Source organism: Gymnoscopelus microlampas, assembly GCF_963454915.1.
Source record: "Gymnoscopelus microlampas genome assembly, chromosome: 16".
In the NCBI taxonomy this organism is placed as follows: domain Eukaryota; kingdom Metazoa; phylum Chordata; class Actinopteri; order Myctophiformes; family Myctophidae; genus Gymnoscopelus; species Gymnoscopelus microlampas.
In genome coordinates, this window is record NC_139953.1 from 47,041,317 (window position 1) to 47,162,962 (window position 121,646).

The following is a 121,646-nucleotide window of genomic DNA, read 5'->3' on the forward strand; positions in this document are numbered from 1 at the left end:
AACTAGAATCTTCAAGTCTTGTAGTCCTAATGTTGTCCTAATGTGTGCTCTACCACTTATATTGGTTCATTGGCACAAGTGTCATGCAAAGTTTGATCAATCCGCTGATGGGTCGGGCTGGCCAATCAAGGAAGTCGATGCCTGTTGATGTCCCTATGGTAAATTGATCATCATAGCAACCCCAGCCAGACAGGCTCTACACAGCAGACAGACAGGCTCTACACAGCAGACAGACAGGCTCTACACAGCAGACAGAGAGGCTCTACACAGCAGACAGACAGGCTCTACACCGCAGACAGACAGGCTCTACACAGCAGACAGACACGCTCTACACAGCAGACAGACAGGCTCTACACAGCAGACAGACAGACAGGGGGTCCTCAGAGTTACAACAGGGGGTCCGCCAAATCTTTGTGTGATATGATTTTGTTTTTTTTTACATTAAAGGGACATTTCACTTTCAAAAAAACGTTTTGTCATTTTATCGTCTACTCAGGCCTTTGTGAGCCCCCCATGCAGTTTTTAAGTTGCTCGATTCAGTACTTAGATATTTGATATTCATTTTATCAGACACGCCCCCTTCCTATACAAACCCATTGTAACTTCAAACTCCATTTTAACCATGTTAGATTCATCAAAAACACCTGTCCTTGGTTCTGGTGACTCATACCGCCCCCCAATACGCGAGGGGGCCGTGTTTTTTCAATTACTTTTTTCATTTATTTTTAATATTGTTTTAGGAAAATGAAAAAAGAAAATGCTTTAAAAAAATGTAATAAAATAAATGAAAAAAAATATCGGAAAACCACGGCCCCCTCACGCATTAGGAGGGCAGGGTGAGTCACCAGAACCAAGGACGGGTGTTTTCGATGAATCTAACATGGTTAAAATGTAGTTTGAAGTTACAACGGGTTTGTATAGGAAGGGGGCGTGTCTGATAAAATGAATATCAAATATCTAAATACTGAATCAAGCAACTTAAAAACAGTCTGGGGGGCTCACAAAGGCCTGAGTAGACGATAAAATGACCAAAAGTGAAATATCCCTTTAACCGACTTGAGGAGAGGAGAGGAGAGGAGAGGACAACAGAAGCTGTAGAATAAAGATGTATGGATAGACAGTGGGACAATCAAAAAGGAAAGTCCCTCCCCCCCACCCCTCACCCCATTCCCTTATTTGTCAGAACACACAAAAGAATCTCTTTATTTACCCCTAGTTTAAACAGACAGGTTGAGCCCATGGGGTTTGGAACAAGCTGTTTCCCGCCACATCGGCGGCCATCATTGGTAAGTGAGTTAGCGGCTGGTGAGTGATGTCCATATACGACCCATGTTCTTAAATTAGTTAGTGTGTGTGTGAGCGTGCGTGTGTGTGTGTGTGTGTGTGTGTGTGTGTGTGTGTGTGTGTGTGTGTGTGTGTGTGTGTGTGTGTGTGTGTGTGTGTGTATGTGTGTGTGTGCGTGCGCGTGTGTGTGTGTGCGTGCGCGCGTGTGTGTGTGCGCGCGCGTGTATGCATGCGTGGTGGGTGCATGTGTGTGGTGTGTGTGCGTGTGTGTGCGCGTGTGTGTGCACGCGTGCTAGATGCGTGTGTGTGTGTGTGTGTGTGTGTGTGCAGCGTGCGAGCCTCCGTCAGTGAGGTGATGGATGGGGCCTTGAGGAGATGGAGGCTGTAAAAGAAAGGAGAAAAAAAGGCTGATTCTGGCACTCAGGGGTGACATCACATCCTCAATAAAAAAAGCATTGTCCCGAATCACCACGGCATGGAGGTATGAATGCTGATGAAGGCATTAGAGGGAGGAGAGCTCCTATCTGTCAAAATAAATCAAATAATGAGCTGTTATTTAAGGGTGCCCTAGCGCTCTACAGCAAGCCTGGTTTAGGATCTAGATTTTCAACGTTTGCCTATACGCCATAAGGATGGCGTGCCAATAAGTATTCCTTGTAGGCTACAATTTAGTAGCCAACAATAACTACGGATGGACGAATAGGGGCGAAATACATTTTAACTACACAAATCTTGTAGGGCAGTGGCGTGCACAGACATTTTGAGGGGCAGGTGCTCAAGTAAATTATACTTTTTTTTGTTTACTTGGTCTGCTCTTTTTTCCCTCTACACCTATACCTCTTTGCCAAAAATAGCCGATCTACAAGCCGCAAAAGTTCTCCTCAGAAAAGGGATGCTAGGTTTCGAGTGGTTATGGTAAAAAGAAAAATCATATCACATAAAGATTTGGTGGACCCCCTGCAGTAACTGTGAGGACCCCCTAGGGGTCCCGGACCCCCTGTTGAAGACCCCTGCTGTAAACTGAAAGAAAAAAAAACGTTTCTTTTTCTTTTTTTCAAAAGGGCACTTCTGATCAAGAAGGCAAAGGGCAGGTGCTCGAGCACCACCTAGAGTCTATCTGTGCACGTCCCTGCTAGGGATGGACAAACAGGGGCGAAATACACAGCTCTGCTGCCTATTACAAATTTTAGTTTGCGGGTCCGTGACATGAAAATGTGTCCCGGGCATGACGTTAAACTGCCCCGCTGTAACTACACCAGCGTTAATGTAGTAGGTGTAGATTTAAGATGCATTCGCAACTTAAACTGGGGACTGTATGTGCTTCATCACGATCACTAGCTTGCATACATGAAGCTGCTGCTGTTCCGTGTGGCCATGACATCATTCCCTCAACCAATCACTAACCCCCACTGTCTCTCCTCTCACCCAGGCTGGCACACCTGCAGCTGATCTGGGATTGCTGCCGCCCCAATTACAAGCCTCTATAAAAGCCAGATTCAGTTCCACTCAGACAGAGACCCAGCAACAGCTCAGAACCCACACCATTGATTAGTTAGGCTAGAAAGCCTTGTTCTTTAAGTCATTTAGTTTACTTTAGTTTGGCCTGGAGATGGCCGGTAGTTCTCTCTTTTCGTTTAGTTTTTAGTTCAGTAGAACTTGGTTTTGTTAGTTAGGGAGGGGGGAGCAGCTTAGGCATCCCTATAGGGCGTGGCCTGGTCCCCCCTTCCCCTTATTGTTTGGAGACCGTATCACTTATGGAGTATACCGACAGCCCACGCTGCCTGGTGGCCCTTCCCGTGAGCGGCTATACCGGGAAGAAAGGCGGTGTAACTAACTACCACCCCGGTAGGGACCCGGCGGCCTTCTAGCGGTGTGTCCGCTAGCTGCGGAATAACAATGAGCAGTGGTGGAAAAAGTACTCAAATGTTTTACTTAAGTAAAAGCATCAACACTGCAATGTAGAAATACTGTTGCAAGTAAAAGTCCGGACTTGAAGATTTACTTGAGTAGTAATGGAGTAAAAGTACAATATTTACCTCTGAGATGTAGTGGAGTAGAAGTAAAAGTATAGACAATTGGAAATACTCCAGTAAAGTAAAAGTACCTCAAAATTGTACTTAAGTTAAGTACTCGAGTAAATGTACTTGGTTTATTTTACAAGACTGACAATGGGTGAACTTTTGGGCTCATGGGATCAGCTATGGAGAGCACTTTGACACCGGACGGGAGTGGACTATGGGAACTTTGTTTCCTCTGGTGGTCCAGCCTGGGATATGCCCGTAGGACTGGTTGTTAGAGTGGGTTTCCACAACTCGGGATGCCCAGAAAGGAGGCAGGAGGGCTGGCAGAGTGTTGTGCTGTCTCTGCTATGATTGTCAGCCGCCATGCGGAGACACTGCTGCTGGTCTCCATGGAGGGCTGGGTCACATGACATGCTTGTTGTATCATGAAGACATTATGCCTCGACTTTGTGGATGTAACCTTGTGCACCGTAATATTTGTGTCCTTGTATAGGCCTACATTTCCTTTTGTGTGGACATTGGACAATAATAAATTGTGTGTGTGTGTGTGTGTGTGTGTGTGTGTGTGTGTGTGTGTGTGTGTGTGTGTGTGTGTGTGTGTGTGTGTGTGTGTGTGTGTGTGTGTGTGTGTGTGTGTGTGTGTGTGTGTGTGTGTGTGTGCGCGCGCGTGTGTGTATTTCTCCGTTCTCTACACTGGCTCCCTGTAGCGGCTCGCATTCAGTTTAAAACCCTGGTGCTAGCCTACAGGGCAGTGAAAGGAACAGCTCCTTCTTACCTCCGGGCTATGGTCGATGCTTACACCCCTGCCCGACCACTTCGGTCTGCCACCTCGGGGTTTTTTCTGTTCTGGCCCCACAGTGGTGGAATGAACTCCCCACTGATGTCAGGACAGCAGAGTCACTGCCCATCTTTCACCGCAGGTTGAAAACCCACCTCTTCAGGAAACACTACCCTTCCTCTTTGCCTGGCCTACTTGTTCCCACATAGCAAAACCTATGCAGACTGGTCTGGCCCAAATGCCGTTTTCGTTCCGGCAGTCTGGCAGACCTCCGGCAGAATATCACTCCGGCAAGTGGTATGTGGACCGGATGTGAGCCAGGTCTGGCAATGATGGCACCGGTTACATGATGGCAAGCCGCATATGGGCCGAGTATAGATTGGGTTCATTTGGCCCACATTAGGCATTTTTGTATCTGGCCCACAGGTGTTTTGGGTTCATTTGGCCCACATTGGACATTTTTGTATCTGGCCCACAGGTGTTTTGGGTTCATTTGGCCCACGTTAGGCATTTTACAATCTGGCCCACAGGTGTTTTAGGTTCATTTGGCCCACGTTAGGCATTTTTGTATCTGGCCCACATGTATTTTGTGTTCATTTGGCCCACATTGGGCATTTTTGTATCTGGTCCACAGGTGTTTTGGGTTCATTTGGCCCACATTAGACATTTTTGTATCTGGCCCACAGGTGTTCTGGGTTCATTTGGCCCACATTGGGCATTTTTGTATCTGGCCCACAGGTGTTTTGGGTTAATTTGGCCCACGTTAGACATTTTTGTATCTGGCACACATGTGTTTTGGGTTCATTTGGCCCACATTGGGCATTTTTGTATCTGGCCCACAGGTGTTTTGGGTTCATTTGGCCCACGTTAGGCATTTTACAATCTGGCCCACAGGTGTTTTGGGTTCATTTGGCCCACGTTAGGCATTTTTGTATCTGGCCCACATGTATTTTGTGTTCATTTGGCCCACATTGGGCATTTTTGTATCTGGTCCACAGGTGTTTTGGGTTAATTTGGCCCACATTAGACATTTTTGTATCTGGCCCACATGTGTTCTGGGTTCATTTGGCCCACATTGGGCATTTTTGTATCTGGCCCACAGGTGTTTTGGGTTCATTTGGCCCACGTTAGGCATTTTACAATCTGGCCCACAGGTGTTTTGGGTTCATTTGGCCCACGTTAGGCATTTTTGTATCTGGCCCACATGTATTTTGTGTTCATTTGGCCCACATTGGGCATTTTTGTATCTGGTCCACAGGTGTTTTGGGTTCATTTGGCCCACATTAGACATTTTTGTATCTGGCCCACATGTGTTCTGGGTTCATTTGGCCCACATTGGGCATTTTTGTATCTGGCCCACAGGTGTTTTGGGTTCATTTGGCCCACGTTATGCATTTTTGTATCTGGACCACATGTGTTTTGGGTTCATTTCATTTATCATTTTTGTATCTGGCACACAGGTTAGCCTTACTTCTATCTGGCCTGCATGTGTTTATGGGCTTATTTGGCCCAGATTAGCCTTATAATTAACAAGCCCTAAAGGGCGATCTCGCGCACATGGGTGCATGCACATGAGCCCTTGCACATGGGCGTTTTGGCATGTATACCCTTCTGCTGAGCTGGTTGAGTCACACTGTGATGTCAAAACAGGTCAGCTATATCCATATATGGGGTCTCTTTGGCTTGGATGTGTTGAATCCTAAATGGTAAATGGTGCATTTATATGGCACCTTTTTTATCCAAGTCCCTTGGATTAAAAAGGCTGCAAGGCAGCAACCTGCGTACCAGGAGCAATAAGGTTCAGAGTCTTGCTCAAGGACTCTTCGACATGTGGACCTTGAAAGTGTATTCTCCGGGGTGGGTAACCTCTCAGCACCCCACCCACACTGTAAAATAGACTATTTTGAGCAGAAAACAAACCATGCCATGTCGGAACTACCATGTCATGTCGGAACTCAGCACACTACCACTGAAAGTCAATGGGGATGTGCTAAGAGTTCTGACACTTTCCGACATTGAAGGACGCATAAGAACCTTTGTTTATGTGAGTAGCGACGTAGTTTAGTTTATTTTGACTACAGTTTAGCGCCCGTAGCGCGGTGCCTCGCACGGTCCGTTTTTTTGTCATGCCGGAACCGGCTTGCCATAAGTGAGCCAGATCTGGGCCAGATCTGTTTGCCAGATTTGGCTGTGTTTTGGATGTGGATGTCTTTGCTCTTCGCACCATGGCAACCTCTTCCACCCCCTCCTGGGGGGCACCCACGATCCTGCCCGCCCCCCCAAACCCTCTGAGCCTTCTGAGTGAAAAGAGCTTGCTCTTTCTTCTGCTGTGCAGTGCATTGGCATCATCGGACCAGTCAAGCGAGCTGTTTAGGTGCACGCCCAGGAATTTGTAGCTGTCCACCAGCTCCACCGACTCTCCTTTGATGATGCTGGGTACTGGTGGGACCTTTCCTGCTTCTTCGGGGATCCACCGGCATCTCCTTAGTCTTGCCGGGGTTGAGTGGGAGGTGGCCCACCTCGCTCCATTGCACAAAGCCGTTCACCACGAATGTAACGTGGATAATGCAGCAAAGTGAATGGCAGTGATGACAAACACTCCTGAAGAAGAAACAGTAGTGCAGACACTCTCCAATGGAACTGTACGTGGAACTGATACTCACATGCACTTGCCAGTATCCTGAACATCAGCTGTACATGAGCTAAGCAACAAAGTCCTTATGAAAATATGTAATTCTTATACTCCAAAACGGCACTGCAACACGGCTGTCTCTGTAAAAAATGACACATGACTCAGAGTTTGAACACCTGTTCCATAACAGGCTTTGAGAACCCACACATGTGGGACTGGACTCCTGATTGGCTGTCAACTATGAATAAATCAAAACTCAAAACCCTCCTTTGAGGGGTTTCCACATGGGTCTGTAACTCAGACAGACTCCAGCATGTAATGGTTTGACATCCTGTAATATTGTTTTAAATACCGGGGTCCCACAGGGTGTCTTGCCACATTCTCTTCTCCATAAACACAAACAAAATCACATGCAATAACAATGGACTGTCATTCTTTAAATATGCAGGTGACAAGCGCTCTCTGACCACTTGTGGACATGCATGGTTCTCCCTGAAGCTGAGTGTCAGTATAAGACCCAAAAGTGCATGTTCCTCCTGAGGAGTCTGAATGATTTTAATAACAAGGACAGTTTAACAGTATTGAATCAGTTCTCACATTCAACACATCACAAAAAAAAATCACCCACCACACCAATATGTGTCTCTACATGCAGTAAAAAGTAAGGCAGATCATCAAGGACCCTTCAAACTGGGTTGAGGGGGTTCCAGGGGTACCCAGTTAAATGACATGACAGAGCCTTTTACTCTGTTATAAGTAAAAGGCCTGTGTTCAAATTGTTACTTGAGTAAAAGTACAAAAGTATTGGCATCAAAATACTTAAAGTATCAATAGTAAAAGTACTAAAATGTTTGAAAATAGCAGATCTACAAGCTCACAACACGGTGCCAATGCAACACGTTGTGAGCTTGTAGATCTGCTATTTTCATTATAATTTATATCTGCAAAGTAACTAAGTATAAAGTTTTCAAATAATTGTAGTGGAGTAAAAGTACATTATTTGTCTCTAAGTTGTAGTGGAGTAGAAGTAAAAGTATTGAGAATGGGAAATACTCCAGTAAAAAAAAAATACCTAAAAATGTTACTTTAGTACAGTGAGTAAATACACTTATTAACTTTACACCACTGTGATCTACAAGCTCACAACACATCGCTTTGTGACGCGTTGTGAGCTTGTAGATCTGCTATTTCCAAAGGATTTTATACACATGATAACTTGTAAAATGGGACATTGTGCATAATGAGTACTTTTACTTTGAGTACTGAAGTATATTTTGATGCCAAAAAATGAAAACCCTCCAACTCTATTCCCATTGCCTGAGAGACAAGAGCCTGCGGTGATTGGTCGTGATGGTTTCCCTGACAACCGATAAAACCTGCGCTCATTGGTCGTCCCTCAGAACACACCCCCGTGTCCTGTGCTCTCATTGGTTGCATGACTCCAGCGCATGGGATAACCAGCTCAGCTGGTCTAATCAGCAGCAGCTGTGACTGAGATTGTCTTTGGGAGACGTCGACAGAACACAGAACAGCAAAAAGAGGTATGTTTATGCATTTATAATTATTTAGATCACGTCTGGACTCAACATATGCTGCACATAATGTAAGATTCTGTTGGTTAGTTAGCCTGTAGTGTAACAGGTATTTCCTTGTAAACACAAACCGTTTGTTTGGACGTTTTAAAAGACAACATGCTATTAAAACAAAAGTATCTTGCCTTTTGTATATAGAATACATAGGTGTGTGGCCTTTTCTACTGTTTATCATGAAGTTGCCTCAATAATCTATATTTATTTTACTTATATTGCAGGGCTTTGTAGGCCAGGGGGGACTTTTAATAAGCAAGTCAAAGGTAAGGTTCCATTGGTACACTCTTGAGTTACTGACACGTAAGGGTCCATTTGGTTCCATTTGTACACTGTGAGTGTACACATGTAACCAAATGGACCCTGACAGGTCTGTAACTGACAGTATACATGGAACCAAATGGACCCTTACAGATCTGTAAGAGTTACAGACCTGTACGGGTCCATTTGGTTCCATTTGTACACTCACAGTTACAGATATGTAAGGGTCCATTTGGTTACATGTGTACACAGTTACAGATATGTAAGGGTCCATTTGGTTACATGTGTACACTCACAGTTACAGATATGTAAGGGTCCATTTGGTTCAATTGGTACTCTCAGAGTTAAAGGCCTGTAAGGGTCCATTTGGAATCTTGAGGGTCCCTGCTGAACCCCACCTGAGAACCACTGTACATTTAATGTGTTGGTTCTTAAAGTGGGTTTCTAGAGATGGTTCCTCCAGGTGTAAATACACTTCTCTTGTGGGGTTCCTTGGCGCACAACCTTTTCAAATCTGAAGCCAAATACAATTTACATGGAAATCTTTGAGAACCACTGATATGATATAGCTACTTATAACTTATTTTAAGGTGAATTGTAATATGACAACTGTAAACAAAATTAGAGTTTGAATATACTGTATTGTTAGTTAATCAAACATTTCTTTCCTTGCAGGGCTGTGATTGTCATTGGTTGTATGACTCCAGCGCATGGGAGAAGTTCATTACTGTCTGATCAGCAGCTGTTATTTTCACAGCAAGTAAGTTCAATCTGGTTGATTCTGTTGCATCTCTGCGCTGCATCTTTTTCCTTGGAGTGCTAATAATCGTTCAAACAAGGCATATATATCATCAAAGACGTATTTGACTATCTGTTAGGACTTATCTAACTTGACTGCGTGACTCATTTACGCTGCACCGCACACACACCGCGTTTAGATGCGAGTGAGCAACAGGCATGCTGTCACTGAAATATGGACCGTGGTGACAAACGCTCTAAAGTGTGGCTTCACTAAAGCCTTAGATCAAGACTATCGTATATGTATTTTATCAAATCTGACTTTTACTTTCGTATCTACGAGAGTCTTAGTGACCACACCCCCAGTTTGCCCTGAAATGTCACCGGTAAAACCTGGAGCTGTATGTCTCCAAACATGTAGAAATGCAAAACATAAGGTGCTTGCCCCAAATGTTAAGTAGGTGTCCAGAGTATTTGTGCAATGTATTAGTTCATATTTTTCAATAAAGAAGTGCTTTAATCCCATCTGTGGCCGAACGCCATTCCCCCCCCTCGTTTACTTCCTATTTACATGTAAATTGTGTAATTCCGGCTTTCACTAGATGCGCCACGTCACTACCGCCGATCTACAAGCTCACTGCCTTTTTAAAAAGGAGGAAAAAAATTAAAACGTGCAGCTCACTGTATAATCCACAAATGAATCGACTGTTGGAATAAAGGCGAGGATGTTACTCTATTCATTAAATGTCTTAAATTGACTAAGGCTTAAAAGAATAAAGTTACTTTATTCTTGTGTAAATATGTAGATGCATTGTTGTTTTTTAAAATGTATCTTCTCTCTCTTCCCCTTGCTCCATCTTCTTCCCTTTCTTTATGGAAATACACCCACTGTTTTACACCTGCAAACCTGTGATGTGATAAAGCTTTTCTCATTCTCATAGGTGTTGAACCAAATCTGCTGCCATTAGCTGATACCCAATCCCTAGAAAACCTGGAGGAGCGGCTACAAAATAGCCCCGACCTCAAAATCCAACTGGTAAGAATTTCAGTTCTACTCGGGGAAGACACACACACAAAACCCTTTTTGTTTGTTGTTTAATGCTAACCCTTATCTTAAATTGGCTTCTAACAACTTTGCTGGGACATACAATATAGAATTGAGAAGCTAATTTAGTCAATCATGAAGGAACACTGCTATTCTATAGCTACTGCTATTTTTTAAAGAATTGTGCAGTAAGTGATTTTGTTTATTAAAAGATAAACATATCTATATTCGGATGGCAATAATTACTATGAAGTGTTCAGTAACAGGGGTCTCCCTGTCTCTCCAGGTGTTTAGTAAACAGAACATGCATGTTATGGTCAGATACCAATGTTATCCAATCAGAGATGACTCATACAGGATAAACAAGTGAAATTGGAAATGATGACACAAAGAAGTGAGCAGTAGCAGTACTCCAAGTCTTTCGGGTGACTGAACTCATTTCGGCTGCTTGTACCTGTGACCTTATGCTTTTGGTCATGACCCACACTTCAGCACAGAGCACATCATCCTTAGTTCCAAATTCTTGTTCTAAACAAAATTGATTTATTTTCCCTTACTGTTTTATTTACCGTTGCACTGAGAATTAAGACACATTACTAAAGAAACATTCTCATGATTGCTTTGATTTCAGGTCTCCAGCGTCAGGTGGAGGTGGGGGCAGAAGAGGCCGAGACAGGGGGTTCTCAAACAGCTCCAATGCAGAGTGAGTCTTGTCTAGAAAGATGGTGTGTTTACATTGATACAGTTCATTCTGGAATAGGGGTCTTGTCTGGCCATTAATAACTGAGCTTAAATTATCTTAAATTCCAAGTTCTTCTTCTAAACAATATGGATTTGTTTTTTCTTTTTTTTCCCTCCAGTTTTCCTTACTGCATTTTATTTTATTTATTTATTTTTTTACCATTGCACCGAGAATCAAGCCCCATGACTAAAGAAACATTCTGATGTTTGCTTTGATTTCAGGTCTCCAGCGTCAGGTGGAGGTGGGGGCAGAAGAGACCGAGACAGGGGGTTCTCAAACAGCTCCAATGCAGAGTGAGTCTTGTCTAGAAAGATGGGGTGTTTACGTACAGTCAGTCCGGAAAGTATTCAGAATGCTTCACTTTTCCTACATTTTCTTATGTTACAGCCCTATTGAAAAAAGTATTTTTGAATATGTTTCCACAAGTTTGGCTCACATATTTTTGGGTAGTTTTGACCATTCCTTTTTGCAGAACAGCTGCAATATATGCCAGCTTATGTTCAGCTAAACAAAGTAACGTTTTAATTCAAATATCAACTTTAACGATCGGACCAACATCTAGGCTAAACATGTCACGTTTGATCTCTTCGCAGAGCATCAGTAGAATAATGATAAGTGGCTGAGCTCATCAGTATTAGTGTTGGGTCGATAGTCAAACTAGGCTATAGATTTTAAGATATAATGTCAAATGATTGAATAAATCTAAGATAGTCTAATTGATACTGTACAGTATCAGCGGCGCTATAGACAAATTGTTTCAAACAGGCTGTTTTAGAAACAATTTTACATCAAGTTGTGCAGATGTGAAGGCGAAATATATTGAACTTGCAACGAAAATGAGAAAATCAGATTGATCAGAATAAGAGGAATTAGAGGGGTGTGTTCTAAAATAATAGCCTACTCTACACTGAAGGTATGATAATGACTGCGCGTGCATGAGGACTCCAGTCTTTGAGCTCATGACAAAACACAAAGGTTGCATTCGTTCAGAAAATAATGTTTGATACGAGCTGTCCAGAAGGCTCTCATCCACTGCAATGTATTCACTGAACTTCTGGTAGATGTTATGCCACCGAAAGTGTCATGGCGCATCTCTATGGACGCAACCACGTGATGTATGACACTTCCTTGTGAGATTTTCCTTGACGGCTACAAGGAAGTAACACGGAAGTATCCATTATTGTTTTACAATGGGCCGCGACACTACAGGCCAATCAAAGCCTTGTTTTTCCAGGGACTTCTGGGGTTGTTTCTTCAGTGCACTCAGGGCATGGTGCTGCAGCACATCAAGCGCACCGTAGATTCTGTCATGTGACGGGAAAGACCCGCGGTGATTGGCCAGTTTCTCCAAGAAACAAAAATGCCGACCATGTATGCTAATTACTGAGAATGTCCATCGGCCATTGCCGGATGAGGCATCTAGGTATTTATATCTATGCTTGTACCTGTGACCTTGTGCTTTTGGTCATGACCACATCTCATCTTTAGTTCCAAATTCTTGTTCTAAACAAAATGGATTTATTTTTCCTTACTGCGGTTTTATTTACCGTTGCACTGATAATTAAGACACATTACTGAAGAAACATTCTCATGATTGCTTTGATTTCAGGGCTTCAGCGTCAGGTGGAGGTGGGGGCAGAAGAGACAGAGACAGGCGCATGTGAAGGAGCTCCAATGCAGAGTGAGTCTTGTCTAGAAAGACATGGTGTGTTTACGTAGATACAGTTAGTTCTGGGATGGGGTCACGGCTCCAGACGTAACTTTTTCACTGGTGCCACTTAACTTTTCAGTAGGTAGCACCACCAAAAATTACTTACCCCCCCCCCCCCCATATAGCCTACAGTATGTAGGAATTGTGTTTTAATATACTACTTAAGATGTCTGCCAATATTGATAATATGGTGTACCATCACTAGCTTAAGTTTTTAAGTGCTTTATTTATAAAGTACATACAAAGTTCTTTTTACATAGAAAAATAAATACTCCTGGGAAGAGGAAGAGGAAGAAATCGTTATTTACCCAGGGTTTGGACTAAGTTGCAGTAACTTATTTCTTGCCAGACCCTGCAGGATTGTTAATCACCCGGTGATTTTCATACCTAGTGTCGTGTTGGGGAGTCGAACTGGGAACCTCTCGGTAACAAGCCTGACCCTCTTAACCACTAGGTCACCGCATCCCTTGGGTATACAAGCCTAAATAATAAATTTACTTTGATGCTGCGTTTTCCCCCCTCTTTTCTTACACAGGTTTTTATTTATTTACTATTTTACCAATAATTAAGCCACTTGACTAAAGAACAACATTCTTATGTTTGCTTTGATTTCAGGACTCGGATCTCATCAGTTCTGTTCTGACAATGGCCAGAACAGCATCTACAACAGCCTCGTGGAGGAGGTCTGCCATCTCTGCGTGAACCTTGGTTCTGAGGGAGGTGCGAGCTACGTGGATGAGGGTCTCCTGGTACAGTTCTTTGTGACTCACAGTTGTCACATCGGAAATGTATAATGGACATGATGAGATTTGTTGACTCGGAACGTCAAATTCTGTGAGTTAAATTTTGGCGAGGGAGGACCGTCACTTCAGCAAAAAAGCACTACTTTTTTTTTCAGTTTACAGTTTCTTGTTAACTGCATTGTTCACATATTCCAAATGTTGACTGCATTGTTCATACACGCATTTGCCTCACATGGTTTGCAGTTTAATAATAAAAAAGCAGAAAACTTTATGCTTGTTTTTATTTTATCTTAGTCAATTATAGCCTGTGTATGGCATTTAGTATGGCTTGATTAAAGGAGAGAGCCTGACTAAAGCACAACCCCCCCTAAATAAGACCTTTGTCACACCCCATCTTAACTTCTACAGTTGACTTTTTTCATAGGTGCTCCTGTTTCCATAGTGGAAACACTGTTCTGGCTCATCACTGGGTCAGCACAGTGTGGCCCTTTACAGCTGGCCCATGCACGGTTCATGTATGTCTGAGCTTCTGGCAAACCGATCTGGCGCCAGACCAGGGGGTATAGACCATTGCTCCGAGCGAGCCATGACAAACTGCATGATCTGGGCCATAACTTTGCCAGCTTTGGGCCAGAACATTATGTCCACAGCTGGCCCTGTCCTGGCAAATGTATGGGCCAGCTGTGGGCACAGTGTTCTGGCCCTATGCTGGTGACCCATATCTGGGCCAATTATGGACACATTGTTCTGGGCTAGTTCTGGCCAACCATGCCTAGGCCAAGTATGGACACAGTGCTCTGGCCCTGTGCTGGCCAACCATGTCTGGGCCAGCTGTGGAAACACTATTCAGGCCCTGTGCTGGTGACCCATGTCTGGGCCAGCTGTGGAAACACTGTTCAGGCCCTGTTCTGGCGACCCATGTTTGGGCCAGCAGTGGAAACACTGTTCTGGCTCATCACTGGGTCAGCACAGTGTGGCCCTTTACAGCTGGCCCATGCACGGTTCATGTATGTCTGAGCTTCTGGCAAACCGATCTGGCGCCAGACCAGGGGGTATAGACCATTGCTCCGAGTGGGCCATGACAAAGAGCATGATCCGGGCCATAACTTTGCCAGGTCTTTTTTGCTATGTTCTGGCTCATCACTGGGTCAGCACAGTGTGGCCCTTTACAGCTGGCCCATATACGGTTCATGTATGTCTGAGCTTCTGGCAAACCGATCTGGCGCCAGACCAGGGGGTATAGACCATTGCTCCGAGTGGGCCATGACAAACAGCATGATCCGGGCCATAACTTTGCCAGGTCTTTTTTGCTATGTGGGTTGTTAACTAGTTGTACAAACTCTTGTTTTATTGTTTTATTGGATCTTGTTTAGTCGATACACTTATTTGTTTTAGCTCTTACTCATTTGATTTAGCTATTTTGTCTCATCTGTTTAAGAAAGTAGGTAGCTGATATATTGCACTTTTACTTTAGCGCTAGGTATACTCTTAGTAGTTGCTTGTTTTAGAAGAGAATGCACTTAATGCTTCCGGTGATTAGTAGTTTCGTTCCCTACCTATGTTGAATGCACTTATTGTAAGTCGCTTTGGATAAAAGCGTCTGCTAAATGACTGTAATGTAATATATTCATGTGTGTGTCAGGCCTCAGGATGTATGACTGGAAGGTTTGGGGTGTGTGTGTGTGGTACAGATTGGGGCTGCCTGGTGTTAAGCAACTGTGGACTCAGTTTAACTGGTCTCCACATAACTACAGTCATGTTGCTATTGCTCAGTGCCACCATGTGGTTATATATTGTATTGCACCTAATAGACACCCTGGTTCAAAGGGAGCCAATATAATATATCAGAGGTCTTCAACAGGGGGTCCGGGACCCCTAGGGGGTCCTCAGAGTTACTACAGGGGGTCCGCCAAATCTTTGTGATTTTTACATTAACCACTTCATCCAAGCATCCCTATTCTGAGGAGAACTTTAGCCAAAAATAGCAGATCTACAAGCACACAACGCCTCGCAGCTTGTAGATCTGCTATTTTCGGCAAAGTGGTTCGGTATAGGGGGGAAAAGAGTGAAAGTACAGAGAGTACAGAGTGAAAGGTCAGGTTTACTAAGTTATTGTTTTTAGAGCATGGTTACATGTCTGGAAATACACATCAACATGAATCCAACATGATAGTGCTGTGAAACAAGTCTATGAAGCTGCCTATGAAATCTATGAAAATAAAAAATACTTTATACAATATATAATGGGGGTCCCTGCTTTCTCTCTCTCTCAGCCAAGGGGTCCTTGGCCTGAAAACGTTGAAGACCCCTGTAATATATAAAGCTCCTTATCAAAAAATACAGTATGTTCATACCAATAAGGACACTTAAAGATGGTGAACTGCTTACGTAATGAATTAAGAGGACTTAAATCAGCCATAAAACATGATTGATGTTTGTTTTTGTGATTCATTCAGATAGGGATTGAAATAGTTACAATTTAGTTTAAAATAAAATAGCTGTAGATCGGCTAACATGGCACTATCATTGTGTAGCGTTGTGTCAATTAATGTTTGTTTACACATAATCTTTTGGATTCATGTTAATGTGTATTTTAAAGTGTATATTCAGACATTAACTGCCAAACTTAACCTTTGGCTCTGTACTTGGTGTGCTCTTTTTTCCCTCTACACCAGGGGTCTATAACTTCTTTCAGACCAAGGACCCCTTAGTTGAGACAGAGATGAAGCAGCCAAGCAGGGACCCTCCACTACATTTCAAGTTAAATGTGTGTTTTCAGACATTTACGGTAACCAGTGCCACTTTACTTTGTAAACTTGGTCCTGGTCTGCTCTTTTGTCCCTGTACACCACCAACCACTTCACCGAAAATAGCCGATCTACAAGTCACAAAAGCTCACAATGCGTCAAAGACACATTGTGAGCTTGTAGATCTGCTATTTTCGGCTGATGTGTTCAAGTGGTTAATAAAATAGAAAAAAGTCCCTATCACACAAAGATTTGGCGGCCCCCCTGTTGTAGGTCTGGGGACCCTCTCGGGATCCCAGACCCCCTGTTGAAGACCCCTGCTCTACATCAATAACCTCTTTGCCCCAAATAGCAGATCTACCTCTGAACCCCTCCCCACCCCCAGTACACGTTTTAATTGTATTATTATTATTATAAATGTATTAACTGAATACGTCTAATACGTCTGCACGATTTCCGCCCCTGATAATGAGCATCAGTGAGGCCCCATCTCTGAGATGTGTTCTACTCCAGGAAACCACAGACCACATCCATGCAGCTTCCCTGCAAACTGATGTTGAATATAGATTGAGGTACTCTCACAAAACAGGAGTGAATGATCCGTTTGTAGTTACTATATTTATAAGTGAATCAGTTGAATCACTTATAGGCTTCAAGGATTCTTATTAATCTGTGGCAGGTCCTTAGCAACAATGTTATAAGTATGACATTGTTTCAACAAACTGCTGAACAAGTACATTTTCCATCTGAGATGACACATTAGAAAGTTTATTTATCTATGACCGTGGCAAGTGAGCTTTGAGATCTGATATTTTTGATTAGTTTTATCATTGTTAAATTGTTATTAGAAGCACTCCTCCTCTTAAATGACGACTCACAGGAGATAGAGGATAGAGGAGAGAGAGTCACTGTGATAGAGACACACGGCCGCCTACAAATTCACGCCCACTATTGAGACAGCGCACCCACTCGAGGAACGGGAGATCTCATTCTCAATCATTACTTTTCAAGACTCTCATCCCTGTAAGATGTCGAACAGTATTTATCTCGCGCCAGACCCGACACAGACGGTGATATATGCAAAAAGAAGAGTCCAGAGGGCTGACACTGAGGACCAGGTGAGAGAGGAGCACATCTACGACAGCGCAGGCTTTGAAAACGTCCCTGGACCACAGGAGGAGATAACAGAGAACGTAGGAAGACAGGGTGAGTTTCACTAAGTTGTGAATCGTTGTCAAGATGATTTCTTGGTTTCAAAGTGTGAAAAGAGTTATCGGTTTACTGGCCCGTCTGAACATCCCTGTGCACCTTCGTGCTCCCCAGACCCCTTCTGATTATGGTGATCCCCTGGCCTTTCCTCTAGCGCCACCTCTTAGATTAAGACGGTTTCATTTTTGTTTATTTTTTTTAAATACATGATGGTCCTTTAGTTTGTTTCACTTTAAAGTGAATATACAATGTATTCACTGTAGGATGAACTACTTTTCTCATTTTAACCCCAATGTTGAGAGTGCAAGGCAGAAGGAATGGCAATGTTGGTCAGTTCAATGCATTAACCACTCACCATCAAATGTAGGGCTCCTAACCAGGGGCATAACTACCGTGACGCAGACAACACAGTTGGGCCCACCTGTGCCGTCGGTAAAATAAAATAATAAATGCATACAGTGATGCAATGACAGTTGAGTTGACCGAAGTTTGGCGGAGCCCGTTGGCTACAGCTAGCGCTTGCGGGGCCCCCAACAGCTCTGGTGGAGGGTAGGCTAATAAGTGGAGGAAGTCAGAAGAGGCGAGGATACCGTGGGTTCCCCCGACTAAGCTGAGCTACGGTGTTGCCATGTCCAATTATTGTACCTATGAATTCAAGGGTTCATGGGGTGTGTAATTGATAGAAAATAAGTCATGTTTTGGGTGAACTACTCCTTTAACACAGATGTCTCTTGGACATGAGGAGATGTTAGGCTACAGAAGGAAGGTGTGAATACGATACGATATGATAATACTTTATTGTCAGTTTGCACTGAAATTTGTCTTGCGACCCCAACAGCCATGTATGCAACATATAACAGTATACACATTTGACATGACACAAGAAAACAACAAAATACAAAAATACATACATAAAGACATGCAAAGACAAGAGCAATGTCCACCACTCAGCCTACCCCTGGCCTACAACTCCTGATTAAGCCTCAATGTTGTCTGATGGACAAAGGACCTCTTCAGTTTGACCTTATTGTATGTAGGAACACCGTATCTCCTTCCAGAAGGCAGCAACCTATATTCTCCATACAAAGCATGGCTAGTGTTTGAAGTGATATTCCTTGCCAACCTTATCATACTGTTATTATACGTAGATGTATAGAGCCTCTGAAGTGGTTGTCCAACAATCTTTGAACAAACGTTCACTTGCTGCAGCAGTTGTGACTTTAAGGCTACAGACAGACATCCATACCAGGTGGTACTACAGTACTGAAGAACACTCATAATAACAGAAGTGAAAAACAAAAGAAGAATCTGTCTAATAGCACCAAAAGATCTCAGACGGCGAAGGAAATAGACTCTTTGTTTTGTCTTCTTACCCACTGATTCAATCTGGTCTTTCCATGACCATGTATGAATGTTGACCAGCAGCATGGCACCTGCTCCATTTCAAAATATAAATCCATTTAGATTCAACACGATAACACTGATGTTCAACATGTAGGTGACATTTCTGAGGGACTCCACATTGAGGTTAAAACAATTAATGATCTGGGCCAGATAATCAATATAGCTTTACTGTATTCATAGAAAGGGATAAAATAGATGCGTTTGTAGTCTACGCTGCCTCACTGATATATGTATGAATATCTTCAAATACCTCTCATCCAGTAAGATGTCCTGATGTCCCATTGCATCCTGTCTTTCTTTATCTGTCTCTGCTGAATGGACAGCAGTTAACAGTCAATATCCATAGAGCTACGATACAATAATGCACAGGATGCACAGACTGCATCGTCTTTATCATGCTTTAAATTTAAAACATAATTGACACATAAATAAACACATATTCCCTTATCCATAGCAGAACATAGTCTGTGCCTCATCTAAATACCAATAAGCCTATACAGTATATTGCTCAAGTTGTATTTTCCATTGCAGGGCAGAGCTCTAAAACAGTGAGAAGGCCTCTCAGAGATGTTGCCGTGTTTCTGAGGATGCTGGGTCTTATACTGCTGGTGGTGTTCATAGGTCTGGTTGTGCACTGTAAGTATTCCATATCGCAAAACAACCATACAAAGCTTGCTGTGGGATTTTGGTGCCTGACATTTTCTAGCTTTGGCAAATACAGAATATACTACAGTAACCTTGATGATGTAACTTCTCTTTTTAACCTATTTCTCATTTGTAGAGGCTTCTTTATGTGTATTATTGCTTGCATTTGCAGAGTGAGGTGAATAAAATGGTGTTAGAAGATTATTCACATTAAAAAAAAGAACAATATCAATGTGTTAGCAACAGTAGCAACATCAGTGTTTATAATCATGATGTTTGGTTCTTTGCAGATAAATTAGCCTATGAACAGTTACAGATCAACTACTACAACCTGACCCTCGAATATGACAACATGACCCTGGAGAGAAACAACTTACTGACCAAATATGACAACCTTACCCTTGAGAGAGACCGGCTGGAAAGTGAATTAAAATTACGTGAGTGAGGTTACAAACCATTTTGAAGGAATATTAACGAGTGTATTTACACATTATTGATGAATGATCAATAATTACAGGGTAATAGGTTCGAACTGATGTAGAGGAGCAGGAATACAGGGTGATATTAAGGTCATCAATGGTGGGTGGGATCTGGAGGCGAATGTTTAATACTATGCTGATGAAGAATGTCAGTAGTTCTTCAACTTTTTCAGGTGATGTTTCTAGTTTGTGAATGATCCCCGATCATTTGTTTAGTAACAGCGTCAATTACTGAGAAAAGTGTTCTGGGGTTATCGTTAATTTTCTGTAATAAAATCAGAGTAGTATTTCAATTTGGCATTGATGACAGCCTCCTGGTAGGTTTTCATATACAAAATAATACTGTTACAAGTAAAAGGCCTGTATTCAAAATGTTACTTGCGTAAAAGTATCAAAGTATTGGCATCGAATACGAATACCATACTCAAATGTTCCCAAACTTGTAAAACGTTGTTCAAAAATAGAGATCTACAAGCTCACATCAGATCTTGCTGGCTTGTAGATCTGATGTTTTCAAACTGAAGTATAAAATAGGGCTTAATTGCTTAATATATGTTTTGTATTGATAATCTAAATATGTAAAGTAACTAACTAGTAACCAAAGCTATAAAATAATTGTAGTGGAGTAGAAAGTACAATATTTGCCTCTGAGATGTAGTGTATAAGTATCACAAAATGTAAAGGAAAAATACCAGAACATTGTACTTGAGTAAATGTGTGGTGCAGAAAACCCTGTGATAAATGAATGGTTTTACCCTCCACTCTACTACATCTCTGACTACTATTATTATTACAACTATGTGTTAGAATTGATTATCAGTACATTGAAAATCCATCAGTAAATCTACTGTTTGATGTGTTTAGACAAGCCGTGTCCCAGTGGATGGAAGAAGTTTGGAAGCAGCTGTTACTACAGATCTACTGAAGAAAAAACATGGCAGCAAAGTAGAGAAGAATGTCTGGATCAAGGAGCTGATCTGGTGATCATTAACAGTAGAGATGAACAGGTTAGTCGTGTGTGTGTGTGTGTGTGTGTGTGTGTGTGTGTGTGTGTGTGTGTGTGTGTGTGTGTGTGTGTGTGTGTGTGTGTGTGTGTGTGTGTGTGTGTGTGTGTGTGTGTGTGAAGAAGTGAATGCATTGCATACAATTAATGATGATTCAATCATGTACAAATTATCAGGAATTCATCAGAGCCTGGGGTTTGGACCCTGGGGGTGATGATTCCTGGATTGGTCTGAAAAGGACTGAAGGCAGATGGACTTGGCTGGATGGAAAACCACTGACAACACAGTGAGACATCTTACATGTTTTTACATTATAATGCTATCAAAGTCACTGCATGTGAGTGGATGTTAAAATACATTGTTGTTTACCCCTGCCCGACCACTTCGGTCTTCCACCTTGGGTTCGCTCAGTGGTCCTTCTGGCCGATCTACACGGTCACGGCTCTTTTCTGTTCTGGCCCCACAGCGGTGGAATGAACTCCCCACTGATGTCAGGACAGCAGAGTCAGTGCCCATATTTCGCCGCAGGCTGAAAACCCACCTCTTTAGGAAACACTACCCTTCCTCTTTGCCTTGCCTACTTGTTGTTAACTAGTTGTACGAGCTCTTGTTTTATTGTTATATTGGATCTTGTTTAGTCGATACTTATTTGTTTCAGCTCTTGGTCATTTGATTTTCCTATTTGTCTCATCTGTTTAAGAAAGTAGGTAGCTGATATATTGCACTTTTACCTTAGCGCTAGGTATACTCTTAGTTGCTTGTTTTAGAAGAGAATGCACTTCAGACTTCTGGTGATTAGTAGTTTCGTTCCCTACCTATGTTGAATGCACTTATTGTAAGTCGATTTGGATAAAAGCGTCTGCTCAATGACTGTAATGTAATGTAATTGTGCAGGTACTGGATCAGTGGAGAACCTGGTAACTATGAAGACTGGAACTGTGCATACTTCTATCACTACAGTGACCCTGGAAGATGGGGTAATATTTTCTGTTCATATAAAGCGGCCACAATCTGTGAGAAATGATGTTTGTTTTCACTTCATTGATGAAACTGCAGCTACAGTAGTAATTAGTAGTGAAAATGATAAAAACTCAAACAGGGGGTCCAAAGCAAAGTTTGTTAATATAGCATCAACTATTTTGTAATTTGGCAATTTTTTAAAAACTTTTGGAAAATTATTATATATATATTTTTTAACCCAAATCTTCTCTTATGGGGGTCCCTGGCACAAAATATTTTTAGATGTGGGTCCGCGGCCAAATACATATCATTTTGGGGGTCCTTGACATGAATAAGTTTGGGCACCACTGATATAGCAACATAAGTTTTTTCAGAAAACAGTTTTAGAAGACATTTTTATAATGGGCCTCAGGTCTTAATGAGTTAACTGTTAATATTTACACTGTGGATGAATTGTGGATCAGTCAGCATGTTGAAGCAAACAAAGTTGGACACACCTTGGATTTTTAAGATACAACTTTAACCTTTTAAGCCCCTGTAAAATATTCAATCTACAAGCTCACAACGTGACGTGTTGTGAGCTTGTACATGATATTTTTGAAGATTTTGATATTTCTGTAATAATATGTTTGAAATGTCTTGAAATGTATGAATATTCATGAATCTGTTTGAAGATGTTCAGCTATAACGACATGGCTAAGATAAGCACGGCAGGTTGAAAGGTCTTAATGTGTTTAAGTCAGGGGGTTCCCAAAGCATTACAGCTGAGACCCAATGTGATGTCTCATTGGGACCCAAACAAAAAGCATTATGAATGAATTAGTAGTGAAAATAGCAGATCTACAAGCTCACAACGCCATTTGTTGCATGCCGAGATCATAGATCTGCTATTGTCACAATTTTGTAAAAGTTGAAAATGTATTACGTACAATTGTTTTTTTTTAATTGAATTTGTATTGATATGTATCCCCCTGCCCCCCACCCCCTCCAAAAAATACATTTAAAAACCTTTAAAAAAAATTGAAAGATTTTTTTTTGAAAGATTGTAGGAAATGTAAAAAAAAAAGGATATTTACTCATGACCCATAAGAATGGGTCCGCGACCCCACAATGGGTCCTGACCCACTGTTTGGTAAACAGTGGTGTAAGTGGTCTAATCTCAGAGATGATTTACATCACATTCAGCTACTAATGAATTTACATCAGCAGCTCATTTACATCAACTTAATGTACTGAACTACAGATAGACAGACAGACAGACAGACAGACAGACAGACAGACAGACAGACAGACAGACAGACAGACAGACATTTTCATGTGTGATTTATTGTAAATTTGTGTAAACACACATACACACACACACACACACACACACACACACACACACACACACACACACACACACGCACACACACACGCACGCACACACGCACGCACGCACGCACGCACGCACGCACGCACGCACGCACGCTCGCTCGCTCGCGCGCGCGCGCACACGCACACATTTAATTAATTGTACTTATATATACTTAAATATATTTTTTTAATATATTCTATTTCTAATGTTTTTGATATGTTGCTTAATAGCCCATCCACAAGCTCAAATATCACTATGTGTAACGTTGTCACAGCTGTACTGTAAGTACATGTTAGTGATTCATTCATAACTTACTGTATTGTACAGCTTTTTATGATCTTGTAAACTGAGCAGTGGAAGCATTTAATAAAACTTTACTTGACAATATTATTGTTCTAGTCATGTATTAATGAACAATTCTACTGACCTGTGGAAAAACACTGTCTGTGTGAACCAGATAATACTCAGTAATATTTAAAGTATGTTTAAATCCTTGCTCTTTGGTCCAGACTAAACCATGTCCTCTCAAAAAACAACTTACTGCATATATATATATATATATATATATATATATATATATATATATATATATATATATATATATATATATATATATATAAATAAATGATATGCAATACTCTCTGTATGTCAGTCATTTCTGTCTCTGGCGAAAATTTAACTAATTTTCTGCGGAAGTAACATTAGTGTTTTCTCACCGTCAGTTGATGCTTCATATCCATAGAGTCAAACAGCCGGGATAATTTATTTATTTTTGGAACACAGTTCTTATTTGACGCGATATTAAACACGTTTATGGGAATTCAGAATGGGGGCGGGGAAATGAATCATGAATGGATTCAATATATCTTCACTAAATAACACTGTTCTAACTTAAAGTACCAACAAGTTGCTGAATCTTACCTCTAGGTGTCAGTGTTGTCCTTCAATAAAATTGGGATTAGTGTGTCAGGGAGGTCTGAACATTTATCTCTCAAATAGTCTGTAGTCTGATGAAAGACCATCAAATGGTATGCAAATAGTTGATAAGCTAACTGTCATCCAATAGTTTCTATATTTTTTTAGAAATATTCACGCAACAGTTCTGGTTTAGGGGCCCCCTGGGTTCTTGGGCCCCTGGGCAGAGGTCCACTTAAACCTGAATAGAGCCTATAAGTCCACTCACCTGCAAGTCCACAACCTTGGTGTCATCCTGGACCCCACTCTCTCCTTCCAGTACCATGTCAACCAGATCACAAAAACTGCCCCTTTCCACCTTCGCAACATTTCCCACCTTCGTCCCAGCCTATGACACACTGCTGCTGAGACACTCATCCACGTCTTCATCACATCCAGACTGCACTACTGCAGTGGTTTTCAACCAGTGGTCCGGGGACCACCACCAGTGGTCCTTGGGAGGTACCCAGCGAAATTAGTTAACATAGCGTCACAATCATTTTAACCACTTAGCTTTGGCTATTCAAAAATAGCAGATCTACAAGCTCATAGCGCAGCACAGAGTGCCGCGCTATGAGCTTGTAGAGCTGCTATTTTTGAAAAACCTTGAAAAAGTGTGCATATCTTTGAATATTGACCTTAGGCACCGGTGCCAACATTGGCACAGGGGAGTGTAACTAACCACTGGCCCACTGGCATACAGTGCTGTAAGTGTGAGAGAGAGAGGATTACTTTTTTATCAAATAAAATATTTAAAATATTTGTCAATTAAATGAAGTCCCCTCACACCTGTATGCAAATTGCATCCTGCACACAATTCTACATTCATTCAAACTCTGAACTCTGACTGGGGAGGGACTCTGGTAGATACAATAGGTGTGGGGTATTGCTCTGAGTCTAATGATCATTACAATGTCCTGTTAATTTAAAAATAAAAATGTACTAAAAGGTTGTGTATATGGGCAATCACAATCTGTTGGAAATATTTTATTTTGATGTGGTGTCATAATCAAACATATTGTTGATATGGCACACTGACTATTAAGAAAATAAACACATGGCACTTCATGTCAAAAAGGTTGCTGACCCCTGCTATACGGTGTCACCACCAAGGTTCTCAAGAAACTACAGTATGTACAAAACTCTGCCGCCCGCCTGCTCACCAGAACCCCATCCAGGGACCACATCACACCAGTCCTCCGTGAACCTCCACTGGCTCCCAGTCAAGCACAGAATAGATTATAAAATACTAATATCACCACCTACAAGGCCCTCAACAACCAGGCTACCCACCCTTTCAGACTAGCATTCCCTACCTAATCCCTCTTTTTTACCGTTACTTCTATAGTTAACTTTTGTATCTATTATTTTCCTAATAAAAATGTTTTGTAAAGAGACTTTGAACACTATATACATTGCATGTATTATCATCATTATTTATTATTATAATGCAAGTCTTCCTTTATGCTTTCATCATTATGATGCACTACAAAACACTATGAATGTTGCAAATGATTGTAATTAAATTCATTATGTATAACATTATTTCTTCAAATACAAAATAACTACACAGTAGTTCTAGTCACAGACGTCATGTCAACACACCCTGCAGTAAGACTAGACTAGAATCACACATGCATCCACTACCTCACTATAAAAACAACCATGACTTCAGACCATGTTTCTATAGTCAGACTTTAATTAGAAATGCAGTCCCATTACACATCAGAAACAGCTCCCATCTCATTTAAGAGACTGAACGAAAATAACAACAGCTAAATGGACAGTTCAGCGAGCATAAAGACCATAGAACAGTAAAAAAAAAAAAAAAAAAAAAATGCTCGACTCACTGTCCTTTATTTACACTTTCAGTTGATTATATTGTTTTCCATCCTTCTCCTTATCTATCACTTATACGAGTGTATTCATCCTTTTCACTACATTTATGTATTCTCTACATTCTTTGTTACCACAGGACAAAGTAAAACAAATCAGTCATTTTGATAAGTAGAGTCAGAGTATTTAAACACATGTTGATGTTTTCCTTGTATAATAGATCAAATGAAAATGTCTAACTACATTGTTCCACAGTTACACTGATCTTCCTAGGTAACATCTTCAGAGGGACAGTATCATCATCAGTGTAAATGTAAGGAAAGAGTGTGTCAGTGAAAGTGTATTCGAAGGTGTGTATGTGTGTGTTAGTATCAGGATCAGAGAATGACAGCTTTCCTTCATTCCAGTCCAGCTGGACTCTGATCCTCTGAGGATTCTGCTTCAATGAGAGAACAGCGGGTGACCCTGATGAGGGCTCTGATGCGTATTTACCTTCCTCTAACCATATTGCCCAGTATTGACCCCCTCCGTCTCCCTTCCTCTGGTAAGACTCTGCTAACACACCCAGCATCCAGTCTGCATTTTCTCCAACTTCAACATCCCAGCTGTGAGTCCCTGAGTTAAAGCCCTCAGAACCCAGGACATAGTCATAGTGGTCAAACCTCTCTGGGTTGTCAGGAAGCTTCCGTCTTTCTCCATGCCTCACACTGGTCAGATCATCAGACAGGGTGTATGATGGATGGGCAGTGTTGGGGTCCAGAATGACAGGAGTATAGGAGACAATGTCCTTCATCTTGTTCCAGACTCTGAAGGTCAGGTTGTTCAGGTGTTTGGCCACGTCTATCAGTGATCCAGAGACCACCTGTGGGACCTGCATTGTGAACTGGACTCTTTCCATGGTGGTCTTGTAGTTCTGCAGGAATGAGATGTGTTCAGCTCTCAGCTCCTCCTCTATGGCTGCGATGTTGTTTGAAAGTGTTGACATGTCTCTGTTCAGACCCTGAATCTTCTCCTTCATCATCTGACTCTTCTGCTGCTCTTCCTCCTTCAGTGCAGTGATGCTGGCCTCCTCTTCCTCTTTAAGAAACTGATGAAGCTTCTTAAACTGTTCCTTAATCTGCCTCTCTGTGTGCCGGGCCTGGACCTTAATGTGTTTTACTGTTCGGTAACTCTTTTTTTTAACTTGATTAAAAACCTCCAGTTTCTCCTGTAAAGGCTTCAGTGATTTCTGGACTTCCTCCTTGTGATCCAGAGCAGCTTCATCGATGGGTCTGAAACTGTGGTTGGTGTGTTTTTTAGAATCTCGACACACAAGACACACTGGCTGTTGACATTCCAGACAGAACAGTTTGAGTTTCTCAGCATGCAGACTGCAGAGATCCTCAGACCCTGATGAAGTTCTCTTACGTTTTGAAGCTCTCTGTCTCTCCTGTATGAAGGCCTCACACAGGTTCTTCAGAGCCAGGTTACGGGGTAGATGATCTGTTGAATGTATTTCCTTACAAACTGGACATTGCTTTATTGTCTTCTGTCTCCACCATTCCTGCAGACAAGCTTTACAGAAGCTGTGGCTACATGACAGGAGAACAGGATCTTTAAAGATGTCACGACACACAGGACAGGACAAATCCTCTTCTGGAAAAGACAACGTGGAAGCCATTTAGTCTCTGAGTGAAGCTATACAAACACTCAATACAGGAAATCAGCCTGCCTCACTGTTTGCCACAGGCCAGGACCTTAAAGTGTTTGGCTGTTCGGTCACTTTCTGTTTTAACTTCATAAAAGACCTAGAGTTTCACCTAAAGGCTTCATTAACTCTCTCTCCTCTAGAATGTTCCCTGAAGTTTACTTTCACTGTGAATCGTGGTTGTTGTTAAAGTCCATTCAGCTGACAGAGTCAGCAGCAGGTTCCAGTGGTCTGGGTCAGTATTCCCTCCTGTAGCTGATGTGGAAAGACAGTCTGTCCTCCTCACTGGAAGTTATGTTTGATCTTATCATCTCAGATGAGTCTGGCAGAGGGCGGAGCTTTGACACACCACCACAGACCTGTTGAAAAGTACACACGTACACACACACACACACACACACACACACACACACACACACACACACACACACACACACACACACACACACACACACACACAGGATTAAGATACTTTTAACATTAATATTATTGAGGTGAAAGTCAACACTGGCCAGTGGCCAGAGTATGTTTGTGCAACTTTTACTTAAGTAAAAAACAACTAAATGTCGTCGACCACTGAACAAACTACAGGGTAGGTAGAATGAGTGAAATATATGCCACTTCAATAACACAGTTACAATTACTGACATTTGAATGGGCTCGTTACTCATTCAACTACAAGATTATAAGGTTTATTGTCATCCCATGATATTGTCTTACCTGTAATTTAGGATCTTACTCCAATGTTTTCTCAGAAGGTCCTGTGAAGAAGAGTGCAGCCTGAAAGTTGAACTGAAATAATAACAGATGCTTGTCTCTGTATTCTGTGTTCTGTCTGACTCTGAGCACTGACTGAGCAGTCTGACTCTGAATTCATTTGAATTCTGAAAGACAAGTGAATCGTATTGTCCGTCTGATCGTCTCTCCATGTGTGTAAAGAAGTGTGGTCACCAAGCCCCCAGAACAGCGGTAGAACGGTGAGTGAAGCTGCCGTCACCTGGTGGTCAAATCTGAGATTGCAATACTTCTGCATTTAAAACGCTGCTGCGCATGCCTCTATCGTCTGAAACGCTAGTGCGCCTGCTCCATTGGCTCCAATATTGGAGCCAACTAGGAAGTAGAGGCAGTTCCGCGTGCTTCATGCTCTTGTGTGAGCAACTTTCATTGAAATGAATAGGTGGGGGCGGGGCCGTCTGCCCTCTAGAAACTCTATGGTCGCGTCACAGAGGAGCGTCAACAAATAAGAAAGCTGCAATAACTGTCTTTTTGTGTTCACTCTTTAATGTTTTCTGTTAGTAAATCCCCCTGGCTCTGATGATGTTATATTTGTTTGTGTATGTTGTTTGTGTTTGTTCGTTTTGTATTGTATTGTAATTCATGAGAATATAAATAAAGATTTGTTAAAAAAAAAAAAAAAGAAGAATAACATCCTGTTTCCCGGTTTACTTCAAGGTACATAAAAAGAAGGTGCAGTCGTCTACGTCATTTTCACCAGCCGGCAGATTCGTCGCACTGGGAGGCAAACTGCAGCTCAGCCGTGGAATACATTGGAGTCTATGAGGGCCAGGTGGACCAGCTTAGAACAAAGGATACAGGATAGGTGGGCACTAGGGACATCTGGGCACCTCCATGTAAAATTGGCTATTTTTTACAAAATGTTTTAAAAAAAAAGAAAAATTGTGTTTAAAGTAGGCGATACATGATGTAAATATCACAGTACATCATTATCAGATTTAATTTGAAGTCTGATAACTTTTTGTTTATGCCCCAAAATGACTGGATATACAGGTTTTGTAGCAATAGTAGAAATATTAGACCTTAATTGTCGAATGTTTAAGCATGTTCTAATCGTGTACCTACTTTACAGCAACACCGAGCAACACTGTCATATAGGCTATGATGAAATATAAATTGTGTTTTAACTTTTCACAGATTTGAGTCCTGGTCTGGGTGTGTCAAGTGGCTTCCCAGGCCTCAGACAGAACTTATCTGCTATAATGAAACTAGACGTCAATGGTGGAAAAGGTACTCACATATCTTACTTAGGTAAAAGTATCAATACTGCATTGTTGAAATACTCTGTTACATGTAAAAGTCCGGAATTCAAAATGTACCTGAGTAAAAATACAACAGTATTGGCATAAAAATGTATTTAAAGTACCAGAAGTAAAAGTACTCATTATGCAGAATGTCCCATTTCAGTTGTCAAATGTATAAAAATCTTTTGAAAATAGCGGATATGCTATTTTAAAATGGCCTAGATGTATATAGGGCTGAAGTGGTTAATGTATGTTTTGTAATAATAATCAAAATCTACAAAGTAACTAGTAACTAAAGTTTTCAAATAATTGTAGTGGAGTAAAAGTACAATATTTGCCTCCGAGAGAGACAAGGAGACTCCTTTTACTGAACAAACACTCTATAGCAATGAGTACTATCAGAATATAGAACTATTTAACACTTATTTTAACCAAAGAAAATCACTTACCCTACCTTTAACATTTGTGTGGATTATGTCATCCTTTGTGCAAGGCAAAAACTTTCTATACCACAGTAGTGCATGCAAATTACAGCCAGGAGGTTTTGTTGGGACGGGACTAGAATCACACATGCATCCACTACCTCACTATAAAAACAACCATGACTCCAGATCATGTTTCTTTGGTCAGACTTTAATTAGAAATGCAGTCCCATTACACATCAGAAACAGCTCCTATCTCATTTAAGAGACTGAATGAAAATAAAAACAGCTAAATGGACAGTTCAGCGAGCATAAAGACCATAGAACAGTAACAAAAAAACTGCTCGACTCACTGTCCTTTATTTACACTTTCAGTTGATTATATTGTTTTCCATCCTTCTCCTTATCTATCACTTATACGAGTGTATTCATCCTTTTCACTACATTTATGTATTCTCTACATTCTTTGTTACCACAGGACAAAGTAAAGTAAATCAGTCATTTTGATAAGTAGAGTCAGAGTATTTAAACACATGTTGGTGTTAGTGTTTTTTTTGTATAACAGATCAAATGAAAATGTCTAACTGCATTGTTCCACAGTTACATTGATCTTCCCAGGTAACATCTTCAGAGGGACAGTATTATCACGAGTGTAAATTAATGGAAAGAGTGTGTCAGTGAAAGTGTGTGTGAAGGTGTGTATGTGTGTGTTAGTATCAGGATCAGAGAATGACAACTTTCCTTCATTCCAGTCCAGCTGGACTCTGATCCTCTGAGGATTCTGCTTCAATGAGAGAACAGTGAATGACCCTGATGAGGAGTGTGCTGTGTATATACCTTCATGTAACCATAGTCTCAAGTGCTGCCCCTCCCCTCTGTCTCCCTTCCTCTGGTAAGGCTCTGCTAACACACCCACTTCCCAGTCTGCATTGTCTCCAACCTCAACAACCCAGCTGTGAGTCCCTGAGTTAAAGCCCTCAGAACCCAGGACATAGCCATACTGGTCAAACCTCTCTGGGTTGTCAGGAAGCTGCTGATTCTCTCCATCTCTCACACTGGTCAGATCATCAGACAGGGTGAATGCTGGATTGGCAGTGTTGGGGTCCAGAATGACAGGAGTGTAGGAGACAATGTCCTTCATCTTGTCCCAGACTCTGAAGGTCAGGTTGCCCAGGTGTTTGGCCACGTCTATCAGTGATCCTGAGACCAGCTGTGGGTCCTGCAGTGTGAACAACTGGACTCTTTCCATTGTGGTCTTGTAGTTCTGCAGGAATGAGATGTGTTCAGCTCTCAGCTCCTCCTCTATGGCTCTGATGTTGTTTGAAAGGGTTGATATGTCTCTGTTCAGACCCTCAATCTTCTCCTTCATCATCTGACTCTTCTGCTGCTCTTCATCCCTCAGTGCAGTGATGCTGGCCTCCTCTTCCTCTTGTAAAAACCGATGCAGCTTCTTAAACTGTTCCTTAATCTGCCTCTCTGTGTGCCGGGCCTGGACCTTAATGTATTTCACTGTTCGGTAACTCTTTTTTTTAACCTGATTAAAAACCTCCATTTTCTCCTGTAAAGGCTTCAGTGATTTCTGGACTTCCTCCTTGTGATCCAGAGCAGCTTCATCGATGGGTCTGAAACTGTGGTTGGTGTGTTTTTTAGAATCTCGACACACAAGACACACTGGCTGTTGACATTCCAGACAGAACAGTTTGAGTTTCTCAGCATGCAGACTGCAGAGATCCTCAGACCCTGATGAAGTTCTCTTACGTTTTGAAGTTCTCTGTCTCTCCTGTATGAAAGCCTCACACAGGTTCTTCAGAGCCAGGTTACGGGGTAGATGATCTGTTGAATGTATTTCCTTACAAACTGGACATTGCTTTATTGTCTTCTGTCTCCACCATTCCTGCAGACAGGCTTTACAGAAGCTGTGGCTACATGACAGGAGAACAGGATCTTTAAAGATGTCACGACACACAGGACAGGAATAATCCTCTTCTGGAAGAGACGACGTGGAAGCCATTTAGTCTCTGAGTGAAGCTACAAACACTCAATACAGGAAATCAGCCTGCCTCACTGTTTGCCACGGGCTTGGACCTTAAAGTGTTTGGCTGTTCGGTCACTTTCTGTTTTAACTTCATAAAAGACCTAGAGTTTCACCTGTAAAGGCTTCATTAACTCTCTCTCCTCTAGAATGTTCCCTGAAGTTTACTTTCACTGTGAATCGTGGTTGTTGTTAAAGTCCATTCAGCTGACAGAGTCAGCAGCAGGTTCCAGTGGTCTGGGTCAGTATTCCCTCCTGTAGCTGATGTGGAAAGACAGTCTGTCCTCCTCACTGGAAGTTGTGTTTGATATGAAGGTCAATCTTATCGTCTCAGATGAGTCTGGCAGGGGGCGGAGCTTTGACACACCACCTGTTGCGAAGTACACACACGCACACACACACACACACACACGATTAAGATACTTCATTAATATTACTGAGGTGAAAGTCAACACTGGCCAGAGTATGTTTGTGCAACTGCAACTTTTACTTAAGTAAAAAACAACTAAATGTCTTCGACCACTGAACAAACTACTACAGGGTAGGTAGAATGAGTGAAATATATGCCACTTCAATAACACAGTTACAATTAATGACATTTGAATGGGCTCGTTACTCATTCAATTACAAGATTATAAGGTTTATTGTCATCCCTAGCCCTGAAACATGATGTGAACCATGGCTATTGTCATCCCATGATATTGTCTTACCTGTAACTTAGGATCCTACTCCAATGTTTTCTCAGAAGGTCCTGTGATGAAGAGTGCAGCCTGAAAGTTGAACTGAAATAATAACAGATGCTTGTCTCTATATTCTGTGGTCTGTCTGACTGAGCAGTCTGACTCTGAATTCATTTGAATTCTGAAAGACAAGTGAATCGTATTGTCCGTCTGATCGTCTCTCCATGTGTGTAAAGAAATGTGGTCACCAAGCCCCCAGAACCGCGGCAGAACGGTGAGTGAAGCTGCCGTCACCTGGTGGTCACATCTGAGATTGCAATACTTCTGCATTTAAAACGCTGATGCGCATGCCTCTATCGTCTGAAACGCTAGTGCGCCTGCTCCATTGGCTCCAATATTGGAGCCAATGGAGCTCCAATATTGGAGCCAACTAGGAAGTAGAGGCAGTTCTGGGCGCTTCATGCTCTTGTGTGAGCAACTTTCATTGAAATGAATAGGTGGGGAGCGGGGCCGTCCGCCCTCTAGAAACTCTATGGTCGCGTCACAGAGGAACGTAAGAATAACATCCTGTTTCCCTGTTTACTTGGTTTACTTCAAGGTACATAAAAAGAAGGTGCAGTCGTCTACGTCATTCTCACTATCCGGCAGCAATTCCAGCCGGCAGATTCGTCGCACTGGGAGACAAACTGCAGCTCAGCCGTGGAATACATTGGAGTCTATGAGGGCCAGGTGGACCAGCTTAGAACAAAGGATACAAGATAGGTGGGCACTAGGGACATGTGGGCACCTCCATGTAAAATTGGCTATTTTTTACAAAATGTTTAAAAATGGTAAAAAATGGTAAATGGTGCATTTATATAGCGCTTCTATCCGAAGAGCTTTACATTGATTGTGCCATTAACCCATTCACACACACATTCATACACCGATGGCGGAGGAAACCATGCAAGGCACCAACCTGCTCATCGGGAGCAATTAGGGATTCAGCGTCTTGCTCAAGGACACTTCGACACTAACTCTAGGGGAGCGCCCCAGCCCGGGATCGAACTGGGAACCTTGCGGTTTTCCAGTTCACTCTACCCGGCCACTCTACCCCTGAGCCACTGCCGCCCCAAAAAAAAAGAAAAACTAAATAAATTGTGTTGTCAAGTAACATGTAAAGTAGGCGATACATGATGTAAATATGCACAGTACATCATTATCAGATTTAATTTGAAGTCTGATAACTTCTTGTTTATGCCCCAAAATGACTGGATATACAGGTTTTGTAGCAATAGTAGAAATATTAGACCTTAATTGTCGAATGTTTAAACATGCTCTAATCATGTACCTACTTTACAGCAGCACTGAGCAACACTGAGCAACACTGTCATATTGGCTTTGATGAAATAGCAGATCTACAAGCTCACAATGCGTTGCATCGCTACGCATTGTGAGCTTGTAGATCTGCTATTTTCAAATGGCCTAAATGTATATAGGGCTGAAGTGGTTAATGTATGTTTTGTAATAATAATCAAAATCTACAAAGTAACTAGTAACTAAAGTTTTCAAATAATTGTAGTGGAGTAAAAGTACAATATTTGCCTCCGAGATGTAGTGGAGTAGAAGTAAAAGTACTGAAAATTGGAAATACTCAAGTAAAGTTCAAATACCTCAAAATTGTCCATCGGAGCCTGCACAAAAACAATTCCACCCACTGTTTTACATGTGTAAACCTGTGATTTGACTATAAAGATGATTCTGATTCTGATTCTGATCTTCATACTAACAGACTTCAAGGTCGAGAGACTTCAAGGCTGAGAGACACCAACTAATATTAAAAGGATGATTGATGTACTTTATTTAGTGAGACATGATAAACAGTACAATTCACAATACAAGGTCTACTAAACTGGAAGACTCATTAAGCACTAAGCTTGTTTACAATGAGATCCCCATGCACACAAATCATGATGACATATAAGAGACAGACAGATATACACACTACTATACAGAACGTCATACAATCAGCTTACAGGTTACTGCTATGAAACAAGAAATATGTACAAGGGAAAAAAAGAAAAGAGTTTGGGGGGGGGGGGGGGTATTATAGGCTTATTAGCCGCTTATTATGTTGGTGTCTCTCAGCCAGTGTGCTAATAATAACGCTTTTGAAATTGTGAAGCATTCTTGTGCGTTGTTTGAACAACGTGTTCACTTTCAAACCTCACTAACGAGTGGACCAAAACGTAGCATGAGATATATATATATCTTTCACGGAGCAACACACACACACACACACACACACACACACACACACACACACACACACACACACACACACACACACACACACACACACACACACACACACACACACACATACAAAAAATTACATATTTATATTATATTTAATTATGCTACATTTTTCATTGTCCCAAGAAACAGTTATAAACATTTTTAGAAATATTAATAATGTATGAACAATATTTCAAGGCTCTATAAATTTAAAGGGGGGGTAAGTGATATTTTTTGGTTAAAACAAAAAGTATTTTGTCAAAAGGTTAAAGCACTATATTGTGATAGTAATCATTGCTATAGAGTGTGTGCAGTAACAGGAGTCTCCCCGTCTCTCCAGCTCTTTAATAAACAGAAAATACATTTTCCGGTAGGTGTCAAAATCTCAGCCAATCAGGAGAAAGTACCCATTTTTAAGCTTAATTTTTATAGTGTTCCAGTTCCAATTTTGCCTGCTCATTTCTTAGTGTCATCACTTCCAATTTCACTTGTTTAATCTATATCCTGATTGAGTTCTCTATCCTGATTGGATAAAATTGGAAATTTGAAACGAAAATGCATTTTCTGTTTTTTAAAGAGCTGGAGAGACAAGGAGACTCCTTTTAGTGAACAAACACTCTATAGCAATGAGTACTATCAGAATATAGAGCTATTTAACACTTTTTTAACCTTAATTTTAACCAAAGAAAATCACTTACCCTACCTTTAACATTTGTGTGGATTATGTCATCCTTTGTGCAAGGCAAAAACTTTCTATACCACAGTCAGTAGTGCATATGAATTACAGCCAGGAGGTTTTGTTGGGACGGGGTGCCTATTTGTTCTTGCTCAGCGTCCTCTGTTTCTGTGCATGCTCCACTACCTTGTCTTCCACGTAGAGGCCCTTACGCCTGCGCACAGCGTTCATGTACTTGAGGGCCCGGTTGGCGGAGTCCGCTTTCTCCCCAAAGTGCAGGTACTCCTCCTCGGTGGTGGGAACCCAGTAGGGATCGCCGCCGATCACCTCCCAGTGGCTGAACACCAGCTGTGGGCTGGCCAATCCACTGGTCCTCTTGCGGATCTCGTCCGCAAATCCAAAGCTTTCGGCTACGGGGAGGACAGCCTTGATGAGGAACGTGTCCGTCCCTTCCATCATCTCCTCGAGGTGAACGTGACCCTCTCTCTTCCCCAGAACGCCGTACACGCGGCCCAGCACCTCAGCGGCGGCCACGATCTCACAGGTGTACATGGCAGCCATGAGTCTCTGGGGCTTGGCCTGGAAGGCACGGTGACACGCCTCCTTCATGGCGGCAATCAGCTGGCCAGACATAGGCCCGAAGCAGTCCACGGGCTCCGTCCTGCATTCAGCCTGATTCTCCACTGCCGTCGCCATGCCCTCCGCTGACGGGGGAGACACCTCACCCGCTCCCCGTGCTTCTCCTTCAGCCTTTGGCTCAGCCTCGGCCTCACTGCCTGCTGAGGCCTCATGGGACGTGTAGTCCTCCTCCATAGACTGCTGCTGCTGAGGATGGCATGAGGACTTCATGTCCCACCTTTCCACTGAGAAGCAGACTCCCATTAGGGGCTCCTCGCACATGGGGCCCGAACGGGCGGCCAGCTGGAAGCCGCTGACGATGCTGTTGTCAAAGTCTTTGAGAGAGGTGGCTTGGCTGCCGCCGAGGTCCCCTCCTCTCTCATCTCCGTCCAGACACTGCCAGACAGATGGCCTCTGGTAGCCCTCGACACTGTTCAGCAGCATGTTAGGTCCACACCCGCGTGGTCCAAAGGCCCATATGTGCTCCACTGCATTCCTCCACTTCCATCCTTGCAACAGGCTCTGTAGCTGGGCTTTGAGTGTTGTGATGGCCTCGAGGGTCCTGGGGCTCACATCCAGGGTCCTCCCCTCCCTAAGGGACAGATTAATGTGCTCCAGGGTCCGTACCAATTCTGAACTGCCTTCCAACAGACGAGTCACCTCCTCGGGCAGGGGGATGGCGCGTACCCCCACTGTGGCCAGTCTGTTGGGGGTAGTGACGGTCACAAGACCACTGCGGTTCAGGTTGAGGGTGTCAAGCAAATGGCCTTGCGAATTCTCCACTTTCACCTGGTGAATTACAGCCACCTTCTTCTGTTTGCCCAGATCCTCATTGACCATATCCACCTTCGGAGGACGCACCACTGTCTCTCTGAAGGGAATGATGGGTTCTGATGCACTGATCTGAATCTTAGCGAACCTCTCTCTGAGGTCATCCAAGCAGCGTTGCAGGTGGACCTCTCCAGCAGTGACCAGGATGTATTCACCTGTCTCCTGGATGAGCATCTCAACACACGGGTCAGCCTGGTTCAGCAGACGCATGCCCCGCACTAGCTTGGGCATCTCACTTGAGTGTTTGGGTTCGAGGGCGACGCGTATGATGGGGCTGCCAAAGTTGAGAGGCGTGAAGGCGGGACAGGCAGGGGAAGTGGAGAGGGTAGCCGACTTCAACACACACTCCTCTAGGCCTCCGATACCCAAGATGTTTCCTGAAGGCACCTCCTCTAGTTCCTCCAGCTCCCTGCCCATCAGCAGGTAAAGGCTGTCCAGAGTGCAGCAGGAGAGGTGAGGCACGGCGGGCAGAGCCTCTGCAGCACCACAGCCCCTTGGCAGCATGGTCAGACCCTGGGAAGGATCATATTTGGGACCCAGGACAAACACTTTCTGTCCCCTCTTCACCACTCCGCTGTAGACTCTGGCAAAGGCCACAAACGTCTCCTTCCCCTCATCCTCATCCCCTGGTTTTGCCTGCTCTTCCACTGTCAGATTCTCCATCTGAGCTGAGACACACACTCCACTTTCTGACTGGGCGTGTCCTCCTCCTTGGCTATCTCTTTGCTGATTGGCTGTCATCCTGTCAGCGTGCCTCTGTCTGGCCAGCTCGCTGCGCTGGGCGATCTCCTCCTGGGACAGTGGCCTCTTTTTGTTCTGAGGCAAAGCCTTGGCATCCACGGCAAACATCTTGGACACAAAGATGATGACGGGTGAGTCATCCTCGCTGGAACACTGGAGGAAGGCTGTCTTGAGTGCCTGCGTCTGGTTGGGGAGCGAGTCGAATCGTCGCGCTCCGACACTCATCAGCTTCTCCACCCTTTCCTCTGCTATGTCCAGAGGACTGGGCAGCTTCTCACAAACCATCGAGAGCACAGCCTGTGAGACAGGCAACCACTGCCTGCAGATGGCACCGAGGAGGACTTTGGGGTTGGAGTGCTGAGAGTCACGGACCTTCACCGACACTCCTAGTGATGTCACAACCTTTTCCACCTTCTCCTTGTCTCTCCTGATGACAACAGCATCATATAAACTCCAAATGTTATCCAGAACTAGCTGCACAAACAGCGGTTTCTGCCCTTTGGCCCGGGCTCCCTTCATGATCTTCTTGGCTTTAGCATTGAGGTAGAAATCTCCCCACAAGGTTTTAAGGAGAACTTCCTCTTTAATGCCCATCCTCTGGCTGTAGATGCGGGCAAAGTGCTGGATGCTGAATCCCCATCCGTCTATGGCACTGCTGAACACCACGTTGCCCTGGTCAGGAGAAAAGTACAGGTGGGAATCATCTGTCTCCTCCAGCCGTGTGCTCCAGTCATACACCAGCGCTGCTCCTGAATGCTTCGCTGCTGCTGGACCTCCTTCACTCTCCTCCTCCTTCTCTGCTCGCTCCTCCATCACCTTGGATCTGAAAAGCAACCCCGTCTCTGCGTTCACCTTTTCCATAATCTTCTGTAGGTGTACGTACGCTTCCTGGGAAGTAAGCTTCAGCTCCAGAATCAGTCTGTCAATCTTATTGATGACCAGAACGGGTCTGATGTTCTCCAGCCAGGCCTGACACAGCACCGCCCGGGTCTGGGGACAGACGCCCTCCGCGGCGTCGACGACGACAATGGCTCCGTCACACAGCCGGACGGCCGTGGACACCTCGGAAGAAAAGTCGACGTGACCCGGAGAGTCGACCAGGTTTAACAGGTACTCTTTCTCCCCGAGTGCATAGTGTAGAGAGATGGCACTAGACTTCATAGTGATTCCACGAATCTCTTCATCCTTCCTGCTGTCCAGGTACCGCAGCTGTCCAGCCAGGTGACTTGGTATGATGCCGTTGCTTGCCACTAAGCAGTCAGCCAGAGTAGTTTTGCCATGGTCAACATGTGCCAGAATGCAGAGATTTCTTATGTTGCTGGGGTGTTTCTGCAGTGTAATGATCTTGTCTAAGCTTGTGTGCCTCATTTGCTAATTAGGCGGGAAAATAAATAAATCTGGAGATTGTTCGTTGAATCTTAGAGTATCCCTGAGATTACTGTGCCTTTTATCATTGGCTACAGTGCTAATGTGAGCATGTGCAAGTGGGATGTGATCCCGGTGATGTCACTATCGTCGGTCTGATCCATATACGCAGTTAGCTCCATATATGGAATTCCAGGAGGTCTTACTGTTTGTACCCAAATATGGAGTCCATGACGTGGCCTGACTCACCTGAGTGGTGACCATAACGACTTTTTATTTTGTAACTATTAGGCAACTATGGCAACCTATCAAGCTGTATGACGTGAAAGCCTTCGTTACACGTGGATCAATCTAAATGTTTCGCCAAAACGGCATTGTTTACGATATACTGTATTGCACTTGGTCATTGAGATGACCATCACGATGAGGTCACAATGACTGGCCTACCAAAGCAACAGTGATTGAATATCAATGATAACCTGATAGTAACAAACCTTGATGCTGTGAAAACCTTTTCAACAGCTTCCCGAGGTGTTCTTATGTCGTTTGGAACGGTGGTTGTCCAGAACCGCCAAGCCGACCACTATGCCCGTATATGGGCATATTGAGATCCCTGATGTCATCAATTTTACATCATAGGACTGACGTCATAGTACTCAAATTATTCTAAGTACTTTGGTGGTGGGTACTGCACTGCATACTCTGCCAACGGCTATAACGAGTAGCCTACTCTGTCAATAGTAAGTACACCAGGTATTGCACCAAACCATTTACAAATTCAAATTAATTTGTTTGTGATCACAATTTTCTGAAATTGATCATCCAAGACAAAGACCATGTTCAGGCTAAAGCCAACTTTAGTGTAACATGGTGTTTTGGTCAACTTTTCAGAACATGATCATTTCAGAAGACACAGTTAGTGCAAACAGACTTTACCTCTTGATGACAGTTGTATGTGAAGTGATGAATTGAATCCTATTAGTTCATATTGTCTTCGTAATAAATTCTGAATAAATCAGTTTTTGGTTGTGAGCATCTGACTTAATTAAAAAATGTCCCCCCTCCATTTGGTAACAAACAAGTGTTTGGCCTTTTGTTTGTTAAACAAACACTATCATAAAGTGGGGGGAAAAAAACTCCTAATAATACCCTAAACTTTTTCATGTTGACTCATCAGTCCACAACCATCTATTCACTCTGGCAGCCCAACTCAACCCAACTTTGGCCTATCTAGATTGGAGTCAGATTGGTTGAATCAAGTCTGAACAGCAGAAAACCACCTGGAAATGTAGTTTTGGTAAATCCAATTTGGACCACATCCTTGTTCAGGCTGCATCAAACCATCAAAATCTGATTTGGGCTGGATTTGGGCTGCCAGTCTGAACAAGAGTTTGACACTGTGAGTTCTGTGACCAGCACTGTCTCAGCACATCTACCCTACCCACCTGCTGCAACTGCAAGTCAATATGAGGCACCTTCCATTCCCTTGCAAATCTTTTTCAATGATTTTAGAACACAAAAGTGCATGGACAAAACTGACAACCAAGCAGACTAACAAAATAACATAAAGAAAAAGAAAGGGGGGGAAAATAAAGATACTTGCAAATATAATACATTATAATATAATACATTATTATACAGTATTTACACATACAATACAATACAATACAATATAATACAAATACAATACAAAACATATTGTATTTTAAATGATATATATATATAAATTATAATACCCGTTGTACTTCATCCATTGGTTACTTTACTTTAGTTCATTTAAATGAATGTAATATTATTTTTTATCAATTACATTTATAATTGATAAAATTAAAGTAATTTATGATATGATTAAAATTAAAAAGATGATTCAATGAATAATGTATAACTTAATTAATTTAAATGTGTATTTAACTATTGGTTAATTTATAGTACTAAGATAAGATTTGCATGTATTTTTTCTATGTCCCATTTATGCATTGCCGTAGGCCTACTTCGGTGTCGCACGGCCGAAGACACAAATTAGCCGATCTACAAGCTCACAACGTGTCGTGGATGGGAGTCACGCTACGCGTTGTGAGCTTGTAGATCGGCTAATGTTTCTTCGGGCCGCAAATCTTCGGCTACTTTCGGCTACAATCGGGGGCTTTTTTAAAGAAGACGTTCTACCACCAGTGTTGCCATGTCCGCTTATTATACGTTTTGAATTCGCTTGTAAATATTGGTATTTGTGGTTTGCTTTTTTTTAAGCTTGTTTCTAAAGTGTAGTTGCTTTAATATTTGGGCTTGTTTCTAACGTGTAGTTGTTTATTTGGGCTTGTTTCTAAAGTGTAGTTGTTTATTTGGGCTTGTTTCTAACGTGTACTTGTTTATTTGGGCTTGTTTCTAAAGTGTAGTTGTTTATTTGGGCTTGTTTCTAATGTGTAGTTGTTTATTTGGGCTTGTTTCTAAAGTGTAGTTGTTTATTTGGGCTTGTTTCTAACGTGTAGTTGTTTATTTGGGCTTGTTTCTAAAGTGTAGTTGTTTATTTGGGCATGTTTCTAACGTGTAGTTGTTTATTTGGGCTTGTTTCTAAAGTGTAGTTGTTTATTTGGGCTTGTTTCTAACGTTTAGTTGTTTATTTGGGCTTGTTTCTAAAGTGTAGTTGTTTATTTGGGCTTGTTTCTAACGTGTAGTTGTTTATTTGGGCTTGTTTCTAAAGTGTAGTTGATTATTTGGGCTTGTTTATAAAGTATAGTTGCTTATTTGTTTTGATTGATTGAATACTTTATTAGCAGTTTCACCAGTTTGCCAAAAATACAATACAAGGTGGATTTTAAACCCAAGAAAGCCTGTGGCTCGTTTCCATTGGGGTCCTTTGTACTCAATTCATCAAAACATTTAATGACCGACAAATATACAATATATGCAAAACATCATATAAACAGTTTGAAAACAAAAATATGTACAGTTACAGTAAACAGTTTTTTTTGGGGGGGTTTCCCTTTTTTTGGAAGATTTTTATTTGAAAATAGCAGATCTACAAACTGACAAGGCGTCGCATCACGACACGTTGTAACTTGTGAGCTTTTTCAATCAGCCAATGTATAGCCTATTCAGTATGGGGTTAGAGTGCTCATGTGGCCTAGTGGCTTCTTTTGGGCTTGTTTTCATGGACCTGGTTGCTTGTTTCTCTCGCACGACCTGGCAACGCTGCATTCTACCACCCGGAAGCGCGTCGTCATCCCAAAGCCTATACCGCTTGTGCAAGGACGCGCTATGATTGGCCAGTAGCCGCTTTGAGTGGCAGTTGGGGCAAACGCTCTCCCCAAAACATGATTTAGGATTCTGTCCCCGACCACATCGGTACATAATACATATCTCAAACGGCTGTGAGTGGGCTGAGGCGAACTTCGCAACGTTCGGTTTGGAGACTTATCTTACTTTATCGGCAAAAGAAAATGGAAAAAAGAGTGCAGCAGGATTCGATCCAACGAAATTGGGAGCAGTTTAATTATTAGCGAAGCACGCCATATTATAATGTGTTGAATGCATAGAATAATAATACATCGGTTGAATGTTATGCTGAGAGGCAGTTCCGCGTTCGTCACAGAAGCGGGGCGTGGTCATAGAGCACAAGCGGTATAGGTTTTGGAACGACGCCCCGGAAGCATGGCAGTCAGTGCAGGAATTTCCGGTGACGTCAGCGTGCGGGGACTCCATTAGGGCTGCAGCTGTTCTGGAGGAAACAACAACAACCTGGCCGCTTCTCTCTCAACGGACCCCCGAACCTACGTCTCTTATCCGGGGAGCTCTGACCCTCCGCCTCGGCCTCCTCTCCTCTCTCCCCCCCCGCCCGGAGCTCAGCCTCCGCCGGGCCTCCGAACCACGGCCGCTCTCGGCGAGGAAACTCTGGCCTCCGCCGCCTCCACCTCCTCCTCTTCCTCCTCCTCCGACTCGGACACCGGCGGAGCGTCGCCGCCCCCGCGGAAGAAGCACCGAGCCTCGGCGGCGGAGGGAGTAGGAGAGCCCGGGGCTTCGACGACGGTCGCGACGGGCCCGACGGATTCCGGCGGAGTCGCTGCTGCTGTTCTGGGACCCGCTGCTGCCGCCGCCGCTGCCGCTGTCGCTGCCACCTCTTCTCCCCCACCACCACCACCTCCTCCTTCGTCGTCTTCTTTACATTCTCCTCCGGCCTCCACCTCGTCCTCCATCCACTTCAACCGGAGCGTCGTGAACAGAGACATGCAGTCGAACGGGGCAGCGGCAGCAGCGGCGGCGGCAGCAGCAGCGGCGGCGGCGGGGCAGCAGGACCAGCAGGACCCGCCGGCCGCGGCGGAGCCCTCCTGCCCGAGCAGCAGCGCACAGAACGGGGAGTCTTCGTCCTCCTCCTCCTCGTCGTCGTCCTCCACGGCCGGTGGTGGTGCCGGCGGTGGTGGTGGTGGTGGTGGGACTCACTCCTCAAACGGACTCCTCATGACCAGCAGCACAAACAACGGGAATATCGTCGGTACCACCAGCAGCAACGGAGCTGTTGCTTCTTCCTCTTCGACGACAACCACCACCACCACCGGCGGAGCTGGAGCTCCTCCGCCCGGCTCTTCGTCCTCCTCCACGGGCCCGGAGGCAGCGGGCTCCTCGCTGAAGAAGAAGAAGCGTCTCTCCCAGTCCGAGGAGGACGTGATCAGGTTGATAGGACAACATCTCCACGGGCTGGGGCTCAAGTAAGTGGATCAGATGGTTGGTCGTGGGAGAGCTCCACAGAAACAAACCTAAAGTGTTGTTTATTGATGTGTTTTATGTCAAAGCATTAATTTTTTTTCGCCGTCGTTAAGACGGGAAGAAAAAAAAACTTCACCCCCAAAAAAACCTCGTAAACACACAAAGTGTAGCCCTGGTTTAGACGTGTTTTCTTTTATTTTTGAATTCGTGTTGGGCCAGTGTGTGTGTGCGTTTTGACAGACAGACACAAACATGATGGGGGGATGGGGTGTTATATACAGTCCTCTGTGTAAAAAAGCTCTGCTAGTTGTGAGATGAAGAAGAAGGGCTCCATCTTGCACAATAACACAGTTAGCAGCACACTGATCGCTTTGCTGCTAATCTACCCCTTAATCTATCTCCGAGGGGGTGCAAAACACAACCAAATACCACCGCTTTTGTGCACACCAACTCTGTGTTACACATACTTAACGTTTAAACACCGAGGGTTTGAAATGTTTTGTGTTCAAACAACAACAACAACAACCACCAGCCCCCTTTTCCTTAAGAGAACCAGACAGCAGTCACTAGTCCACCATTTGAGTGGTTGTTATTATTATTATTCAACCACGACAGACTCACACACACAGGACGTTATTGATATGAACAGCAGCTGGATCTTGTGTGTGTGTGCGTTTAAATAATGGATGTTTAATACCGAATTATGTGGATGCATCTAGAGAAAGATGCCATGTACACAGTCCATCATGACATGTTATACATGCATACAAAGCGTTATAAATCAAGACTGTCATTGTCACACAAGAAGCATATAAGTGTAATATTAGCGTATATAAGCTATTAATATGATATAAGCGTCGATTATTTATTTTTTGTCCTGGTGGTCACCCTTGTTTATCCTTTTTTACCATAATCACGATTGATAATGATGATGGCCCGTTTTCTTCTGCTAGACAACGTTACATGGACATAAATAATTAGGCCACATTATTAGAACAATAAGCATGGCTATTATGACAGCTGTCATGGATGTTTTGATATTCTAAGTGCACTCTTTCTGAAGCTTTGAGCTGTCACCTACTAGAACGCCTTTATTCTCATATACATGTATATATTCGTGTATCCATCACATGACACCATTTCATACAGCAGCAGGAGGCTTTTATCTCACCACCAACTTGGCAACTTGTGTTTTTTCTGACATTTAAAATGTTAGAAAACACACAAGTTGCCAAGTTGGCGGCGAGATAAAAGCCTCCTGCTTGAGGACACAAATGTTGTGTCCTCTGTTGTCGTGTGTGTGTGTGTGTGTGTGTGTGTGTGTGTGTGTGTGTGTGTGTGTGTGTGTGTGTGTGTGTGTGTGTGTGTGTGTGTGTGTGTGTGTGTGTCAGGGCAATGTCAGCAGTGTCAGTCGCACACAATGTCACGTATATAAACTACTGTATGATATTATTTAGCCCTCCTATAACTCGACATTGGTGGTGGACACGGTTCAGAGAAAACAAGTTTCCCCTGTTGGGGATGTGATACAGTTTCATCGTGACTAAATGCACGTCTAAACCAGCTGTTATAGATTAGAAACGTTGGGGTTTGAATCTAATTATAGCTTAGCGCCTGCTTGAACGCATCGACGCTCTGCATGAAATATATTTCTAGCATTGCACTTTTAAAAGCTGCCACTGTTGCTCTCCTTAATGGACTGATAATGCACTGGTCAATAGCCGTTCCTCCACTTCTCTCTCTCTCTCTCTTCTGTCCGGCTTTTGTCTAAAGGCAGCTGCCATTACACAGTACTGTAAAGAGAGAGGGAGAGAGGGAGAGAAAAGCCTAGGTTGCTGTGTTTACATAGGGAGAGGATACATGGCATTGTGTGGTGTGTGTGTGTGTGTGCGTGTGTGTGTGTGTGTGTGTGGGACAGAATAGAAGAGACGCCCCTACGTCTCACATGTGGAAATGCAAGTGAAGGTAGCTGACAGGATAATGCTGAAAACACTGCTGCGCCACTCAATTGATACCTGAGGATGATGTCATTATGCTGAGGTGTCAGCACCCCCCCCCCACCCCCCCCCCCTTCCTCAGATCAGATCTTAGCCTTGTGTCACTGGTCTGTCACTGTTGGGGGAAAGGCCTTGAAGACACGTCTGTTCTCTCAGCCGTCTCTCCCCTCACACAATGTCATTCATATAGAAGTGTCTTTTTGTACCGTTGTTTATGAACTTCAGTCTGGCAGACCCAGTCTCTTCTGTTTGGACATAGCAGCATTACTTGACCAAATGCCATAGATTGATCGCTACAGCAGTGGTTCTCAAACTTTTTCGTGCCAAGGACCCCCAAATAGACACTTATTAGCCCGCGGACCCCCATTTGAAAAGATAAGCCAGGGACCCTCATAATAGAAGATTTGTACGTCTCTAGCGGTGATTTTCAACCATTTTAATTTCAAGGACCCCCAGTTTGACATGCATTAGGCTACGGACCCCCATTTAATGTCATGTATGTCTCTGGGACCCCAATTTCTATTGTAAAATCAATGTTAATTTAACTCTGAGAGTGTACAAATGGAACCAAATGGACCCGTTAGGGTCCATTTGGTTCCATTTGTACACTCAGAGTTACAGACCCATAAGGGTCCATTTGGTCGCTGTCCATCATTTAGCTGGGGACCCCCTGGAACCCCCTTAAGTACCCCTGGGGGTCCTCGGACCCCACTTTGAGAACCAATGCGCTACAGAACATTAAGATGGGTATATACTATATAAGCTAGGGCTGGGCAATGTATTGATATTATATTGATATCGTGATTTGAGACTAGATATATCGATTTGTCGGTGATTTGGGATAATCATAAAAATATCGTCGTGATATGGCATAACTTTTAAGAGTTGTCTTTTCCTCATGCCCTGTTTTATACTTTAAACCATTTTCACAAGCTCACCAGTCACCACACCAGTGTTAATTTAGTTGACTAAGACTAAGAGACTAAGATTTTGGTATTTAGTCGACTAAGACTAAACCATTTCAGATGACTAAATTAGGACATAAACTAAATGGTGTGTGTGTGTGTCAAAAGACTAAGACTACATCAGAGTTTGCTGTCAAAATAAACACGGCAACACACATCGCGATGCAATGCATTGTGAGCTTGTAGATTTGCTATTTCTCTATTACAAAAAGAGAAATCACTTATATCGAGGTATTTGGTCAAACATTTTGTGATATTGTATTTTGTCCATAGCGCCCAGCTCTAGTATAAGCCCATCAACATGGCCAAATCCAGTGGTGTGTTCTACCGTATTACGCTGTATATGCCGTATACAGTCCAGATTTTTTTGGGGAAAAGCGTATACAGTCTAATAACCATTTCATCCATTGAAAACGCAATAGCGCATACCCACGACCACGCGCATGTAGTGCATGGAATAATTATCGTATACCCTCCGAAAAAACCTAGAACACAACACACCACTGGCCAAATCATACATTATTGTCATATTAATGTAAAAGCCTTGAGCAGACATGATTGGTACACAGTAAAGACCCCTGAGTGTTATAATGTATCCATTTTGTAACTCTTGAGAGGTGTACAAAATGTAACCAACCAAACAGGTCAATTTGATTACGTTTGCACACTGTCTGAGTCAAATGAACTCAACACCAAAAGAAGAGTTTACTGTGTTGCGACTTGATTGGCCGACACCAGTGGGTGCTTCCTTTATAAACTGTGATGATGTCATCATGTGTTATTTTTTGAGCTCTGTGGTCATGGTTAAACTCTTAAGTAATCTTTTCCCTTCTTGCCCTCCGCCTTTATCTGTGTCATCCTTCTGTCTCTCTCTCTCTATACCGCTCTATCTTTCCCCCTCCTGTCTTCTCTCTGTCTCTGTGTCTCTCTGTCTCCTCTCTCTCTGTGTCTCTGTCTGTCTCTTCCTCTCTCTGTCTCCCTCTCCGTCTCCTTCTCTCTCTCCCTCTCTCTCTCTGCAGTCAGACAGTGGACCTGCTGATGCAGGAGTCGGGCTGCAGACTGGAACACCCCTCCGCCACCAAGTTCCGCAACCATGTCATGGAGGGGGAGTGGGACAAGGTCTGTCTCCTTAAGGTTACCATGGTTACACCATAAGCTTTCCTGTACAGTATATACCAGACCAGTGGTTCTCAAACTTTTACATTTCATGGACCCCCCCCAGGTTTGTTACGCTTTAGACCCCCATAACTCAGAGAGTCTACTAATAAGGATCCATTTGGTTCCTTTCGTACAGTCTCTTGAGTTACAGACCCATAAGGGTCCATTTGGTTCATTTCGTACAGTCTCTTGAGTTACAGACCCATAAGGGTCCATTTGGGTTCCTCCTAACTATCAATAATTTAGCTGGGGACCCCCTGGAACCCTCCATGGGCCCCTGGACCCCACTTTTGAGAACCACTGGACCGGCTGCGATGGGAGTGTATACTATTTTCCTGTGTTCCTGGTTCTTCAGATATGTAGAGATAAATGGTTCTTTTATTTCGACCATGAGAACTAACGCGAACCGCCACCTTATGTAAAGTATTTCCCGGGTTCTGTGTTCTTTGTTTCCGTAACGCTACGACACGGTTTCACATCATGTTCTCACACCTTCTCAGAACCTTAATGTGGTACTATTAACCCCTTTAGTTCAACTCAGAACATATACTTTACAAATGTTTTGAAAACAGCAGATCTACAATCTCACAGACGTGTTGTGATTTGTGTTCCTGGAAAGTTGGCACGCTATAATAGAAGCCATTGTTCTCATTAATTAACCTGTTCAATCCGGGAACGCATCTGTGTCATTTTAAGATTTATTTGGGTATTTTTGAAAAATGTGTGCACATCTTTGAATTTATATTTTTTAAAAGCGAACATTAGTAACTCAAATCTTTGCTTCTGGGGGATATTAGCCCGCTGACCCCCATTTGAAAAGGGACCCCCAGGGACCCCCTATAAGAGATGATGTTTGACGCGAGCCTCTTGATGCAGCAAATTTAGCAGGTCATTTTTAACCCATTAAAACCCGGGAAAGCATCTGTGTCGTTTTAGATTTTAGCGTTGGCTATTCAAAAATAGCAGATGTACAAGCTCACAGTTTGTACTTCTGCTTAGGGCAGTGATTCTGAACCATTTTTAATTACATTCAAGGACCCCCCCCCCCCCCCCCCCCCCCCGCCCATTTTGATATACCATGGTATACCATTTTGTTCGCTGGGACCCCCAATCTACACTGTAGTATCATCAGTGTTAATGTAACTCTTGAGAGTGTACAAATGGACCTAAACGGGTCCATTTGTACACTCTGAGTTACGGGCCCATAAGGGTCTAATTGGTTCCTAACTATCAATCATTTGGCTGGGTACCCCCTGGAACCCCCCCCCCCCCCGGCCAGGACCCCCCTTTGAAAACCAGTGCTTTAAGTGTCATTCTGCTGAGCTGCTGGACTACTAACCTGGCGTCACCAGACTTTCCACCTCGGAGGGAAGCCTGGTTGTCTCCGCCAGTATGGTGGAGAGTATGTTTTCGTCTCCGTCCGTCCGTGTGTGTGTCCGTCTCAGCCAAGCTAACATTGGTCAAGCTTCGCGTGACAATATGTTGTCACCAATGCTTTGATTGGCTAGCGAGACGCATGATGAAATAAAAACCTATAAATTGCACCACGCGCTGCAAAAAATCATTTATATTTTTTGAAGTGAGCTTCCATCACTGTGATGACCACTGTTGTTTCTAAATATGAATGGGGTGTGATTTTTTTTGTCTCCGCCAGGAGAGTTTTACCCTCCGTGTGTGTGTCCGTCTCAGCCAAGCTAACATTGGTCAAGTGACAAGTGACAATATGTAATATAAATAGGTAAGACAGGATTAATCAGGAACAGTACTGGCGGAGACCTGTGCTCCGAGGAGCACATTTTCTAGTATTAGTTCTAAAACTAGCCGTGTGATCCGGTTTAGAAAAAAGGAACAACATAATCGTGGTTCCGGTTGGCGTTGCGTTGTTTTTGTTCCCCACATAATGCTAATCAATTAGTTTAGTCTCGCTGGTCGTGCTACGAGTTAGAATAAAAGATGGACATACCAAAACCATTATTATACCAAAAGAAACAAAACGATTATACCAAACTTAACACATTTTAACCCATTGAGACCTGAAGCCGATTCTACATGTCTCCTAAATCTCAACAGTTTTCTGAAAAACGTATGTTTCTATATCAGTGGTGCTCAAACTTTTTCATGTCAAGGACCCCCAAAATTATATGTATTTGACTGCGGACCCCCATCAAAATATTTTGTTCCAGGGACCCCCCAGAAGCAAAGATTTGAGTTAAAAATGTTTGCTTTAAAAATATATATATATTCAAAGATTTGCACACATTTTCACGATTTTCCAAAAATAGCAGATCTACAAGCTCGAGCTATGAGCTTGTAGATCTGCTATTTTTGAATAGCCCAAAGTGTAAAATAATACTTTTTAGCTCAAATCTAAAAATGACACAGTTCCAGGTCTTAATGGGTTAACATGAATCCAGCATACACACTGATGATATTGCTGTCAAAATAAGTCTTATGAAGCGATCTGTGAAATCTATGAAAAAGTTGAATCTGCAACACAAGGTTACTTACAATATGTAGTGGGCCGGCGGGGGGTCCCTACTTCATCTCTCTCTCAGCTAAGGGGGTCCTTGGTCCTTCAGTCCCCCCCCCCGTCCGTCCGTCCGTCCGTCTCTCCACTGGTCGGATCTAAATAAAGCAACAACAAAAAAAACAGTGTTAAAAATACCCCATATCATATGGTGGTGTACACACATGGTTTCACTAGTGGTCTCTCTCTCGTCCGTTATACAACAGGTCGAGGCGATCTACAAATGTATTAGTCACACACGCGTGTTAGATATTAATAGATTAAGACCGGGGAATACATCTGTGTCATTTTAAGATTTCTTTGGCTATTCAAAAAATAACAGATCTACAAGGTCATTGCCGCACTACGAGCTTGTAGCTCAGCTATTTTTGAACAATTGTGAAAATGTGTGCAAATCTTTTGAATATCTTTTTAAAGCGAACATTTGTAACTCAAATATTTGCTTCTGGGGGATTCTACAAATGTCTTCTAAATCCTAAAATAGGTTATGTTGCTATAATATCTGTGGTTCTCAAAGTTTTTCATGTCAAGGACCACCCAAAATGATATGTATTTGCCCAGGGACCCCCCCCCCCCAGAAGCAAAGATCTGAGTTACAAATGCTCGCTTTAACTCTTTGCCAGACTGCCAGAAATAAAACATAGTTTGCGTTTTTTTGTTTTCCTTACCTTTTCAACTAGTCACAGAATATTTATCTCCAGTATGATCGATCCCCCGATTGTTGCTAAACACAATAAAACTAGAAAATGTGCTCTTCGGAGCACAGGTCTCTGCCAGTACTGTTCCTGATTAATCCTGTCTTACCTATTTATATTACATATTGTCACGTGTCACTTGACCAATGTTAGCTTGGCTGATGGAAGCTCACTTCAAAAAATATAAATGATTTTTTGAAGTGACACACCTATTTACAGGTTTCTATTTCGTCATGCGTCTCGCTAGCCAATCAAAGCACACCCTTTCAACATATTGTCACGTGTCACGTGAAGCTTGACCAATGTTAGCTTGGCAGACACACGGAAGGACGGAGACGAAAACATACTCTCCACCTCTGGCGGAGACAAAAATGCAGAGGAAATCCAGGGAGGCAGATCTACAAGCTATGAGCTTGTATTATCTGCTATTTTTGAGCAGCCAAAGAAATCTTAAAATGACACAGTTGCTTTCCCGGTCTAAATGGATTAATAATAACATCGGTATATGCACCTGGCAACCTTTTTGACAGCGGTACCTATAGGTTCTGCGTACGTATGTATGTACACTCCCTTCCTCTTACTGTTAAAATGACATAACATTTTTGTAGGTACTCATGAAGGTATAGCCACAGAAATACTTCATACATATCAAACTAGACAGACACAGTAGTGTGCGACAAGACACAAACATGGCGGGGATGATCCCCACCATGTTTGTTTGTTTGTTTATAGCCTGTAAGCTCTGCTAGTTGTAAGATGAAGAAGGAGCAGGGCTCCATCTTGCACAACGACATCCTGATCGCCGCACAGCAAAAAACCCTCAGCGTTAATCTAACTGACGGTTACAAATGGATAGTACATAATACATTAACCCATTGAGACCTGGAACGCATCTGTGTCACTTTTTGATTTGAGCTAAAAAAAGCATTATTTTACACTTTGGCTATGAGCTTGTAGATCTGCTAGTTTTGAAAAATCGTGAAAATGTGTGCAAATCTTTGAATATATATATTTTTAAAGCAAACATTTTTAACTCAAACCTTTGCGTCTGGGGGTCCCTGGAACAAAACATTTTGAGATGGGGATCCGCGGCCAAATACATATCATTCTGGGGGTCCTTGACATGAAACATATAGACCCCCGAAGTCTGACGTAATTTACACATCCTTGGCTTGTCTACCTGGTTCGCGGTTTTCCACCCCCATTCTGAATCCCATAGACGTGTTTAATATCGCGTCAAATAAGAACTGTGTTCCCAATAAACAAGTGACCCCGGCGTTACTTTTTAAAACCGGTTTTACTCTTATGGATATGAAGCATCAACTGACGGTGAGAAAACGGTAATGTTACTTCCGCCGAATTAGTTACATTTTCGCCAGAAACAGACTGTTTCAAATATAAGTGACTGACTATCATAAACGATACAGAACCTCCTCCCTGACAATATCGCAGAGACAGTTTGCTTATTTCTGGACCACAATTCTTATATGAGACGATTCTATGAGGACCCAATGTTATTCTCCATAGCGAAATTACTTTACGAACCTGGGGATGAACGAGTGACGTCAGGACTTCGGTGGTCTATAGAGCACCACTGACATAGAAACATACGTTTTTCAGAAAACCGTTAGGATTTATAAGACATTTTGCAGAATCGGAACCTCAGGCCTCAATGGGTTAACACCAAAGGTTTGACTGTGTTATATACCTCTGGCTGGCATTGGAAGTAAGAACCATGTAGAAATGTTGTTATTCCTACAGAGAGGGATAGTAAAATAATGTTCAAGGTCATACTTTTTTTGAATTTGAAATGGAGCAGGCACAGTCCTTATCGCGTGCCCTCTGCATTATTCAGTTATCATGTTTGCCCCGTGCCGACAAGAGTTCCCCCGAAGCACTGGAAATAATTATCAAAGGGCCATGAAGGCCTCATTACAGTCAATAAAGTAGGAAACTTGAAAACATGGGCTTTATAGTAATATGTTTCTAGGAGTTGTTTGTGTAATTGGCTTATAAAACGAGCGACTGCCGGGCTGGAAGACATTGTTCCGGGACCGTCCATAAAATGCCTCTCGTTTCAAGCTCGTAAAAGTGGACTCGTATTAAAAAAATGACCTCGTAAATCTGCTGTAAAACAGGCGTGCGTCAAAAACCGTAACTGCGGCATATTATTACGATCCTCCCCCCCCACGTACGGTTAACCCATTTAGACCGGGGAAGCATCTTGTGTCATTATAGATTTCTTTGGCTCTTCAAAAAATAGCAGATATACAAGTTATATGAGCTTGTAGACCTTGCTATTTCTTGGGGAAATCGTGATAATTTGTGCTTTTAAAATAATTTTAACTCCGATCTGTGCTTCTGGGCGTCCCTGGAACAACATATTTTGAGATGGGGGTCCACGGCAAATACATATCATTTTGGGGGTCCTTGACATGGAGAAGTTGGAGCACCACTGATAATATAGCAACATACTGTTAGGATTTAGATTTTCTTTTAGATATGAATGGTAAATGGTGCATTTTTATAGCGCTTTTATCCAAAGCGCTTTACATAGATTGTGCATTACATTCACCCATTCACACACACATTCACACACACATTCACACACACATTCATACACACATTCATACACACATTAACACACCGATGGAGGAGGAAACCATGCAAGGCACCAACCTGCTCATCGGGAGCAACTAGGGGTTCAGCGTCTTGCTCAAGGACACTTCCACACTAACTCTAGGGGAGCCCGGGATCGAACCTCAAGGTTCCCATCCGGCCACTCTACCCCTGAGCCGATATGTATTTGCCCGCGGACCCCCCATCTCAAAATGTTTTGTTCCAGGGACCTCCCATGAAGCAATGATTTGAGTTACACATGTTTGTTTAAAAAATATATATATTTTGAAAGATGTGCACACATTTTCACGATTTTTCAAAAATAGCAGATCTACAAGCTCATAGCGTGGCACTCGGTGCCACGCTATGAGCTTGTAGATCTGCTATTTTTGAATAGCCAAAGAAATCTTTACAAAATGACACGGACGCGTTCCCGGTCTTAAAGGGTTAACGTATGTAGGCCAAGGCTCATCTCCGGCGAGAACGCGTTAACCGAACGCTCAATGCCTCATATCGCTCATCATGTGTTGTGTGTGATTTTTGACTGTTCTATTTCCCCCCCCCTCCACCACCACCAAACCCTGTGTGCATGCATACATGGAAAGTGCTGAGCTAACCAGTTGTATCTCTCTCTCTCTCTCTCTCTGCCCCCTCCTCTTTGTTTTTGGTCCAGGCTGAGAATGATCTCAACGAGCTGAGAGCACTGATGCATTCTCCCAACGCTATTGTGGTAAGCCCCAAACCTGACCCCCTGACCTCTTAGCCCCAGTGACACAGCACAGTAATGAGGAGACACCATGGTGCTTCTAGAATGGTACCCAGCTGTATAGCTTCTAGTTAGAGGACTAAAGAGAGGGAGAGACCATCACTGGTGGAAAGTAACTAAGTACATTTACTCAACTACTGTACTTAAGTACAAGTTTTAGGTACTTTTACTTTACTGGAGTATTTCCAATTCTTTGTACTTTTACTTCTACTCCACAACATCTGATCTCAGAGGCAAATATTGTACTTTTACTCCAGTACAATCATTTGAAAACTTTAGTTACTAGTTACTTTGCAGATATAAATTATTATAAAACATTAGCCACTTTAGCCCTATTTTATACTAGGCTATTTTCAAAACATTTTAGTACTTTTACTTTTGGTACTTTAAAGGGCAAGACCACTTTGGTAGAGGTTTGGGTTGTGTATTTACCTTGCCATGATGTAACTCCAAAGGTGGACAAGAAATACAAAATTATTGCTCCATTGATTAGAAATTGATAATTGAAAATATGCTCCTCATTGACTTACATTGTACGGTAAAACAGCTCTCAAAGTCACTCTTTTAGCACATAAACGAACACAAACAAAGCTGATTCAGACAATATAGAACATCACCAAACCCAGTACTGTTTTTTTTTTTAAATAAAAATGTCAACTTCCTGTTGATTTTGCCATTTCAAGTAGAAAACCCGGACTGGATCCGCCGATCCGGATCCATATCTTCAAATAGTAAAATTAACAGGAAGTTGACATTTTTATTAAAAAAACAAACAGTAGTGGGTTTGGTGATGCTCTATATTGTCTGAATCAGCTTTGTTTGGGTTCATTTATGTGCTAAAAGAGTGACTTTGAGAGCTGTTTTACCGTACAATGTAAGTCAATGAGGAGCATATTTTGAATTATCAATTTCTAATCAATGGAGCAATTATTTTTGATTTCTTGCCCACCTTTGGAGTTACATCATGGCAAGGTAACCCAAACCTCTACCAAAGTGGTCTTGTACTTGGTCCAATACTTTTGTACTTTTAATCAAGTCAATTTTGAATTTCGGACTTTAACTTGTAACAGAGTACTTCTTTCTACATTGCAGTATTGATACTTTTACTTAAATAAATCATTTCAGTACTTTTTCCACCACTGATACCGACCATGACTTTTGCACTGTTCCGGGCCGATGCCTTGCCAAAAAGCGTGTCGGTCACCCAGAAGAGGTTTGCCCGTTGCAGTATCTGGCTCTTTGAGGCCATGCATGTTCAATGAACTGTTGTTATTTTTGTGTTGGGAGCTTGACATCATTTCTTTTACCAGCCAGCACACACACACACACACACACACACACACACACACACACACACACACACACACACACACACACACACACACACACACACACACACTCTTGTTAAAGCTGTCTCAAAATGGAAGCACTGGCGTGGCTGCATTTTTGAGTTTTATGGTAGTTTAACATGTCCTTGGCTATTAAAATAGCAGATCTACAAGCTCATTCGGTGCCGTGCTATGAGCCTGTAGATCTGCTGTTTTTGAGAAAAAATCGTGAAAATGTCTGCCAATCTTTGAATTTATATATATGCATTTGTAACTCAAATCTTTGCTTCTGACGGTCCCTGGAACAAAATATTTTGAGATTTGTGGGCTATATTAGAGCAACCAGGCCTTGAATTTCATCATTTTAGGGGCAAGGCCACTTGGCGTTTGGTGTTGTCCATTTTTGGACAACACATTTAGGCACAAAGGCCAAATGCCAGGGCAGGAAGGACATCAAATAAAACAAGATTTGGTGTCTACATGACAAGAAAGAGACACTGGTGTCTACATGACAAGAAAGAGACACTGGTGTCTACATGACAAGAAAGAGACACTGGTGTCTACATGACATTTGTAGAATGCCCAGAAGCAAAGAATTGAGTTAACAATGTTCGCTTTAAAAAAACATCATATATTCAAAGATTTGCACTGGCTCGGCTGCTTTGTGGAGTTTTATGGTCAGGATGTCTACAGGATGTGTGTTTCTCTGGGTCCTAAGATGGAGGCAATATTAACGTGCCATTCAGCTTGCTCCAGAGAGATTACTGTCAGAGGAGGGAGGATGAGATGAGACTCCCACGTGTGTGTCTGTGTGTCTGTCTGTCTGTCTGTCTGTCTGTCTGTCTGTCTGTCTGTCTGTGTGACTGACTGTGTGACTGTGTGTGTGTGTGTGTGTGTGTGTGTGTGTGCGTGCACACATTTCATATGAACACTGACTCCCTAGCCCCAGCTAGCTCCTTTATTAACACACATGATGGGCTAGAACTCAACCCCATAACAGTCCCATGTGTTCTAATCAACTGACTGCATCATGTTAGAGTTAGACTAACTAGCTGCAAGAATAGGTTATGTGACAGACAGACAGACAGGATTGCTTGCTGGAGCTCAAAGCACCAGGTAGCCATTTTGAGTCTTTGGACTAGTTTTGCTATTGTAAACATGATTCTATTTCCATTATAGTTGGCAGTTATTAATGCCACAAAGGCCTAGTTCTTTCACTGTGTGTGTCTCTGTCTGTCTCTCTCTGTGTCTGTCTGTCTGTCTCTCTCTCTCCCCCTGTCTGTCTCTGTGTCTATCTCTATCTCTGTCTCTCTCTCTCTCTCTCTCTCTGTCTGTCTGTCTGTCTGTCTTTCTCTGTGTCTCTCTCTGTGTCTTTGTCTGTCTGTCTGTCTGTCTGTCTGTCTGTCTGTCTCTCTTTGTGTCTTGTCTGATATTGCCCAGTCAGGGAGGTGCTGTTGTCACTGTGATTTGGTTTCTTTTATTTCTGTGTATTATTGATGTGTCTGAAGTGAAGCCACCTTCAGGCCCGTGGCCTACATTGTACGGTTATTAGATTAGTATTTAATACAGCAGATGATGCCTGCTTTACAGTTATTTTATCAATGGTCAGTAAAGGGAAGTGGTGGTTGTGCCAGACCCCCCCCCCCCCCCCCCCTCCACTGCGGGGCTGCCCGTTTGGTTTGTGACTCATTGGAATCCTGGCACGCTCTCTCTCCACCACAGCTCATCTCCTGTTGTGGTTGGAAATCATGGCCTCTTATCTGCAGGCCTCTTATTAGCAAACATGGTGCCGTGTTTGTTTGAGTCTGGGTGGATCTGTGGTTTTATGTTTTTGATAGTAAAGGGAAGTGCACTCAACCACCGTCACTCCACTTTATCTCATTAAGACCTGAGGCGATTCTTAAAAAAAATCTAAATCAGATTTCTAAAACAGTTTTTTGAAAAAAAAAGCATTTTTTTTTTCAAGATTAAAAAGAAATAGCAGATCTACAAGCTCATAGCGCGGCACTCGGTGCCGCGCTATGAGCTGGTATATCTGCTATTTTTGAATAGCCAAAGAAATCTAAAGTGACACAGATGCGTTCCAGGTCTTAATGGGTTATGCCTCAATTTCAACCTTTCTTTTGATTCCTGACTATTTCTTCTGTTCTTTTCTTTTATGATTTTCATTTCATTATTTTGTCGTCTTCACTTTCTTCCTGTTTCTATCATTTTGTTTTTGATTTGTTTAACTTTAGTTTGATGCATATACAATCATACAGAGTAGCCTTTTCAGGTTGGCAAGGCTGACAACTGAACATTCTACTGGTGATTTCACATTTGCATTTGGCTATTGAAATTATAGACTGGCATAGACTGGCAATCTAGAGTTTAAGAGAGACATTTGTTTTATAAAAAAACGGAATGAATTATCTTGTTTGACTAAGACCAAACCGACCCATTAAAATGTTGGTGAGTGATATTTTTTGGTTAAAACAAAAAGGGTTTTTGTTAAAGTTAAAGCTATATTCCTATTTTCCGATAATTGCTAAAGAGCGTTTGTTAGAAAATGCATTTTTACTAAGGTGGGTTAAAAATGTTGTCCAATCAGGAGAGAGAACCCCTTATAGTTTTTTCTAGGGCTGGGACTCGATTAGAAAAAATATATTATATAATTAATTGGAGGCTTTGTAATGAATCACATTTTAATCGCATATCAATATTTAACCTAAGAACAGTGAGAAGCATTTTTTTCCGTGCGTAGGGGGGGCATCCATTACAGATTCTGATTTGCCCAGTCCACATTATCAAGCAAGCTATGCGGGTGCGTCTTCATTCATGTTTTCATGCACTGTGCTGACTGCAGTTTGTTGTTGTCTGAGAAGCGTCGTCCCAAAACCTATACCACTTGTGCAAAAAAAATAGCCCGCAGTTGTTGTAGGCAGAGGCACTTCCACGTTTGGTGACTAATCGATTTTTTGGGTGAACTATCCCTTTAAACTTCTTCTGTATCTGTTAGGGATAGGGTTAGTTATAATGGGGCCAGTCGGAATAATGACATGGCACCGTTTCCCCCCGAAAGAGCTGATATATTATATACGTTTTTCAGAAAGCTGTTTTTTTTTAAAGATAGGGCCTCAGGTCTACATGGGTCTAAACTGTGTCTTTCTGCCCCCCCCCCCCCCTCTCTCTCTCTCTCTCTCTCTCTCTCTCTCTCTCTCTCTCTCTCTCTCAGCGGATGAAGTTCCTGCTCCTGCAGCAGAAGTACCTGGAGTACCTGGAGGACGGCAAGGTCCTGGAGGCTCTGCAGGTTCTGCGAGGAGAGCTGACTCCCCTCAAGTACAACACGGACCGCATCCACGTGCTCAGCGGGTACGAGTATACCACCCCCCCCCCGCCACACCTCACATACACCCGTTAATGCCATCGGTTCAACCCGGGAACACATCTGTGTCACTTTAGATGTCTTTGGCCTGAGTGCCGCATTATGAGCTTGTAGATGTTCTTCATGTTAACCAGTTGTTCAAGTAAATGGTGAAAAAAAGCTGATCTAAAAGCTCATGGTGACGTGTTATGAGCTTGTAGTTCTCGCCTGCACTAAAAAATAGGGTTGCCAGGTTGAAAGTAGCGTCGTTCCCAGCCTCACTCATCTGTGAAGAGAAAAGCCTGGTCACGACCTAAAGCAGAGAGTGTCTATAGGGGCGGGACTTAATGTTGTACGTATTTCCCCCGGAAACTATCTTTTTCGACCAATCATGACACTTGTTTCATTTACGGAGAACGTAAACAGATTTGTAAAGCGTCAACGACAACGTAATTTCATTGGCTGGTACTTCCGTCAAATTTCGTTATTTCATTTTAGACACTCAGACGTGGGTTGAAAGTAGTTAATGATGGTATTTCTATTAGACTGTAATCTGCCAGGCTTTCCCAAGGCTAACGACTGACTCCTGGGTTGTTTACAGCCAATTTGTCCACTAATTTGCCTTTTTCTCATAATCGAATGTTCTGAGACACAGGTGACCTGCGGTCTGTTATTAATTTGCTTCACCTAATAACTGTGCTACTGTAAGTTGCTTTCTTTCAATAGACCAATTATTTGTTTACTAACATTGAGCCTGGACGCACAGGTGATTGTTTCACGCAATCAATTCCCAACCTGTTTCGGGGTGCACTGGTTTCAGCACACCCCAACCCCCTCTTGTGTGTGTTGGCTAGTGAGACGCGTCCTAACGAGACCTGATATAATGGGTTTCGTTGCGCGCATACTGGCTGCACGCAGCCAGTATGACGTCGTCTGTTAAGGGGTCTATATGTACAGCAGTGGTGGAAAAGTATTACATCTTTTTACTTAGTAAAAGTATCAATACTGCACTGTAGAAATACTCTGTTATAGCTAAGCGTCTGGAATTCAAAATTTACTTGAGTAAAAGACAAAGTACCAAAGTATTTTGTATCAAAATGCACTTGAAGTACCAAAAGTAGAAAGTACTCATTATGCAGAATGTCCCAATTCACAAGTTTTCAAATATAGTATCAAATGTATAAAAATCCTTTGAAAATAGCAGATCTACAAGCTCACAATGCGTCGCAACGCAACGGATTGTGACCTTGTAGATCGGCTATTTCCAATGGGTTGAAGTGGTTAATGTATGTTTTTGTAATAATAATTAAAATCTACAAAGTAACAAAAGTTTTAAAACAATTGTAGTGGAGTAGAAGTACAATATAGTACCCCACTAAACTAACAAATGCCTCACAATTGTACTTAAGTACAGTACTTGAGTACATGTACTTAGTTACTTTACACCACTGATGTACAGCCATCTTACTTACACTAGCCAGGCCATCCAACCCATGGAATCAATTCCCAAATCAATGAAAACGGTCTTAATCGATGGCAGCGGTGTTTCTCTGCAAACAAGGGAGCATCTCTCCAGACTTCATTATCTCATCAATTAGCTGAAATGGATCAGTGGTGTACTAGCCACCTGTCAGGCCCAACGGTCTTATCATTCTGTCAGTCACATTGACAAGAATGCGGTATTGATCTCTAATTGTTTGGTCAATCAGCTGTTTTTCCGTTGAAACGTCTTTATCCTCTTTCTTTATCTTCCTGTGCTGCTGGCAGAGCAGCTCGTTGCTACAGGGACTGTGTTTTCACTAGTAGCCCCTTTCGGGACCCTGTTTACCTTTTTTTTGTATTTGGGAAGGCGGTATCCAGGGTCCCTTGACAGTCAATCCACTCTCCCATGTACCCACTGGTACCACTGTCTGGTCCCGGACAAATATAACGTTGTTTAAGTGTTGCAGAGATTTTTCAAAGATGCCCCCAAATGCTAGCCTGGTAAACCCTCCCTCCAGAAATCTCATTTCCATTTGATTTCTGGAGTGAGTCTGGCCTGATCCGCCTTTCTGCAATATTGGCTCTGTACGCCAAAGGGACGAGCCTATCAGCGTCGTCGCTCATCGTTCTGTGATTGACAGCGACAGTTTGCCAATCAGGTGGCGAGTTCGAGTGAGCCCGAATGAAGCCGAGTGCAGCCTGAGTGCAGCCGACAAAAGACGAACGGCAGCCATTGTTGTTGTCCGAGTGCCTTCACTTCTTAGTTTCGTTTTTTAAAACGGTCTCAAACTTATTTTTTGAGGCACGGAATTTACTATTAAGATATCGTTTGGATAGAATTTAGTTGTTTAACTTCATATATGTGGTCAATTAATCATGACAGAGATTTAAAAATATAAATTTAGAGAACCGGCAGGGGCGGGGAGTGACACGCATGTATCCCAATAAGGCAACCTATTTTGGGCATGGCCGTCTCAAAAGTCCCGTTGCGTCACATAGTCTGGAGGTGGTAAAAATGAACTGCTGATTGGCTGAAGTGGAAAAACGATCATTGGTTGAAGGGGTTGTCAGTCAACGGTATTACTCCCGCCCAACTCCAGCCCACAGCCAATATTGCAGAATGGGCGATCAGGCCAGACTCACTCCAGAAATCAAATGGAAATGAGATTTCTGGAGGGAGGGTTTACCAGGCTACCCAAATGCAGCAGGCTCCAGCGGAAACATGTGTTGATCGCCGCTGATCGGCCGTTAACTCTCTCAGTGCCAATGAAATAAAAAAACTATTGCGAACTGTGCCAACATTTTTTTTTTTCTCAAAGTAAAAAAAAAGTGCTTAGGCACTGTTGTTGTGATAGCCAATCGCAACAATTATTGATCTGTAATTGTTTGGTCAATCAGCTGTTTTCTGTTGGAACGAACGTGTGCTCTTTCTTTATCTTCCTGTGTTGTGTTGGCAGAGCAGCTCGTTGCTACAGGGACTGTGTTTTCACTCAGGCTCAGAGATGGAAGAAGTACTCACATGTTTTACTTAAGTAAAAGTATCAATAGCCTACTGTAGAAATAGTCTGTTACAAGTACAAGTCCGGTATTCAAAATGGACTTGAGTGAAATTATAAAAGTATCGGCATCAAAACGTACTTAAAGTACCAAAAGTAAAAGTACTCATTATGCAGAAAGTCCCATTTCACAAGTTTTCAATTATAGAAAATGTATAAAAAATCCTTTTGAAAATAGCAGATCTACAAGCAAAGCGACGTGTTGTTGTGAGCTTTTTTTGGGGGTCCTTTGGGGGGCCGCGGACCCCCCATCTCAAAATGTTTTGTTCCAGGGACCCCCCATGAAGCAAAGATTTGAGTTACAAATGTTCATATTAAAAAAACATTTTCACCATTTTTGAAATAAACCAGTGTTGCACATCCTTCAGTGGATGGTGTCAGGCCATTCCACAGTTTGGTGGCAGAGCAGTAGAATGAGAACTTCCTCATGTTTATTCTAAAGTTGGGAGATACCAGGTCGTTGCTGCTCTAGTGTTGTGGCCAGGGTGAATGGACAAATGTGTCCGTGGCAAAGCCTTGGTCTTGTCCGTGGCAATTCTTTTGATTTACACACCACTATAATGTTTTTATTTTGATCACAAAACCCAATTACTGAATGTCAAGTCTCCAGGGTTTTCTTCAGAATATGTATGACCCTGATTTACTATGACACTATATACTATGACACATTAGGAGTCTTACTAGTGGTTCTCAAATGTTTGATTTGCAAGGACCACCATAACTCTTGAGAGTGTACGGGTCCATTTGGTTCCATTTGTTCCATTTGTTCACTCTTAGTGGTGGGAAAAACAGTTCATTTCAGTGAACAAACGATTTTGTTCACGTTCATGGCAATGATTCCTTCAAATGATTCGTTCACGCTCTCGTTCAGTAGCGCTATTTTCTAGTGAAAAACACGTTTTTTTTTTACGTCGCGCGTACAGCCGACCTCCCTTCCTGTGTACGGGGGGAGGGGATGGGGGGGCGTGAACGATAGCGTGAACGTAACAGTTTCAGAAAGTGAACGAGCTCGGTCACGTTCTCGGCAAAGAACTAGTTCTTTTGAACGAATCGATCATGACCGTCACATCACTAATACCTGTTACATGGTCATTCAGGGCTAGCTATGAGTTTCTGGTTATATTGTTTTCCACTCATTTTGTATGTCTGTGGAAAAAAACTGTAATTTTGACCAACATGTCCACCACAAGACAGCATGGTGATGACCCCTGGTTGTGGCTGTGAGTTTCACTCGCTTTGGAGAAGTAGTTGGGTGCTACGTTGACCATCTTAAATATGGTGGTAACCAGACATTTCGCCCTAAATCTATTTCGACCGTGTTTTTGAGCGGACATTTCGCCCACCCCCAGACAATATACGATAAAGTATAGTTTTGGACCATGACGGAGGCGCGCCGACTCAGCAGACCTTGAGGCTGAGGAGTTGCGCCCGAGCGCCACCAGGCGCAAGTGCCCGCAACGACCAGCCGATGGTCTGCTAGTCGACTACGCGCCGTCCGAGTTATATACCGATAGGGACAGAATCGTAAATATTTTTCGTGGGGACTGCGTTTGCCCCACTGACTGCTTGTCTCTCTCTCTCACTCACTCACACTCACACTCACACACACACACACACACACACACACACACACACACACACACACACACACACACACACACACACACACACACACACACACACACACACACACACACACACAGAGAGAGAGCTTTTATCTAACCCTCACCCTCTCTCATTCTCGCACACAAACGGCCAGCTAGCTTCACTAACTATGGGCGAAATGTCCGCGAAAATGGGCGAAATGTCCGATTTTTTGGGCGAAATGTCCGATTTTTTGGGCGAACTGCGGAATGGGCGAAATGACTGGTATTCTAAACATATGTGTGGTTGTCTTCCTGTAGATATCTGATGTGTAGCCATGCTGTGTGTGTGTCTCTCTGTAGATATCTGATGTGTAGCCATGCTGTGTGTGTGTGTGTGTGTCTGTAGATATCTGATGTGCAGCCATGCTGTGTGTGTGTGTGTGTGTGTGTGTGTGTGTGTGTGTGTGTGTGTCTCTGTAGATATCTGATGTGTAGCCATGCTGTGTGTGTGTGTGTGTGTGTGTGTGTCTCTGTAGATATCTGATGTGTAGCCATGCTGTGTGTGTGTGTGTGTGTGTGTGTGTGTGTCTCTGTAGATATCTGATGTGTAGCCATGCTGTGTGTGTGTGTGTGTGTGTGTGTGTCTCTGTAGATATCTGATGTGTAGCCATGCTGTGTGTGTGTGTGTGTGTGTGTCTCTCTGTAGATATCTGATGTGTAGCCATGCTGTGTGTGTGTGTGTGTGTGTGTGTGTGTGTGTGTGTGTCTCTGTAGATATCTGATGTGTAGCCATGCTGTGTGTGTGTGTGTGTGTGTGTCTCTGTAGATATCTGATGTGTAGCCATGCTGTGTGTGTGTGTCTCTCTGTAGATATCTGATGTGTAGCCATGCTGTGTGTGTGTGTGTGTGTGTGTGTGTGTCTCTGTAGATATCTGATGTGTAGCCATGCTGTGTGTGTGTGTGTCTCGATATCTGATGTGTAGCCATGCTGTGTGTGTGTCTCTCTGTAGATATCTGATGTGTAGCCATGCTGTGTGTGTGTCTCTCTGTAGATATCTGATGTGCAGCCATGCTGTGTGTGTGTGTGTGTGTGTCTCTCTGTAGATATCTGATGTGTAGCCATGCTGTGTGTGTGTCTCTCTAGTCTGTAGATATCTGATGTGTAGCCATGCTGTGTATGTGTGTCTCTCTGTAGATATCTGATGTGTAGCCATGCTGTGTGTGTGTGTCTCTCTGTAGATATCTGATGTGCAGCCATGCTGTGTGTGTGTCTCTGTAGATATCTGATGTGTAGCCATGCTGTGTGTGTGTGTCTCTCTGTAGATATCTGATGTGTAGCCATGCTGTGTGTGTGTGTCTCTGTAGATATCTGATGTGCAGCCATGCTGAGGACCTTCGAGCCAAGGCAGAGTGGGAGGGCAAAGGCACAGCCTCACGATGCAGACTCCTGGACAAACTACAAAGTGAGGAGATGCACGCTACGCCACGCAAAACACCACACCACACCACTCACTCACAACAATACTCCATTATGTTCGTAGAGGTGTAACGATACAGTAACTGCATCGATGCATCATTTTTCATTTTCAACTATCTACTACAGGGGTCTTCAACAGGGGGTCCGGGACCCCTAGGGGGTCCTCAGAGCTACTATAGGGGGTCCGCCAAATATTTGTGTGATTTATTTTGTGTCCAGTGTTGTGTTTTACATTAACCACTTGAACCCTAAAGAATCCCTATTCTGAGGAGTACTTTAGCCAAAAATAGCAGATCTACAAGCTCACAACGCCTCGCGCTGCGAGGCGTTGTGAGCTTGTAGATCTGCTATTTTTGGCAAAAAGGTGTAGGTGTAGAGGGAAAAAAGAGCAGACCGTGTACGCATACAATATAGAGGGGGTCCCTGCTTCATCTCTCTCTCAGCTAGGGGGTCCTTGGGCTGAAAACGTTGAAGACCCCTGATCTACTATATCGATATGCAAACAGCAACATATCGTATTGTTTGACTTTGTGTCGTATCGAATCGTTTTGCAATGCAAATAATGGATTTTATTGATACTAAGTACTTGTTTTGTATTTAGCAATTTTAAGAACAAGAAAGAGGGGTTTAATTTAGGGATGCCACAATCTGACCTTCAGCCAATTCGAAATTCGGACAGCCCTGGCGAATATTTTTCGATTATTCGACGGCGTCGTTTTTTGAAAAATATTTTTCAAAAAAAAAAAAAAAAACTTTTTTTTTTTTTTTTTTTTTTTTTTTTTCGCTCCTGTTTTAGCATTATCACGGTCATTTCTGGGTTGCGCGGCCCAATTATTAGTTACGTTAATGTTTGGGCTGGGATGCTTTCCAGCAGGGGCCTCAGTGCGGCTGCAGAGTTCATGTTTGGGCTGGGCTGAAACAGTGAAACGCTCTGAAACTGTGGCCATTTACAATTATTAAGACTATAATATTAGTATTAGCATATATTTTGATTGAAACTAAGGCATACAAAAGTAAAAAGTAAAAAAAAAAAAAAGTAAAAAGTAAAAAAAAAATTTTTTTTTTTGAATAATTAATTTTTTTTTTTTTTTATTAAAATCGAATTTTAAAAATCATTTTCGATTATGGAGACTGTAACGAATATTCTAAAATTCGAATAATCGGTGGCATCCCTAGTTTAATTACTTTCCATTACATATCGCTACACTTGGTTTATAGATAAATGTGTGTGTAATCTCTGTTCATGTTAAGGTGCGGGTTTGTCCATATGTGTTCAAATTAGAGGTGGGCATAGATTAATTTTTTTAATCTAGATTAATCTATCTGCAATCCTGGAGTTAATCTAGATTAATCTAGATTAAAATGGCTCATTTGAAGTCTGCCGAAGGCATTCAAAATGTGTGTTCTAGGGATGCACCGATGGGATTTTGGCCGATATCGATATCCGATATGATATATTGCTGTTATGACCGATAACCGATATAACCGATGTCGATATGATCGATAAAAAAAACAGTTTTATCCAGTCTGAAAAACATGTGTAAACACTGCATTTGAAAAGGCAATCCCTGTTTATTCCAAATTATTTTATATTATCATCTGGATAATCCCCAGAGCAAAAAACATATGTGTCAACTGCAAAAAGTACCAGTGACAGCAGCTTAGAAAGAAACTTGGCAAATATCAATTGATATTGAATAATTGAATAAAAAGTTTGGGCCCCAATACTGACCCCTGGGAGACGCCCAAATGATTTGAGCTGTATTTGCCCAGCTTCACAAACTGTTGACGTCTGTCCAAATAACTTGTTTTAATCCATCCATACTTTAATCCAGTCTACTGCAATGCCTCTAATACCAATTTTCTCCAGTTTGTTTATTAATATGGTGTGATAGATAGTGTCAAAAACTTTTTTGGGTAAATTAATATTCCAATTGCAACTGTGATTCTTTCAATGGATTCCATCAATGCCTGAGATGTTGATCTGTTAGTTCTAAAACCATATTGACTCTCTGAGAGTAGGCTACATTACATTTTTCCAAAAAAGAATCTAGTCTGCTATTGAAAAGTTTCTCCAGTAGGCCTATCCTTGAAAATTGTGAACAATTGGTTCCATTTGGACACTGAATTTACAGACCCATAAGGGTCCATTTGGTTTGTACACTCCGAGTTACAGACCCATATAAGGACCCACTTTTAGAACCACTGTCCTACACTCTGTGTGTGTGTGTGTGTGTGTGTGTGTGTGTGTGTGTGTGTGTGTGTGTGTGTGTGTGTGTGTGTGTGTGTGTGTGTGTGTGTGTGTGTGTGTGTGTGTGTGTGTGTGTGTGTGTGTGTGTGTGTGTGTGTGCGTGTGCACCCGCACGCTTAATAGCATACATGTGTTTGTTGTTGTTAGCATGTAGCACTCATTAGCATGCTCACGCAACAAGTATTACCAAACAGCGCCCAACTACTGCTATGTTTGTTCATCAACACGGTAGCGGTCGGAGGCTCTGCTTTTGTCCAATGACCACTTTAATAAGCTTCGCTGGGCTTACAGACCTGAAGCAAATTAATTAACGAGTGGAGCAACACGCTCCTCCTCTCTCTGTCTGAGTGAAATGAATGAGAGGCAGTGCGCACGTCTGACCATGTGAAACCCGACACCTATTCCCCCCCACACACACACACACACACACACACACACACACACACACACACACACACACAGACACAGAGTAATTCGCCCAGCTACATCAGCTAATGTTTTGGCTCCCAGACCGAACTTTGAGAATAGATTAACGGCGGTAATTTTTTTTATCGCACGATAAGAGTCCGCGTTAACTTAGCCCGTTAACGGCGTTAACGGCCCGGCCTTAGTTCAAATACAATGTCCATGTATTTGCCAGAGCATCACTGTGTTTATTTTATTAATCTATATCCATAATATATTTTTCCCTTAAAAAACCTCCAGGCGTTTCACGTTTTATTGTTGTTTTTTGTTTTTTTCACGTCGCCATAGACCCCGTTAAAATCCTTAAGAATGCGCGATGCACTGTTTGTAAACATCGTGCACATGTCCCTGTGTCTACCAGTGCAGTCCATGTGTCAAACGGGGCATCCATGTTGTAGTTAGAACGGTTTATGTTAAACAGTGATGACCGAGGAGAAAAAACTACAAGGGAGAAAAAGGAGTTTTAGTGTGCGCTTTAGAATGGAGGCCGACGGGAACGGCAAAAACGGATCGCAAATAGTTCCGTTCCGGTGGTGTTACACTGAAAATGGTCCGTTTAGAAAATTGAAAAAAAGGGAAAAAGCACCCGGACCGTAGCACTACGGTCTCGGCGCCTAACAGTTGGATTTAATGGACCGTAGGACTATGTTCTTGGCGTTTAATGTGTCCCTTAGTTGTTCGCTGTCGAGTGGAAACCTTGTATGTCCAAAACCGTTAACTGTTTGTGTGACTGACCTCTGACCCTGTCTCCCTGTACTGTACTGTTTGTGTGACTGACCTCTGGCCCTGTCTCCCTGTGCTGCAGCATATCTGCCTCCCTCTGTGATGCTGCCTCCCCGGCGTCTACAGAACCTCCTGCGTCAGGCGGTGGAGCTCCAGAGGGATCGCTGCCTCTACCACAACACCAAGCTGGACAGCAGCCTGGACTCTGTGTCCCTGCTGCTGGACCACGTCTGCAGCCGGTCAGTATAATATACTCCTCTCTCCTCATGGAACCTGATGGATTGTAAAATACATACACTAGCCTGGCACCCTGTGTCAGCAACATGGATTAAAGTTCTCAGTCGCCAAGACTGATTTCAGTCATTTGGATTCCATGGAAGCCAGCATGTCTCCTATGGAAGCATGTTGCGCAGCAAAAATAGCCGATCTACAAGCTCTCAATGCGTCGCAGACGCATTGAGAGCTTGTAGAAAGGCTATTTTGGGTTATTTTAAGATTAGCGCATTTGAAGTGGTCAAACTAGCAATATGTTCAGATGCATCTTCCATAATATCTTAATCGTCTCGGATATTTCATACAAAAGCAACGGTTAAAGCCTGAATCTGTGAATTTGTGTTTTTGAACCCGTTGGCAGTATGTAGAACAGCAGGACCAACATTACTAAAGCATCCTAATTTTACATATTGTGTTCATCGTTTAGGAATCGGCGCTAGTGTATGTGTGGGGGGGGGGGGGGGGGTCCTTTCACACTGTTTCACAAATCGCACATTAGGTTTTCAGTCGTGAGTTAAAATGTTGCTTTAATCCATGTGGCAGCAGCATCCAGGGGACTCACTGAACACCAAGGTGTTTCACCGTCCCGGACACGGGTGTGGGTTTAACAGGACATGGCAGCAGTGTTGATTTCGTTGACTACTAAATGACATAAAATGTTGGTCGACTACCTTTTTTCACTGACGAAAACTAAATAAAGACTAAGCTATGATGACTAAAACTAATACAAAATTTCGTCAACAAATAAAAACTAGACTAAAATGTTAGTGAGGGACTAGTGGAGAAGAGATCCAGTAGAACTAAGAAGTTATTTTATGATTGGTTACGCTAGGGTGTTACGCTCTGAAAATAGCAGATCTACAGGCTCACGACACAACGCGCTTAGACGCTTGTAGATCGGATGTAGTCGACTATAATCATATGATATTTAGTTGACTAAAACTAGACAAACTAAAACATGTCAGATGACTAAAATGTGACTAAAACTAGATGGAATTGTATTCAAAAGACTATGACTAAATCAAAATTTGCTGTCAAGATCAACACTGCACACACAGGACGTAAGGTTTTTTTAGGGAGTCCTTGCAAGGTTCTATGTCAGGAGCTTTGGGAAAACTCCTGAGGAGTTTGAGGGTCATGTTGGGATGGGATTCCTCCTGTGCTGCTATGATGAGTTCACTGTCCCATGACCCCAGGCTGTAGGCAGTCACCTCTTAGCCTAGTAATCCAATCTAACTAACTACTGTCTAATATTAATATGATTATACTACATTATATGCTATGAATATAACATGGTTGGACATGTATTTTTCACCTGAAGAAAACATTGCGTGACTGTCATTGTTTGTTCAGTACATTATCACATTGCTCTGCATGCCTTTGCTATATTGTCACGTTTCTTTTTGACTTTTTAATGTCCATTGAAGGTCTTTTTTTATTAAGCTTTAATCACAGCATGTTAATAAGACACTCTTTGCTCTGACCTGTTCAAAACCAGATGAATTTACACTCTGTGACCTGTTCAAAACCAGATGAATTTAGACTCTGTGACCTGTTCAAAACCAGATGAATTTAGACTCTGTGACCTGTTCAAAACCAGATGAATTTAGACTCTGTGACCTGTTCAAAACCAGATGAATTTACACTCTCTGACCTGTTCAAAACCAGATGAATTTAGACTCTGTGACCTGTTCAAAACCAGATGAATTTACACTCTCTGACCTGTTCAAAACCAGATGAATTTAGACTCTGTGACCTGTTCAAAACCAGATGAATTTAGACTCTGTGACCTGTTCAAAACCAGATGAATTTAGACTCTCTCTCCCTCCTACAGGAAGCAGTTCCCTTGCTACACGCAGCAGATCCTGACAGAGCACTGTAACGAGGTCTGGTTCTGCAAGTTCTCTAACGACGGAACCAAACTGGCCACCGGCTCCAAAGACACCACGGTCATCATCTGGCAAGTGGATCCGGTGAGTGGAATGGGAGAGCTGCAACCACACACACACACACACACACACACACACACACACACACACACACACACACACACACACACACACACACACACACTACCTCTAAAGCAGTTGGTTTCAACCCTTTTCATATCAAGGTCCATTATTTATTCAGCATTTGAGCCACGGAACCACCGTTTGAAGAGATTTAGCCTCTCAGACCCAAAACTTAGAATATTTTGTTATTGTTGGATACGATTGTGTCCACAATTCCATGCTGTATTGATGTGGTAACGTGGGAGAGACAACAGGCAAACGTTGATCAAAATAACAATTCTTTAATTAAGTAATGCAGATGTTTAACAATAATTTAACTCTTGAGAGCGTAAAATGATGGTAAAATGATTACACAGGCCTGGCCTGGCAACCCAGACAGTTTTCTGTAAATCAAGGGTTTTTTATAAAACAATTTACAATTTAGGCATTTAGCAGATGCTCTTAATCAAGAGCAAGGACAACACAAGATAATACATCAAATGCATAGAAATGGTAATCTAATAATAAAGTAATACATAAGTAAACCAATAACCTATCATCAGCCTGTACATTGAAACTATACATTATATAGGATGCCAGGTCAACAATGACCTGGCATCTGTCTACATAACATGCTATCTAAGTTACATTTTAGCCTTTGCATAATCCTGCAAGGTTGTCAAGGCTAGGACAAGTGCTACAGGCTGAGGTGGAGTCTGAAGAGGTGAGTCTTCAGATTACAGCAGAACATTGGGAGTGAGTCTGCAGTTCTAACTGCAATGGGGAGTTCATTCCATAGTTTGGGAGCCAGAAGGGGGAAGAGTCTGGGACGTGTGGAGCGTTGTCCCGGATGTTTTAGCGAAGGTTCTGACAGCTTCTCTGTGTTAGCTGATCTGAGAGAGCTGGAGGGGTTTGTAGGGTTGGATCAGGCTTTGTGGATATGGGGGTGCCGTACCTTTTGGTTGCTTTGTAGGCCAACGTCAGTGTTTTTTTGTACTCTGTGCGGGCAGTAACTGGGAGCCAATGGAGGGAGCGGAGAAGGGGGGAGAGTGGGAGACATCCCACTGGTGGTATTCAAGTTTGTATACGACTGATGTCTGGATAAGGAGCTGGGCTGACTCCTGGGTGAGGAAGGGTCTGATCCTTCCAAACAGGGTCGTACCTGTGCGTTTCAGGCTCGCTCTGTCTTGTTCCATTTCACTTTTCTCAAAGACAAAATTGACTGTGTGTGTGTGTGTGTGTGTGTCTACTAGGAGAGCCACCAACTGAAGCTGCTGCGGACCCTGGAAGGTCACGCCTACGGAGTCTCCTACTTAGCCTGGAGCCCCGATGACACCTACCTGATCGCCTGCGGACCTGACGACTGCTCCGAACTCTGGCTCTGGAATGTCCAGGTAACACACACACACACACACTACGGGCGCCCGACCCCCTAGCCGCGCACGGGGCCCAGCGTGGGCGCGTGTATATTGGGGTACCAAAATCGTCGGATTAAAATTTACAAAAGTAAAAAAAAAAAAATTATAAAAAATTATAATATTTTTTTTCCTGGGGGTCCGCGGACCCCCTGGGAGTGTCGGGACCTGCGGGGACCCCCGTGGAACATGGCGGACCCCTTCGGTGGTGTTTGTATTTTTCATGAAGGTGGTTGCTTGTTTCTGGCGCTTGTTTTTGAAAACCTGGCATCCCGACTGGCATCCCACAATGGCGGCCGCCTCATGTTGTTTTGGCTCGGTGGTGCGCACGGTAAACGGTACGAAGCTGTTTCCCCTTCCGTTTTGTCCGAAATGTGGTGAGTATAATTAATTATGTTGCGAGGTGGAAAATGTGTAGTGAGCAATGAGAGGTGCCCTACGCCACCCGTAAATTCAGCGCGCCTGCCGTGGCTACTGTGTTGGCGAGATGTGGTGTGTCGGTGTTGTGTTTACTCGATTACAGAGCTGTGGCTATAGCGTCAGCGGCGCGTGGAAGTCACTCCTCGATTATATAAGTAGATATCTAAGTGTTCATGTAAGTGTTGCCATGTCTTAATATTGTAGGTGTTGGCCTGCCATTAATATGCTGATAACCTCAAACATAAATGATAGCAGTTCCAACAAAGCCACTAGACTGAATGAGAAAATTAAGCCATACCAATAAATCGGCACAGAAGAACCATCAGCATGATATTGCTTCAATTATATTAAAAAATAGCAGTGTCAGGTTTGGTACTCTGTCCTGAATTAAATCCATTATTTTGTCAGATTTCTTCTCTCAAGGTGGGGGCTGTGGGCAGCCTTGAAAGGGCTGGGGGAAAAAATGTTGCTGTTTCCCAACATGCGTACCTAGATTCACCAGTAAATGGTGGTACGTAATTATAAGTATGTTGTACGGTTTGCTCAGGTGGACCAAAATCAGCTGAACTGGTCATTTCATTTACTACACTGGCATTGTCCATTGTCAGGCTTTGGCTAAACAACAGCTCGGTACCAAGCTCCACAAACTCCTAGATCAGAGTTACTACAGGGGGTCCGCCAAATCTTTGTGTGATAGGATTTTTGTTTTTACATTAACCACTTGAACCCTATAGCATCCCTATTCTGAGGGGAACAATAGCCGAAAATAGCAGATCTACAAGCTCACAACGCCTCGCGCTGCGAGGCGTTGTGAGCTTGTAGATCTGCTATTTTCGGCAAAGAGAGGGGGAAAAAGAGCAGACTTAAGTACAGAGTGAAAGTTTACTTAGTGTTGATGGTTTAAGTGGTTAAATGTCTGAAAATACACATTAACATGAAACCAGCATCTATGAAAAGCTTTAATCTGCAACACAAGTTTATGCAATATATAGTGGGGGTCCCTGCTCCATCTCTCTCGCAGAGAGGGGGTCCTTGGCCTGAAAACGTTGAAGACCCCTGTCCTAGATGACGGTCAAAGATGCATCAGCACATGAATAAATATTCCCAGTGAGAGCTTCGTGAGTCATGCCGGTGCTTATAGACAAGGCGATGAATGACTTTACTCCTTTTTTTAGTTGAGTGTAAAACATCTCCTACAAGGTCCATGATCCTCTCTCCCTCGCCGCATTCAGTGTGCAGCGCTGATGAGAAGGGGTGACACGGCGTATAAACGGCGTCCTTGTGGAGCGTTCTTTAGGTTTACACACCGCTGCCTCCCTTGCAGCGGCAAAGGGCAAAGTTCGGCCACCACAGACGGATAAATTAAAATATTTATATCCCGTTATTATTTTTATTTGTTTGTTTGGGCCGGCTGGAAGTTGTGACACCCCTGATCTAAACTTTAAGTAAACAGGAGTTGTATCTATGTGTGTGTGTGTGTGTGTGTGTGTGTGTGTGTGTGTATTCCAGTTCCTGTTTAACCACTTTAGACCCTATACTTTAGGGTATACTTTAGACCCTATACTTTAGGCATTGTACAACAAATAGCTCACATTTCACATCATCACTGAGGTATCTTTTAGATCTTGTTTTGACCATTTTTCACCTGTGTGTGTAAACTGACATGCCCAAAGATAGGAGAGAGAGCAGGTTGAAAGTGGTTCATACCAGCGGTTCTCTAACGTTTTGATGCCACGGACCCCCATATTGAAAATGTTTGTGCCAGGGACCCCCAAAAGAGAAGATATGTGTTTTTAAAAAATGCAATAGTATTTAAAAACACTTTCAAGATTTTTAAAAAATGTTCAAAAATAGCAGATGTACAAGCTTATCTTCAAATAGCCAACGTATAAATGGATAAATTGGTTAACATTTTTGTGACGCTACATTAACTAATTAAGCTGGGGACCCCCTCAAGGACCCCTGGGGGTCCCCGGACCCCACTTTTGAGAACCAATGGTTTATGCGTGTGTCCTCTGTCCAGTCACATTTATAAATTGAGAGCTTTTATAGCTGTGAATTTCATATGAGGGGGGGGAGGGGAACCAGCGTCTGCCTCCTGCCTGACAGATAAAAGCAGAGCCTACAGACCGTGTACTCAATGACCTCTCCTTGTCTGACCCCTCCCCTCTCTCCCCCACTCCCACCCCTCCCCTCTCTCTCTCTCGCTCCCACCCCTCCCCTCTCTCCCCCCAACAACACTCCCACTCCTTTTCTTCTTCTGGTTCTCCTCCCCTCCCCCCTCCCTTCATGTCTGCCTCCCTTCCTTCCTCCATTCGCCCTCCTCCCCCCCCACCCCCTGGTGGCCAGACGGGTGAGCTGCGGACGAAGATGTCCCAGTCCCACGAGGACAGCCTGACCAGCGTGGCCTGGAACCCCGACGGCAAACGCTTTGTCACCGGGGGACAGAGAGGACAGTTCTACCAGTGTGTAAGTCATGACACTTTATTTCATGCTGTCTGTGTGTGTGTGTGTGTGTGTGTGTGTGTGTGCGCGCGCGCGCGTGCGAGCGTGCAAGCATGTACTACAGGGGTGATGCAACTTTGATGATGGAGACAGGGGCCACTTTATTCCCACACTCACTCCAGGGGGCCACATTGCATATACTGTACAGAAACCTCTTATCTCCCGTATGTTAGCTTTTTTTCTTTAATGGCATTCTATGTCACACAAAAGTAGAAAAGAAGCCGATCTACAAGCTCAGAACGCGCCGCACTAAGTGGAGGTGGGGGCCGCATGTGGCCCCCGGGCGGGCCGCCAGTCCAAACCTTCAAACCGCTCTCAAAATCCACCTCTTCAATATGGCTTTCTTCACTGTTTTTTACTCAGTGTATTTGTCCTAATAAAGTAGATTTTCTTTTGTTGTTGTCCCCCCCCCCCCCCCCGGTACTTAGAAAAGCGCTATATCAATAGTTGCGATGGCCAAATGTCTAAAAACACTAAGTATAGAAGCATGTGAGAAATAGACCAAGAAAATGTTGTTGTTTTTATGGTAAGAAAAAATATATATACAGGCTTACAATTGGGAAATGATTCAGGTTGGGATTAGACGTTTAGGAGGGGCTTAGGGTCCGAGTTATGGCCCATTTATTATTGGCTGCACGCCAGCGTTGTTGTAGTGCAACACGTTGTGACTGAGCTTGAAGATCTGCTATTTTCGGCTTTGGGCTTGAGGTTAAAAATGATATAATAAAAAAATGGCATTCATAAAATCGGCGTGGTAATGTTCTATTCTTGTCCTCACAGTTATGGTATTATAAATGTGTGTGATGTGAGTCTATAGGAGACACGTGTGTGTGTGTGTTTGTTTGTTTGGTCTCTTTGTGTATCTGTCAGTGTCACTTCAAGCCTTAAGGTGCTTAACCCTGCGAGGTCATTAGGTCATGACTCACATCCTCACAGAACGGCTATATTACCCGGCGATACAATTCTTATTCAGAAACCACAAATAAAAACCTGTGTGTGTGTGTGAGGCATCAACTACTATATGAATAGATTGATGTGAAATATTCACCAACACATTTGTGGATGGTTTATTCATCACGGTGTGTGTGTATAAAGACCCTGATGTCACTTATGCTTTCTGTGTGTGTGTGTGTGTGTGTGTGGCGATGCTGGGGGAGGGGAGAGAGAGTGTGTTGCTGTGGTTCAGGACGAGGAATGTGACGGACTTTGTGCACATCGCCACACACACACACACACACACACACACACACACACACACACACACACACACACACACACACACACACACACACACACACACACACACACACACACACACACAATAGATCCCTGACTCCTCCCACCTATTGATGCGTCTCTGCAATGAACCCACTGAACCTATAAGGACATGTTGTTTACCGTGTGTGTGTGTGTGATTGACCATGATGGGGGTGGAGGTCTCGTCTTATGTTCTAACGTGTAAACAACAGTTACGAAACGTTTATTAACCCATTGAATCTGGGAACGCGTGTCTGTCATTTTAGATTTGCTATGAGCTTGTAGATCTGCTCTGCTAATTCTGAAAAATCATGAAAACTTGTGCAAATCTTTGAATAAATATTTTTTTAAAGCATTTGTAAAAAAAAATGTACATTGTAAAAATGTACATACAAATGGTTCGGTTCAAAAAAATATATACTCAAAGATTTGCACAACTTTTCACGATTTTTCAAAAATAGCAGATATACAAGCTCGTATCGCGGCACCGAGTGCCGCGATACGAGCTTGTATGTCTGCTATTTTTGAATAGCCAAAGAAATGTAAAATGACAGCGATGTGTTCCCGGAATGAATGGCTTAAAAAAAAAAGGTTTTATCCTCTGTAGATACAAACACATTTGTAAACATGGACGTATCTGTAACCTGACGGCTAAACTCAGTGTCGTCTTGTTGCCATCCATGTCTTCAGATTCAGCGCCATCAAATGTAATTGATCTGATTAACAGTCATAGCTGGTTTGACTCGTGCCAAATTGCTGTTGATAGGTAAATCGATTTGATTTTTGATTTTTCAGCGTGAGGCTTTTGTTCTCCCACACACACTCATGGTTTGTTTATTTAATCATCTAACGAGGTGCCATTTTTAACCCATTAAGACGTGGATGAGAGCCATGCTGAAGCTGTGTCAGGTCGACAGAACAATTCATATTTGATTTGTTCTTGGTTGCGTTTGCTGTCCTGTGACGCAAATACAAGCTTGTATCTATAAGCTGTGAGCTTGTAGATCGGCTATTTTGGGAATGGAACGCCCTTATTATATTATTTTCAAAGATATTTTTGGGACTTTTTCGGCCTTTATTGATAGCATACACTACAGTATATAGACGGCAAAGGTTTATTTTTTTCTCTTACACAAATCCAGTATTTTCTGCTCTTATTTTATGTTATGACTGTTTTCTATCCTCTTTTACAGTAGCAAATGACTGAAAACTTTTCTTTAATATCAATTCTCTTACAAAGATCCTGTATTTTCTTCTCTTTTTTGTATGCGCCCTCTGCTGTTTGCATTGTTTTTGCAGTTTTTTTTTATTAAATCGATTTAATTCGTCACCAGTTTGAATCGATTTCAGTCGATTTACGCTAAATCGTTACATGCCTATGATCTGCTACTTTTGATTCTTCTGTGACGCTGTAGTATGATCAAGTAGGGCGTTAATTTATGAAAAAAAGACAAACCGTTAGAATATGGAGACGAGCGGTTACTGCCCGACAGCAACGATATTTTGAATCGTTGCTGTCGGGCAGTCATTCAATCGAATTGAATTGAAAGGAATTGAATGTAATGTAATTTAATGCAGGGGTTGACACTAAGCTCTCAGAGGCACTCGCCCGTCGGGCAACTTGTACAGGTCATGTTCTACTTGCCCACAGGTCTTGCCCACTTGCCTGAAAAGTAAATTGTCCATTATAAAATGATAAGTAAAGTAATTTTCACTTATTTTTTAACTTTCTACTTGCGAATTCTTGGGCTGCACGATAAAAAATGTCATACCTCAATATTTATGCCAAATATCTAGTAAATAGCTATGAATATGACGATGGTTTCACACTTGTTATTTTATTTTTTTAAGTGTACTAACAGCACATTATAGGCCACCGGTGCTCTTATATATTACATTCCACAGACCTGAAGACACTTACTTCCCATAACTTGACAAAGCACTCTTATTTTGAAGTCCACCGACCGGAAGTCAAGGGTTTACGTTCATCTGACTTGACACGGGCTTTGACTGTTCAATAAACAAACGGAGATAGTGGGGCTGGCACTGCTGGCGCTCTGACCACGTTCAACTGTCCAAAGACAGATATCTCGTTGCATTCCAACTCAAAATGCACACCTGCCCGGTCGGCCAACCCGATAGCAAACTTCACCTGCCCGAACATTTTATTTACCTGCCCCGGGCAGGCATTAGTGTCAACCCCTGTTTAATGTATTGAGACCTGAAGCCGATTCTACGTGTCTCCTAAATCCCAACAGTTTTCTGAAAAACGTATGTTTCTATATCAGTGGTGCTCAATCTTTTTCATGTCAAGGACCCCCAAAGTTATATGTATTTGGCCGCGGACCCCCACCAAATATTTTGTTCCAGGGACCCCCAGAAGCAAAGATTTGAGTTAAAAATGTTCGCTTTAAAAATATATATATTCAAAGATTTGCACACATTTTCACGATTTTTCAAAAATAGCAGATCTACAAGCTCGTAGCGCGGCATTCGGTGCCGCGCTATGAGCTTGTATATCTGCTATTTTTGAATAGCCCAAAGTGTAAAATAATGCTTTTTAGCTCAAATATAAAAATGACACAGTTCCAGGTCTTAATGGCTTAATGTATTGCAATGTAATTGCTGTTTAAATGATTACCACCATGTGTTCTGTTTGTGTTTCCAGGACCTAGACGGGAACCTGTTGGACTCGTGGGAGGGGGTCAGGGTGCAGTGCCTGTGGTGCCTGAACGACGGCCGGACGGTACTGGCGTCAGACACGCACCAACGCATCCGCGGTTACAACTTTGAGGACCTTACGGACAGAAACATGTGCGTGGTCCTATCTCAAAAGTAGCAGATCTACAAGCTCGATTGAGTGCAAAAATCCCTGCCTGACTGATGATGATGTTGTTTGTTTGATGTTTTGTGTTGCAGAGTTCAAGAGGACCACCCTATCATGTCTTTCACTGTTTCAAAGAACGGAAGATTAGCTTTGTTAAATGTAGCAACTCAGGTGAGCCATGTTGGGTCTGCGCCGTGTGCATGGGTTAAAGTTCTAAGTCACTACGACTGATTCTAGTCATTTGGATTCTGTACAAGGCAGCGTTGTCTTCTATGGAAGCACACCGAAAACAGCCGATCTACAAGCTCACAGCGTGTGGGCACTGCGACACGTTGTGAGCTTGTAAATCAGCTATTTTTGGCTGTTTATTTTTTTATTTGAAGTTGTCATACTAGCAATAATATAATCTAGACCAGGGGTCTTCAACGTTTTCAGGCCAAGGACCCCCTAGCTGAGACAGAGATGAAGCAGGGACCCCCTCTATATTGTATAAAATTGTGTTTCAGATAAACTTCTTCTGCTCTTTTTTCCCTCGACATCTATAACTCTTTGCCAAAAATAGCCGATCTACAAGCTCGCTGCGAGGCGTTGTGAGCTTGTAGATCGGCTATTTTTGGCTAAAGTTCTCCTCAGAAAAGGGATGCTAGGGTTCAAGTGCTTAATGTAAAAAAAAAAATCCTATCACACAAAGATTTGGAGGACCCCCTGTAGTAACTCTGAGGAACCCCTAGGGGTCCCGGACCCCCTGTTGAAGACCCTTGATCTAGACTAGATTAAAGAGTGTTGGAATTGATCACACTAGCAATAGAATACCTGTGTCCGAGGCATCTTGAACAAAACCCTGATAATCTGATATTTCATCATTTCTTGATGGTTGGCTGTAAGTAGAACTGCAGGAACAATAGGTTTAGATTGATAACAACTTGACATATCATAATTCTACATGTTATTTGCTAACCCGTTCTCCCGCTCTGGCACAGGGAGTGCACCTGTGGGACCTGCAGGACCGAGTGCTGGTAAGAAAATACCAAGGGGTGACCCAGGGCTTCTACACCATCCACTCCTGCTTTGGAGGACACAACGAAGACTTCATTGCAAGCGGCAGCGAAGGTACAGTTATAAACAAGTTGTCGAGTTCATATTGTATTCCTTATCTTTTCTAAAGCGAGTGCTCAAACGTATCGCCTATTTTCATTAATGGAACTGTTTGAGAGTCGACCGCATTAACCTTTAGCGTCTCTATTCTGGGAGCCAACATTCTGCAAACTGAATCGCAGAAACGGAATCAATCTTTATTGTCACATTTACATTACAAGTAACATGGGTGCAATTCTTAACTCATGAGTGCCAGATTTGATTAATTAATGAAGTCAGCCAGTGCCAGCGTTTTTGAGGATTTTTACTAACCTTTCAAGAGCAACAGAATATTTAGTTCCAGGTCGATCGACACGCCGAGTGTCGCAAAAGACGGAGGAGTGTCTCTGCTTTCATCGGGGGGGGGGGGGGGGGGAGCGTGTCACTGTGACCCTCCGTTCTTCAGTTATTGGCTGTTGAACATAGCTGGTTCTCACCAAAAACGCAGAAAAAAACAAAGCAGAGACATTTTTATTTTTCTAAATCCTTTAACATTAGATCGGACGGGGCTGGGTTTGTTGCGATCGCATTATTTCCGGATCTACTCTGGAGCAGTAGCAACAGGCTTATCTGGTATTAAGCAGTCTAATTGCTGCTGGATAGAACCTCTTCATGAGTCTGGTGGTCTTGCTCCCGATGCTTCCTTTATCGTGGATGGGATGGTAAATGTCCCCGATGATACTGTAAGCCTTAGCCACACATCGTCTCCTGTGTTTATAGCAGATCTGCAAGCTCACAATGTGTAGCGATGTGCTGTGTTGTTGTGAGCTTATAGATCAGTTATTTTCTGTTAAGAGATTTTTTGCAGGGTGGAGAAGGAATGGAGCAAAGTACAGAGCCCTGGGGGACCCCGGTCAACTACATATAGGGGTTTTAAAGGTCCATACTGGTGGTCTGGCCCTTTGACTATGACTCACGGTGTACTTGACATTACTGCCAACCTTTTTTCTGAAGCATGCCGTATCCATGTACTGGTGGTAGCACGCTGGTGTTCCGGTGCATGCCGTGGTTTGTTTGGTTTTCGAGGACGCCACTCACTGGATTCTGCTCCTTTCAGTACGGTTAGGTACACATCAGCACAGCAAATATCAATGCGCCGTACGTTGTTTTGTCCAAGTTGCATCTTAATGCATTTTAAATTGATTGAGGATTGATTTTGAAGGGTCTAGCCGAATATAGTCTCTGAGGAAATGATTGATTTCCGAAAACAAAGTCCAATCGTCCATGAATTATTAAACCACACAGTGATGTAAAGCCAACATCAACATCACTCAACATTCAGGCTGGCAGTTTGCTCAGACGTTTGGAGAGAAGACGTAAACAAACGTGAGCTCTTTGTCAGGGCGGTGCTGCCTTTAGGCTGCATCCATCCACAAGATGTTTTCGTTGTAAAACTGCCTTTTAAAACATTCAATCCGGGAAACGTAACCGGTGTCGCTTTAGATTTCTTTGGCTATTCAGGAATAGCAGATATACAAGCTCATAGCGCTGCACTGAGTGCCGCACTATGAGCTTGATTTTTGAAAAATCGTGAAAGTTTGTGCAAATCTTTGAATATATATATATTTTTTTTAAAGCGAATATTTGTAACTCAAGTCTTTGCTTCTGTGGGGTCCCTGGAACAAAACATTTGACAAACATTTTAAACACTTTTATCCATTTATATGTTGGCTATTAAAAAATAGCAGATATACAAGCTCACAGCGCTGTGAGCTTGCAGATCTGCTATTTTTGAACATTTTTGAAAAATATAGAAAAAGTTTGGATTTCTTTTTTTTACATAAATCTTCTCTTCTGGGGGTCCCTGGCACAAAACCTTTTCAGATGGGGGACTACAGCCAAATACATATCAATTTGGGGGTTCATGACATTACAAATTTTGAGAACTACTGTTATACATGGGTCGTGCTAGCATGTGAAGTGATTCTTTTCTGAAGTATTTCTGAATTTAGTTCAGTGTTTCCCCTATATGCATTAAGCAGTGGCGGGCCGCCACTCCTTAAATCTGGCCACCACAGTTATTTACAGATAATTTCCTGCTCATTGCTGTGCACATGTACTATATAAGTCTTTGTGTTTGAGCATAAATATGCATTTTGAGAACCCAACATTTTTTGGCGTGTGTGTGTGTGGGAGCTGCGCCACGCATCCTCCCCCACACGCTCAGCTTCTGGCTCTAGGGGAAACACTGTAGTTATATATATTGTTTTGTTCTTATTGTACTCCCCCTCCATATTCCTGTCCCGTTGTTCCCCACACAGACCACAAGGTGTACATCTGGCATCGGCGCAGTGAGCTGCCTATCGCTGAGCTGACGGGTCACACGCGCACCGTCAACTGTGTGAGCTGGAACCCGGCCATCCCGGGACTCATGGCCTCCGCCTCCGACGACGGCACAGTGCGCGTGTGGGGGCCCGCACCCTTCCTCCACTCACAAGAGGCGGACGGACTCAACGGTAAACCGGCCCGCTCACACCAAATGATGACATTTTACTTGATGATTTAATTGTCGCTCAGATAATTGCGATTAGCGATTTAATAGTGTTTCTGTGTTTCTCTTTGTAAACTAAAGTTTCACAGGGCAGAATGGCAAATAATGTACATATTCAATTACTTTATACTTTCAGAAAAAAACATCAAAGGGATAGTTCACCCTGAAAATTAACTTTTTTTCTGTCACCCCATGGAACAAAATATTTTGAGATGGGGGTCCGTTGCCAAATACATATCATTTTGGGTGGTCCTTGACATGAAAAAGTTTGAGAACTGATATTATTATAGCAACATACGTTTTAGGATTTAGAATGGTTTAGAATGCGATGGTTGTTGCAGGTTCGATTGTGTCGTGTCCCTGAGCAAGACTAACACAGTAACACCTGTGTGTGTGTGTGTGTGTGTGTGTGTGTGTGTGTGTGTGTGTGTGTGTGTGTGTGTGTGTATGCACACACATACACATACAGTGACAAAAAACATCCCAAGGAGTGGGGACTATATATTATTATTATTATGTTCCAGACAGCTGACTTTGACTTTCCTCCTCAGAGAACTGCAGTAACATGGATAGTTGATGGTGAATGACGGAGCTGAAGACCCTCTCCTCTCTCTGACGACAACAACAACAACAACAACAAGCGCCACACATCCACATCCGCCACAACAAACAAACAAACAACCGAGCCCGGGAGAAAGGAATCCAACAACCAACAAGAAGAAGAAGAAGAAGAAGAAGACGTATTACAACAACAAATGATTTCTTTTTTTAATTATTATTATTAAGCCACCCAAGACAAAAGAGAGGAAAACCGAAGTGTGTGTGTGTGTGAGAGAGAGAGAGAGAGAGAGAGAGAGAGAGAGAGCGTCTCATGACTGACCTAGACGAAAATAAGAAACGGGGGAGAAAAAAAAAGAAACTGTGGTGGTGACAATGAACACGAAGAAACAAAAATCCAGGTCCCTAAAAACCAGATCTTTCACCCAGAGACCTGGACAGCCACCCCCCACCCCACCCCCACACACACCCACCCCCACACACACCCCCACACCTCCCTGCACACGGTGAGCCGTGATGGCATTCGTCGCTCTTTTCGGCACCACCTCCTCCTCCGATCGAATTCTAGGCCCTCGCCAATCTCCCCTGCAAGGCCAAAAGCCACCACAGCCATGCCGGGGACCCCCCCCCCCCCCCAGTGACCCCCCCCCCCCAAAGAATACCTCCCGCCCACCAGGAAAACCACACCTCCAACTGGGCACTTGGAGGCCGACATCCACCCAACCATAACCCCAGTACCAGTACCTGTCTTAATCCACTCAATCCGGAGGATGCATCTGTCATTTTACCATTTTCTTTGGCTATTTTTGAAAAATCGTGAACGTTTGTGCAAATCTTTGAATATATATATATATATATATATATATATATATATATATATATATATATATATTTCTAAAGCGAACGTTTGTAACTCAAATCTTTGCTTCTGGGGGAACCCTGGAACAACATATATTACAAATGTTCGCTTTAAAAAATATCTATTTTTAAAGATTTGCACACATTTTCAAGATTGTTCAAAAGAATAGCAGATCTACAAGCTCATAGTGCTATGAGCTTGTAGATCTGCTATTTTTTTCAATAGCCAAAGAAATCTTAAAAATGACAGATGGGTTCCCGTATTGAATGGCTTAACCTGCCTGCTGGATCCGTGTCCACGTGCTTGCCTATCATTTCCACATACCTGTAACATATGGAGAAGGGTATGGTGGTGGGGGGGCTAGTTTTGGGGGGTTGGGGACCGTGTATAAAGAAGGGGTGGGGGGGGGGGGGGGGGGGTATAGAAACTCTTCTGTATGTTGTCTTCTCTCCCTCCTCATTATTATTCTTGCCACTCTAGTTGTGGGATGAAGGCTAATTTAAAATCCACCGTGAAAAAAAAACACTGACCGACCAGCTGACTATGAACACACACAAAATGGCTATGCTAAGAAAAATGTTGGATTTTTTTTTTTTTTTTTTTCCTATTGTAGTCATAGCGTTTATTCTCATTTAACAGGCGAACCTTTAGGAGTATAATAGTTGTGGCCCCATGGAAAGCTTTAGTGTGAAGAAGAAGAAATACACTTTTTCTCTGAATTAGGAAATGCATCAATGTTTTCTTTTTATTAGCCCTAATTTAAGAAAGAAAATCTAACCCGGAACACATTTGCAAATCAAGCTAGCCAGCTAGCTAGCTAAGCTACCGCACAATTCCATTACATCTGCCTATGAGGAGGAGACGGACAGAGGGATTCATAGGTTAACCCATTGATACCCAGGAAAAGCATCTGTGTGTGTCATTTTAGATTTTAGCGTCGGCTATTCAAGAATAGCAGATATACAAGCTCGCATACATCTGCTGTTTTCGAAACATTTTTGAAAAAAATCTTTGAAAGATTTTTGAATAATTTTGAATTTTGTTAACACAAATCTTCTCTTCTGGTGGGGGCGGGTGGGGGTCCCTGGCACAAAACATTTTCAGATGGGGGGGGGGGGGGGGGGTGGAAGGGTGGGCACGAAAACGTTTGAGAACTACTAATTTAGAAGACATTTGTTGAATCGTCCTCCTCAGGTCTTAATTCACTATATTCACATGGCGGCCATTTTGCTATTAAGTTAATGAAACAATGCCACCCCGGGTTTCGTCCCCACCTGCAAATATGACTTGAGAGCAAAATGGCCGCTGTGTGAATGAATACAGTTAATTGGTTAACAGGTCAAAGTGGAGTGTGTGGTTTAAATCCTCTTGGTTAGATTTGGTTCACACTCTCCTCAGAGTTATAGATGGATAACGTTTAACACTGAGGGCGTTTCCCTTGTTGTTGTTGATGCTGTTGTTGTTGTTGTTGTTGGGAGGCCACCTTGTATAATCTCTCTAGTCTAGAAGGACATCCTCTCAGATGGAAAGGGAGTCTAAATGTTCATTGCACACTTCACTTATGACTACACACCTGTCCCTCCTCTGTGTGTGTGTGTGTGTGTGTGTGTGTGTGTGTGTGTGTGTGTGTGTGAGAGAGAATGTATTTGGGTAGGTGTTGGAAGTGTATGAATGCAGGTGCATGCATACCTGCAAATGTGAATTGATTGACTGTGTGTGTGTGTGTGTGTGTGTGTGTGTGTGTGTGTGTGTGTGTGTGTGTGTGTGTGTGTGTGTGTGTGTTTGTTTGTGTAATCTATTCACACCAGCAGAAGATTCATGCCCCCCCCCCCAGTATAAAGAGGATTTTAAATCTGTTCTAAGTTATCCAAAGCCCCATAGCGCCCTCTATATGTGGAACAAAGAATACTTGAGAGCCATTTTGTAAAAAAAAAAAAAACTCTTCTTTTTTTATCTGGGGCTTTTATTTTACATCTGAAATTGTTTTTTTTATATATATACAAAAACTAAATATATATATATATATACATATATGTATATATATATTTCTCCTTACTACATAGCATTCAGGTGGCACTGAGGTTTTTGGATTTAATACGTTTTTGAGGGGGTGAAATAAAATTTCAAAAAAAGCTAATTTGAATGAGGTGTATTTGAAACGGTGGCAAATTGTTCTATTCTAAACAAACGGGTCGTTTTCATGAGTTAATGATTGTAAGCTTTGTGGAGGTGGTTGGGGTTCAGCCACAGAGATGTTGATGCCGTGCACGGTCCCTCTTTGACGGCTTAATTTATATCATATACCCCCGTCGTAGCGCCGTGTCGCTCCGCACATGGAACAGCCACACGTTGTGAGCTTGTAGATCGGCTATTTCCTCGGCGAGCGACATCGTCTGAAGTATAAACGAGGCTTTGGAAGGAGCACCCCCTCAATCCTAAGATACACACACACACACACACACACACAAATCTTGCCTTCTTTCTTACACACTTGCACACAACCTATATATATCGTTGCTGTCCGGGGCAACGTTTGTGTGTTCTTTTCTCGTAAATTGACGCCCTATTTGATCACATACTACAGTGTCACACAAAATCATCGAAAGTACTACTTTTGAATTGAAAGTACTACTTTTGAATCGAAAGTACTACTTTTGAATCGAAAGTACTACTTTTGAATCGAAAGTACTACTTTTGAATTTGAATCCTGAAAAATCTCAATTTATGGACATATGAGCTTTCCACCGACAGAGACGATATATATATATATACATGTATACACCCTTTAGCACTTTCGCTGGTCTTTCTTTTGCCGCCTTGCACCACTCCAAAGGCTCAGTTACACTAGGATCTCATTTCAGTGCCATGTACACCTCTTGCCCCCCCCCCCCCCTTGCCAATTCATGTTTTAACCCGTTAAGACCTGAGGCGACTCTTACATTTTTTTTCTAAATCCTAACAGTTATTTGAAAAAAAAATCTAAAACATTTTTTTTTCCAAGATTTTTCAAAAATAGCAGATCTACAAGCTCATTGCGTGGCACTCGGTGTCGTGCTATGAGCTTGCATATCCACCCCCACCCCACACAACAATGCATCTCCCCCCTAAACACTGACTAAGAGTATCTTCATGGGTCATTTAATACTAAAATCGCTCGCTATGGTGGTCGAGCGCCTATACGCTATAGCCGATCTACAAGCTCACGTCACAAGCTGGTAGACGGGGGCTAGTTTCGGCCCACGCCCACCAACTATAAATTGGGTACGATACACAAGGACATGCGAACCCCCCTCCCTCCCTCCCCCCCCCCCACACACACACACACACACACACTGGGCATACATACCAAGCCTCTGAGCTTCAGGCAGGATCTGCACGTCGGCCATGTTTGAGGGCAGCCAGTGGGTCAGTGCACCGTTCAAAGCTTTTCTTCCTCCCCTTTTCAGGGTTATGTAATGACTATTTGCTACAGACTGATAAAAAAAAAAAGAAATGTTTAAAAATGAATGCTTTTCTGTCTTTGTTTTTATTGAACTTTTTTGTTACTTTAATTTTTTGTTCTCATTATCATTTTTTTCCTCATTTTTTTCCTTTTTTTTTTTCTCGGTTGACCTCTATCCCTGTATTATCATATTAAAATATAACCAGTCAACTGGAGTCCTCATTTATTAATCTTTATTATCCCCTCTTTGTGGATTGGTTTTGTTTTTATCGTTTTATTTTTTTTATTTCCCCCTGTCTTTTTATTTCCTCTTCTTCTTTTTCTTCTTTTACATCAACTACAACTTTTACAAGTGAATATGCACAGTAACACCCATGCCAATATGAGTGGGAATATAAGTCTTTGGGAAGAGTGTTACCTACAATCAATCAGGTTTTGAACTGTCCACCCCTTCGCCTTTAAAAGAGTTATACCTTCATGTGAAATTCTGCTTCTCGCATGTCTGTGTAATTTGACCGAAAAATCTCTTGCTTTTGACAGTCGCCATGGCTCTCTCTAACCATTTATCAAAACCAAAAAAAAAAACATTGTATTGAGGCACACATCAAAGTGCTTTCTGTGGGCGTCACGCGCGTGTGTGTCAGTCTCAATGTTCACACACTCCGGAATCTTCCTCTATATCTTTTTGGACCGTTGAATGGACATAAACCCGCCCCCCCTCCCTCTATCTTCCACATCCTCTGTCATTTCAGAAGACTTGAGTCAAACCACAAAAAGCAAAGAACCCCCTAAAAAAAAAAAAAGACGCTTTTTTCACTTAAAAGCTTGTCATTCACTCACTGGTGGCATAATGATAATGTCTGTATGCAACTTGGTGTCTTCTCTGTTCTTTTGTCTTTGAGTTTTACTAATGAAGTCCTTTCTGATTTGTCTTATTTCTCTCTCAGAGGTGATGGTGGGAGGGGGAGGGGCTGTGTGGGGTGGGAGGGGCGTAATAAGGGCTTAACGTAGCATCTAAAGAGTTTCTTGGGCGGGGTGGGGGCGGGGGGTGGGGGGGTAGGGATGATGTCTGGGGGTTTGCGTTCAATGTGTTATTTACAAAAGTGATTGTACTGTTTTGTATCGTGTAGGAGAAGTGTTATGTATGCATATTTTCAATAAAGCATTCAGGGTTTTGAAAAAAATAAAATAATAATAATAAGCTGTTAGCCCATGGAAGTTTCAAGGGGCTTGTGATGATGATGGCCCTCAAGACAAGCTTTGGGATCAGCTTACCGTACCAACCCCCCCCCCCCCTTCCCCCCTCCCCTAATCATCATGGATTGGTCCAGTGCCATACTGACCACATACTGCAGGACAAAGCATGTCTGAAGAGGGCTTTGATGGAAAGAGTTGGGTTGAATTTCTGTAATAAAAATAAAAAAAACACCTTTGTATTGAATCACACAGTTACAGTATAATTATGTTGGTAAAAATGGTTTGAAAGCAAAGAGTGCAGGCCAGGCCAACCATCTGGCAGTAGGCTATCATCAATGCCAAACGTAGGTAGGGGTAATAATAACAATTGCCAATAAAGTGTCATTATTTTAACTAAAGCCTTGTTCTTGACCATAGCTTTCTGTACGGTGGTGTTTAACCACTACTTCAGGACAACGATGTCAAGACTTATCTAGACTTATCAGGGGTGGATTAGGCCTACCAGGCCCAGGAGCCCAAGAGCTCAGGAGTAGGGGGCCCATAGCCATATTTGCATGAATTATCACTGTTATTAACTTTAACAGTTACTTTTTACTGTTATTAACACAATGCGTCGCGACACATTGTGAGCTTGTAGATCGGCTATTTTCAAATGTCCAAAATACATAAAGAGCTGAACGGGGTGATGTATGTTTTGTAATAATAATCACAATCTACAAAGTAACTAGTAACTAAAGTTTTCAAATAATTAGTGGAGACTATCTGTAGTAAAAGTACTGAAAATTGGATATACTCCGGTAAAGTACAAATATACCTCAAATTTGTGCTTAAGTACAGTACTTGAGTGAATGTACTTAGTTACTTTCCACCACTGCTGCCAGGGGAGCTTTTACAAGTCTACTCTGTGCCCTGGGGCCCACTGTCTCATAATCTTCCTGCAAGGCATGAGGGAAAACGACTCACAGGCGCCACCTGGTGGTATAACTCAGTATAGTATGAATGTTTGTAGTGATGGTCAACATGGCAATGCAGTTATGTTACATGTAAGTAGTGAGTATCACAACATAAGTAAAATTAATGTAAGTGAATTTATTACAATGGCATTTCTACCATTAATGGATTTATTCTGAGCAATAATTCACGTTCACAATCGTAGAACCAAGAAGAGAAACAAAGTAGCCTAATCCAAAATAAAACCAGACAATAAAAATAAACAACCATTGATGACATTGGATGTGATCCAAATAGATTTTTTTTGTCAGGAAATAAAATAAAAACAAATCACATGGATGCACCTGGGACGTATCATCGTTGTAGCCTGGGGTCATCGGGTGTTTGGGGTCTCGCAACATTCACACTCTCGCCCAGGTGACCCAGCCGGGGTTGATCAAGCCCCGACTTACATCCCAGTAGCTACCCACGGTCAGTCCTCTTAGGGCAAGACAGGGCCACTCAATCCGCTTCTCCGGAACTACTCTGCCGGGACCGGGGGAGAGGAGAGGCTCTGGTACGTGGAGGGACTAAGCTCTAAGCCTCCTGGCCGGGCCTCCTCCTGGCCGGGCCTCTCCTTCGTCTCACCAGGTCCAGGACCTGAGTGTTGCACCAGACTCCCCTCCGCTCCAAACATTTCACTCCGGCGTGATGGTGTCTTGGCCATGGTACTGCAGGCTCCACTTGTGGCTTGCTTGAATGGCCCTCCTTAAAGGCCTCACCGTGGGTTTGTTGGGCTTCTTCCTCACGGAAGACACAGGCTGGGGCGCTAATCCATACTGCTCCCGGGTAATATTATCAAATAATATACATAATCAAAAATCATACACCATATGGGGCAGTAGTGGCTCCGGAGGTAGAGCGGCTGTTGGGAAGGTTCCACTTCCTGCTGCTTGCGTGTCGAAGTGTCCTTGAGCAAGACACTGAACTGCTAACTGCTCCTGTCCTGATGAGCAGGTTGGTGCCTGGCATGGTTTTCCCTCTGCCGTCACTGTGTGTGTGTGTGTGTGTGTGTGTGTGTGTGTGTGTGTGTGTGTGTGTGTGTGTGTGTGTGTGTGTGTGTGTGTGTGTGTGTGTGTGTGTGTGTGTGTGTGTGTGTGTGTGTGTGTGTGTGTGTGTGTGTGTGCGTGCGTGCGTGCGTGCGTGCGTGCGTGCGTGCGTGCGTGCGTGCGTGTGTGAGAATGGGTGAATGTAATGCACATGTGAAGCACATTTGCCACTGCCAGGTAGACAGACAGACAGACAGACAGACAGACAGACAGACAGACTTTCTCCAAGGGGCGTGGTAACAGCCAGTGAGTGACCGTGGCGTGACGACCTCTCTGCCAAGTGTCTCCATGGCGCCGCTCCATACCAACGTTCCTTCCAGTCCACAGTTTCACGGCCTCCGCTCCAACTCCACCGTGTGATCCAGTCCAATGGTGTAAAGTAACTAAGTACATGTACCCAAGTACTGTACTTAAGTACAATTTTTACATTTTTATTTTACTTGCGTAATTCTACTTCTACTCCACTACACCTCAGAGGCAAATATTGTACTTTTTACTCCACTACAATTATTTGAAAACTTAAGTTACTAGTTACTTTGTAGATTGATTATTATTGCAATTAATCACTTCAGCTCTACCTCTATATACAATTTAGCCATTTGAAAATAGCAGATCTACAAGGTCACAATGCGTCGCAGCTTGTAGATCTGCTATTTTCAAAGGATTTCTATTCATTTTAAACATTTGAAAACGTATGAAACTTGACATTCTGTTAACGAGTAGGCCTACTTTTACTTTTGATACTTTAAGTACATTTTGATGCCAATACTTTTGTAATACTTTTTGTTTACTTGTAACAGAATATTTCTACATTGTAGTATTAGTACTTTTACTTAAGTAAAATATTTGAGTATTTTATTCCACCACTGATCCAGACTCCAGTCCAGGGTTTCACAGCCTCCCGTCCACCTCCACAGTCTGATCCAGTCCAGGCTTTCACAGCCGCTCCACCTCCACAGTCTAATCCAGTCCAGGGTTTCCCAGCCGCTCCACCACCACACACAGTCTCTCAGCCCAGAACAGAGCATCGTCTGCGGGGGGAGAACAGGCTGTCAACCCCCGGTCCGAACCCTACCTTCCCCGGGTCACTTCAGTCAGTCAGCCATGGCGGCTCCGCTGGCCCACTTTGACGAGGACTGGCAGGACTTCAACGAGTTCAAGCCGAACTCGTCGTTGTCCGAGGAGGAGGACGAGGACCAGAGACTGGACCGGCTGAACTCCAACCACCACGCCGCCGAGGGCGACTCTCCGCCGGGCCTCCTGCCGCCGCCGCCGGACGACGACGCGTCCGACCCGGACAACAGCTTGATGTCCTCCGGGGGCTCCGAGCTGTGCAGCTTCAGGTCCATGGAGGACCTGATGTTCCGCTCCATGGAGGACCTGGTGAACGACTTCGACGACAAGCTCACCGTGTGCTTCGGGAACTACGACGCCGCCACCGAGAGCATCGCGCCCGTCAAGCCCATCACGGAGGACGGATACCTGCGAGACGACGGGTACGTGTCGTTGGTGGACGGTAGCCCTGATGTATGACAGTCATGGATGAACTTCAACCTGGTGTTTGCACCGTCTCCCTTTACGGTCCTACATAAACACAAACATCTTTGTGTTTATGTACATCTACATAAACGTTCAGATTTCAATTATAAAGTGCTTACCTCATGGCCACGGATGTTACAATTATGTACGGGATCTCAGAAGTATCCGTATATTCCGTATTGTACAATAAAAAGCATTTTAATACGATCGGTGGCTATTTCCTCAGTTATAACGTATCAGAGAAGTGCAATACACCTCCCAACCGATAGGGTCGCGGGGTTGAAAGCATAGGGAGAGAGAAACGAAGAAAATGGCCAGCGATCCGACTAAAATGCTTTTTATTGAACAATACAGAATATACGGGTACTTCTGAAGGCCCGTACATAATTGTAACATCCGTGGCCATGGGGTCAGCACTTTATATTTGAAATGTGAACGTGTATGTAGATGTACGGACCGTAAATGGAAAAAAAGCAAACGCCAGGTTGAAGTTCATCCATGACGGTCGTGACAGACGACCGTCGTGTGATCCATGGCTAGCTGACTGACTGACTGTTGGTTTGGTTGTTGTGTTTGTTGTGAGTCTTAATTTAGACACGTTGTGCTTAAAGTGGGGGTCCGGGGGTCTGCGGAGGTCCCCAGGGGGGGTCCGCGAGGGTCCCCAGGAACACGAGGAACAGTTTGAACACGCAGACGTTTCATTTAGTCGGATATTGATCGGCTATTTTCGAAAAGACTGTTGACAAATCTTGACGAGATGTTGACACATAATCTGGTATTATAGGGGGTCCCTGGTATAGACTCTTTTCAATTGGGGGTCTGCACTCCGCAGCCAAATGCATAGGTATTTGGGGGGGGTCTTCGGCATGGAAATGTGTGAGAACAAGCACTGCTTTATAGAAGCCTTGAGGCTTGAGCAGGTTTAACTTTTAACCTTAGCGACGTTAGCAGTACCCTACGGCTATAGAACGGCCGGGATGCGTCCGTGACGTCACAGCTAAGCGTCCATGTAAGCGGAAGTGCTTCAGAGACTCACTTGTTGAACTGCAGGCTGAATATCTTTAATATCTCTAGTATGTAACTACTTATATAGTGTTTTAAATCATTTTCTACAAGTGGTCAGCTCATTGACAAATTTGTCATAGCTTTGTCATAGATCTTTTGGCATACTGTAGCTAGTAGAGCAATAATTGAAATATGCCTGATTTCAACATATTGTTTGTCACATCACAATTTTACTAGTGTAAAGAAATGCGTGAAATGAATTGTGAAAACATCGAACAAACTTTGTTCGTACTTTGAACTTTGTTGTTATACTTTGTTGTACAATGGTGCACAAAAATATGGAAAATAGCCGAAATACAAGCTCACAATGCGTCATATTGTGATGCGTTGTGAGCTTGTAGATCAGTTATTTATTTTCATTTTCTTTTGTTAATCGAGGCAAAACGTTTGAAATAAATTGTGATATTGATTTGAAGTCATATCATCCAGCCCCTATAGTGTAGTGTCTGTGACATCAGTTTCTTATCCTTGGTATCTGTACCTATTAGCCAGTGAGCTAGCTGTTAGCTAACCTACTACTGAGCTCAATCAGTGTTGTACAAACATCCAGCTTGCCTTGCATAAGTGTGTACAGAACTGGACTGGACTCATGTTCCATGAGAGCAGAGAGACAGGACGAATGAAAGCTGCTTTTGACTTGTTCTCTGTTCTCTGTCACCTTCCACTGGTAAAAACTCATGGAACTGACTTCAAAAACCCATTAAGACCTGAGGTAGATTCTACAAATGCCTCCTACAGCAGTATTTCTCACACTATTTGGCCGCAGACCCCACAGATCAAACACTTTCAAGATTTTTCAATAATATAAAAAAATGGCTGATTTTGTGACACGCTGTGAGCTTGTATATCTGCTATTTTTGAGAACCACTGTTTTAAACCACTGTTCTAAATCCTAAAAACTTTGCAGTTTGTCTGTTGGTTATTCTAGTTTTGTGTGTGTGTGTGTGTGTGTGTGTGTGTGTGTGCACATGCGCAAATGGTGCATTTTGTCTAGCACCTTTATCCTAAGTGCCTTGCAGAGGAAACCATGCAAGACACCAACCTGCTCATCAGGAGCAGTTAGGGGTTCAGTGTCTTGTCTTGCTCAAGGACACTTGGACAGTGACACTAACTAACTCAGGGGGAGCTGGGGAATGTGTGTGTAAGTGAGAGAGAGAGAGGAGAAGTTTAAAGGAGTAGTTCACCCAAAATGACTTATTTTCTATCAATTACACTGTCCCATGAAGCCTTGAATACATGGAGATTTTTGTCACATTCATAAGCCAATAATTTGATGACCAGCGGAGGGATGCGACAAAAACAAAAAAATCTCCATGAATTCAAGGCTGGGGTGTGTAATTAATTGTGGGAAAATAAGTCTTTTTTTGGGTGAACTATTCTTTAATAATGAACTGCCGTCATGTTGCTGTAGTGTTTACTCTGTGTCTGTGATGAGTCGTCACACAGGCCATCACATTTATGTTGGATCATATGTTTCATACAACACAAAGCTGAAGCATTAATGATGGATCATATGTTTCATACAACACAAAGCTGAAGCATTAATGATGGATCATATGTTTCATACAACACAAAGCTGAAGCATTAATGATGGATCATATGTTTCATACACAAACCTGAAGCATTAATGATGGATCATATGTTTCATACAACACAAAGCTGAAGCATTTATGATGGATCATATGTTTCATACACAAACCTGAAGCATTTATGATGGATTTGATTTATTGATTGAATACTTTATTAGAAGTTTGCAGTAAATAAGCACATGCAAGTACAGTTCAATACAAGGTCAGCTAATAGGAATAAAAAACAACAAGAAAGCTCGGCTATGTTATGACTTTTTACAGGGGCTAGTTTGGAATTGCCAATTGCAGCCTCCTGAATGTACTCTTTTAGGGCAGTTTTGAAGGAGAGTAGGGTTTAACTAATTCAACCCCTTGTTTGTGCCAAATCTGGGTTGGACGTGATCAGTGAGAGCTACCTCTGGTGTTGTGATTGTGGACTTCATTTACATTTTTGAAGTACTTTGACAGGTACATGGCTGTCTTAACATTGTGGTGTATCTTGTAGACCAGACCCATTGCAAGTTGCTGTACTCTGTCCTCAACCCTGAGCCATCCGACTCTAGCATAATGAGCGGGAGTTAGATGAGTTGTAGGTGTTTGAGGCCTAGAAGTAGCCTTACCAGTTTGTTTTGGGATGTCTGGAGCCTTGTTTTTAAGGCCTTAGTGGTGTTGTGATACCATGAGGTGCATGCATAGTCGAAGTGACCTTGGATGAGGGCCCCTGTTAGAGTCCTCAAATATTCTTACTGACTAGAGCAGGGGTCTTCAACGTTTTCAGGCCAAGGACCCCCTAGCTGAGAAAGAGATGAAGCAGGGACCCCCTCTATATTGTATAAAATTGTGTTTCAGATCAACTTTTGCTGTTTACTTGGTCTGCTCTTTTTTTCCCCACTACACCTATAACTCTTTGCCAAAAATAGCAGAGGCGTTGTGAGCTTGTAGATCTGCTATTTTTGGCTAAAGTTCTCCTTAGAAAAGGGATGCTGTGGTTAATGTAAAAAAAAAAGAAAAAATCATATCACAAAGATTTGGCGGACCCCCTGTAGTAACTCTGAGGACCCCCTAGGGGTCCTGGACCCCCTGTTGAAGACCCCTGGACTGGAGAGGAAACCCTATACAAAAAGAAACATGTTCTTTGTTCATATGTTTCCAACAACACAGACCTGAAGTAGTGCACTTTGTTCTGTAATTGCCCTCTAAAGGCCAAGCCTGTCTGCCAGAGAGCTCATTAAAACCAGTGATCCATAGATGATATCTTAATGGTGCATCCCTGTGGCCCAGGGGTCTTCAACAGGGGGCCCGGGACCCCTGCTCCTCTTTCTTAGTCCACTACCTCCCGGGTGCTTCTGTCTTAATTCCTACCGACAACAGCACTACATGTTTAGGGCAGTGGTGCCACAACAGCACTACATGTTTAGGGCAGTGGTGCCACAACAGCACTACATGTTTAGGGCAGTGGTGCTGCTGTCAGAGTCTGCTGTTAGCAGAGTCTGTCTGGAGAGATTAGTATTTCTTAAACCATTTTAATTTCAAGGACCTTAGTTTGATGTGCCCATTAACTCTGCATCGTATAATGCATTGTGAACTTGTAGATCGGCTGTCATAATTTCTAGCCTATAATAATGACAACCCCAAAGCAGGGAATGTCTACCCTTCTCACACACACACACACACACACACACACACACACACACACACACACACACACACACACACACACACACACACACACACACACACACACACACACACACACACACACACACATGGATTAAAGTTCTCAGTCACCAAGACTGATTTCAGTCATTTGGATTCCATGGAAGCCAGCATATCTTCTATGGAAGCATGTTGCGCAGCAAAAAATAGCCGATCTACAAGCTCTCAATGCGTCTGCGACGCATTGAGAACTTGTAGAAAGGCTATTTTTTGGTTATTTTAAGATTAGAGCATTTGAAGTGTAGCAGGGCGGAATTTTGATACCATAGTGCACTTGGTGATACAAGCGCGAAATTTGGCACAGATGACCTTCATATGACCCTAATTGATAATCAACCTCTGGCCACGCGGAATTCCTAAGATTTCAAGATGGCCACCACCAGTTTTCAAAATGGCTGCAACTGGGCCAATGTGTTGGACTATATCGCTTTGCTGGGGCTTATTTTAATATAAGAGAATATTTTCTGGAGGTATTCCTACCAAGTAAGATAAAAAATAACATTAGGTTCCAATATGGCGGCATATTTTCCAATATGGCTGCCGATAAATTGCAGAAATGTGCATCTGCTTATGGTTTATCCACATGAGCTTGTAGTACATGTATTTGTATTAATTATCATACACAGAATCCATTTATGGAACATTTGAAAGTGATTTATTAGCTTGGTAAAGCTTAGTGCTTACTTTTTGTTTTGTTATTAAGTCATTATAAACACATTCTCATTTACAATGGTGGCTGGGCAAGTGACAGGCCAGTGTACTAGCAACTGCAACCACAGAGGGGTGTGCAGATAAGTCCAAACTTAAAGCATTTTCAGTGTCCAGAACATGCTTTTTTACATCCACATCTTGTCAGCTTCTGGCATAATTTGGCAAACAGGACTGCACAAGAGTGACTGGCCCCATATATGTCCTGTTTGGAATGCACTTCACTTGCATTCACTTCCTTGTAGGAACTACTTCTATGAAGTTCTATCGTACATGAGTACTATGAACTCCTCAATGACTTGCATATGTTTATCATTTATTGCAACAGGTGTTGAACCTAATTTGGAGAAGTTGTTTGCCATGCTGACCTTTTTCCCTTTCCATGGAAGGACGAAACTGTGTGGCATCCCCTGAATGCATGAAAGAAGCAAAGACCTGATGACTTTGATTCAATAGCTGATGCAATTTCATGAACGGGATCCATCTGAGATCCTTCCCTCCTTCCAAAGGCAATCCACAGCTAATTCAAGCCAAGTCTTTGAACAAGTGAAACTGTTATGTCAACAATGTCAGTATCTGAGGCAGAGCTGCTGAGGATAGCATCTGACACATCATGATTCGCAGCTCAGATACTGACATTGTTGTCATAGCAGTTGCACTTGTTCATATTAAGTAAGTCTGAGACTTATTGTCAGTATCAGCTGAGAACGCAGGGGTCTTATAGACCCCCTGGTATTGCTGAGGTGGAGCGCCACACTCACTGTACCTACTCATACACTGATCCTGATCGAACCCATGACCATGTGATCCGAAGGTGAAAGCTCTACCGACTGAGCAACCCAGACACAAAGACTTGGCTTGAAAAAGCTGTCGAAGGACCTCAGATGGATCCCCCTTCATGAAAATGCATCAGCTATTGGATCAAAGTCATCAGGTCTTTGCTTCTTTCATGCGTTCAGCAGATGCCATAGAGTTTTGTCCTTCCATGGAAAGAGAAAAAGGTCAGCACCTGTTTGAGAAAATATCCCTATATATATCTAAGTTTTTGTATTTATTGGTGAACATATTGAAAAGTCTGTTGCCCTAGGTCATTAAAAAGCTACCAAATCACTTTAAAATGTGCTATAAATTGATTCTGTGTATGGTAATTAATAAAAAAATACATGTGCTACAAGCTCATGTGAATGTACATTTATGCAATTTATCGGCAGCCATATTGGAAAATATGCCGCCATATTGGAACCTAATATATATTTTTTTATCTTACTTGGTAGAAATACCTTCAGAACATATTCTCCTATATTAAAATAAGGGGAAAATCAAAGATTTACAGCCCCAGCGTGATATAGTCCAAAATGTTGGCCCAGTTGCAGCCATTTTGAAAACTGGTGGTGGCCATCTTGAAATCTTAGGATTTTTGCGTGGCCAGAGGTTGATTATCAATTAGGGTCATATGAAGGACATCTGTGCCAAATTTCGCGCTTGTATCACCAAGTGCACTATCGTGTATTGAAAACGGCAAAATTCCGCCCTGCTAGTGGTCAAACTAGCAATATGTTCAGAAGCATCTTCCATAATATCTTAATTGTCTCGGATGTTTCATATAAAAGCAAAGAATCTGTGTCTTCTTCACATGGTTGGCAGTATGTAGAACGGCAGGAACAATATTACTAAAGCGTCCTAATTTTACATATTGTATTCATTGTTTAGGAATCGGCGCTAGCGTGCGTGTGGGGGATCCTTTCACAAGGATTCACAAATCGCACATTTAGGACATTTTCAGTCGTGAGATTTAATTTAGCTTTAATCCATGCACACACACACGGATAGATTCTCACAACAAGATGTAGTCGCACGCTAATGCGATGAAAGCTGGTGGTGTGTGTCCGTAGAAATGTTGTGAAGGAGAGGAAGAGGTGGGCAGCTGGTTGGAAGAGGGACATGTATCCGGGGTTACTTTTTAGATTGGGGTGGGGGGAACCTATGCAGGAGAAGAGGAGGAGGAGAAGGGATTAATTGGCCAGAAGCCTGCGGGTGAAGCTGGAAGAGCAGCAGCGCTGGACGCCGCCAGAGCCTTTTCTGTCTGACTGCACTTTTTACACAACGTGCCTGGCTTCACTAATGAGACCTCTAGCCAACGAGCTCATAGGATGAGACCTACTGCTGCATGGAGGACATGGAGAGACTGTGTGTGTATTTGCTATACTAGTGAGGACCAAACTTCCAAAGTATAGTAGATTTTTTGTCTTTCTTTTTTTTCCTTTAAATTTAGAGTAGCCAATAATATTTCACCCCTTTTTCTCCCGAAGGTGCTCTGTGCATCCTAAGTCAGTGGTTCTCAAACTTTTTCATGTCAAGGACCCCCAAATTAACACTTATTAGCCTGCGGACCCCCATTTGAAAAGATAAGCCAGGGACCCCAATAAGAGAAGATTTTTACAGCTCTAGCAGTGAATTTCAACCATTTTAATTTCAAGGACCCCCAGTTTGACATGCATTAGGGCTACGAACCGCCATTTAATGGCCTTTCTATCTCTGGGACCCCATTTCATATCGTAAAATCAATGTTAATTTCACTCTGAGAGTGTACAAATGGAACCAAATGGACCCGTTAGGGTCCATTTGGTTCCATTTGTACACCCTCAGAGTTACAGACCCATACGGGTCCATTTGGTTCCTATCCATCATTTAACATGGGGAACCCCCTCAAGTACCCCTGGGGGTCCCCGGACCCCACTTTGAGAACCAATGTCCTAAGTATCCAGAGCAATATCGTCCAATATTGTTTACTCCCTAATATTGGCATCTGCCCCAGAAATCCCAGTATCATGTGGGGTCTTTATTAAAGCTGTATTATGTCAATTTATTTTATTTTGGGTGTGAATAAAATATAATTTTGTCCAATCTGTATGCTATTTTATGCTAGTACAATACCGCTTATACGATTGGGGTGGTTGTATTTGGTCTCCCTGCTCTTCTACCGAGACCTTTTAGATCTTCTGTTTGGTTTGATATGACCTTTGACATGACCTCTGACACGATCCATTTTCGGGTTTGATTGACACACATTTTGACCTGAATGTCAAAAAAACAGCGAGCAGGAGGGCTCTATTAGCTCAGCGGTGAACATTTCAGCATTTGCACAGGACCCTAGGGTTCAAATCTGGAGTTGAACAGGAAAGTTATATAGTGCAGCTTAAAAAATGCTGTGTGTGTGTGTGTGTGTGTGTGTGTGTGTGTGTGTGTGTGTGTGTGTGTGTGTGTGTGTGTGTGTGTGTGTGTGTGTGTGTGTGTGTGTGTGTGTGTGTGTGTGTGTGTGTGTGTGTGTGTGTGTGTGTGTGTGTGTGTGTGTGTGTGTGTGCCCACTCAAGTCCACATGCACATTTGTGTACAATGCACACATGTGCATGTGTTGGCAGGCTCTGGCACACAGTGGCATAACTACATGGACACAGAGTCCTTCCTGCCAGCCTTTGCCCTATTCAGAACATATCCCTCTAACTTAAAACCCTGGTGCTAGCCTATAGGGCAGTGAAAGGAACAGCTCCTTCTTACCTCCGGGCTATGGTCGATGCTTACACCCCTGCCCGACCACTTCGGTCTGCCACCTCGGGGCGACTGATCGCCTCGTCGCTCAGTGGTCGGTCCTTCTGGCCGATCTACACAGTCACGACTTTTTTTCTGTTCTGGCCCCACAGTGGTGGAATGAACTCCCCACTGATGTCAGGACAGCAGAGTCACTGCCCATCTTTCACCGCAGGCTGAAAACCCACCTCTTCAGGAAACACTACCCCCTTCCTCTTCGCCTTGCCTACTTGTTGTTAACTAGTTGTACGAACTCTTGTTTTATTGTTTTATTGGATCTTGTTTAGTCGATACACTTATTTGTTTTAGCTCTTGCTCATTTGATTTTCCTATTTTGTCTCATCTGTGTAAGAAAGTAGGTAGCTGATATATTGCACTTTTACTTTAGCGCTAGGTATACTCTTAGTTGCTTGTTTTAGAAGAGAATTCAATACACTTAAAGGACGACTTCACCACTTTTCAACCTATCTTCATATAATTGGTCCTCACTAATACTCATGATAAAATGATACCATTTTTTTCTACTTGGTCTGTGTCTCATAGGAGGGCTGTGGACAGTCCAGAAACCCGTCTACCAGTGACATCATCGTTAGGCATGATTTTTTTTCCAACAAGATTTCACATTTTTTATTTAGATTTTTATTAACACAAGAACAATGGCTTCTTTTATTGCATTGCAACTTTCCAGGAATAGAAAGCCTGCAGTTTCTATTAGCTTGGATTCCCCATTGATGATGTCAGTGGTAGACGGGACTCTCAACTGTCCACAGCCCTACTCTGAGACACAGACCGAGTAGAATTTTTTTTTACCATTTTATCATGAGTATTAGTGAGGACATATTATATGAAGATAGGTTGAAAAGTGGTGAAGTCGTCCTTTAATACTTCTGGTGATTAGTAGTTTTGTTCCCTACCTATGTTGAATGCACTTATTGTAAGTCGCATTGGATAAAAGCGTCTGCTAAATGACTGTAATGTAATGTAACGGTGGGTGAGCACCTCGGGGAGAAATCTGGACAAATATTGAAGTTATATAAACTGTGTGTGTGTGTGTGTGTGTGTGTGTGTGTGTGTCTCATTATGTGAAAGAGTGTGTCCGTGTTGATGCAGAATCCTTTTGACACATGGCCTCACAGAGCCTTGCATCCACTGTCTCTGTCTGTTGCCATGTCTGCTTATTATATAAGCGATTTTAGGCCTGTTTTTCTGTACGTTTGCTCGTAAACAATACTGGTGGTTGCGGATTTTTGGGCTTGTTTTGTAAAAAAATAAGTAGTTGCTTATTTGGGCTTGTTTCCTAATGTTGTTTAAACCAGTGCTTCTCAAACGTATTTATGTCAAGGAACTCCCGAATCCCCCCCCCCTCCCCCCCCCATGGAAATATTTTGTGGCAGGGACTCCCATATTAGATTTGCGTTTGTTAAAATGTTTCGAAGAATATTCAAAATGTTTATTTTTCTTTTTTTTAAGCTTTGTTTGAAAATAGATCTACAAGCTCACAGATCAAATAGGTCTGTGAGACAGCCTATGATAGTGACTTCCTTTGGGCATGCCTTCATAGACCTGGTTGCTTTATTTCTCACGCAAAATCTGGCAGCACTGCTTGCATCACGTTGCTCACACAGCACTCGGCTGTCAGGAATGAGAACACACATTCTTTTCAAAAGTCTTTATTGTTTTGTTTTTGTACTGGTTTATCGTCAGGCAGAAGAAACTTGATATTGGAGAAACTGGGAAAGTGTTTTTTTGGGGGGCTCAGATTACAATAAAACAACATTTTGGCTGTGATCATTTTGGTCACCTGATTCAGATCAGAAATATCTTAGTAGTTAAGTTTTGAAGCCGGCAAATGTAGCGTGACGTCATGCAGAAGATGTCCCCCACACACACACACACACACACACACACACACACACACACACACACACACACACACACACACACACACACATTCTTTGGACGGTAGTTCTTTCCTTCAGTCTTTGCCTGTTGCAGTCGGGCGGAAAGACGATCAATATATTTTCCATGGGGAGAGAGAGAGTATAGATCGCACGCCAACTGTGAGCTACTTTGAGTGTGCAAACTTTCCAACTCCATAGAGTACAGAAGTCCTGACGTCACTCGTTCATCCCCCGGTTCGTAAAGTAATTTCTCTATGGAGAATAACATTGGGTCATCTTAGAATCGTCTCGTATAAGAATTGTGGTCCAAAAATAAACAAACTGTCTCGGCGATATTGTCAGGGAGGAGGTTCTGTATCGATTATGATAGTCAGTCACTTATATTTGATACAGTCTGTTTCTGGCGAAAATGTAACTAATTTGGCGGAAGTAACATCGTTTTCTCACCGTCAGTTGATGCTTCATATCCATAATCAATGTAAAGCGCTTCGGATAGAAGCGCTATATAAATGCACCATTTACCATTTACCATAAGAGTCAAACCTCCGAGGTCATTTGTTTATTTTTGGAACACAGTTCTTAATTGACGCGATATTAAATACGTCTATGGGGATTCAGAATGGGGGTGGAAAACCGCGAACCAGGTAGGATGTGTAAATTACGTCAGACTTCGGTGCTCTATACTTGACTGCTTATGTTGGGGCTGGAAAAAAAGAAACCGGACAAAAGAAAAAACAGGATTTGGCGACAGTCAGTATGTAATGTAAACATAAAATAGTTGTATTTTCAGCATTCCGTAAAAACACCATCAAACTTCACCGGTGTCGAAAACAGTGGATCTACAAGATATTGTGGAAGTCTGATGATGTTCGTTGCGCAACATGACACACAACCCAGTACAGTACAGCCCTGTCAACGGGCTGTGTCATGGGCCGAGTGAAGAGGTCAGAGAAGGGAGGAACCGGTGGTGTAAAGTAACTAAGTACATTTACTCAACTACTGTACTTGAGTACAATTGTGAGGTATTTTTTTTACTTTACTGGAGTTCTTCCAATTTTCAGTACTTTTACTTCTACTCCACTACATTTTCAGAGGCAAATATTGTACTTTTACTCAGCTACAATTATTTGAAAACTTTAGTTACTTTGCCGATATAGATTATTATCACAAAACATACATCAACCACTTCAGCCCTAAATATATTTCGGCCATTTGAAAAAAGGCGATCTACAAGCTCACAATGCGTCGCATCGCAACGCATTGTGAGCTTGTAGATCGGCTATTTTCAAAAGATTTGTATACATTATGAACTTGGACGTTCTGCACAATGAGTACTTCTTCCATCACTGGCTGTATGATGTGTCCGGCTGAAGAGGTCAGAGAGAAGGGAGGAGGAACAACACAACCAACGGCGCTGACTAAAAACGTTGTGTCACACTGATAAGAGTCAGAGAGGAAACGCACACACTCGCTCTCCCACACAGCCAGTTTCCTGTGTCTCTGCTCATTTGCATCTCCGCCCCCCCCGCCCTGCTTTATTTTAATTACCACTGATCTGTCATTAGCGCTGTGCTGGGTTTGCTGACCCAGTTCATGTATTTCTTTTTGTTTCATGTACTCATGGTTCTCTCTCTCTCTCTCTCTCCTTCATTATCTCTCTCTCTCAGGGTGTGGAACGCTCTGACGGATAACTATGGCAACGTGATGCCTGTGGACTGGAAGACCTCACACACACGCTCCCTACACCTACCCATCCTCAACCTGCGGCAGCGTGAGGTACACACACACACACACACACACACACACACACACACACACACACACACACACACACACACACACACACACACACACAAACAAGTCCCCAGGACTTCGATGTGTTTTTCTTTTTAGCCTTATTAACTGTACTATGTGCTGTTTACATTTCTGACTAATAAAGTATTCAATAAATTCATTACATTTACAACCATGCATGAACATAAGGTTGTGTCTGTCTGGATGGGATGAGCCTGTAAGTTTGACCTGTGGTTAGATCTAAACTGTCTCCATACTTCTTTCCCCCTGTCACCCTATCCTACCTGTCTCCCTATCCTCCCTGTCTCCCTGCCCTCCTGGTGGGACAGACGCTGGAGGACCAGTCTCTGGACCTGTCAGATGACGAGGACCTGAGGGAGCAGATGGACATGCACTCCATCATCGTCTCCTGTGTCAACAACGATGAGCCGCTGTTCACCGCCGAGCAGGTAGGACACGCACCTACCATCTACCAGACCTAAACCTGCAGGTCCATAGACCCTCTGGACAGGGTCTTCACATCTACCAGACCTAAACCTGCAGGTCCATAGACCCTGGACAGGGTCTTCACATCTACCAAACCTAAACCTGCAGGGCCATAGACCCTGGACAGGGTCTTCACATCTACTAAACCTAAACCTGCCGGGCCATAGACCCTGGACAGGGTCTTCACATCTACTAAACCTAAACCTGCAGGTCCATAGACCCTGGACAGGGTCTTCACATCTACTAAACCTAAACCTGCCGGGCCATAGACCCTGGACAGGGTCTTCACATCTACTAAACCTAAACCTGCCGGGCCATAGACCCTGGACAGGGTCTTCACATCTACTAAACCTAAACCTGCCGGGCCATAGACCCTGGACAGGGTCTTCACATCTACTAAACCTAAACCTGCAGGTCCATAGACCCTGGACAGGGTCTTCACAATGTTTCCACCAGAGCCAGCGTAGCGAGCCTCCCTAATTTCAAAAATAAGGTTGGCCAGGCATCATTTACTTCCATAGGAGGAACAGCATTGAAACCAGTGTCAATTAAAACATGTTGGCTATTCAAAAATAGCAGATATACAAGCTCATAGCACGGCACAGAGTGCCGCGTAGCAGAGATTACACAGGGAAGCCACGCTGTTATTAGACTCTGTCTTTTATTGCATATCCTTGCTAAAATCACAAGTAGCTTTGCTTAGCACTACAGGGTTCAATTCAGGCCCAATTCATGTGTGTGTGTGTGTGTGTGTGTGTGTGTGTGTGTGTGTGTGTGTGTGTGTGTGTGTGTGTGTGTGTGTGTGTGTGTGTGTGTGTGTGTGTGTGTGTGTGTGTGTGTGTGTGTGTGTGTGTGTGTGTGTGTGTGTGTGTGTGTGTGTGTGTGTGTGTGTGTGTGTGTGTATTTGTTAGGTAATAGAGGAGATAGAGGAGATGATGCAGGAGTCTCCAGACCCAGATGATGATGACAGTCCTTCTCAGTCAGATCTGTCTCTCCTGTCCCAGGACCTCAAACGCTCTGGCTCCAACACCAGCTATGAGGACCGTGAGTACACACACACACACACACACACACACACACACACACACACACACACACACCCACCCATTGTGTGACAAAGATGTTGCTCAGTTGCTTGTAGGCCTAAGTATCTTCAGTGAAGTGCAAATGGATCCATGCGTGTTAGGGATGTGCACAACGACTCATTTCACTGACGTTTAAACCAGAGGTCTTCAACAGGGGGTCCGGGGCCCCTAGGGGGTCCTCAGAGTTACTACAGGGGGTCCGCCAAATCTTTATGTGATATGATTTTTTTTACCATAATCACTTGAACCCTTTTCTGAGGAGAACTTTAGCCAAAAAATAGCAGATCTACAAGCTCACAACGCCTCGCGCTGCGAGGCGTTGTGAGCTTGTAGATCGGCTATGTTTTGGCAAAGAGGTGTTTGGTGTAGAGGGGGAAAAAAACAGACCAAGTAAAACATTTTTTTTATACAATATAGAGGGGGTCCCCTGCTTCATCTCTCTCTCAGCTAGGGGGTCCTTGGCCTGAAAACGTTGAAGACCCCTGGTTTAAACAATGTATTTTTTTTGTAGCCGGCTAAATTTAATTAAACACTCAGAAAACAGCCAAACACAGAGCACGTTTGTGCAAGCCTTCTCGGAAGAATTATATATATATATATAATTTTTTTAAATAAAGTCGTGTTTTATAATACATTTATGATAACTAATTTATCTGATTAGTATTTCCGTGCCGACTAGCAAGAGATCAGCAGCGTTTAATAGAGCCGTGGACTAGACCAGACACACACGTCTCTCTGATACATGCAGAGAAGCAGCTCTGTCTCTCTTATGCAATGTTTGACAGATAGGAGCAGACAGCAATTACTGCTGCATGCACGCTTCTGCAACTGTTACGCAATCCCTGATGGATATCTATCTGACTTAACCCATTAAGACCTGGAACGGTGTCATTTTTAGATTTGAGCTAAAAAGCATTATTTTACACTTTGGGCTATTAAAAAATAGCAGATATACAAGCTCATAGCGCGGCACCGAGTGCCGCGCTACGAGCTTGTAGATCTGCTATTTTTGAAAAATCGTGAAAATGTGTGCAAATCTTTGAATATATATATATTTTTAAAGCGAACATTTTTAACTCAAATCGTTGCTTCTGGGGGGTCCCTGGAACAAGATATTTTGATGGGGGTCCACGGGCAAATACATATCATTTTGGGGGTCCTTGACATGAAAAAGATTGAGCACCACTGATATAGAAACATACGTTTTTCAGAAAACTGTTGCGATTTAGGAGACATGTAGAATCGGCTTCAGGTCTCAATGGGTTAAATACAGTTGGTACACACACACACACACACACACACACACACACACACACAAACACACACACACACACACACGTAGCCATAAGGCTATAGAGGATTTGCCGTTATTTAACCTACATTTATGGCTTAACATTTACAAGTGTGATATATAGCAACTAAGTCTCTCACGCACGCACGCACACACACACACACAGATGTGCCATTCCAGATCTTCACAGGCCCTGCCATTGGCAATTCATGTAGAAAACCAGTGGGAAATCCACACCTTTTCATGGCGAAAGTGGGGACATTCTCCAGGTGTGGAAGGTGTGAAATAGTGTAAATTCAAACAAAGGCTAATCAGGCGCCAATAGGGTGGGAAAACTGTGTATTTTCAGTGGACTTTCAGGGAAAGATCAGGGAAGTGTTAAGTTCTGAAATGGCACATCTGTACGTACACTCTCATGCACGCCCACTGTATACTCTCTCGCTCTCTCTCTCGGATGCTCATCAACAATTATTCTTTAACCCATTAAGACCTGAGGCCGATTCTACAAAATGTCTTCTAAATCCTAAGTGTTTTTTGAAAAAACGTATGTTACTATGTCAGTGGTTCTCATACTTCTTTGTGTCAAGGACCCCAAAATGATATGTATTTGGCCGCGGACCCCCATCTCAACATATGTTGTTCCAGGGACCCCCCCAGAAGCAAAGATTTGAGTTACAGTTCAAATGTTCGCTTTAAAAATATATATACAAAGATTTGCACACATTTTCACGATTTCTCAAAAATAGCAGATCTACAAGCTCATAGCGCGGCACTCGGTGCCGCGCTATGAGCTTGTAGATCTGCTATTTTTGAATATCCAAAGTGTAAAATAATACTTTTTAGGTCAAATCTAAAAATTCTCCCGGTCTTAAAGGGTTATTCCTGTATCATTTTTGCCCCAGTCTGCGTCCACACGTGTGTCTAATGATACAGTAGGTCTTTGATAACGTTCATGCTTTGTCAGGGCCTCTAGAACTGTTCTGCTGTCCATGTTTTGCATGTTATTCATTTATTTTGACTAGTGGTTGATGGTATAGACCTTGTGGATGATGTGGGTTTTCTTGCTTCCTGTTTTGTTTGAACCTTTCTTTCTGGTTGGTAAGCACTTCTGTTTTGAGTGGAAGAGTCCTTTACATGCCATTCTGACTTCTTATCGTCGCTGTCTGCAGGGGCGCTGGAAGTCATTTATGCCAAGGGGGGCTGGGCTTAGCGGGGGACTCCGCGCGCGATTTATTTCCACATGTGTCCTGCGATTTCTTTCACATTTTTCAAGTTTTTTCACCTTTTTCAACAAATGTTATTCCCCAAAGTTAAATACATCATTGTTTTAATATATAAGTGCGTATATAGACTTTAAAAATGATATATACGAAACAAACAAATAGTGAGATATACATTCTGAATTGCAAGACAGCGAGAGGAAAAACATTATTTTTTTGTAAAATATTTTATTTAGTGGCATAAATGTTTGTTGTTGTTGCGTGCATATCATCAGAGTCGGACAACTTCTTATTATGCAATTAAAATCATTTATTGGCTTGTCACCTTCCAAACAATTCAAATCAGATTCATGAAGGCAGGTGTTTCTGTCTGCCTAATAAGCACAGATAGCCTGGTCTCTGGCACAGATGGGCTCAATCCCACTAATTAGGGATGACAATGGTCACTGTCCTATTGTCCATGAAGTGTCCTAGAGTGATATATAACCAGGGGTGCACATAACTGGTGCGCAGGTGCGCATTCGCACCCAAAATAAAAAATGAGCACCACATCAGACGACGCGAGGCGCTTTTGCGCACCAACAGCTGGGACAGGAATTTCCAAGCTTTTATTTTTTAGCAAAAATAAAAAATAAAAGCCTGGAGATCGAGGACGCATGCTGCACGTGATTGTGTCAGTGTCTCGCATCGCCTCGGTGCGTGCACGCAGCCAGCAGCGGCTGTTTATAGGCACTCGTCACCGATGATGAACGCACCGTGATGGTACAAAATATGCCATGAACATCCCAATCTGGCGGATAAAAGCAGCGCAGCACAGGGCACCAACCTTGGGGGCTTCACCAAACGATGTGAGAGGAAAAAAACGGCGGAATTTGCATGCAGAGCGTCCTCTTTTTTTTCCCTCGCGCAGCTGCCCCCCCCCCCCCCCCCCCCCCCCCCCCCCCGTTGACAAAACTGTCCGGTGGGCACCGTGCTGACTCCCCCCCCCCCCCCCCCCCGTTACGGGACCATTTATTTGTTGCGCACCAAGTCACATCTCCAGGTGCTCTTCTGCGTACTAGACCTAAAAAGTTATGTGCACCCCTGTATATAACATTACATTTCATTTTCCACAATATATCTTCAACAGTTGTCAGTTGTTTGCTGACCGTTTTGATCTTCTATAGGGCTGCGACAGCTGTCCATCTCTGAGTTGACGTCCACGCTGGAGGAGGTGGAAGCGGCCATACGGCGCTACAGCGAGGAGCTGATCCAGGCTCTGGCCCTACGAGACGAACTGGACTACGAGAAGGAGGTTAGAGCCCGTCCTCTGTCTCTCCACGTCCATGTCCTTAACCACTTAAACCCATGAAGACCGGGAACGCATCTGTTTTTATTTATTTCTTTGGGCTTTTCAAAAATAGCCGATATGGCCCGGACGGCTGGCGTAGCGGTCCGGGCACCTAGGCTGCCAATGCCTGACAGCGTGCCGCAGGTTCGAATGCCGATCCCGACAACCTTTTCTGCGCGTCACTCCCCATCTCTCTCTCTCTCTCCCCATTTCTTGTGGATCTGCTATTTTTTTTAAATCTAGAAAATTTGTGCAAATCTTTGAATATAAATATTTTCTAAAGTGACATGTTTTAACTCAGATCTTTCAATCTGGGGATTCTACAAATGTATTCTAAATCTTAACAGTATTTTGAAAAAACCTATGTTGTTATAATATCAGTGGTTCTCAAACTTTTTTCATGTCAAGGACCCCCAAAATATGTTGTTCCAAGGACGCCCCCAGAAGCAAATATTGGTTGCGCAAATGTTCACGATTTAAAGAAAATAGCGGATCTACGAGCTTGTAGATCTGCTATTTTTGAATAGCCCAAAGTATAAAATAATGGTTAGCGCAAATCTTAAAATGACACATTTGCGTTCCATTTGCGCACACACACACACACACACACACACACACACACAATTCCCTGAGCCTGCGCTGTGACACAGAGCTGTGTGGTTTGCAGGTGAAGAACAGCTTCATCTCGCTGCTCATCGACGTGCAGAACCGCCAGAAGGAGCACCGGGAGCTGCTCCGCAAGAAGAGGAAGATCCGCAGCACCACCAGCACCACCACGGGCCCCAACGGACAGAGGAGCTCCAGCACGCATGTCCCCGGCACGGTGAGAGACACACACACACACACACACACACACACACACACCGGGCAGCCGCATCCCAGCAAAACACTCTTCAGCATGGAGGGGCAGTGCATGCAAAAGAAGAGGGGCGAGGTTTAACCTCGGTCCCAGCCTCGGTCCCAGCCTCACTCATCTGCGAAAAGAAGAGCCTGGTCACGACCTAAAGCAGCGAGTGTCTAGGAAGTCCTGAGTGGACAGGATTTCCGTTTCCCCTGGAAACGATATTTTTTGACCAATCACAACACTCGTTTCATTCACGGAGAATGTTAACAGATTTGTAAAGCATCAACGTCATTTCCTTGGCCGGTAATTCCGGCCAAGTAATAGTGTGACGCTACTGCCAGCGCAAAGGAGCGATTTTACTGTACCTTTGAAAAAATAATGGAATATTATCCGTGATCACTGTCCTCACGGAGATCACCTCACTACACGCACAGGGGTGTTGTAGTATAGAGCGTGCCAATGTCTCGTCACCACGAGGGGCGTGGCATAGTAGCTGCAGACATACTTGTGGGGGGCAATGTTAAGTCAAACTGGTTTATACCCCCCAAAGATGTCCGCCGCTACCAAATGACACTTGTTGACGTCCCCTTCAGGATTTTTGGCACGCTCTATAGGGAAAAATATTGTCCGCTCGCTGTTATCCGCTGGATAGCCGTTGCCATTTGAATGTGGCTTGTTTTTGCCGTAAAGCTAGAGGAACAGAGATATAGCCATTTTCCCACAGGAAGTAAACAAGCCGTGGCAGGCCTGCGCCTTGGCAGAATCTGACGAGGGAACTCGTCAGTGGCAGGCAAAGAGTTAAGACCGGGAACTCATCTGTGTCATTTTTAGATTTCTTTGGCTATTAAAAAAATAGCAACTATACAAGCTCATAGCACGGCAACGAGTGCGTTGCTATGAGCTTGTACATTTTTTCTTTTTCAATGCAGATTTACACTTTTAGCACTGGGTGTAAAAAATGGGGTTACAAAAGCGTGGGATAAAAAAAGAAAAAAAAGAAAGAATAGCTGATATACAAGCGCCGCTCTATGAGCTTGTATATCTGCCATTTTTGAATAGCCAAAGAAATCTTAAAATGACACACGGATGCGTTCCCGGATTGAATGGGTTAAAAAGCACAGGTTCTCAACGTGGGGGTCTCCAGGTGGTCCTGGGGAGGTTTCCAGGGTGTTCCCCAGAGAGTGATGTACAAATGGAAGGAGCTCACAGTGCGTCGCATCGCCACTCATTGTGAGCTTGTAGATCGGCTTGAAGATTTCCCCCCTGCAATGATACTGTATATAATGGGGACACCAGGTTGAAAGTGGGGTATAACCCTGTGCTTCTTATCACCTCCTTATCTTCTTCTTTTCCTTCCTTCCTTCCTTCCTTCTGCTCCCTTAGCTCCTCACTCTGGAGGGACTGTCCAATGTCATTCAAAATGGCCTCCGTCAAACTTTCGGCGGCACGGGAGGGGACAAACAGGTGGCCCACCTCTCTCTCTCTCTCTCTCTCTCTGTCTCTCTCTCTCTCACTCTCTCTGAGCTTCCTTTGTCTCTAGGCCAGGGGTCTTCAACAGGGGGTCCGGGACCCCTAGGGGGTCCTCAGAGTTACTACAGGGGGTCCGCCAATTCTTTGTGTGATATGATTTTTCTTTTTACATTAACCACTTGAACCCTAGCATCCCTTTTCTGAGGAGAACTTTAGCCAAAAATAGCAGATCTACAAGCTCACAACGCCTCGCGCTGCGAGGCGTTGTGAGCTTGTAGATCTGCTATTTTTGGCAAAGAGGTTTATTTGTAGAGGGGAAAAAGAACAGTAAACGTAAACAAAAAAATAAGTTGAATCCAAAACACAATTTTATATATTTTGTATAGAGGGGGTCCCTGCTTCATCTCTCTCTCTCAGCTAGGGGGTCCTTGGGGTGAAAATGTTGAAGACCCCTGCTCTAGGCATGTAACGATTTATCGTAAATCGATTCAAACTGGTGACAATTGAAATCGATTTAATAAAAAAAAAAGCGACACAAATAGCAGAGGGCGCAATCGAGACTTGATGAAAAGAGTTTTCAGTCATTTGCTACTGTATTGAAAAGAGGATGAGAGAAAACAGTCTTGTAAAAAATGAATGAGAAGAAAATATTGGATTTGTGAGAAATGAAAAAAATAAAACGATTTTTGGGGAAAATAGTTTTGTGTTAAAAAATCGTATCGTGATTCTAATCGTATCGTTAAGTTGAGTGAATCGTTACATGCCTATTTGTTTCCGTTTCTCATGGATTAAAGTTCTCAGTCGCCACTGAAACTCACTTGTAGATCGGCTGTTTTTGTTCATTTTTAGATTAGAAGATCTAATTGGAAGATTAGAGCATTTGAAGTGGTCAAACTATCATTACGTTTAGAAGTATTTTCTGGGATATTTCATAAAAGCAAAGGTTACAGCCTCCAGTCTCTGATTTCTTCACCTGGTTGGCAGTATGTAGAACAGCAGGAACAATATTACCAAAACAATATAGTTTTACATAATTGTTAAAGTAACAACACTAGTGTGAGGGGCTTCTTTCACATAGTGTCAGAAATCACATAATAGAGGGGGGAAAAACAGTCGTGATCTTTTATTTGCTTTAATCCATGTGTTTCTTCACCTTCCTTTTGGGTTCTGTTCTTAGTTTTCATTGATCTTTTACGTTTTTTTCATAGTTTGTTTCTCCGCAGTGACAGCTGGCGTTTCCTGCTATGAGTTGCTCTCCATCCAGTCTCTCTTTTCTCTTTCGTTCTGTCCTTCTTTTACTGTTTTCATGCCATCTCTCTTTTTTTCAGTGAGTGACTTTATTCCTCTAAGTACGTCTCCATCCTGTTTCATAACCTTTTCTGTTACAGCATTTACTGTTTGTTTTCTGTTGGCCCTGCCACTGTTTTTTTCTTTCTTTTTTAACCTCTTAAAGACTGACCTCATCCTCAAATGCACCAGTTACTGAAGCCTTGTTGAATTCATGGATTCATTCGATTAATTGCCCAGCCCTGCCTCCATCATCTTATAGAGCCCGTAAACAGGAAGTACCCCAACCCACTATGAGTAGGCCTATAAGCAGTATGTATTCCATTTTTGTCAGACCACAGAATAATATGTTATAAACCACCCTGCCAAATTAGAATGAATTAGAATGATTGGTGACTCTGATGACATCACTGACACTCACCTGAGCGTGTCATCAGGTGTTAAGCCCCGCCCAGAAAAAAAATGCTCTCAGCAGTTCACGGGCTCTTTTAACTCTTGCATCATCTCATACGGTCTCTCTGTGTGTGTGTGTCTCTCTCTCTCTCCATCAGTATCTGACCACAGTCATCCCCTATGAGAAGAAAGCAGGCTCCCCGTCCGTTGAAGACCTCCAGATTCTCACCAAAAGTCAGTACCCAACATGGAGCACTCGCATCCCCGGTCAGCCAGAAGCTTTGTATAAAACCATATTTCATCTCGTTTTAACACATTGGGTGCCAAAACCGGGATTTCTCGGTTGAGTGCCGAACACGGGAAACCTTGAGTTTTTTTCCACAAGGGGGGGGGCTAGCGCAACTTTGGTGAGAGATGTTATTGTTCCAGGCGTTAGCCTGGACCATCCACCATCGTACACACATCCATTGTTTACATCCGGGTGCTTGTCGTGGAGTCTACAGCTCTAAACAGCGTTACAAACGGTAAGATCGCTGGCACTAGACGTACAAGGATAGGATAAGGATAAGGATAATTCCTTTTAACAGGTCGTTCATGAAAGTCCTTGCGGTCTTGTTTCCAATGAGAACCTGTGAGCAATTAGGGGTTAAGAGTCTTGCTCAGGGACAAATTTCATTTCATCGACACATATGCTGGCCTGGCCTGGAATCGAACCTGGAGCAACCAGGGCCTCTGGCTCCCTAGGCGGGCTCACTAACCACTCAGCTATGGCCGCCCCATACTACACTGTTTTAATAAAACTCTGGCACCGAATGTGTTAATACATTAATGCCCTACTTTGTCGTGTGGCAGTGTCACACAAAAGTAGTGAAAATAGCCGATCTACAAGCTCACAGCGGCAGGTTGAACGTGGTTCAGTCTGTCTGTGGGTTGTATAAATATTGAACCAATGAAAAGTGTTAACAGAAGCTTGTGACTAAATAATAACTACATTGGAACACTTGCTTTCTTTTTCCCCTCATTTCCTGAAAAGTACCAATTTTGGACGTACAAGGTTTCTGTTCCGACAGTGATGTCGTTACTGTCGGGCACAAACCTCTTATCTCCGTATTTCTTACTACAGCGTCACACAAAAGCATCAAAAGCAGAAGATCCACTTTCCACTGGTCTTTTTTTAATTGTATTTGAATCCTGAAAAGTAACAGTTTTTGGGACATAATAGTATGTCCAAAAAACTGTTACTTTTCAGGATTCAAATAAAAAAAACTAAACAGCAAAAGCAGGTATGAGGTTTCCGCCCGACAGAGACGATGTGCTCATAGAGATCACCAGCCGCTCATGGCCCGGTTGTGTGACAATCTCTATTTCTTGTCTTTTCATCACTTTGTTCTGGTTGCTCTCCCCTCCAGTCCTCCATGCCATGAGGGATGACAGTGAAAAGGTACCCAGCCTGCTAACGGACTACATTCTCAAAGGTAAAACACCTGCCATGTATACACTATCAAAGGTAAACACCTGCCTTTTATACATTCTCAAAGGTAAAACTCCTGCCGTGTATACGTTATCAAAGCTAAAACACCTGCCGTGTATACATTATCAAAGGTAAAACACCTGCCGTGTATACATTATCAAAGGTAAAACACCTGCCGTGTATACATTATCAAAGGTAAAACACCTGCCTTGTATACAGGGCCGCATTAACTGTGGAACTTAGTGGAACTTGTGTTCCACGGCCCGCAGCCTGCAGGGCCCTGTGAGAATTGAGTATTTAATTTTTGTGTATTTAAAGATTTTTTTTTGATTTATATTGGTCAAATAGAACCGAATTAGACCCGAATTAGACCGAATTAGACCCGAAAAATTTGCGCGTGCATGTGCGTGAAATTACGCCACGGGGGGCCTTTGATTTTGTGGTGTTCCACGGCCCTGAGGGGTCTTAATGCGGCCCTGCTTGTATACATTATCAAAGGTAAAACACCTGCGGTGTATACATTATCAAAGGTAAAACACCTGCCTTGTATATATTATCAATGGTAAAACACCTGCCGTGTATACATTATCAAAGGTAAAACACCTGCCTTGTATATATTATCAATGGTAAAACACCTGCCTTTTATATGACTTCTACAGTAATATTGTACAGCATCGACCAGGTCCAGGCCAGCACTCTCAATAATACTTTTTAATTTTTATTTCACACAAGATCGTAATTACAATGATTATTGGGAGTGCCGTTTTTTTATCCTGGACATTGTTGAGTGTGTGTTTTATTGTAGTTCTGAGCCACTCAGTCTTGGTTCTCATCTCAACTTGTACTTGAGCGCTGTTCTTTTCAACGTATTCCTTACAGTCCCACAATAGACAGTGGAAGAAAGGAACTGGGGCACGGGAACGCTGTCTTTATTATGACTTTGTTGAAATAAAAATAAAAGAGCGTTCTTAAGTTGCTTGGCACACCCAGGTTTACGTTTCATGTGGCTATTCCACATGACGTCATCTTCTTAAAATAATGGCCCATGTTATGTAATATGTTTAAAAGAAATATAGATTATATTATTTGCTTCCGTTTCTTCAGTTTAAAACACAAAAACTAGAGGGGGGTCCTCAGCCAGCCAGATACATTTCAATGTGGGGGGTCCTTGACATGAAAAGTTTGAGGATCAGTGACTTTTAGGCCATTATTTTAAGAAGGTGATGATAAAGGGTAAATGACGTGGTCCTTTCTGACTGGTACCATCCTTGTCTCTGGTCTGTGCTGCACCGCTGTGTCTCTATAGCTCTGGTATGAGAGCTTAAAGAGTGGAGATGGAGGTTTGTGAGGCACTCTACACCTTCCACACACATCCTCCTCCACATCAGGACCCCCCCGCTAGCACACATCACTCAGGACCCCTCTAACACACATCACTCAGGACCCCCCGCTAACACACATCACTCTACAGGCACGTGCAGAGGGGAGGGGCTTTTGGTGCTTGAGCACCTGTCCTTTGGCCTCAAGGTGCCCTTTTTTTTTGTATGGCCTGCCCAACACCAGTGGCCCTTATCAAGACAAACATTTGACAAATATTTATAATTTTACTCTCACTATTATTTATAATTATAATTTAAATGACCTAATAAATGACTCCACAAAAAGACCACCCCAAAAATTGGCGCGCGCGCAGATGTGCCCTTTTCTAAACTTTGAGCACCTGCCCCTTCAGTGCCCTAGCTCTGCACGGCCCTGTCACTCTACACCAGGACCCCCCCGCTAACACACATCACTCTACACCAGGACCCCCCGCTAACACACATCACTCTACACCAGGACCCCCCCGCTAACACACATCACTCTACATCATACGTGGGCAACTGGCGGCCCGGGGACCACATGCGCCCCCCCCCACCTTCACTTAATACGGCCCGCATGTTAATATCAGAATACTGACTTTTATTGATTTCAGCTGTTACGATTCCAAACACGACCCGCTTTAATGACTTCAGTCTATATTAGTAGCTTAATGACTAGTATTAAAATTCAAGTGTCTTTTCTATGTCCAATGTATTTGCATTAGAAGTTCATAAAGTTAACATAAGTGTAGCTAAATGGATTCCAATTTTAAAAATAGCAAAAATAGCAGATCTACAAGCTCGCGACGCGTTTTGAGCTTGTAGATCGGCTATTATTGCTACCTTCTTGTTAAAAAAATGACGGAGAGACAGTATAGATGCAATGTGGCCCTCTGGAGTGAGTGTGGAAATATAGTGGCCCTCTCCATCATCAAAGTTGCATCACCCCGACCACTCTACATCTTAGCCTGAAGCGTTGGGAGTACGTGCATGGAGTTTGTTTCAGGCTACAGTATAAGCTTAACATCCCTAAAAATGCGCCACTCACTCACTCACACACACAAACCTCCCAAGTGTACTCGTAACTGCAAGCTCTTAGTTCCTGTGGTGTAACATTAGTGCTCTTCATCTGCAGCTAATTATCCTGTTATCTATCTAACCCCCCCCCCCCCCCTCCCCTAACCCATCTAAGGGGCCGTGTTCACGGAAAGCGTTTTGTTGAGAGGAGGAACGCTTTGGATGTATCATCCAGAGTGTTCGTTTATGGACACCTACAATGTTCAAGCCTATCGGCCTATTGCTGTGCTCAGAACGAAAGGCTTTCTGTGGACAGACAGGCCCTAACAGAGAGTGTACCGATGAAACGACCGAATGGACTGCAATATTGTATTCCCCAGGAGGGATCGGGAAAGGAGCGCTCGTTTTGTGTTAGCTTAATGTCCTTAACTCATTTTTTTTGTTGTTATTTTGTAATTTAATTTTCATATAGTTTCTCTGGGCTGCTGTTTTAAACACATACACAAATCGACCACCAGAGAGCAGTAGATTGACACCTCCGTGACTCGCTGACTCGTTCGACCCCCACCAACAGGCTCAAACAGTCTATACGTCATAAACCGGATGTGACGTTTTAGACAATCTCTGATCGGGCTAAATTACGATGTTATACACGACTACGATGACTGATCTTCACCCAGACTATAGATTATAGAAGTGGAGCTCTGCGTTCGTTTTTTATACCGTGTGAAAAAAACGTGATTTTCCCTATTCTGGCCGAAAACGACCGGGGGGGGAAAAATGAGAACCGGAAATGGAATCTGCGTCATGAAACCGGAACCCAGTGAGTCTGAAGGAATCAGGAAGCGAAAGTGATGATGAAAAATAAACAGAATAGCGCGATCACAGTAAAAAAGTAAAAACTTGGGATTTCTCGTTCTGGCAGGGAGGGTATTCAGAAAAAACTTGAGATATCTCGGGGCGTGGCACTGAGAGAGTTACCGTAAGTCACTTGATGCGGGCCTTTTGGCTCACTCAGGCAGGGCTTACGAGCCTCAAGGTTGCGTGCCGTCCGAGTTGGCAAGCCGCCCGCAGTGCTGCCGGAGTCATTTATGACGTGAAGGAGCAAAATGAGCACTCCCTGTCCCCCCCCCCCCCGTCCCCGTCAGTCAGTCAGTCGCAAGCCCCCCAGCCATCCATCCTGGGGAAAATAATAATGCGGGACACGGCTGATAAAGGAGTAATCCGCTTCTGTTCTCCTTCTTGTCTTCACAGTTCTTTGTCCAACATAAATGGGGAAGGCAACGTTTTCCTGATCCTCCTCCTGCTCGGAACATCAGCAGCGTTTTCTGGAACGGGACGATGACAGAATGCCACCCCCCTCACCCCCCTCACCCGCCTCCTTTTTCTCTAATAACAGACTTCATCGTCTCTTATGGTCGTTTTCTTTATTTTCTTTCAGTTTTTTTCCCCTTTTTCTCTGACACGTTGTTTGTCCTGGAGAACGGCACACAGTACAATTCGGTAGCATAACTCTTTGTACGCTTTCCAGGGTCAAAGTTACAAATCTGGATCTTTGCTGTGTGCGTGCATATTTTAAAGTCGCACAGTTTTACCCTCGGGGCCGTTGGGCTCCTTTCAGACATAATCTTAACCCTGTTTTTAACGCTCGAGATCTACAGTTTGTTCTTTTTTTCACAATCCTGTCCCTGTCCCGCGTGATAACGTCTCTATGTGAGCCAGTAATCAGTGTTATTTAAGACAATTCAACTCACACTGTTTAAGCCAGTGGCTGTTGGAATAGTTAAATGACTGTGGCGTCATGTCAGTGCCACAGGTCAGACATCATGAATAAGGACCCAGACAACACAGTGGTTCTCAACCTTTTCAGGCCTCGACCCCCCCAAAAGTATCATATTTGAACTGCCCCCCCCCCCCCCCCCCCCAAAAATCATATTTGAGTTAAGGCATTACATTTAGTTTGACTCTAAATATTGTGAAAATAGCCAATCTACAAGCTCACATCGCCTCGCAACGTGAGGCGATGTGAGCTTGTAGATCTTGTAGATCCAAGTTTTTATAGTTTGTCGATTACTTTTGATGCAGTAATGGCCTTTTTTCTTTTCATCTCTTTTTATTTTATTTTTTTTAGGCATTAAAAAGGTCTTAAAAGTTAAATTGTCACTTTACTGTCATCTGGGGACACCCCCCCCCCCCCCCCTCACAAATCATGTGGGACACCCCCACTGGGGTCCCGACCCGCAGGTTGAGAACCACTGCCATGCAAGACGGTCAAAATGCCACTTTGGCCGATCGCAAGTGTGTTTTGCATATCCTGTGCATCATTTGCCTCGGTTTCACTCCTGATGGGACAAAATTACTCCTGGGCCAGAGTCTCTCCTTTTGAGTCTGGCTGGTTTGCAGTGTCTCACACGCACGCAAAAGCACCCTCTTGTTTTACCCTCTTTTTGTTTTTGTTTTTTTGGAAAGCGTTGATTTAATAGCATTAGTTGATTTGTGGCATAAGGTGTTTGTGAGGATCAGAGCTCTTTGCTTCCCACGGTCAAAACAAAAGAAGAGAAACACCCTTTAGCTGTCAGAGCTGGAGGAGTCGCAGTTCCTCCCCCCGTCTGTCCTTGCATGCTGCTTTATACGCTCGATAGAGTCGCGTTAATCTATTATTATTATTATTAAAAATGACATATTTTGTATACTACGTTGTGACATTGCACAGTTTGGAGACTTTAAGGAAAAAAAAAAAAGAAGAAAAAGTTACTTCATGAAAAAGGGAAAAAAATGTACTTTAGCAAGTTATCTGAAAGAACAAACATGTACAGAATAATATTTTTCGATGAATTTGTGTTTTTAAGAGAGATTTAGAGACTTGGCGCTGCCAGTAGCCACTTTGGAGGAACACCATGTTAGTAGTAGTCGTTGTCCGTGACCCTTCACCCCGCAGCGGCCGTGTTGAACTCCCTAAACGTTGAACCT

General features: G+C 43.1%; 6 protein-coding genes and 1 long non-coding RNA gene across 7 annotated transcripts; 4 read left to right on the forward strand and 3 right to left on the reverse strand.

Annotated features, from left to right (window-relative positions):
- Nucleotides 1-8,160: 8,160 nt before the first annotated feature.
- LOC311063710 (uncharacterized protein) lies at nt 8,161-13,810 on the forward strand. Its single transcript, XM_084083261.1, has 8 exons — nt 8,161-8,256; nt 8,526-8,567; nt 9,238-9,322; nt 10,242-10,336; nt 10,977-11,048; nt 11,309-11,380; nt 12,697-12,768; nt 13,414-13,810. The coding sequence occupies exons 5-8, from the start codon at nt 11,042-11,044 to the stop codon at nt 13,590-13,592; spliced, it is 330 nt and encodes a 109-aa protein (XP_083939387.1). The 5' UTR covers nt 8,161-8,256; nt 8,526-8,567; nt 9,238-9,322; nt 10,242-10,336; nt 10,977-11,041; the 3' UTR covers nt 13,593-13,810.
- A 12,385-nt stretch (nt 13,811-26,195) lies between these two features.
- LOC311063692 (nuclear factor 7, ovary-like) lies at nt 26,196-28,643 on the reverse strand. Its single transcript, XM_084083237.1, has 2 exons — nt 28,544-28,643; nt 26,196-28,182 (listed from the first exon to the last, which is right to left on the reverse strand). Exon 2 carries the CDS (start codon nt 27,794-27,796, stop codon nt 26,372-26,374), a length of 1,425 nt encoding a protein of 474 aa, XP_083939363.1. The 5' UTR covers nt 27,797-28,182; nt 28,544-28,643; the 3' UTR covers nt 26,196-26,371.
- A 2,016-nt stretch (nt 28,644-30,659) lies between these two features.
- LOC311063689 (E3 ubiquitin-protein ligase TRIM39-like) lies at nt 30,660-32,676 on the reverse strand. The gene has a single exon (XM_084083234.1). The coding sequence runs from the start codon at nt 32,293-32,295 to the stop codon at nt 30,865-30,867; it is 1,431 nt and encodes a 476-aa protein (XP_083939360.1). The 5' UTR covers nt 32,296-32,676; the 3' UTR covers nt 30,660-30,864.
- Nucleotides 32,677-36,087: 3,411 nt separating this feature from the next.
- LOC311063354 (elongation factor-like GTPase 1) lies at nt 36,088-39,507 on the reverse strand (the record flags this gene model as incomplete). The annotated part of the gene is made up of 1 exon (XM_084082750.1): nt 36,088-39,507. The coding sequence occupies one exon, from the start codon at nt 39,505-39,507 to the stop codon at nt 36,088-36,090; it is 3,420 nt and encodes a 1,139-aa protein (XP_083938876.1).
- A 4,072-nt stretch (nt 39,508-43,579) lies between these two features.
- LOC311062648 (WD repeat-containing protein 26-like) lies at nt 43,580-84,829 on the forward strand. The gene is made up of 14 exons (XM_084081847.1): nt 43,580-44,204; nt 48,184-48,283; nt 54,837-54,893; nt 59,472-59,608; nt 65,590-65,687; nt 69,223-69,379; nt 71,248-71,386; nt 72,658-72,798; nt 75,589-75,708; nt 79,670-79,815; nt 79,921-79,999; nt 80,809-80,938; nt 83,224-83,418; nt 84,005-84,829. The coding sequence occupies exons 1-14, from the start codon at nt 43,726-43,728 to the stop codon at nt 84,028-84,030; spliced, it is 2,004 nt and encodes a 667-aa protein (XP_083937973.1). The 5' UTR covers nt 43,580-43,725; the 3' UTR covers nt 84,031-84,829.
- Nucleotides 84,830-85,258: 429 nt separating this feature from the next.
- LOC311063320 lies at nt 85,259-88,522 on the forward strand. The gene is made up of 2 exons (XR_014602577.1): nt 85,259-85,490; nt 85,522-88,522. It is a non-coding gene; the product is annotated as an uncharacterized lncRNA (long non-coding RNA).
- Nucleotides 88,523-92,549: 4,027 nt separating this feature from the next.
- On the forward strand, nt 92,550-120,591 carry fez2b (fasciculation and elongation protein zeta 2b). Its single transcript, XM_084082499.1, has 9 exons — nt 92,550-93,044; nt 105,298-105,406; nt 105,754-105,873; nt 106,822-106,954; nt 110,673-110,800; nt 111,504-111,659; nt 114,989-115,064; nt 116,240-116,305; nt 119,931-120,591. The coding sequence occupies exons 1-9, from the start codon at nt 92,653-92,655 to the stop codon at nt 119,945-119,947; spliced, it is 1,197 nt and encodes a 398-aa protein (XP_083938625.1). The 5' UTR covers nt 92,550-92,652; the 3' UTR covers nt 119,948-120,591.
- Nucleotides 120,592-121,646: the final 1,055 nt, after the last annotated feature.

Coding starts and splice junctions, on each gene's coding strand:
- LOC311063710 (XM_084083261.1), top strand. Junction 11,381..12,696: donor TCAAACAGCTCCAATGCAGA/GTGAGTCTTGTC, acceptor CTTTGATTTCAG/GGCTTCAGCGTCAGGTGGAG. Junction 12,769..13,413: donor TGAAGGAGCTCCAATGCAGA/GTGAGTCTTGTC, acceptor CTTTGATTTCAG/GACTCGGATCTCATCAGTTC.
- LOC311063692 (XM_084083237.1), bottom strand. CDS start 27,796: ATGGCTTCCACGTTGTCTTTTCCAGAAGAGGATTTGTCCTGTCCTGTG.
- LOC311063689 (XM_084083234.1), bottom strand. CDS start 32,295: ATGGCTTCCACGTCGTCTCTTCCAGAAGAGGATTATTCCTGTCCTGTG.
- LOC311062648 (XM_084081847.1), top strand. CDS start 43,726: ATGCAGTCGAACGGGGCAGCGGCAGCAGCGGCGGCGGCAGCAGCAGCG. Junction 79,816..79,920: donor GACCTTACGGACAGAAACAT/GTGCGTGGTCCT, acceptor TTTGTGTTGCAG/AGTTCAAGAGGACCACCCTA. Junction 80,939..83,223: donor CATTGCAAGCGGCAGCGAAG/GTACAGTTATAA, acceptor TTCCCCACACAG/ACCACAAGGTGTACATCTGG.
- fez2b (XM_084082499.1), top strand. CDS start 92,653: ATGGCGGCTCCGCTGGCCCACTTTGACGAGGACTGGCAGGACTTCAAC. Junction 105,407..105,753: donor TCAACCTGCGGCAGCGTGAG/GTACACACACAC, acceptor CTGGTGGGACAG/ACGCTGGAGGACCAGTCTCT. Junction 106,955..110,672: donor CAACACCAGCTATGAGGACC/GTGAGTACACAC, acceptor GATCTTCTATAG/GGCTGCGACAGCTGTCCATC.